At 47.9% G+C, this 142,814-nt stretch overlaps 3 protein-coding genes across 4 annotated transcripts; 2 read left to right on the plus strand and 1 right to left on the minus strand.

Moving 5' to 3' along the window:
- Nucleotides 1-565: 565 nt before the first annotated feature.
- KIAA1614 (KIAA1614 ortholog) lies at nt 566-42,496 on the plus strand. The gene is made up of 10 exons (XM_052653993.1): nt 566-989; nt 2,670-3,614; nt 4,466-4,529; nt 15,502-15,645; nt 25,048-26,534; nt 29,180-29,306; nt 31,159-31,417; nt 34,836-34,963; nt 35,636-35,820; nt 41,483-42,496. Exons 1-10 carry the CDS (start codon nt 668-670, stop codon nt 41,674-41,676), a joined length of 3,855 nt encoding a protein of 1,284 aa, XP_052509953.1. The 5' UTR covers nt 566-667; the 3' UTR covers nt 41,677-42,496.
- A 15,469-nt stretch (nt 42,497-57,965) lies between these two features.
- On the minus strand, nt 57,966-101,102 carry STX6 (syntaxin 6). The gene is made up of 8 exons (XM_052653978.1): nt 100,858-101,102; nt 83,482-83,651; nt 81,587-81,681; nt 70,936-70,998; nt 67,943-68,068; nt 66,615-66,721; nt 62,348-62,442; nt 57,966-58,338 (listed from the first exon to the last, which is right to left on the minus strand). The coding sequence occupies exons 1-8, from the start codon at nt 100,890-100,892 to the stop codon at nt 58,262-58,264; spliced, it is 768 nt and encodes a 255-aa protein (XP_052509938.1). The 5' UTR covers nt 100,893-101,102; the 3' UTR covers nt 57,966-58,261.
- A 12,856-nt stretch (nt 101,103-113,958) lies between these two features.
- LOC128061470 (major histocompatibility complex class I-related gene protein) lies at nt 113,959-134,272 on the plus strand. Of its 2 annotated transcripts, XM_052653804.1 has the most exons (6): nt 113,959-114,094; nt 124,929-125,189; nt 125,856-126,131; nt 127,159-127,434; nt 128,031-128,132; nt 132,086-134,272. In XM_052653804.1, exons 1-6 carry the CDS (start codon nt 114,043-114,045, stop codon nt 132,124-132,126), a joined length of 1,008 nt encoding a protein of 335 aa, XP_052509764.1. In that variant the 5' UTR covers nt 113,959-114,042; the 3' UTR covers nt 132,127-134,272. The 2 variants fall into 2 exon arrangements, with proteins under 2 accessions (XP_052509764.1, XP_052509763.1); XM_052653803.1 differs by lacking the exons at nt 128,031-128,132; nt 132,086-134,272 and having other exon boundaries at nt 127,159-127,589.
- The last annotated feature ends 8,542 nt before the right edge of the window (nt 134,273-142,814 follow it).

Here is a 142,814-nt window from a genome sequence, read left to right on the forward strand (position 1 = left end):
AGCTGGACAAGGAGACTCGCGTCCACCACGTGCGCCCCCTCGCGCTGCTAGAAAGCGGAAACAAATGACCTTGACCTCCAAGGAGACAGCCCCTCGGAAAGGGCGCCTCCTCCGGAAAAGCTGTCCAGACAAAGGGCATTCCTCGGCTTCCACCCCGACAGCCGCCAGCCGGCGGCCGGGCCTCCCCCCCCCCCCCCCCGCGCCCCGGGTGTAGGGTTACACGCCTCGCCGCGAAGCTCGGGGGAGAGCGCGGTGTTTCCGCAGCTTCGGCTCACGTGGAGCCGCGTCTCACCGCCGCGCTCTCCCCGAAGCCTGTGCCGCGAGCGCCCTCCCAGCGGACGGGGCGACCCGGGCCGGGAGGGGTGAGGTCCGCAGGCCCGCAAGGCCGCCCCCGCCCCGTCCGAAGCCCCGAGCTCGCGGTCGGGCCGGCGGCTTAGACGTCTGGACGGCCCCCGGGCGGGGCGGCCCTGCGGGGCGCTGGGGGCCGGGCCCCGGGCCCCGAGGAGCGCGCGGGGCGGCGGGGCGGGGTGGGAGCGAGGGCTGCTCCTCCAGCCCCTTCCGCCGCGCCGCCTTTCTGCTCTCCCGCTCCCTCTTCCCGTCCCGGCCGGGGGAGGCGCCGGGCTTGGCCTCTCACCCCCTCCGTGGCCGAGCCCTGAGCTAGCCGCCCATGCCGCTTCCTGCCCTCCCGCGCCCTCGCCGTCCGACCCCGCGTCCCCTCCCCGGACCTGGAGGGAGGCCGCGGCCCGCGGGGCGGCTGCCCGGTTCCGACCCCACCCGGGCCCCGGGGCGGCCCGCAGAGCCCGGAGCCGAGCCGGGCGCGCCCCGAGAGCCGAGGCCTGCGGGCCGCACTCCCCGAGCCCCGGGCCGGAGCCCGCGCGCCCGGCTCCCCGCCGCGGGCCCGGGAGGGAGAGGGGGCGAGAGGAGGGCCTGGCCTCCCCGGGGATGGAGGGGATGGAGGCGGCGGCCAGACCTGCCGGCGGCAGCCTTCAGTGAGTACGGAGGAGGCGAGGCCCCGGGCGGGCCGGGGATGGCGGGACCGGGGGAGCGAGAAGGAAGGGTCGCGGGGGGAGCCCTGCCCGTCACGACCGTCTTCATTTCAGCGTCTCGGGGTTGGGGTTAGACGAGCACAGCGCTCGGCCCTAGACTTCAGCGGCCCCGAGGCGCACTAGTCGGCACCCACTGCTCCCCCGAGGAAAGTCTCACCCATCCTAACAGGTCTCTAGAGAGGGGTGATCTCCGGAATGCTGTTCCAGACTTTACCTGAAAGCTCTTGTAATGTGACGGAAATTGCACCCATACCCTTCAAATCCCCTGCTTCCTGGATCGAACCTCAGAAGAGAGGACTCGGTGGCTGGGCTGTGACGACAAAGTTGGCCAATTCTAGATGAACTGGTAGAGAGACTGACCTCGTCCTCCCGGAGACTGGCATTAAACGCCACAGGCTTAAAACTGACGTAACATACAGACCGTGTGTGTGTATTTTGCTTTATGGAATATGTGTATTCATGAAATGTATTAAAAACTGAGTTGTAAGAAATGACTATAGAGGGGCTTGGCATTTAAGAGAATTTTGTAGTGAATCTTTAGTCAGTATTAGGTGAATAATTAACCCGTAGTTTGTAATTTATGTAAATGTGGATTTTTATGCATGCACTGGGACATTCCTAGATGTATGGTGTAGAAGGGGCATTCTCAGAGAACAGGATAAATATTAAGACATTGTGGCTTGTATGTGTGCACAGAACTGCTTGGCGAGTAAAATCTCGAGCTCACTTTTATTCCCTGTGAAGACATTGGCATCAAGCAAGCTACCAAGGAGCGGGTTGTCTGGGCAGGTCACCTGTCTAGACCAGTATTTGTGTAGGACTAAGAGGAGTTGGGTTCTGGTCACTGGGTGCTTTGGAAGAGCCCTGACCTTGGGAGGAGAAGCTTTGCGTTCCTAGCCAGGCCTCCCTCAGCTTTGGTGTCTCCTAATGGGTCTGGGCCTCCATCTCTCTCTCTGTAAAAAGGAGGGTCATAACCCTATTCCGGAAGAATGGCATAAGAATTTAAGAGAGAGCGTTTGAAAGTACCTTCAGGCTGGCCCTGCACCGAGCAGACGCTGAAAGGCCTTGGTGCCTGATCCTGGCCGCCCTGTGGGCACAGCTCTGCTCACGCTTGTAGTTTGAGCACAGGGAGGGGGCACCTCCCAGCAGCGGGTCTGATCCTGGGTGGTATCTTCCTGAAGCCCATCCTCTGCATTGGTTCCCTTTGGAAAGGGAAGAGCTTGTGGGCATGAGCAGAAATTGCCATCCTCCCCTGAGGCCTGACACCTGTCAGCAAAACACAAAGCCAGGGACTGGGAATCCAGCCCCCATTTTCCCTCTGGTCTACACTAGGCAGAAGATTAGCTGTTACTTGATGCTTCACTGTCCCCACCTGTAAAATGGGGATAGAAAAATAAGAATACTACTCCGACTTGGAAGAAAAAACTCAGTCATGACTTCTTTGCACCATCCAAAGACTTGTGCTCCCCAAGGTGCTTTCACATTGTCTAGGGGTACCCCCTGATCTGACCCCCCAGTTGTCTTCCTCCAGACAGGGCTCTATACCAACTATGGAGACCCAGGAGGTCGTGGGAGCTGGCCAGGCAGTGGGTCTAAGGGCTCTGTCTGTTTTCTCCTCCAGAGAACCCCGAATAGGGAGCAGAATGGCCAGCTCCGTGGAGGCGACCTCAGCTGTGGAGAGAAGTGGGCCTGAGCCACAGCCGGAGAACGGACACCTCCTGAGACCCTGGCCCTGCCCTCGAGAAGACGGAACACCCAGCCCGAAGGCCGCCCAGCCTCCCGGGGCACAGGGGATACAGCTCCAGGGCCCCTCCGTGCTGGAGTCCAAGGTGAGGGCCTTGAAGGAGAGGATGACAGCGGGCAGACAGGGGGCAGGCCCCGGCCTCACTTCCCACCAGCAGCCGGCCCTCAAGAAACCCAAGGCCAGACGAGTCAAGGTGGGTGGGACCAAGCCTCCGTCAGAGGGGCCTTCCCCACCCGAGGCTGTGGTGGTCCATCACACGCAGAACTTGAATGACAGGCGGCTGGACTGCAGCGTCACCGAGGAGGAGCCTGCCAGGAACGGGGACCCCAGGCCGCCCAGGTCGCCTGCCCCCAGACTCAAGTGCAGGAACAGAAGGAGCCCGTGGCCTCCAGAGGCTGTTTGGACATGGTCTGAGTACGACAGAGCCCTGCCACCTGGGCCCAGCTCTCTGCAAGAGGTCCCCATCCACAAGGTCACTCCCCGCCAGCCAGGGGGCTCTCATCCTTGTAACAAAACCACCCACGTGCTCACCCTGCGGAAAGGAAGGTCACACCCCCGGCAGGATGGTCTCGGCACCCAGGGAGACCTGGACAGCTTGTCTCCGACCTCCGAGGAAAACTTCGTCCCCAGGCCAGCCCTCTTGGGGGAGCTCTGGAAAACCAGGGACCTCCGGGCCCTGGGCACTGGGGGCAGCACCTTGTCCCTGTCTGACCGTGTGGAGAGGAACCGCCTTCTGCTGCAGGAGATGCTAAGTGTTGGGGGGCAGGGCCCCTCCAAGGTGGGAATCCCAGGCTGGACTTCATGCTGGGATAGAGCTGTGCCAGGTAAGGCCCACTCTCTGGGTCTGGGAGCTGGGGCCAGTGGGGGGAGTCTAGGAGAAGGGAAGGGAGATGAAGGTTACCTCGGAGGGGAGGGGTGGGAAGGTGGGAAAGCGCAGCTGTTTATCACCAGATTCCTAGGTTGTCCTCTTGGTCTGGGCTTTGACACAGATTCTACATCACCTCACAGCCAGCCCCATCTGCTAAAGGCTCCCCCAACTCCCCAGAACAGCAGTCCCCGACTTTTGGCACCAGGGGCTGGTTGCATGGAAGACCATTTTTCCACAGACTGGTGGGATGGTTTCAGGATGATTCAAGGATGACGTTTATTGAGCACTTTATTTCTATTATTACCATATCAGCTCCACCTCTGATCATCAGGCATTAGATCCCAGAGCTTGGAGACCCCTGTCCCAGACCACAGGGAAGCTCCCACAGTTTGTTCCCTGTGGTTCTTTCAACAGTAGCTTTTTGATGATGACACGTCCTCAGCCTGCGGTGGACTTCATTGTCCTCGGGTAGGAGCCCCTCCCCACAGAGAGACCCAGCCTCCAGGCCAGCGGGCTGAGCTCAGGTGGTCGCAGAGCTGCAAGTGTTCAGGCCTTAGCCACAGCTCTTTCCCTTCCTTCCTTCCACACCCAACACTTGAGAAGACCCCTGTGAGCCCTCAGCTCACGACAGTGCCCACCAGCAGTCACTGTGACAGGCTGAGCCTCCACCTGGGGGAGTCGGAATTATCTGGGGGAGTAAATGGCTGCTGGAGAAAACTTTCTCCTCCAAGCTTGTGCTCATTAAGTGGCAGCTGAGAGCCCAGTTCCTGGCTCTGCCCTAATCTCTGCTTCTGCCCTGGGTCCTAGAGCGGCTAGCCGGGGACGTGGACTGGGACTCCGGCATCTCCCTTCAGGACTCGGACCAGAGCAGGTAAGCGCGCTCAGGGCACACTTCTCTGCGTCTCTCCTGGCAGTTGTCCCTGTCCCTTCGTTTCCTCCGTGGCAGGAGAGTAGGAGACGCAGAGAGGGGAGGGGACAAGCAGCTGCAGCCCCAGGCAGGTCTCCTCCCGGAGGCCGCCTAGGAGGCACCCCTCACCCCTGATGCCCAGGTGGGGCGTCTGCTCCCTGTGCAAAACTGCGGGGTACAGAGCCCAGTGCGGGGAGCGCTGCCAACCACTTGCTCCGTGATGTGGGGCTCATTTCTCTGCCCCGGCCTCTGTCGCTTTATCCTTCAAGCGGGCCAAGTAATCACTTGTGTCATGTCCTTTTTGGACTGTTGTGGGACTGAACACAAGATCAGTTCAGTTCAGCCGCTCATCGTGTCCAGCTCTTTGGGACCCCGTGGACTGCAGCACGCTAGGCCTCCCTGTCCATCACCAACTCCCAGAGTTTACTCAATGGATGGGAAAATCCTCGGGGAGAGCATGCAAAAGCAGGGCTTTTATTCCAGCAGTTTCTTTCCCAGTCAAGGGGTGTGCCGGCTGGTGTAAAGGTCTTCATCTCCCCCAACCTCCCGGACTTTGCTCCAGCCCCTCCATCGATGTCTGAGGAAAGCTGGGCACCTGGGGTGGGGGTGGGTGGCCGTGGGGCTGTGTCATGACCAGGTTGGCGAGAGGAGTATCTTCCGGGAGGGCAGGGGGGCCGTCTGTGGATCCATCAGTGGCTGCCCAGGGCTTGGCCTCATCCTCTGTCTTCACTGCACACCTGGCCCGTGAAGCTGAGCGAGGTCGCAGGACTCGGGAGCAGCCGCATTTCCCCTTTCTGTGCAGTGACGTTACCCTCCTGAGGGTCTCGTGGTTTCTGCTGAGGGCAGAGGGCAGCAATGTTACTTCTGCAGATTCCCTGCCTGCTAAATTCCACTTGGCCTGACCTCCCCTCCAGAATATGTGGACCCCCAGTTCTGTTTTCACACAGTGAGGGCTGCCCAGGTTCAGGAGATTCAATCTCTGCTTGGCCACTGGCCTTCTTGCTGACTTGGGCTGAGAGCCTGGTGGAGAGGGGGCTGCCTGGCTCTTTCATCTCTCATTATTTATGATTTGGAATAGTAGCTGCCCCCCCTTCTTACAGGGGTCTCTTCCTGCCTCCCTGGCCACCATGTTCAGCCTCCCCTCACATCCATACCTAGCCCAGCCACAGTGTGGAGGCATGTGGCTGTGGTCCTCAGTGACGCCCTGTCCCCTGCCCTGTCCCTTTGTCCTTCCTGGGGAGCCGTAAAGGAGACAACCTGCCTGGGCAGACACAGCTTGTGCCTAGAGGAGCTGGGTCCTCCTCTTCTGCAGCTACACGTCTCCCGGCTCCCCCCTGCTCCTGCTCTGTCTTCCCTGGGTGGGAGGAAAGTTCAACTGCAAGATGTCCACGGGGGGTTGTCCAGAGGTCACTACCGAAAGAAGCCAAAGCTCCTGACTTGCATGTTGGATACTAGGTAATTAAAATACCATCTTAAAGGACAAGAACCTCAACCATGAGGGGTCGGGAGGGGCTTTCCCCCAGTCCTGCAAGGAGATGGCGTTTGTGTAGAATGCTCAGGGTAGGAATTTCTGAACTATTGTTTCACCTACCAGACTGTTTGCAGTGGGTTAGGGTCTGCAGTTTAGAGTGGCTCAGTGGTAGAGAATCCACCTGCAATGCAGGAGATGTGGGTTTGATCCCTGGGTCGGGAAGATCCCCTGGAGAAGGAGATGGCAACCCATTCCTGTATTCTTGCCTGGAGAATCCCATGGACAGAGGAGCCTGGTGAGCTACAGTCCAGGGGGGTCACAAAGTGTCAGACACAGCTTAGCGACGAAGCACACACACAAGGTGTGTCTAGGTGTAGGCTGTGTAAGTGTGTGCCTATATATATTGTAGGATGATCTCTTATGTGTATATGTGTGGAATGATGTGGGTGCCCAGCATATATCCAGGCACAGAGTTGGCCTGGGGAAAACTGTCCCCTGGCTTGTTTAGAAGGTCATTCACAGTGCCCCATGGACCTTTACTGGTGATCTACACCCTGCTGAGTAGACACCCAGGCTGAAGGGCCAGAAAGGACACCTACTTCATGGAGAAAGTTTCTCCATGTCCAGAGGCCCCTTGGGACAGGGTTCCTCATTTGGCTCTATTCCTGAGTCTTCTGGGCAGATACTAAAATAGTCCCTGAGACCCTGCAGGTTCCATCTCTCCCCTAAGCAGGATGGTTTTGTTGCTGCTGCTTCTCTATATCTGAGCTTCCTGAGAGACTTTTGAAATAAGGCACACTTCCCTCAGCCCTGTACCCCTGGCCACACGGCCTGCATGGAGGGGCTGAGGACCCTGGACAGCGTAGACTCTGAGACCATGGCGGCTGTCATGATGGTCATCCTGAAAGGGCCGGGACATCACTCAGGACGTGTTCTGGCAGTGAGCCCCTTAAACCTTCTCAGCGTTTGAGGCATGAAAGGTCTGGTTTCACACTCAGTCAGGTTTAGCATCAGTGCAGTTCAGTGTTACAACCAAATAATCACCAGGTTGATGATTGATCATTAATCTGGTCAGTAATGACCAGGTCAACCCACCATGTATTTATGTCCTCAGTTGTTACTGTTCTGCATGGTGGTAAGACAGGAAGCCCCCAAATGATGGTGAAACAGCAGAGCCCAGGACAGCAGACCCTGTCTGACTGGCAGGGTTGGACCAGCTCATTGCAGGTGGTCACAAGGAGAGTCAGCTGTGGAGGCGAGACCCCCAAGATGCCGAGGGAACACCAGAAATGTCCCAGGGCCAAATGGTTGTCCCTTCTACTGAGGGACAAAAGGAGACTCCACCCCAGAGGATAGGAACCACCTGGAGGTCCTTCCTTCCAGAAGACCATGCTGACACTCAGCTCCAGCCCTTGCGCTGTACTACATCCTGACAGTGTCCTAACAACAACGGATTGACTGTTCCCATTTCACTGACAGAGACCCTCTGGGCAGAAGCTAAGCGACTTGCCTGGTGATAAAGCTATTAAGTGTTAGAGTCAGGGTTCACAGTCAAAACTGCTTGGCACCAAGGACCATTCTCTAACCATTATGCTGTACTGCTACAAGCTGCCCCACAGGTCACACCTTGGGTTAGGGATCTGGGGGCCCTTGGCCCCCTCCCCCAGCCTGGTATTCTCAAGTATAGACCAAGGAAGGTAGGTGGCAGGCTCCACGGGCTAAGCTTGTTTCTCTCCTAAGTCGCCGTTGACATGATTTGGGAAATGGGGTTTTGATTTGTGGAGAGAAGACAAGGGGAGGGGTAAACACTTCAGGACGACAGAGGGCGAGATGGTTGGATGGCATCACTGACTCAGTGGACATGAATTTGACCTAATTCTGGGAGTTGATGCAGGACAGAGAAGTCTGGCATGCTTCAGCCCATGGGGTCACACACAATTGGACACGACTGAGTGACTGAAAACACAACAAAAGCACTTCAGGGAAGCCCAGTGGGGGTCAGTACTGTCAGCCGTGACCTCGCTCACAGCCACGTGTGAGCACTGGACTCCTCGGAGATGGGAGCAGGAGGGAATCAAAGGGCGCTCTGCACGGGGGCTCCGCCCTCATCCATTCTTAGAAGCCTGTGGTGTCCCGTCCCAGCTGTCTGTAAAACCTCTGGGAGGGCACAGCAGGATTATATGTTGCCTTAGGGCCCCAGATGAACCCTGCTTGTGCAAAAAGTATGTAAAACCAGAGGAGCAGCTGCAGTCAGTGCGATCCTCACCCCAGGCCCTGCACCGGAAGGGAGTCGACTCTTTACAGAAAAGCACTCAGCCTTGGGCTGCTGCAGGCACCAGGGAGGCCCCCTGAGGCCCGAGGCCTGCCTTGGCAAGCTTGTTGGGAAGGCAGTGCTGTGGGACCCAGGCTTGCTTTGCTTCAAATCAGGGCCTTCTGTGTGTGTCATCTTTGGGGGGCAGAGGGGCAGACCCTGAAGTGTGTCTGCAGGGGCTTTAACCCCTGCTCCGCTGTGGGGTCAGTGGAGGGGAGAGGGTCTCTGGGGTTGTTTCATTTGTGCTGTGATGATGATGGAAGCACAGAGGACTTCCTGGGTTGTTGATTTCCCTCATCCCTGTGGCGGAGTTGTGCCCATTTCTAGATACAGAAATGGAGGCTCAGAGGAGGGAGCCCAGTCTCAGTGTGTATACCTCATCACGAGAAAAGATGGGACAGACGTTGTTGGGTTCCGATTTTCGGGCCTCCATGGAGACGGCTAACAGCCAAAACTCCCTGCCCCGAAGCTGTCTGCAGGCTCCAGTTTACAGGAGGGGCAGACAGGGAACCCTCAAGAATTTCAGAGGCCTGGGCTGTGGCTCAAGTGGTCAGACCCACAACTGTGAGAAAACCTTGGGCTTTTAAAACTTAATTTATTACCTAGCATTACACCGTGTGTAATTTCAGAAGGAATTCCCACTTTGCCCTCACTGCCCACTCTGCCTACACCAACTTTGGCTGTTGCTGGTGGATCTTCCCTCTGGAGCTCCTTGAGGGGCAAGGACCATGCTGTTCTCTCTGGGACCCGGGACCTGCCAAGTGTCAGCACGGTACAGGCACTCAGAATATGTTTTCCAGAAGCACGCGTGTATGAGTGTAACTGAGGGCTTACCCGGGGGTGGACACCCCTGTGGGCTTGATCGGATCTGGTTGGAGCCAGTAGAGGACATTCCAGATGGGTAAGACCTGCAGACACGCATGCGAGAGGTATGCAGTGGATCACATGGAAGATACTATCAGGACACAGGGTGGGAGTGTGGGCTGAGGCCCTTTGGGAGAGCCTGGGAATTTAGATTTTAGGTAAGGTAGGAGGAACTGGAGAGACATTTTCTGTCTCTCTCCTCTTGACAAGATTGGGAATGGCAAAGGGTTTCCTCTAGTTTTTCTTTGTGTCTGTGTATCAGAGCCAGTGGGCCTCCCTGGTGGCTCAGATGGTAAAGAACCTGCCTGCAATGTGGGAGACCCGGGCTTAATTCCTGGAGCAGAAGTTTGCCTGGAGAAGGGAATGGCTACCCACTCCAGCATTCTTGCCTGGAGAATCCCATGGACAGAGGAGTCCATGGAGGTCACAAAAAGTCAGACACGACTGAGCGACACACACACACACACACACACACACACACACACACACACACACACCTACCTGAGTCAGTGGGCAGGATAGGGAACGGCTGGGTGTACACAGGATGAGCAGGGGCTCAGCTAGTCTTTGTTACACCCTTTCCTAGGTGTGTTCTCAGGTATACCTGCAGCCCTGTGACTCCTGGGGGGTCTCACACTCACCTCCAGGATTCCCCATGACCCCCTGAGTCTAGGGAACCAGAAAGTCCAGAATCTGGCTGGTGAGCCGGAATGACCTGCAGACCTCCTACCAGGGAGGGTGTGGGATGGCAGGAGGGAGTCCTGGGCGTGAGCGTGAGAGAAGCAGCTCCTGCTCCTCCCAGGAGTCACAGGGCTGCAGGCGTACCTGAGGGCACCCCCAGGTTCAAGGTGTAATGAAGACTGTCCTGCGTACTGCCCCCCGTCATTCCCTATCCTTCCCCCTGACTCAGATATACAGACACGAAGGAGAACTCGAGGAAACCCCTTGCCACTCTCAAACCTGGAAAGACTAAAACTAAAAAGAAGAAAATTACATTTAGCCACTCACCAGTGTTCCAACTACAAACACTCCTGAAGCATCTAGGTTCTGAGTCCCCGTGGAGAAGGAAGGATGTTATCCCTTCAAGTCCTCCCTCATAGCGAGTGTCACCTGCAACTTTCCTCCATGTCATCGTCACACTCATACACCCCACACGTGAAAATCTCACTGTGGTCCCAATCTTTATGAATAGAGGGGCTCAGGAAAGTTAATTTGCTCAAGATCATTCATCAGTGAGGAGCAGGGCTAAAATTCAAGAGGAAGCCTTCCTCCATGGCCTTCAGAGTGGAATAGGCCACTGTCCCCCTACCCGGGGGTGTCTTGGTCACCTGCCTCCATGCATGCAGTGCTGACCAAGGGGACAGCCCACAGGAGTTTGTTCTCCTTTTCCTTCTTCAAGAAGGCAAGGGCAGAACCACTTTGCTCTCCCAGTAAGGAGTCGACAACCTAGGGAAGCTCTGCACGCCCCCACACAATGTCTTTTCAAAGGTGTTCAATGAGGTGTATCCCACAGCAGCCATCCATTTTTATTTATTTGTTTTATTTTATTGCAGTATAGTTGATTTACGGTGTTGTGATGCTTTCTTGTGTACAGCAGAGTGATTGCTATACATATACGTATATTCTTTTTCATTTTCTCTTTCATTATAGTTTATCATAGGATACTGAACGCAGTTCCCTTTGCTCTGCAGTAGGACCTTGTTGTTGATCCTTTGTATATACAATTGTTTGCATCTGCTAATCCCAGACTCCCAATCCCTCCCTCCCTCACCCCACCTCCTCTTTCACAACCACATGTCTTTCTGTGCGTCTGTAACTGTTTCTGTTTTGTAGATAGGCTCATTTGTATCATATGTTAGACTTCACATGTAAGTTATGTCGTAAGGTATTTGTTTTCTTCTTTCTGACTTACCTCAGTGTGATAATCTCTGGGTCCATCCATGTCCATCCATGTTGCTGCAAATGGCATGATTTCACTCTTTTCATGGCCGAGTAGTATTCCACTGGATATATGTACTCCATCTTCTCTTTCTATTCCTCTGTCAATGGACGTTTAGTTTGCTTCCGTGTCTTGGCTATTGTAAATAGTGTTGCAGTGAACATAGGGGTACACGTTATCTTTTCAAATTATAGTTTTCTCTGGATATGTGCCATTCTTAAGGATGCCGCTCCTCCTTCTATTTTGAGAGAAGTGCCCATTTATTTTCCGGGTAGCAGCTTCCCTCTGCTACCAAGTAGCCTCCTCCAGCTCCCTGTTCGATGGAAATTGCCTTTTCTGTTGAGCCCTGTGCAGGGCTCCAAAGGTCTAGAACAAAACCCACCAAGCCCTCTCTAGCTTCAGAATAGTTTCTTACTTCTGAACATGCCTTTGTGTGACATCCCCAAGATGACAGGGCCTCTCTTTGGCAGGTGATTTTAGTTCACGTTCAGGGATTCCATCTTAAGCTCAGCAAGGGGGTGAGAGGAACTTCACAAAATAATGGTGCAAATAAGAAAAGCAGTGATGATAATAAATGCTGATATTGATTGAATCTCATCAAGTGCCTCGCTCTGTGCTCAGCTCTTCTGAGGGGATCGGTCTCACTTAACAACTGAGCCCTTTTTTAGGAGAAGAGGAAGCCGAACCTTAACCCCTAAGTAACCTACCAGGGTGACTCAGCTAGTAAGTGGCAGCCCAGGATGGGGAAGCCGGGCAGCCTGTCCCAGTGGACATGAATTTGGGCAGACTCTGGGAGATAGTCCGGGACAGGGAAGCCTGTTGTGCTGCGGTCCATGGGGTTTCAAAGAGTTAGACAGAACTTGGTGATCGACCACCAAGGAACGCACTGTCCCGGAAACACACTTCTAACCTTCACTCTAGGGTTTGTTCTGTCCATGTCCTGCAGCCCTGGGAAGAAGGCGCCTATAACAGTGAGCCCAGAGGCCCCTGCCCACGTGGAACACGTGGTCCAGAATAGGTTCCGAGCCCACTGCTGCCCTCACGCAGGGCGCTGTGCACAGTGTGACAGTAGGGGCGCTCTTTTCGTGGCCGTCTGAAAGCTCTCTAATGTGCAAAAATGGCACAGTTGCTGGGCAGAAAGGTGAATATGTGTTCTGGTCACAATAGATGTTCCTTCTCCTTGCTGCATCCTGGACTCTGGGAAACGTCAGATCCCTTTCCATCCCAAATTGTTTCCCTAATTCGTGTTCTTGGGATGAAAGGGTTAAAGCCAGACTGGCTGGAGCTTATTATTTTAATCCAGGATTATGATGGCTGCAGAAGGAGGCTGCTCTGTCTCCCTGACCTCCCTGACTGGGAGGAAATGGTGGTTGTCCTGACTGGAGATCTTGAGCTGGCTATGCCTGGCTGGGAGGGAAGCTGCAGGCAGGGCTCAGCTGGTCTCTCTACCAGGAAGCAGGGCTTAGAGTGGGAGGGGCTTTCCCACTGCTCTTTGTCCTGGGGGGCAGCTTAGGACACTGTGGCTGGAAGGAGCAAGATACTCACGTGGATCTCCCGTTGTCCCCCACAATTAGCTCTTTTAGGTGTTGCTGCTTCTTGAGGGCCAAGCGTCTGTGGGGTGAGCCCCCTAGGAGAGGACCTCAAGGTTCCCCACCTGGCTTTGTGGTACTGCAGAATTCCTGGCCAAAGACGTAGGTTCATGGGGTAGCAACGTGGATTCTCTCTCGGTACAACTCCAACTGTTTACAGACGGGGAAACTGAGGCCCAGGGGAAACACTCAGCCTCTTTAACTCTGTGCCCCACCCGCTGAGCTCACGAGCCCTGGATGTGTGAGCTCTCACAGCAATGACAGCAGCTCTCTGTGCTCAGGTGGAAAGTCTTTGCCGAGCCACACAGGGACCGCCCCAGCCCTGCCAGGCAATCTGCAGAGGGACCGTGGGAGCGGGGACCTTGGGCTGTAGTCATGATGGGAAGGAGTTGGCTCCAGGGCTGTGGTCACGTGAGAGTGGAGGGTCTCCCTCAGATAGCAGAGTCTGAACCTGTCTGCCTGGCGGGGTCGGTGGCCTCGGGTGGACCAGGACAGTGCAGCAAAGCTGGGGAGGGGGGGTATGGGTGTGAGAATAGGACAGGTCCATGGGGCTGCACCTGCTTGCCCCCTGCCACTGGGGAGAAAGACCCCTTTCCAGCCACAGGGCTGTAAGGGCCTGCCCACCCCAGAGCGCACCGTGACCAAGAGCCGGCTGCCCTCCTGACTTTGGCCATGGTCTGTGAAGGTGGCTGCCTCTCTCCTCCCTGCTCAGTTGGTTCCTGCATGGATGCCTCCAGGCGCCTCCAAAAAACCCTGCTTTTCTAATCAGTGAAGAAACCAGCTTTGTCTGCCAGAAACCAAAGCAGGGCAGCTGATGAAAAGGAAAGAAAAAACAAAAATAACAGCTCCAAGTAGAGGGAGCAGAAAGAAAAAACAACAAAGCTGGAAAATGGCTTCGAAACCTGGGGCGAGGCTGTTCCTGACAGCATCTGGCCAGCTGCCTGGAGCCCTCCTGCCTGCCCACCAGGTCTTTTGACAAATGCCCTCCGACAGCCGGGCAGCCACAGCTGTCACCGGAAGGCTCTGAGTGCGCGGGCTGGCAGCCAGAGGCCCGTGGCTGCAGAGGCGTCTCTCCGGGCTGGTAACCTCATTATCTCTGCTGGCGGAGCCGGAGCCCCAGGGAGCACAGCTGCTCTCAGCGGTGCGTTGGAGGCCCTGCCTGCTCGGGAAGCTGTGCAGAGGGCCGCCTCGCCTCACAGGGCAGCGGGCCTTGAGAGCTTACTCTTCATTCTCTCCTGGAAGCCTTCCTGGTTCCAGAACTGTGCCTGGGCCCTGCCAGGGTCTCTAGGCACAGATGGTGCCTTTATTCTGGCAGTTCTTAGTTTTTATCTTGGCCCCAAAGCAGGATTAGGTGCAAATAATGGGAAAATAAAAAGAAAGAAAGAAACAAAAATCATAGACTGCCCAGCGCTCGTCCAAGGTTGTCCCAAGGAGGCCTCAGGGTTGGGCCATTTTCCACTCACATCTCTATCATCCGTCACCTAGGAAACGACTTGGTACCGTCCCCCCTGTCAAGACGAGGCCTCTTTCTCCAGGTGACATATGGGCTGGGGAAAGCCCGGGATTTGGCGGGCTGCAGACTGAGATGCAGGCCGGCCTGAGCCTCTAGCCACCCAAGTCCTCCTTCTGCGGACCCTCCCTGGTGGGGACAGCCCAGCGTATGTGACAGTGAGGAAGGACAAGGGCAGCTGCAGGGGGTGCAGACATCACATCAGAGAGTGAGTCTGGCTTCAGCCACACGCCGGCTCAGCCGGCTCTGGGACCCGGGGCTGGGAGGAGCCGGAGGATGTGGCAAGGATGCTGGAGGCAGTGGAGCTGGCTGTGGTCTGCTCCGCTTCACTTGATGTTCGACCTTGAGTGACACGCCACATATTCCTCTCTGCTCAGGAACACCCTCATCTGTCAGGCAGAGAGCGCACGTGCCCCCGGGCCCGCCTGTCTGCAGAGAGGGCCCTCTGGTCAGCGGGAGGCTCGGGGGCGGCTGTTATCCCTGCGACCTGCCGCTGTGTCGCTGGGAGATGGCTTTGCAGAAAGGAGGCTGTCATTTTCGGCAGCTCTGGGCTGGCCGGGGAGGCAGTACACTGGCAGGTGGTGAGGGCTGCTGGGAGAAGACCCTCGTTATGAGGAGGAGTGAGCCGTTTGCTGCCTTGGTGTGGGTCCAGCTTCGTTCCTCTCGGCCCTGACCTGATGTCTGTCGGGTTAGGATTGGAACTGAGGCCAGAAATCACCGGGACTTATGAAAGTGTCATTCTCTCAGAGGAGCAGAGCGGTGATGGGCAGGGCCCCGATGCCTTGTGTCTGCAGTGAGAGCTCAGGACGATGTGCTGTGAGCTTGAGTGGGTGTGTGTGGGTGCCGAGAGATGGAGGAGAGAAGGAGGTGATGCGTATAGAGACCATCTGGCTGGGCACAGGCCCAGCCCAGCAGCCCAGGGCCCTTTCCTTCCCCTCCTCCCAGATAACTCCTGCTGTCTGAACAATGGAGTAATCTGGAGACTCCCCTACCCTTTCCTAGATCCTCCTGGTGTCTCTGCCTCCAGTCTCTGAGCAGCTGTCCAGGGTGGGCCAGTCCCTTCCAGAGTCGCCAGGCCCCCAGCCCCAGGCCCCAGGCTGGTGCCCTTCCGTGTGGGAGCTGGCCAAGGAAGGCTTCCATGCAGGGCTGTTTCTGGCACAGCCACGCTCGACACTGTTAAAGCCCTCCTAATCCATGTTATTTTCTCCTAATCCCTCCCCTCACCCGCTCTGGCCCGCGTGCCCCCCTGCAGGACCTTCGGTCCCAAGCCGGAGCCCGTGCTGAGCCCCAGGCATGAAGAAACCAAGCATCTGCTGCAGAGAGCCCGCATGAAGGCCAGGACCCGGCCTGTCCGTGCCAGCCACGACATCGTGCCCACCCTTGCCCTGTGCAGCCGGTGAGTGGGGCCCGGGCCAGGCTGGCCGGTATGGGCTACGGCAGGAGAAGAGATGGGATCCAGCCAAATGCCGCCGCTCACTCCTCCCCCCTGGTCCGTGTGGGAGCTTTTCCCGTGTCAGGCATCGCTTTCATTCTTTTAGTCAGTTAGCACATCTTCGCTGAGAGCCTACTGATGGCATATTAGGGAACATAACCCAAGTCTCCTTGGGGGAACGGAGGTGTCACAGTCTCCAGGGAGAAAGACCAGAGGAAAGGGAGGCTTGGAAGGAGGTGGCTTCTAAGTTGGAGCTTGAAGGAGACATAGATATTTATTGGGCAGCTGAGGGAGGAAGGGGTGAGCATCCCCGGGCAGAAACTGAGCAGAAGCAGTATTCTCAGGAGTTGGGCCAGAAGGCCCAGTGGAGGCCAGTCATGGAGGCCTCCAGGACTGATGGACAATTTGGAAGCCTCCTGTAATAGCTAGGAGCCACCAAAGGATTTCAAGCAGCTGGGTAGCACCATCACCTTTGCATTCCAGTAAAGCTGCTCTGGCTGCAGAGACGGTTGGATCTGGGGGACTAGGGGGACAGTGTGCAGTGATGGGAGGAGAGGGTGGAGATGCAAGGTTGCCCAGAGCCAGAGCAACAGGCTTAATGAGGCAGCAGAGAAGTGGTTAAGACTGGAAGCAGACCGCTGAGTTCTGGCTCTGCCACTTCCTAGCTGTGTGCTCTTGGGGAAGCCCCTGTGCCTTGGTTTGCTCCTCGGCACAATGGGAATTATACCACAGCCTGTCTTTCAGGGTTATTGTGAGGGTTCTGTGAGTTCAAAGAAAGTGTTTAGAACAGCTCCTGGCATGAAGTGAGTACCCTACAACTGTTACCTCTGACTGAGTCATGGAATCAACTGGATGAGGGGAGCCTGAGAAGGGGGGCATCCAGGATGGAGCCCAGGGTTCTGACTTGGTGTCTGGAGGCTCAGTGAACCCTCGGTGCAGGATTAAGCTTGGGAGGGACTGTCCACGGAACACTCACTGGAGATGCTTATCAGGCAATTGGATACAGGAACTGAGGAGGAAGACAGAGGTCAGACTGCAGATGTAGGCGTCATTCTGATCTCACAGTGCTGGGGCCATGAGGGAGGGTGAGCTCGTCAGGGATGGAGAGATGAGGAAAGAACAAGTTCAAGGACATTCAGCACTCCACATAGGTAGCCGCCCCTTGCGTGACATCCCATCGCCATCTCTGCGCCTGTTCCGTGTACAGTGCACCCCAAGGAATCACTTACATGTGGAGCTGGCGGGTGTACCTGACCTGCAGCGAGGCTGCCAGCTCAGGTCCAAATGCCCCAGGCCCCAGCAGGACCATCTGCGGCTGACCAGGCCTGTGGCTTCTTTGGCTCAGTGGATACTAGAGGGAGCGAGGATTCTCAGTGAAACTGGACTCCATGCTCTTTGACGGGGATGCTGAGCCGGCTTATTAAAGGCTGAGGCCCTTCTGGACACCTTTGAGACTGACTTCAGCAAGATCAGAGGGCTGCGGCTCACCTCTGGGTCAGTGTCACGGTGACCTCTAGGAGAGGGGCTCAGGAGACCCTAAATCCTGGCAAGAGGCTCGCAGCCGGCTCCCCTTTTATCTCTGCATTTTGTGCCTTGTTTCTTCTGGCTGGAGGACACTAATCAGGAATGGTAGTGCCTCCTTTGAAGCATCCTGACTGTTCTTCTCTGCATGTTTATGCAGCCCAGAGCCTTAGACTTCCATGGAGCCCTCCTGTTCCACTTTCTTTAGGTACTGAGGTTGAGTTGGGTAGCTGCAAAACAGGCAAGATTCTTGAGAGTCCCTTGGACTGCAAGGAGATCTAACCAGTCAATCCTAAAGGAAATCAACCCTGAATATTCATTGGAAGGACTGATGCTGAAGCTAAAGCTCCAATAATTTGGCCGCCTGATGCGAAGAGCAGATTCATTAGAAAAGACCCTGATGCTGGGAAAGATTGAAGGCACGAGGAAAAGGGGGCAACAGAGGATGAGATGGTTGGATGGCATCACTGACTCAATGAACATAAGTTTGAGCAAACTCTGGGAGATGGTGAAGGACAGGGAGGCCTGGAGTGCTGCATTCCCTGGGGTCACAAAGAATCAGACATGACTAAGCGAGTGAACGATAACAACAAAAATCTGCAAAGCAGACCAGATGATGTAAATGTACCTTGGGACACTTCCTCTTCCCCAAATCTCATCAACAGCTCACGACAACCCCAGCCACTAACCTTAAAGTAGGTTCCCTCTCACCATGCTGTTCTCCGGCAGTAGAAATGCAATTGAAATGCAAGGTGACCCACTTTAGCAGCTGCTGTGTCCAGAAAAGAATTACTTTGACTTGGCAGCACTGGTGAATCCTCAGAGGGTATAGCTGAAAAATCAACGCCAGATGGCTTGCTGCAGATGCTTCTAAAGGTTACGCTTGTCAGATCACCCTGGAGAGCCATGCTGAGCTAACGTGGCGATGCCACACAGGCCCGGGGCCTCATTAGATGCAGGAGCCCCTCCTCCACCCCCCCCCCCTACCCCCGAGCCCAGAGACATCACTCGTTCCAAAGAGCAGCCTGATGAAAGCTGACGGGAGAGTGGGACAGACAGGCCCAGCAGCCCCCAGAAGGTCTTCTTTATCTCAGGTCTAGCTGGAGGTGGCTGGGGCCATCCTGAACAGACAGGCTTTTTGCAGGAGGTGAAGAGGGGGCCAGCCGCAGCCGCATTTTCTGGAAGCAAATCAGTGTAGAAATGGAGAGCTCTTGGAAGTGCAAGCTCTTGCTACTGGGGAGACAGGTGCACCTGAGTTGGTGTTCCTGATCCCAGGAGGGCAGAACACGCCCATCAGAGGCAGGGCCTGGGAGGGGACACGTAAGTGCTGGCGTCCTGTGTCAGGGGCCAGGTAGGGCTGCCTGGAGCTTGTGTGCTAGGACAGCACTGTGGTAGGAAGGGGCCTCCCACAGAGGCTGTTTAGCACCTGTGTCTGAGCAGACAGCATCCTCTCGGACAGGGACGTTTGTGGAGGCGTCAGCAGTGCCTGATGTTGACAAGGTTGCTGTTTGCTTGCTGCTGGAGTGCCTTATTCGCTCTGCGCTTGTCTCCAAGATCTTTGCCATACCTTTATGCCCTGGTCCCAGCACTGCTGGTGGGGACCTCGGGGATGCAGTAACTGAGTTGAAGGTATGTGATTGGGGTTTTCCAGGTGGTGCTAGTGGTAAAGGATCTGCCTGCCAATGCAGGAGACACAAGAGACGTGAGTTTGCTCCTTGGGTCGGGAAGATTCCCTGGTGAAGGAAACGGCATCCCACTCCAGTATTCTGGCCTGGAAAATTCCGCTGTAGCTGATGGGCTACAGTCCTTGGGGTCACAAAGAGTCGGGCATGACTGAGCAGTCGTGCGGCAGCGTACCTCATGGGATTAAGCTGTCCTGCGTCTCTCCATTTCTTCTTAATGAAGGCAGTATTTGAGAATTTTATCTTATTTGTTTTGGGCATGCTGCTATATAGCATGTGGGATTTTAGTTCCCTGATCAGAATCGGAACATACGCCCCCACCCCTGAATTGGAAGCACCATCTTCCTCACTGGACCACCAGGGAAGCCCCTCCATTTCTTCTTTTAGAACAAAAATATTATTTCTACCTTTGGCATGAATTCCAGGATGACTGAGTTCACCAGCTTGACTGTAAAGTTTAAGGTCATTGCTGTGGCTGAGAGGACCTGGAGTTCCTTATTAGATTAGGAATATACCACCTCTAAAACTGTGTTTTTCCTCTTAGAAAGTATAGCCCATATGCTGTTAGCAGAGCAGGGCCTTGCCCCCGGGGCCCGGTGTGGGGTGTTGTGTCTAAGCTGGCGTACTGAGTGTCCAGCGGGCCTCTCCTGCACTGGGCGGGCCGGGCAAACCAGGGCACCCTGCCTGTGCAGCAGGGGCAGAGCTTCTGCTCAGCGGGGCTGCTCTTGTTTCTAGAGGGTGAGATGGTGCTGTTTCTCTGGCTAGAGCCTTCCTTTCTGGGGAGGAATGCTCTGGACACCTGACCCAGGACCCCCACACTGTCAGTGAGCCCACCAGAGGGATTGTCTCACCACCCCTTCTCAGGTCCTGACAGGCTCAAGAGATGCAGTTGCAGATGGGGTCTTGGGCGCCAAGGGCTGCAGCGCCTCACAGTCACTTGAAGAGAACGGTCACCAGGAGGGGGGTCAGAGGGACTTTCCGGCCATGCTGAGATGAGCAAAGAGAGATGCTGCACCTCCTCACCAGGGGTGATTCTACCCAGGAGCTTTACATCTCAGCCACACAGCCCTCTCCAAAGGCAGGCCCACAGTGTGACTTTGGGGGGCCCTAGGCACTCTGGCCTTCGTGACTCCTTCCTCCATACCACGTGTGTGCGTGTCCAGTCGTGTCTGGTGCTTTGCAACCCCGTGGACTGCAGCCCGCCAGGCTCCTCTGTCCATGGGATTTCCCAGGCAAGAGTACTGGAGTGTATTGCCATTTCTTTTTTGAGTGGATCTTCCCGACCCAGGGATCAAACCCATGTCTCTTGGATCTCCTGCACTGGCAGGCAGATTCTTTACCACTCAGCCACCTGGGAAGCCCTTTCCCCGTAAACAAAGTTAAAATTTAAATTTTATGACCATGCTGGCTAAAAGGTAAATGTATTAATATTATATCTGAGAATGTTTTCTTTGACTTAAAAGTGTATTTATGTATTCTCTTTTGACTTGAAAAGAAACTAAAACATTTTCATGGGCCCCAGGAGAATTGTGGCTCCCAGGTACCGTGGCTATTGTGCCTGATGGATAAGATAGCCCTTTCTGCATATGGGTTCCAGGAAACAGGATGACTGACTGCATCAGGATCTGCTCAGATCTCAAAGCAGGCAGATCCACTTGCTTAGCAGTAGTTCTTTTTTTTTTTTAATCCTCCTGGAGCAGTGCCAATTGGGGAAAATCCTGGAGTCGGGGTTGGTGGCAGGTGGGCAGGCTGCCCCTGCCCACTGCATCCAGGACAGTGTAAACACCCAGGGAACATCTAGCGTCAGGCTTCAGGGAGGCCCCCAGAACTCGCACCGTGGCACTCTGCAGCTTCCTTGGTTTAAGAAGTACTCACCCACTCCTTGGAGAAGGAAATGGCAACCCACTCCCATGTTCTTGCCTGGAGAATTCCAGGGACGGGGGAGCCTGGTGGGCTGCCGTCTGTGGGGTTGCACAGAGTCGGACACAACTGAAGCGACTTAGCAGCAGCAGCAGCAGCACCCACTCCTTGGTGTGAATCGGGGGCTAAGGTACAGTGCGGTATGACACAGCAGCACCTCAGCTGTAGCTTTATTGTGCCAGCTCAGCATTCATGGCTGGGTGAGCACCAGCCCCTCTGTTGGTGTGACCAGAGGCCCCAGGTCCAAGATTTGAGGTTGTAGTGAGCTAACATGGCACAAGTGAAGGAATAAGCTCTCAGCTGTAGCTGTTTCCCATGGAGCTTTGCAGGGAATCAGTCTTGGACGATTTAACTTTGACATCTCAGGCAGCCCCAGGACCCCCAGTGGTAGCATCTATGTGTCATACGCCACGCCATCTGTGATCCAGACCATTCTGACCCATCAGGGTCTTGAGATTAGTCAGCGGCCTGGCTGTCGAGGCACCCAGGAAGGGGATGAATTGGAATGGTCAGGGATACCCTCGGGACCCAGGTGAGCACATGTTCACCGAGTCAGGCAGGCAAGACCATTTATGCGTACAGAAAGCACAGCCTGGAAGGATGCACTGTCCAGTCCAGTCAATGCCATGTATAGTTAAGGAAGTCAACCAGTTCAGTGGCCACTCTCCCCACTGGTTGGCATGTTTTAACAGTAATTGTTAAACATGGATGGTTTCTTCCTGCCATTGTCTGACTTCCTTTTAAAAAAATTTTTATTGGAGTATAATTGCTTTATAGTGTTGTGTTAACAAAGTGGATCAGCTATAGGTATACTATATCTCCTCCCACCATGCCCCCATCCCACCCTTCTAGGTCATCACAGAGCATCAGGTTGAACCCCCTATACAGCAGCTTCCCACTAGGTACTTGTGCTATGTCCACAATGAACTCCTTTCCTTTTAACTGCATACCCTACCTGTCTTTCTGTTGGGTAGCTGTAAATTTGGTGAAGAAGGAACTCACGTGAAGGCAGCCTTTTTGAGAGCACTGACGTCAAAAAGCATCAAAGCATCCAATTAGAGGAAGGATAAGTAAATCAGCCAATCACTCACATACATTTCATTTATAATAAGTTGTTGGAGTATCAAGACAAGCTTGAATGAGTTGTGCTAGGAGGAGGGTATAGTTAGGGAAGCCTTTGTAAGTGCCTTTGAGGACTAAAAGCAGTAACAACACATCAAGTATGCCAGCATAGATAACTGCATGGGTACTGTTCTCGGTGATTCAAAAGTAGTTCATTTCAGTTCAGTCACTCAGTCGTGTCCGACTCTTTACGACCCCATGGACTACACCTCACCAGGCTTCTCTGTCCATCACCAACTCCCGGAGCTTGCTCAAACTCATGTCCATCAAGTCAGTGATGCCATCCAACCATCTCATCCTTCGTCAACCCCTTCTCCTCCTGCCTTCAATCTTTCCCAGCAACAGGGTCTTTTCCACTGAGTCAGTTCTTCACATCAGGTGGCCAGAGTATTGGAGTTTCAGCATCAGTTCTTCCAGTGAATATTCAGGACTGATTTCCTTTAGGATTGATTGGTTTGATCTCCTTGCAGTCCAAGGGACTCTCAAGAGTCTTCTCCAATACCATAGGTCAAAAGCTTCAGTTCTTTGGCGCTCAGCTTTCTTTATGGTCCAACTCTCACATCCATACATGACTGCTGGAAAAGCCGTAGCTTTTTTCCCATCTCTTTAAGAACTTTCCAGTTTGTTGTGATCCACACAGTCAAAGGCTTTAGCGTAGTCAGTGAAACAGAAGTTAGATGTTTTTCTGGAGTTCTTTTGCTTTTTTCGGTGATCCAACAGATGTTGACAATTTGATCTTTGGTTCCTCTGCCTTTTCTAAATCCACCTTGAACATCTGGAATTTCTCGGTTCACATACTGTTGAAGCCTAGCTTGGAGAATTTTGAGCATTACTTTGCCGGCATATGAGATGACATAGCAGGAAAGAAGTAACAGGTCTCTAAAATCCAAGCCCCTGTCTCCAGTCAGAACCTGACCGTGAGCATGGTCAAAGACTAGTTCTGTATTCGTGGCTCCTTCTGAGAGAGAAAAACTCCCTGCAGCATGCCTTTCCCAGCTGGTCAGGTGCCGGTCAGTCCAGAAGCTGGTCTTGTGTGCCCTCTCCTTTGTGGAAACAAGTAGGGGTCACTTGGTCGTGCTAATCCCTCTGAACCCTGACATCTCCTGAGTCTTTGATGACAAATGGGTGGGATGGGTAGCCAGAGGAGGAGACAGCATCGAGCTATATCAGTCAGGGTTCTCCAGAGAATGAACCAACATAATGTGTGCTTATAGAGAGAGAAAATTTTATTCTAAAAAATTGGCTCATGGTACCTTGGAAACTTGGTAAGTCCAAAGTCTGCAGAGTAGGTTGGCTGGCTTGAGACCCAGGCAAGAGTTGCTACTCAAATCCAAAGGCAGTCAGCTGGCAGAAGTCCTTCTTGTTCTATTCAGAACTTCAACTGATTGGATGAGGTCCACCATACCATGATCAACTTTATTTGAAGTCCACCAGTTTAAATCGGCTTTCCTGGTAGCTCAGCTGGTAAAGAATCTGCCTATAATGCAGGAGACTTCGGTTCGATTCCTGGGTCAGGAAGATCCCTGCGTGAAGGGATAGGCTGCCCACTCCAGTATTCTTGGGCTTCCCTTGTGGTTCAGATGGTAAGGAATCCACCTGCAATGCAGGAGACCTGGGTTTGATCCCTAGGTTGGGAAGATCCCCTGGAGAAGGAAATGCTGAACCACTCCAGTATTCATGCCTGGAGAATTCCATGGACAGAGGAGCCTGGCGGTTGCAGTCCATGGGGTCACAAAGAGTTGGACACAGCTGATGACTAAGCACAGCACAGTTTAAATGTTAATCTTGTCCAAAAAACCTTCACAAAAACATCAAGAGCCTGGGCACCATGGCCCAGCCAAGCTGACACACAAAATTAAACATTGCACATGGCATCTATACACAGGTATGACTTAATGACTGGTAATCAAAGGCAGACAGGTTAAGAAGAAAGATTCTAGGAAACAGTGGCAGGAGGGTTGCATGAGATAAATGGAGTGGGAAGCCTGGAGGCCTCGCAAGTGGGCCATAGCTGGAAAGGGAGGCAGAGAGGAATGTGGAGGCCTGTATCTTTACCCCAAAGACTGTGAACTTGATCCTGTGCCCCCTTGAGAGATGATGCGATGAAGCTGAGATCCAGGAGGACCAATGAGTAGGAGGCCACTGCAGGGGTCCAGGGTGAGTGATAAAGGCAGGAAAGGATGTGAGTCCCAGGTGCTCATCAGTAGACTGGTGGCGAGGTGCTGCTGGGAAAGGCAGGAAGAAGTATGGTCCTTACTTAGGTGGCCTCTGATAGACAAGGGCCTGTAGGGTCTATTTACACAGGGATCTGAAACTCGGGTCACCTGGCTCCAGGGGGCCTGGTGTGAGATTTGTGCAGGTGTTTTCTTGAGCTGAGCAGGACTTGACCACCAGCCACAGTGTATCTCAGAGCAAAGGCTGACAACAGAATATGAGGACTCTTCCTAGCATAGTAATTGTTGTCACAGTGTTTGGGGACTGAGTGTGTGAGAGGGGCTGGGGAGGGGCAGATACAGGAGACAGCATTGGAACAGACTAGATGGCGAGACCAAGGAGAAACACTAGTGTTACTCTCTAAATTTTGTCCCAGCAAGATGCTTAGGAACCCTGAGTGAACACTTCTGAGAGGAGGAATGCTTAGAAACTTTGACTGCAGGTCCCACACGGTCTCCATGGAAACTGATGCTCTTCCCATTAAACCTTTATAACAAATGCAGTACTGCCACAGTTCATCACAGTTCACCAGATGCCCGTGATGGCCAGACTCACTTCTAAACACACACCAGGACTTTGGTACTATCCTTTCCTACAGTCCTGCGTTTAACAGCGTTTCATCAGAACTCAGACGGAGACAGGCAACAGAGGCAATGCCAAAAGTAGAGAAGGCCGTATTCATTTTGTTCAGCACTGTGTTCAGGATGGGGATGGGCCTGTAAGCTTCTCTGCTTTGCTGCTGGACTCCTGAGGAACCTGATTTGGGCAACTTTGGGTTGTAGTTTTCCCTGAGCGCTGTGCAGGACCGTGCCCCAGGGTGGACGGGTAGGGCTGGCGGGCCCAGGGAGGAGGCTTGTACCTTCCCCTCCTCCTGCTCATGACCTCTCTCCTCCTGCCTGCCCATCAGAGATGGGCGGAAAAGCCCAACCCTGGACCCGAGGATGACCATCGCCTGCCGAGACAACCTCCAGAATGGGAACACGAGCGACTCCTCCAGCGGGGAGTCCAGCAGCGGGCAGTGGCCGAAGCGGGGCGCCTCCCCTTCCCACGTCCGCTTTGAGGATGAGTCCGCCCGGGACGCTGAGTCCCGCTACCTGGAGCGGCTGCAGCAACGTCAGCTGCAGGTGCTCAGCACGGCGGACCAGGGTCCCCTGCGCTCCAAGCCCGACCTCGCCGACTACATCCAGGGGGGCTGCCGGCGCCGGGACGCGGGCGCGGGCGCTCTGCACCCGTTGCTGGGTGGGCTGCAGCCCGGGGGCCTCTCAGCGCCGCCGCCCGCTCGGGGCAGCGGGAGGAGGTGCCGAGCCTGCGGCCACTGCATCGCCTCCGACCCGAGGGTCCTCCGGGAGCGCGAACCCGCCTGCGGGAGGGAGGGGGCGGCGGCGCAGCCCCTCAGCTCTCGGGGTCTGAGCGCCCAGCTCCGGCTCCTCTCCGCAGCTGAGCCCCGGCTCCACACCGAGTGGATCCGGGAGACGCACATCGGGGACCAGGCGGTTCCCGAGGAGGCGGACTCGGCCCTGGACAGCACCGACACCTCCGACAGCTGCCGGACCGACAGTGAGGAGGCCGGGACCTCTCAGCCGAGCAGGGCCCGCCTGCGGGCCTGCAGGCCTCGGGGAGGCCACAGGTGGTTGCGCAAGGCTGAGATGGAGCCGCCCCGGAGCCCTCAGGCCTCGCACGACCTGCCTGGGCTGGAGCTCCTGGAGGTGTCAGATGAGGTGACAGAAGGCGCGGGCCAGACGATGGCAGGGGCTCTGCTCCCCAGAGAAGATGCTTTCTCTAAGCCTCCTGTCCAGGACTTGAAGAGGGCTTTCCCCGGGTCCCCGTGGCAGCCTGCACCAGGGCTGGAAAATAACTGGGCTCACCCCGGGGATTTTCGGACAGCCTACTCCATCGCCTCTCCCATGAAGCTGGGGTCCTCGGGGCCAGGCAGACAAGGCCCGGTTATAGAAAGCCAGGAGTCTCTGGGAACTGACTGCCCACAACAGAGCGGCGCAGAGCCCTCTGCCCACCACCAGGCCCCACAGCTGTCTGCTTCCCTCTGCCCTGACGGCTGGGTGCCGACCCCTCCCTCTTCAAAGAAAACCGCCTCGCCCGTGTCTCACAGGAAGGCAGCCCTGGCTGGGCTTCGCAGGCTGGGCAACCAGGGAGAGCCCATGGACAGCCCCTTGCCTGCTTCCAGAAGCGCAGTTCCCAGGACCCGTGAGCTCACCCCGCCACAGCCCCAGCCCCACAGCCCCCACAGCAGGCACCCCCTGCGGGCCCTGTCCACCAACAACTGCAACAGCAGCGCGCCTCAGGGGCTGCAGGAGCCCTGGGGAGGAGCCATCCTCGTGGGGGAGACAGGTGCCCGAAGCCAGGAGCCCGCAGCACCACTGGAGGACCGCAGAGATGGTAAGGGATGGCCCGGGGGCTAGGGTGGTGCTAGACCAGAGATCATGGGCTGGGTGTGTGGCCCACCAGGCACTTAACTGTTTCGTCTTAATAGATGACAGAGCTGTGCATTGCTCCTAGCAGCTCCCAGAGCCCGGCAGATGTTGAGGAAGTTGGCAGAGTCTGTGAGCGGGTGCAGGATTCGACATCAGCCTGGAGGCAGATTAGCCAACTCCCCCTGAGGAGGCGGTGGTAGGGGTGCTGAAGGAGCTCCAAGCTCTGTGGCTGTGGGAGGCCTGGGCTTTGAGGGAATTTTACTACCAACAGAGCAGAAAGAGGCAGCAGCTCCAGGATTTACTACTTGCTTAGAGCAGCAAATGCCAGATAATCCCATGGCTAAGGTCCCTCCCCTTCAACATTGTCACTTCATACATTCATTCAATACAGTCTGAGCATCCGTTACAGGCCAGGCACCATCCTAGGCCCTGCAGGGGATGCATAAGTGAATTAATTCAGCAGGAGTCTACCCCCTGAGACCCTCGGCGGCCAAGCAGGTGTGCTGTCTGGATGACACAGTGACCAGTAAGCAGAGCTCCTACAAGGAGTGCTGGGGTTGTTCTCTGGTGCCCTCCTAGAGCCCCAAGCCTACTGGGCACACTGGTAGGTTTCTGCAGGCAAGGCTGCTAAAGGCCGGAGGGTATCCCCTCTGCCCTTGGAAGGCGTCCTCATGTCATGGGCAAATCAAATCGTGAGCTTCCCCGATGCTATGATCTGACTTGAGCAGCTCGGCCACTCACTCTTAGGCAGAGGTAGCAGCCTTGCCTTCACGTGCCCACGGCTCTGGCAGCCCTGGTGCTGTGATGGCTTGGGAGGAATCCAGGGCTTGGGAACAGTGAGGTGGGAGAGGCCAGAGAGGTGACGGGCCATGCTGACCTTACTGAGGGTGCAGGTGCCCTGCACCCGCCCCACCTCGGGGGTGCTGCCACCCCTCTACTGCACATGGGGAGCCAACGCCACCCTATCCCTCTTGTACTCACAGGAACCTTGAGGAAGCAGGCCCCACCCCGAGTTCACGTCTGCCCTGTGGTTTTCCTCCCTTGGGTGGGCTCTAGGCTGGCTGCCCCTACCCACTTCCTGTGGGGCTCCGATTTTGAGAGTTGCTGACCTTTCTGGCCAACCCAGCCTTACCCTGCTGGAGCAGAGGGCCACGTGAGGCTCCTCCTCTCATTCACCACGAGGTCCTGGGCTCTTCACATCACCCCTCTGTCTCCAGTTCTCCTCTCTAACCTGAGGATATCATTAGAACGCATCTCCTAGGAGCTCAGGCAATAATCTCCGTAGAGGGTTTAACTCTTGCCTAGCATATGACAGATGCTCTAGAAAGGGTGGCTATCGTTTAGCTGTTAGACACAGCCAACCAGATTGTGGGTCTTGTCCCAGGAACACAAATCCCCCCCTGCCCCCCCCCACTGCCATATATGTCTCTCTCTTTTCTTTCATTGGAGGAAAATCGATTTACAGTGTTGTGTTGGAGTCTTCCATTGTTGTTGTTGTTGGTTTAGTTGCTAAGTTGTGTCCGATTCTTTTGCGACCCCATGGACTGTAACCCACCAGGCTCCTCTGTCCATGGGATTCTCCAGGCAAGAATGCTAGAGTCGGTTGCCCTGCCCTCCTCCAGGGCATCTTCCTGTCCCGAGGATGGAACCTGTGTCTCCTGCATTGCCAGTGGATTCTTTATCGCTGAGTTACCAGGGAAGCCCTTGGTTTCTGCCATACAGCAGTGCAAGTCAGCCATAATTATACATATATCCCCTCCCTCTTGAGCCTCCTCCAAGACCCTGATCCCACCCCTCCAGGTCATCACAGAGTGCCAGGCTGAGCTCCCTGTGTAATATAGCAATTTCTCATCAGCTCTCTGTTTTACACATAAAACAGGAAGTGTATATATGTTGATGCTACTTTGTCCATTTGTCCCACTCTTTGCTTCCCCCACTGTGTCCACAAGTCCTTTCATATACCTCTTGATACAGGAGGGACATAACTTATCATAAGCAGCCTTTTACTTTTAAAAAATTATTTATTTTTATTTTTGGTTGTGTTGGGTCTTCACTGCTGCATGTGGGCTTTCTCCAGCTGCAGCAAGTGGGGGCTACTCTTGGTTGCTATGCATGGGCTTCTCACGGTGGTGGCTTTTCTTGTCGCCAAGCACTGGCTCTGGCACGTGGGTTTCAGAAGCTGCAGCATGCGTGCTTGGTAGTTCTGGCACATGAGCTTTAACTGCTCTGTGGCTTGTGGAATCTTCCCAGACCCGGGATTGAACCTGTGTCCCCTGCTTTGGCAGGCAGACTCCTATCCACTGTACCACCAGGGAAGGCCAGCCCCTCATTTCACAGGTGTTTATTCCTCATCTGCTGCGTACCAGGTGCTATGCTGGGGGTGATGGGCTTCAGCCCAGGAAACAGGACCCCTCCCTGCCGCGTGTGGGTCTCACCACCGCCTCCGTGGCTCTCACGGGGCTCCTGCTTCCCTGCATCTTCCTCTGGCTCTCCTGCCATTGTCGCTAGGACTGCCCCCCTCGCCCCCATGACCTGTGGGGGTGGATCAGTGGCACGGGAGGAATGCTGTGGTTGTTGTAAGAGGACTCCAGGGCTGTCTTGCCTCAGCAGCTGTTGGCACCATCAGCTCCGTGGGCATCTCCTTCTCCCCGGCCTCAGAGGAGCCCAAGTCCAGCCAGGAAGCAGAGAGAGGGCTGCGAAGGACAGAGCCGAGTTCTGTAGGGCGCGTGTCATCCCGGTGAGTGACCCGAGCGACAGTCTTGACTTGGGAGGTTGGGGGTTGGGGTGCTGGGTGGGGAAGGAGCCCCCTGGACAGGCAGCAGGATAAGTTAACTACTCCCAGATCCTCGGAGGGCTTCTAGATTAGGTGCAAGCGTGGCACCCCAGCACTCCGTTCCCTGCCCTGTCCAGTCTAGTGTGCGTGCTTATTCATTCCCCAAGCTTTCCCTGAATGGCCTCAAGCTGCAGGTGCTGTGCTGGGCACAGCTGTGCATCCAGCCCCAGCCCTCCAGGTGCTCCCAGGATGGGCTCTCTGTCAGAGGACTTGCTCCTGACCCTGGGGTGGGAAGCATCCTTTCTCCACTACACATCATCCCTGGTGACATGTGGCCCAGGGCTTCACATGCTACTGCAGCCAGATCGCCACCTCCTGCCCCGTGTGTGCCCCAGAACTCCGGATTTGTGCACCCAGTTCCCCCAACATCCCCACTAGGGTGGCTGAAAGGCCTAGTGGAACTCTTGATCACTCCTCTGATGAAAGCTGCTTCCTGGGGCCCTCCCCCCAGCAAACACACAGCACACCGCCATCCCCACGGTGCTCGCACTCCGCCGTCTTGTCTGCCTCCTCCCCGTTCCCTCCCACCCTCATCCACTGGCACATCCTCTTTGGCCCCTGCAGCCACCTGCATGGCGTTCTCCTGGTCTCAGCGTGTTCCTTCTTGGTCTCAGCATGTTCCTTCTTTCTGTGCAAACCTAACATTCCCTCTCTGCTCTCTGCCTTCCTCTTGCCCCTTCAGTTCCTTCTCCATGCAATGGTCTGAAGTGTCCTTTGAAAACCTTAACAAAGTGATGCCATTTCTCTGACTGAAACCCCAGTAGTTTATCCTTTCACTTACCTTGCTGCTACTGCTGCAAAGTCACTTCAGTCGTGTCCAACTCTGTGTGACCCCATAGATGGCAGCCCACCAGGCTCCCCCGTCCCTGGGATTCTCCAGGCAAGAACACTGGAGTGGGTTGTCATTTCCTTCTCCAATGCATGAAAGTGAAAAGTGAAAGGGAAGTCGCTCAGTCATGTCTGACTCCACGACCCCATGGACTGCAGCCTACCAGGCTCCTCCGTCCATGGGATTTTCCAGGCAAGAGTACTGGAGTGGGGTGCCATCACCTTCACTTACCTTACCCTGATGCAAACCCCTTACCCTGACATAGCACTCAACGTAATTCAGCTTCGCTCGCCTGTCAGATCCCTGCTGATTCCTTTCCTCATTCCGTCAAAGTCCTACAGGCCTGGCCCCATTATGTTCTCGAACCCACCACACAGCGAGCCTCTTTCTGCCTAGGCCTGTGGTTTCAGCTGCTCCCTCACCCTAGAAGTCTCACCTCCAGGCTGGGCAAGATTGACTCCTTCCTGCCATTCAGCCCTCTGTTTAAATGTCGTCTTGTGAGAGAGGCCTTCCCCAGCCACCCTGTCACTCTCTGCTTCACCCTGCTCACCGGTCACTCAGAGGGCTTCTCCCTTTTTTACCAGCCTGTTGTTCATAAGCTCCCAAGTGGAAGGGTCGGTCCATCTGGTTTATCCCATACCCTCATTATTTGCCACATGCCAGTGCTGGCAGGAAGCCTCACAGAGGTTCTGAGCAATCCCTGGGTGAACGGATGACTGGTGAACCCATAGTTGGCTGTGACCCTGAGGGTCTTTGCTGCCCAAGCTGAGGCTCCTGCAGAAGTCCACTTGGCCTTTCTGTCTGCAGCCTGGCTATCACCTCCTCCTCGAGGCTGGGGTGCTGGCCCACCTGGGCCCCACAGGACCCTAAGGTTCTTGCCTCCCCCAGCCCTCTCCCACCCACCTCACATCCACCTTTGCATTTCAGTGCCTCGTCTGGGGTCAATGAGGGCCCCAGCCCACCCTCTGCCGCCACTTCTGACAAAAACAAGAAAAGCAGCGGAGGCATCGCCTCTGCCCTGGGGCTGAAGAAGTTCTTCTCGGCGCTGAGTCAGGGCACGCGGCCCAAGATGGGCAAGTCCCGCAGCTACAGCGTGGAGCAGCTGCAGCCCCCGGCGCCCAGCCCGGCTTCACACACCGGCACCCCCAAAGTGAAGAGAGCCCCGTCCTTACAATCCCTGCATCTGGTGAGAGTCCCAAGGGCCCAGCTGAGGGGTGTGTGAAGGCAGTGGGGTGGTAGCCACCACTGAGATGAAAGGTAAAGGAGGAGAGAAGTGCCAGGGGTGCTCCTGAGGAGCCCAGGGTGGGGAAAGGGACACTCCTGGCATCCCCACAGTCCATCCGCAAGATGTGGACTCCCTGGACACGGTGCAATGAGAGAGTTCTGTCCTTCCACCCTACTGCCCCAGCCTGGGCTCAGCCTAGACCCCTCCCCCTCCCTCACTCCGCCACCTCTGCCAAGGCCTGGCATCGGCTGCTTGATTATTCTGGAAGCTTCCCCGTGGCCACAGCCACTCTGTTAGTCTAGCACAGATTACTGCACACCTGGGCTGCCTCCTCACTGGCATCCCTGCGCTGCCTTTCCCCATGTGGCTTCCAGGAAGTTCCTTCCTACATACAAATCTGGTCTTGCCGCCCACGCCCCACCCCCACCCCCGCCCCCGCCTTGTGGAACATCCACCATTGGTCCCTTATCATCCCCAGGGAAACACTTTGAGGCCACTCAGCATTGCCAAAGGATTTCTATAATCTGACCGCTTCTGTAATCTGACTGATCATTCCCCTAATACTCAACCCCAGTTATCCTTGACCTTGCAGTTCTGAAATCAGGCCACACAGTTTGAACCTTCACCTGAAATATTCTTCCCCTCTTCTCCACCTGCTAATGCTGTTCATCCATCAATACTTAAGGCACGGCTTCCTTCAGGAAACCGTTTCTAATTCTTCCTTGGGCTGAGCTGGGCACCTCTGCTCCGGCTTCCGTTCTCATCCTGCGCTTTCCTCCTTCATGGAACTTGTCATGTAGTATTTTGGTTTTTGTCTGTCTCCCCTCAGTGGAATGTGATTCGCTGAGGGAATACTACTTGATCTTTAGATTGCAAATATTTAGTATGATAATTAGCATAGTAGACATACGCAGTACACAGCGAATGAATGAGTGAATGAACACAGGGCAGCCTGCTAAAGTTCCCTTCTCATGTGCTAGAGGATACCAACAGCAAACCAGTAGCAGCACCTAACTCTCAGCTAGGTCTCTGAAAGTGCTATTCTAGTCCAGGTTTTCCAGGTATCAAGTCTGTTCTCTTCCCTGCCCTTTCCCCTGGGCAGAACAAAGCAGGTAATTGCGGTTTAGGGCATTGGAGCCTTTCATTTTTCAGTCTGAAGTAGGGAAGAGAATGCAGGCTGAATGAACATTCCGTTGGTCGTCTTGCATCACGTATAGTATAAATATTTGCTGACTGGATGAAGTTGGAAGGCAAAGAAACAAAAGCAAAATGATCTCAAGCTGGGGACAAAAGCCTCGCGTGACATGGAGCTCCAGGAATTCTCTGCTTTTCTCCTGAAGTTAGATTTGTCCCTGGTGTGTCTGAGCCATGGTGCTCAGATGTATGGCCATCAGAGGTTCAGTCTGTGTACCCAAGGGAGATGACAGCCGATTATCTGCCATGTAATCTGAGTGGGCCGAGTTAGGAAGTAAGCTGGCCGAGAAAGGGTGGGAGCAAGTGCCGGGAGGACTGAGCAGCAGAAAGAATTGTTCAAGAACTAAAAAAAGAACATACAATAGGGCTCCACCTCACCGCGGTATATTCATGACCTATCTCAGGGCACACCCCTTCCTGTTGCACTGCTAAGTGTGCGTGGTGAGAGTGCAGACGGGCTTGGTTTCCACTCTGCCCTTCTAAGTAGGCAGTGAGCACCCTCACCACATGGGCAGCTCCCACGTCCTCTAGTGTCTGTGGCTCATTCGTTCCTCCCTTTTCCCCTCCTCCCTGCCTTTCCACTCTTGAGTTGAACATGACTTCTTCCAGGAAGCCCTCCAGAACTTCAAGGCAAGCTCAGGGCCCCATCTTGAGCTTCTAGATGATACAACTTCCTGAGAGCACGGATTCCCAATGTGATAAATAATGTGTGCAGTATTTGTTTAGAAGTCTGCCTCTGCCTGCCTCCCACCCGCTCCCTCGGAATAGCCTCCTCACTGGGTCAGTTTCTAGAACACAGATCGGACCTTGTAATTATTCTGATTACTATCACTCAGTGGCTCCTCTGCAGATGAGGTCTCTCTGGGTCTGGCCCTTGGCTCCAGCCCACTGCCCATCACCTCTGCAGCCCAGTCCCCCAGACCACAAGTATGTTCCAGAACATTCATGCCTTCTCCCATCTCTGTCTGTCTGCCTCTACTGTTTCTTATGCCTGGAACTGCCCCCTGCTGTCTTCATCTGGAGAGCTCTTGCTTCAGGTGCTGCGCAGGCAGCGGCTCCTCCAGGGCCCTGAGGCTTCCCTGCACAGCGTCATCCATGCTTCTAGCCTCACACTTACAATATACACTTAGGGCTTCTGACCTGTCCATGCTCACCCCACCCCCACCGTGGTGTGAACTCCTTGAGGGATGTCAGTCTTATCCATCATGCAGTGTTTTTAGGTGCATACTTGATAAAATTTTTAATGTCAGTGATCATAATAGGGATACGAAAGAATCACAAACTAAGATTTCAACTCTAAAATTGTGTTCCTTATTCTGTAATTATTTGATTTTACCTTTTTTAAAAAATGTATTTATTTATGACTGTGCCAGATCCTCACTGCCTCACGTGGGCTTTCTCTGGTTGTGGTGAGTGGCGTTACTCTCTAGGTGTACCACGCAGGCCTCTCACCACAGGGGCTTCAGTGTTTGAGTGCAGGCTGTAGGTATGCAGGCTTCAGTAGCTTGGTGCACAGGTTTATTTGTCCTATGATGTGTGGAATCATCCCGGACCAGATATCGAACCCGTCTCCTGCGTTGGCAAGTGGATTCTTAACCACTGGACCACCAAGGAAGTCCTACCTTTTTTTCTAGATCAAGGAGAAAGTTAGATTTTCTTAATCAGTGAGATAATTAGCACTATCATATTCAGTTGTTATTTCAGCCAACACATTTTTTTCATTATCTGAAGCTTCAGAGTGCCTGCATAGGCCCATCTCTTGAAGTAAGTTATGGTTATTTTGTTAAGCACTTTCTTAGCAGGCCCTCAGGTTCATGGTTGGAGTTCCCTCTCTGTCAACCCCTTGGTGGTGGTTTAGTCACTAAGTTGTGTCCGATTCTTACAACCGCATGGACTGTGGCCTGCATGGTCCTCTGTCCATGGGGTTCTCCAGGAAAGAATACTGGAGTAGGTTGCCATTTCCTTCTCCAGGGGATCTTCCCGACACCAGGAATCAAACCCAGTCTCCTGTACTGCAGGCAGATTCTTAATGAGGGAATCCCTGTCAACTCCTTGCTGCTGCTACTGCTGCTAAGTCGCTTCAGTCGTGTCTGACTCTGTGCGACCCCATAGATGGCAGCCCACCAGGCTCCCCCATCCCATCAGATGGCTTTTCTTACCTGCAATATTGAGTCTTGCCCACCAGGTGTCACCCTCTCGCCAACATCGGAAAGCCACCTCCTTTCAGAGCCTCCATTCTCTGCTGAGTGGCAAGGCGGACCGGTCCAACCTCTACCTGGTAGGGGAGCCAGAAGATCACAGTGCAGCTGACAGGTGAGAGTGGGCGAGTGTTTTGGAGGGGAGACCCAGAGCATGGACGGTGGAGCTATACACCTAACTCCTTCCTGCCTTAGCAGCATGGCCCGGGGGAGGGTCCCTTTAAAAGAGAAACCGAGGCCAGCTACCTGTGCCTCAGGTACCTCAGGGGTCTTAGAGCCCACACCTCAGTGCCCTTGCCCTGAGCAACTGGACAGGGGTTGGGGCTTCTGTAGAGCTGGAAGGTTTGATTCCTCCATCCCTTTACTATCTAATGACATCCTGAAATCTGCATGTTCAGAGAGCTTCCTTGGTCCAGCTGAAGATTTGATTAAAGACCCAGAGACAGGGTCCCCAAAGAGGTCCTTGCCCCTTGACCAGGCCTGCCTAGAGAAACCGCCCTCTCTGATGAGACCCGCTAGGCTAGCTGCTCTTACCAGGGTCTCCACGGAGGGACTTCAGGGGGTCCATTAATTCCTGCAATTTTTTGTGTAAAATTAAAAACTTCATCACATTCTCAGAGAGATCTCTCCAATTAAAATGATTAAAAACCACTGAGGGAGGGGGCTCTGTGGAACCTCACACAGCTGTGGGCACCCCCGAGGCCCGGCCCTGGCTGGAGGCCTCCTCTAGGCCTGGAGGGCCCAGTGCCCGCCCCCTTCGCCCTCCCTCGCCTCTCGCCCCTTACAGGCCGGGCAAGGCGCCAGCCCGGCGCGCCCTCAGCGTGGAGGACGTGAGTGCCCCCGGCCCGGCGCGCGCCGTGGGCCGCCTGGTGGAGGTGTTCCCCGACGGCACGAGCCAGCTGCAGCTACAGCGCCCCCCGGAGGGCACTTTCGGCTTCAAAGTGGCCTCCGGGAATGGACGCCGGGACTCAGGTAGGCCCCCACCGCCCTGTTCTGGCTCCACGGCCCCGGGGCATCAGCAGGCCGCAGCAGTGCCTTCTGGCCGTGGCCGTATCTGTTTTCGGGTTTTCACCGAGCAAGAGCTCCGGACTCAGCCTCTCAGTGAAGAGACTGGAATTCTCCCCTCCAGGCGGTGGAGATGGCAGGCTTGCTCCACTGTCCCTCCGTCCATCTTGAAATCAGAATCCCGACTCCCATCTTTTCACGGGAGAGTCAGAGGGAGGTTGTTTGTGTTGGCTGGCTCTCCGGATCTCTTTGATGTGGTTGGTGTGGTTCCCTTCCTCTAGCTGCGGAGTGTGTCCGCGCACGTGGACCGTGCCTGCCTGTCTGTGCACCCAGTCCCCTCCCTCAGGGCAGGCTCCTGCTGGGGATGTTCACATGGATCCTGGCTCCAGGCCCCTGGCCGGGCGGCCTGCTAGGTCCCGATTCAGCAGTGGCAGGATCAGGGAGGGTCTCTGGACGTCCTTCTGCATCCTGGCTAGTTCTCAGCACTGCCGCATGAATGTTTCAGGGAAAAAATGACTTGCCTTTACCCAAGGTCTGTCGGCTAGGATCCACCACAAGGCAAAACTGAAGATCGTTCAGTTGTGTCTGACTCTTTGCAACCTCATGGACTATACAGTCCATGGAATTCTCTGGGCCAGAATACTGGAGTGGGAGGCCATTTCCTTCTCCAGGGGATCTTCCCAACCCAGGGACGGAACCCAGGTCTCCCGCATTGCAGGAGGATTCTTGACCAGCTGAGCCACTAGGGATCCATCACAGGGCAAGGGACCTTGAGAGGTATTTCTCAGCTGAGATGAGTAGGGAAGGAAGACAGACATGCAGGAGTGGGAAGGAGAGGGGAGAGAGGAGGAAAAACAGAAAGGCAGACACAGACACACTCAAAGCTGCCCTGGATGGATTGTGCCGTGGTGGGTTTAGCCCTTCTGTGCTTTGATCTCCTGAGTCAAAGCCACTTAGGTGGCAGAACACTACTGCTGCTGGGGTTGCAGACTGAAGTGAGTTCTTGCATATGTTCCATCATTCATCTTTCAACAATATACGCTGAGCATCTCCTAGGTGTTGTAGATACTGGGGACAGAGCAGTAAATGGAGCAGGTGAAATCCTTGTCCTCAGGAGTATACACTCTCATGAGGGAGTTAGGCTATCTGCATATATGTGTATATAGCAGGGTAAGGCCCAAGGACAGTGAGTTGGGAGTCCCGATGGGGCAGCTTTTCTGAGAAGAGACCCCTGAGCAGACAGACACTGGCATGAAGTGAGGGTGGCCCCATGTGATGTCTGGGGCAGTGAGTTCCAAGCAGAGGGAACAGTCCATGCAGGGCCCTCAGGGCTGGAAATGAGCTTGGCCAGTGGGAGGAACGACAAGGAGGTCAAGCTGGACAGAAGAGGGTGAGGGGGAGAGACTAAGCTGAGGGTAGGAAGGTTGGGGGACAGCTGAGCCTCGAAATGTGGGAGAGAGACCGAGCTGAGCTCAGAAGGGGACGTCTTCATTGAAATGAGACAGGAGTTACCAGGGGCTTGGAGCCGGGACCGGCATGCTCTGATTTAATGCTTTTACCAGGGTCCCTGGCTGCTGTGTTGAGAATAGACCCTAGTGAGATGCAAGGAGAGCCAAGGAGCCCAGTTTTAAGGTTATTTCAATAGTCTGGGATAGACATAGTGGCAGCGGCTTAGACTGGCACGGCCGTTGAGGTGGTAAGAAGTGGCCAGGTTCTGGCTGACTTGAAGGTAGTTTTGACTATTTGCTGGTAGGTTTTACTTGAGTGTGAGAGGAAGAGAGGACAAGAGTCTCCCGACTCCGGCCCTCAGGAGGGTACCCATCTGTCCTCGCAGGGAGATGGTGAATGTGAGCATGTGTTGACCATTGTAAAGCATTCCACAGGCTGTTAGCCACTCTGCCCTTTCCTCCAGCTTCCTCTACCCTTCAGTCAGGCCCTGCCAGAGGGGCAGCATGCAGGCATAGTTAGACGACAGAGCATGGTTTGTACTCCAGTGCCTTTGCTGTCTGTGTGACCTTGAGCAGGTTACTTACCCTCCCTGAGCCTCTAGTCTCTAATTTGTAAAATGAGGGACTTCCCTGGTGGTCCAACTGTTAAGACTCTGTGCTTCCCCTATAGGGGTTATAGGTTCAATCCCTGGTTGGGGAACTAAGATCCCACATGTCAGGCAATGAGATCCAATAAAAAAGTAAATGCTGCTGCTAAGTCGCTCTAGTCTTGTCTGACTCTTTGCGACCCCATGGACTATAGCCCACAGGGCTTCTCTGTCCCTGGGATTCTCCAGGCAAGAATACTGGAGTGAGTTGCTGTTTCCTCCTCAGTGGCTGTTTCCCGACCCAGGGATCGAACCCCCATCTCTTATGTCTCCTGCGTTGGCAAGCAGGTTCTTTACCACTAGTGCCACCTGGGAAGCCCATATGTAAATAAAGAACACCTAACTTGTAACCTGGGTCGGGAAGATCCCCTGGAGAAGGAAATGGCAACCCACTCCAGTACTGTTGCCTGGAGAATCCCACGGACGGAGGAGCCTGGTGGGCTACAGTCCACGGGGTCGCAAAGAGTTGGACACGACTGAGCGACTTCACTCACTCACTCACTCATTCAACCTGTAACATCAAACTAACGAAACCCTGCCTGGAAAAGTCATTTCAGTGGGGTATATAGGAAAGTACCTGGCACTTGTATTCCTTCCCTCTTCAGAAAAAGAATGTGTATTTGGGGAGTAGAACTCCAGACAGAGGGCGGGTGGAGGGGGGAGGGGGCCCAGACACGATCTCTGCCAGCAGGCAGTGTGAGCTCACGCCCAACCAGGCATTCTCCTGTGCCCCCCATCCTTCCCACAAGCCCCTTTAGGCCTCTTTGCTGGCAGTGGGACTCCCTCCCCGATCACCCATCACGGACTGCTGATGGGCAGGGGTCTCCAGTGACCAGGAGCTTCTTGGGCTCTGCCTTGGCCTACTCTGCGGGCACCCCTTGCCTGGGTGGGTGCCAGCTCTTCCCTGTCCTGCTCAGGTGGCACCCTCCTCTGGCCACTGCTGTTGGCTGTCGGCTGTCCTGCAGAGATGCCCTCACCCTTGGAATGTGGCTGGTACTGGTGCGTCCTTGCCTTAGGCCATGGTCCAGCCCCCCAGGGTCACTTCTCCTGGGCCTCAGAGGGGCTGTGAGTTGGGGCTGGTTTGCATTCCTCACTGAAACATCATGATGTGGGTGTTCCTTGCTGACTGTCACATCTAAGCCTGTACAAACACATGAGAACGGCAGGCTTCGCCTCCTGCTTCTCATTGGAAACAACACAGAGATCATACCTGAACACAGGCCATTGCCAGCAGACAATGAATGTCTACAACAGCCTCTCTGTTATATTTGTGTCATGACTTCCAACTGTGAAACGTACCCTGGAGTCCCCCCTACATGGCAGGCGTGACAGCAGTGTCTGGTCCTCCCACTCCATTCTTTCGGGTTTCCTCATCCCTCCCCACTGGCATGCTCTGGTGGACAGCAGCCATTTCTGCAGGTTCCTCCCCTGCCTCCTTACCTGCCTTTCCCCCCGCCCTACTGCCGGCACGCAGACAAGGCAGGCAAGCAGTTAAAGAACCCAGAAAGAAGAGGGGAAGGCTAGGGCAAGGGCTGCGAGAAAAGCCTTGTGCAGCCAAGATGACAGACAGGCCTTGCCAGGAGGGAGCCGGCCTTGCGGGAAAGGATCAGTTAAGCCAAGAAGCACTGAGAGCGAGTTCCACAGCTCAGACCGGGAAGCAGGAACATGTCAACAGATTGGCTTTGCTAAACCCAAGAGCTGCAAAGCTTCGGGTGCCTTAGAGATTTCAGTGCACATTCAAACCCCAGTTTTCGAGGGTGGGCTTTGAAAAGCTTGACTTCTCTTGGGACCAGAAGCTCTTACGAGGCTGGGTGGACTGGAGAGATGACTTCCCACGCGTCCAAGATGTCTGAAAAGGCTTCCAGCTAGAGAGGAGATGCTCTTTCGGGTCCCTTCTAAGAACATTGATTTTAAGAAGAGGAAGTAGAGAGCCGGGCGTGGACTGGATAGCTGCTAAGAGTTTCTAATCAGCCAGCTGAGCTCAGGCTGGGGATCAGCGAGGATGCTTAAAGCCGCGCCAGCGTGTCCCAGGGCGCCCTGCAGGGGCCGTCACCGCACAGGCTCCCCAGCCTGCAGGCTTCCTGCTCTGCACACCTGTGCTCACTTAGGGTGATTTGGTGGGTGGGGGGCACCCATGGATGAGGGACACCCAGTCCTCCCTGGAAGAGCCTGTGCTCCCTTGCTCCCTCAGGCAGAGACAGCTGAAGGGGAGGGTTTGAAAGGTTTTCCGCAGAAGTTGAGGCAAGAGGGGCTTGGTCAGCTGGACTGTCCTACACTGTGTGGCCAGGGAGCCCAGCCTAGCCGACCCGAGGCCCCCAGAGCCTGCTCCGCTGACATGAGTTCCTCAAATTGAACTGTGGAAAGAAGGAGAAGCAGCTCCTTCCGAGGTTCACCCTACCTCAGACACCCAGGAAATGGTCCCAGCCAGCTGGGGCCCCTCGGGGGCACTGGAGGGGAGAGTGTAAGCAGAAAGGAAAAGCGAGCCACTATGACTGTAAATAGGGGGTAGAATTTCTACGGGGTCTTCCCTCGTAGCTCAGTTGGTAAAGAATCTGCCTGCAATACAGGAGACCTGGGTTCGATCCCTGGGTCTGGAAGATCCCCTGGAGAAGGGAATGGCAACCCACTCCAGTATTCTTGCCTGGAGAATCCCATGGACAGAGGAGCTTGGCAGGCTACAGCCCATGGGGTCACAAGAGTCGGACAACTTAGCAACTAAACCAACCAACCCAACCAACCAGAATTTGTTTCCTGGGCTTTTGCCCAGATGCCTCTGAATTCTAAGGATCCATATCCAAGGAAGACTGAAGCCAGGGCTGGTCCTAGACAATCCGGTGAGGCAAATCAGGTTTGGATTTGACTTCAGCCTGTTTGCTACTCCCTGGGCTTCCCAGGTGGCGCTAGTGGTTAAGAACCTGCTTGCCAAGGCAGGAGACATGGGTTCGATCCCTGGGTCAGGGAGATCCCCTGGAGAAGGGAATGGCAGCCCTGGATAGAGGAGCCTGGCGGGCCACAGTTCCTGGGGTTGAAAGAACTGGGCATGGCTGAATGACTACCACTTTCTCTTGTTTGTTGCTCCAATGATACCATCCACCCCCAGCTACTTGAGGGCAGCAGCTGGGTCTTATTTGTGAATCCCCACCTAGAGCAGTGCCGGGCATGTCATAGGTCTCAACATTTTCCTTGTTTTATAATCAAGACTTCTCCCAGAAAAAGATAAGATTAGCTCATTCACACTGAGGTATACATGAATAATGACAGCCTAAGGCATTATTTGTATTAGGGGCATTTTAAAAGAGAAAAAAGGAAAAATGAAGTGGAGGCGGGCCTGCTGTATCTATTATAAAGCGAGTTGTGGTTGTGAAGTGGAATAATGAGGGAGTGTGCGTGCATGCATGTGTGAAGCACCTTGTATAAGCACTTGCCTCCCCTCCACGCACCTCCCCGCCACGCCACCCACCTGGTCAGCATTCCACAGAGCTGCGTGTCTTTGATTTGGATTTCCTGCGTTAACTCTCCTGTTTTCCTTTGCAGGGTTCTACGTGCAGGAGATGGCTGATGAGAGCACAGCCAAGCTCTACTCGGGGCTGCTGGGGGTGGGGGATGAGATCTTGGAGGTGAACGGGGCCAAGGTTGCAGGGCTGGGCTTGGCTCACGTGAGGGAGCTCCTGGCCCACGCGGAGAGCTTGTCGATCCGGGTGCTGAGGCAGAGGCCTATCCCACGGTGACGCAGAGGTGCCTTGGCCCTCACTGTTAGCACCACCCCCTGCCCAGTGGAAACCCCGAACCGCCGCCAGGGGTGGCTGGGAATGTGCTACACAAAGCTGCTTTGTCTACTGAAAATGAACAGAGTGGCGTGCAACCCCTCAGGCCTCGGTCGGGCTTCTGTGCCTGACCATCCTTGCAGAGAGAAGGAGCCTATTTGTGTGTTTTGTTTAAGGAAGTTAATTTCTGCAGAAGCAGGGAAGGGAATGGGTCTCCCGCCCTGACCAGGCCTGAGGTGGGGTCACGGTCTTCTGGCACCTTTGTTGGCAGCAGGAGGAGAGAGATTCAGTGGGTCCTTCGGTTGGTCCCTAAGCAGCATCGCCTTACCCCCAGGCCCCACACTGTCAGGGGCTCCCCCAGCTCCTCTCACTCCAGAGCCAAAGAAAGTACCTGGCCATATTGGCCTTGAGCCTGCCTTTTTCAGTCTCCCAGCTCCCATCTAACGCCTTTGCTCTTTTTCCAAAAATGGACCAAGTGTCCAGGAGTCACAGCCTTACCATATATCCCAAACCAAAAGTCGGCAACATGCGTCTGGTGTGAGAACAGCTGAGAGATGTTATCTGGTAGTCAGAATATTAAGGATTTCTGGGAAATCTTTATGATATATGAGGTTGAAGGAACAAAATGAAACCGAGACCAACTTTAGGGAAGTGCAGCTGTGGCCAGTGGGACTGGCCAGAGCAGCCCTGCCCCACCCCGCCCTGACCTCTGCTCCCACCCAGAGTGAGACTGGAGCCGCTACAGCCTGGCTGTGAGGGGCTCTGTCTTCCTTCTCCTGGGGCCTCGGACAAGGCTGCAGCTGGTGCCAGGCTGTCCCCAGCCACAAGCTCTCAGCCCAGACTCCCTGAGAGCAGCTGTGGATGGGTCACTGGCAGGGAGATGGCAGGGCATGTGAGCAGAGGGAGGGGCCATCCCGCCTGGCGCTTCCAGGGTCCAAAGTGTTGGGACTTTCTGGAAGTAGTCTTAAATTATTAAAAAGCAAAGCCGAAACGTCTCCCACTCTTGAGTCGCTAAATTTTGGGCTGAATGTTCACTTGACCTTCACTAGCCTGGCAGGGGCCTTGGGGGGAAGGGATAGAAGGACACAGGCATGGCAGTGGGCTGTGTTGGCATGCTAGAGGCAGGGGGTGGGGAGGGCTCTCGGGTTGGGGTGATGCCGGGGTTGAGGCAGAAGCCTCCAGAGGTTGATCTTTGGCTGCAAGAGGAGTCCTGGGCAAGGTGCATTTAGGAGCAGGAGACAGATGGGAGCTAAGGGTCCTCAGATGGGATCAGCAGGGGTGGGCAGCCCTGGGCTGCTGGGGGCAGACTGTGGTGAAACATTGCAGAATCAGGTTACCGTGTGTGTGGCTGCCGCTCTTAGCAGGCGTGTTGCTGAAGGAGACTTGTGGCCTGAGAGAAAGATGACGGGCAGTGGAGAGGGGAGGTCAGGTAGTCGTGTGTGTGTGGGCGGGGGGGCGGTGAGTGTGTGTGTGGTGAGTGTTCTTTCCCAGGAGACATGTGGTCTGAGAGAAAGATGACGGGCAGTGGAAGGGAGACGTCAGGCAGTCGTGTGTGTGTGTGTGTGTGTGTGTGTGGTGAGTGTGTGTGGTGAGTGTTCTTTCCCAGGAGACATGTGGTCTGAGAGAAAGATGGGCAGTGGAGGGGGGAGGTCAGGCAGTCGTGTGTGTGTGTGTGTGTGTGTGTGTGTGTGTGGTGAGTGAGTGTGTGGTGAGTGTTCTTTCCCAGGAGACATGTGGCCTGAGAGAAAGATGACGGGCAGTGGAAGGGAGACGTCAGGCAGTCGTGTGTGTGTGTGTGTGTGTGTGTGTGTGTGTGTGTGGTGAGTGTGTGTGGTGAGTGTTCTTTCCCAGGAGACATGTGGTCTGAGAGAAAGATGGGCAGTGGAGGGGGGAGGTCAGGCAGTCGTGTGTGTGTGTGTGTGTGTGTGTGTGTGTGTGTGTGTGTGTGGTGAGTATTCTCTCCCAGGAGACATGTGGCCTGAGAGAAAGGTGACAGGCAGTTGTGGGGGAGGTCAGGCCGTCGTGTGTGTGTGGGGGGTGAGTGTCCTCCTCTCCTGGGGCCTTAGCAGCAGCAGCCAGTTAAAACCCCTCTTTACTTCCCTGGAGGCTAGAGGAGAAGGACAGCTCCCAGAGCCCCCAGCACTGCAGGCTGGGGAGGCTGTGCCGGCCTGGGGTCAGGGTGATGGGGTTGAGCAGCGGGATCAGTGGAACAACTACTTGGGTCTTCCAGGTGTGAAGAGGGTGCAGGGGTAACTCAGACACCAGCCCAGGGCCCCCTACAGCATAGAAATGGCCCCCAGCAGGAACTGCAGGGGTGGGGAAACCCTGGTATCTCTGGCACCCCAACTCGTGGCCTTGTGTTCATAAGACTTAGGAAATTTCATGTTGAAAGGTGCTTCTAGAGGCGAAAAGGCCCTCTGTTTTCTCTGTCTGGTGAGGATAACCAGGATAACATGCCTCTTCAGCCCCAGCTGGGAAGTGGGGTGCTTGGGCTGGGACTGAGTAGGGGAAGGTTTCTAAGGAGCCCTGAGCAGCAGCATCTGTTAGATCCCAGGTGCGGGGTCAGGCTTCTAACACATCTTATTTCATCCTTAAACGAGTCCTGCCAGGGATGTCCCATCTATTGTCTTCCTTCACACAGATGGAGAGCCAAGTTCAGCAGTGATGACAGGCCGTTCAGACCTAGTACTCTGACTGGGGGCCCACTCTTCCTACTGCAGCCCCCTCCCCCTGTCCCCCATGCCAAAAAAAGGCTGGATGGAAGGAGGAGGGAGGGAGGTGCTGTGGGCTGTGTGTAACGTAGACCTGCTTTACTGTAATTCCACGGAGGCCGAGGGTACTCCCTCCTGGAGTAAAGTGATGCTGGGCCCCGACTTGTGTGGTTAGGAGGGGGCTTTGGATTCTCCAGCCTCCTGTCTGACCTTCCCCATCTGCTCTGCCTGGGGAACTGCTGACCTGGAAAGCTAGGTCCAGCCCTATGGCATCCACCCCTCCCACAGGGCCATCAGAACCTTCTTACTTAGAAAGTGTTAGTCACTCAGACATGTCTGACTCATTGCGACCCTATGGACTGTAGCTTGCCAGGCTCCTCTGTGCGTGGAATTCTCCAGGCAAGAATACTGGAGTGGGTTGCCATTCCCTTCTCCAGGGGATCTTCCCAACCCAGGGATTGAACTCAGGTCTCCTAAACTGCAGGCAGATTCTTAACCAGCTGAACCACCAGGGAAGCCCTCATGTTAACTAGGAGCCAGGCCATGGGCCATGCAGGAGCTCAGATGAGAAAGATGGGCTCCACCTTACCTGGCCAGAGGCTAGGGGAAGACTCAAGGCATCACCACCTGGCCTGATGGTGCAGAGAGGAGGCACCTGGTTCGCCCTGGGGTAGAGAGGCTGACAATGATCTGAGATTAGCTGGGGGAGGCCTGCTTAAGAAGGGGAGGAAAGGCTGTCTTCAGTAGGGTTTTGTGATAAGAGGAGGAACTCCCAGGAAGGTAAGGGAAAGGATGTTCAGGCACAGAAAATAAGCAGCATGTTCAAAAGTATGGATTTCTCCTGAGTCTGCCCTCTGTCCCTCCGGTGGCTGTGTAAGCTGTGTGTCCAGACGTCTCTCCGTACAGGTAGGCACCTGACACTGCGACCACACAGAACAGAAAATGGCCCCGACTTTGGCTTCAGGTGTGTCAATATCCTTAGGACAGCCAGGAGCTGTCCTAAGCTGGCCAATGGCAATCTCGGAGCCCCCAGCCAGAGCTGCAGGTGTTGAGCTGGTCTGGCAGGTCTGTAGAGGAAGGATGCCGATTTGGACTTTTTTTTTCAGTTCAGTTCAGTCACTCAGTCGTGTTCGACTCTTTGCGACCCCATGAATCACAGCACGCCAGGCCTCCCTGTCCATCACCATCTCCCAGAATTCACTCAGACTCACGTCCATCGAGTCCATGATGCCATCCAGCCATTTCATCCTCAGTCGTCCCCTTCTCCTCCTGCCCCCAATCTCTCCCAGCATCAGAGTCTTTTCCAATGAGTCAACTCTTTGCATGAGGTGGCCAAAGTACTGGAGCTTAAGCTTTAGCATCATTCCTTCCAAAGAAATCCCAGGGTTGATCTCCTTCAGAATGGACTGGTTGGATCTCCTTGCAGTCCAAGGGACTCTCAAGAGTCTTCTCCAACACCACAGTTCAAATGCATCAATTCTTCGGCGCTCAGCCTTCTTCACAGTCCAACTCTCATATCCATACATGACCACAGGAAAAACCATAGCCTTGACTAGACGGACCTTAGTCAGCAAAGTAATGTCTCTGCTTTTGAATATACTATCTAGGTTGGTCATAACTTTTCTTCCAAGGAGTAAGCGTCTTTTAATTTCATGGCTGCAGTCACCATCTGCAGTGATTTTGGAGCTCCCAAAAATAAAAGTCTGACACTGTTTCTACTGTTTCCCCATCTATTTCCCATGAAGTGATGGGACCAGATGCCATGATCTTCGTTTTCTGAATGTTGAGCTTTAAGCCAACTTTTTCACTCTCCTCTTTCACTTTCATCAAGAGGCTTTTTAGCTCCTCTTCACTTTCTGCCATAAGGGTGGTGTCATCTGCATATCTGAGGTTATTGATATTTTTCTGGGCAATCTTGATTCCAGCTTGTGTTTCTTCCAGCCCAGCGTTTCTCATGATGTACTCTGCATATAAGTTAAATAAGCAGGGTGACAATACACAGCCTTGACATACTCCTTTTCCTATTTGGAACCAGTCTGTTGTTCCATGTCCAGTTCTAACTGACCTGCATACAGATTTCTCAAGAGGCAGGTTAGGTGGTCTGGTATTCCCATCTCTTTCAGAATTTTCCACAGTTTATTGTGATCCACGCAGTCAAAGGCTTTGGCATAGTCAATAAAGCAGAAATAGATGTTTTTCTGGAACCCTCTCGCTTTTCTGATGATCCATCAGACGTTGGCAATTTGATATCTGGTTCCTCTGCCTTTTCTAAAACCAGCTTGAACATCAGGGAGTTCACGGTTCACGTATTGCTGAAGTCTGGCTTGGAGAATTTTGGACTTTTTTTTTTAGGGTCGCCTTTTCTCGATACTGGAGGGGCGAGGGCGTGTCTGCTCGGCAGAGCGCCGCTGGGTGTCTCCGGCTTAAGGTCCGAGGTCTGTGGAGGGCGCCCACCAAGCCTTCCCCTCCAGGCTACGTTGTTCCAGGTGGTGGTGGTGGTTTAGTCGCTCAGTCGTGTCCGACTCTTGCGTCCCCATGGACTGTAGCCCGCCAGGCTCCTCTGTCCATGGGATTCTCCAGGCAAGAATACTGGAGTGGGTTGCCATTTCCTCCTCCAGGGGATCTTCCCGACACAGGAATCAAACCTGGGTCTCCTGCATTGCAGGCAGATTTTTTACCGCCTGAGCCCTGAGGGAAGCCTCCAGCGCTGCCTGCAAGTCCGGTCTGCCCTCCCCGTCCCTCGGCGGCCCCGGTCGCGCCGGCAGGAGGATGAGGCCGGCTGCTCTCCCGGCCGCCTGCCTGGGTCAGCGTCCCCGCCTCTCGCGTCTCGGCGCCGCCCGGTCCTCGCCTCCGTGGGGCCGGGGAAGGGCCCGGGCGCTGTCCCCTCGGGGAGGTCCAGCAGGTCGGGGCGCGCTTAGACCGCGGGAGGGCTGGAGTCTGACGGGACTGGGGTCTTGGGGGTTTTACACGCCCGCAGCCCGCACAGCCGGGACGCTCGGCTTGGCGCCGGCTTTATCCTCCAGGAGCGCACCTTTGGGGACGGGAGAAGGGGAGGAGGGCAGCCTGGGGAGCTGCCCGGAAGACCGCACCCGGCGTTGGCGGCGCGGCAGGGGGACGAGCTGGAGCCGATGGCGGGAGGAGCGAGGTGAGGCCGGGCGGCAGGCGTGTCGGGGCGCGGGCGTGGGGACCCGGTGCGCGCAGTGCCCCGAGAGCTCTCACGTGGAGAAACCGCAGGCCCCAGTCGAATTTTGGAAACCAAGGTGGACCTGGGAATCCAGGGACGTGCAGTCACTGTGCCGCCCCCACCCTTTTCAGCCTGCTCCTCAAATACCCCAGAGCTCTGCTGGGGACAGGAAGGTCACAATCCTGAATCCTTACAGTGACTCAGCGAGGGAGGGACTACTCATTTCCGAGTTGCAAATTAGGAGTCTCAGACTCAGAGGTTAAATTACTTATTCAAGGTCACACAGCATAACAGAGGCAGGATTTGAACCCGGCCCTCTTCAACTCCCAGCCTGCGTCTGCCCTTCCAGCAATCCTTTGGGGCTCATCTCTGGAGGCCCCCGAACCACCCTCCCACCCCACCAGCCCCCCACCCCCAACCCCTGAAGCCTGTGATCAGCTCCTCAGGCCCAGCGCTGCAATGACCTTCACTATGGCAGGCCTGGGGGCTTGGCTTCGGTTTTCCTTCAGGGAAGTGGAGCTGGTGCTCCCACCTCCTGGTGGGGGGAAGGGAGTAGGGCGGGCAAATCATTTTACAGAACAGTGTTTGTGAACTGCAGGCACGACTACTAGTGGGTCACAAGATACTTTAAAGAAAGACCAGCATTAAAAAATAATTAACAGTGCTTCACACAAGGCAAGGTTAGGTTTTGTATGGAAAATGCTCCTTTAAGATGTGTGTATCCAAGAGTTGTAATCTGAAGCGTGTTCTGCCCTGAGGGTGGCATAGAACCATCTTTGGGGCCAAGGCTGGGAGGCTGGCCCCTCCATTCTGCCCTCAGGGCCCAGCGCTGCCCAACTTAGGAGCTGCTGAAACCTGGCCTGAGGGCTCACGTGAACGCGCAGAGCCCCTGGGAGCAAGAGGCATCCTTGCTCCTACAGCCCTGTCACCTTGAGGAGGCCTGCACCCGGGGCGGGGCACTGTGATGGGACAGGGCTTCCTGGTCCTCCAAGCTGGCCACCGGCAGCAGGATTCCGACAAGGGCAGTTTTTGGCTTGAGCTTCAAACTTCAGTTGCTGGTTTCTTGGTTCCACTGCATCCCAACTCCACACACTCACTCATCCACCCATTTATCTTATTTATGTGTCTTTGTTGGGGCAGTCTCCCTGCTGTCCACCCGTGGACCCCAGACAGCTTTCAGATATGTTAGATGTGTCCACCCGCAGAAGCATTCCGTGACACTGATGCCGAAAACTTGTGCACCAGTGTCGAATCTGGAGACAGAATTTTGGGTGACGTAGAAAAGAATGCTGCAGTCCAGGGGGTCACAAAGAGTCAGACACAACTGAGCGACCGAACTGAACTGAGAAAAGAATAGCTTTATTGCTTTGCCAAGCAATGGGAGACGCAGCAGACTTCTTTCTTTGAAAACTGTGTGTGCCAACCTGGAAGGATCTGGTGCTGAGTTTTATAGTAATGGTTCAAGGGTGGGGTTGCTGATAAGACTAGGGTGTGTCCAGGGCCTGAACTCTTTTAATCTGGTCCCAGGTAATCTCAGGATGAGCTTCTCTGGTTCCTTCAATCCGGCCTCAGGTGGCCTTCTCTGGAATGAAGAATGCTAACATCTTTCATTTGTTGGGAGTTTTAGTCAAAGTGGGCTTCCCTGGTCACCCAGTCAGTAAAGGATCCACCTGCAGTGCAGGAGACCCAGGTTCGATCCCTGGGTCAAAAAGATCCTCCAGAGAAGGGAATGGCTACCCATTCCAGTATTCTTGCCTGGAGAATTGCAAGGACAAAGGAGCATGGCAAGCAACAGTCCATGGGATCACAGAGTCAGACATGACTGAGCGACTAACACACTTAGCCAAAGATACTGTTATGTGTATCCCTTCCTTGAGAAGGAACCAGGACCCTGCTGCAAGGCTGCACAACTGTTTCTTGACTGTTTCTCCTTGTGTCTCTCTCCCATTTCTTCCCTGATTAGCAGCTATTCGAATCTGCCCTTTGGAATTCAGGGAAGGGCATGGAGGCTGGAGTCTGTTCCCTACAAACAAGAGAAGTGGGACAGAAAGGCTTCCATGTCCAGGAGCCCCACTGGGTCCTGCTCAGTTTCAACCCCTGCATGCTGACTATGGCCCCCTCTGCTTAACTCCTGTAGAATCTCATCTCAAGGGCTCTTCCTTGCTTTTCTTTCCCCCGTGGAACTGCTTGTTTATCCTCCACCAAACTTACCTGGCAACAACTGGACTTCCCTGATTCATCTGCCCATTTCCCACCCCAGGCTGTCACCTGATCCTCTTCCTTCCCTCCCTCTCCATCATGCTATCTGAAGTTTCCCTTTCTCCTAGACAGCCAGAGCACCTGCTTGAAAATGGCAACAGCCTGCCTTGGCAGGCAGCTCTGCCCAGCTCTCTTAGGCTGGGGTTTGGCCAGGTCGCAGTGCTGGGCACCGAGGAAGGGGCTGCTGCAATTGGCTCTGACACTCTGCCCACAGAGCCAGGCCTTAACAGCTGTCCTGCCAGGCCTGGAGGGTATCCGGGCTCTCCAGTGGATGCCCAGCTGCCTGCTGGGCCTGCCTTTGTCTTGCCCTTCTGCAATCTGGACTCAGGCCCCGACTCACAGTGTGAAGCTGCCCTTAGGGGTCTGGCCCGATGCCGGGCACCGGGGAGAGGCCTTCCCTGTCCTTGGGATGCCCAGGGTGGAAGCAGCTACAGCTGTGCTTAGAGACAAACCAGTGTGCCAAGGGCTACGGTGGTAGCCCCAGGCAGGTGGCCCCATTGCACCTGGTGAGCAGAAAGGCTTCCCAGGAGAGGCAGCTTCCCTCCCAGCTCAGTGTTGTCTCAGGAACAAGGAGCGCTGGCAGCCATGGGGCTCACGGTGACCTTTGGATGCCACAGCTTTCTCATCCTGTGCTCCTCAGCCTGTCTCCAGGCTTTTCTGAGTTTATATAATGAGCTTGGCTCACCTATTTTTTTTTACACATTTCCAGCCAACGGAACAAAAGCTCCAGAACATTTTATCAGCAAGGCTGACCTGCCTGAGGTCCTTGACCAGATTTCTTGAACTCTACAGTAGGCTTATAGGGTTTGAGTTATGGTCAAGTTCAAGGTGGCTGGTGTCCATCATTACCATCTTCGGCACTTCCAGTCCAGTGCTTTCACCTGCTGCTTACTTGTGCTGCAAGTTATTTGAGCCTTCTTCCTGTCCTCAGCTTTACCTGTTTCTCCCATTAGAATAATGGCTTGGGGAGAGAAACAGCTGCTTGCCACCCCTGAAACCTAGATAGTGACTCTTCAGAAGGGCTGCATCATCCGTCAGAACTTGGTTCCCATTCTATCATACACTGGTTGTAATCTTGGGGAAGATTTGTAATTGCTCCATGCCACAGTTCAGACATTATAATGGGCTTCAACAGTATTTCCCTCATAGGGTTGTGAGAATAAACAGAAACAGTCCCTCAGGCCTTGGTCAAAGATCTGCTGGCGTACCAGATTATCATCAAATATTGGCCAAAAGTATTAGCTTGATTAGCTACTAATGAGATAAAAAAAATTTGGCAATTTGCTTTCCTGGAAGAGTTGATGATCCTTCCCGAAGGCTGCCCAATCTGGTGAGCTTTTGTGAATGGAGACAGAGCCATTTAATGGTGCTCATCCGGGTGGACAGAGACTGGGAGGAAGCAGCCCTGCAGAGGTCAGAGAGGCTGGCTTTGGGAGCCCACGTCCCAGAGCAGGGCAACTTCTGGAGCCCATCACTCCCTCCCTGAGAGGCGCTGGTGGGGATGTTTGTGCTTGGGCTCTGCCGGTACCAAATGGGCCACTGCTGAGTTCTGACTGCCAGCACCCTGTTCCCAGACAACGGGCACCCTGGACATTCCGAGGATGGGGCACACATTCGAAATGTGTCCTCGACAGTGAAGACATAGTGGTGGCACAGATGGGTCTGCCCTTCCTGGGGGTTCCGTTTGTGCCTCTAGCATTGCCTTTTAACATTCCCAGTGTGAGCTTTGTGTAAGACTTGCAGCCAGTGGGACCTCTGGAACAACAGCAGAGCTGGGAGTAGGGTCAAGGTGCTGGGGGAAGAGGACCTCTCAGCCGTGGGGATGTGCGTCTCCCCTTGGTCCACGCCATGGGGTCCATGTTGTCCCCTGAGGTGTGGCGAGGTGATCGGCTTTTATCAGGAGATACGAAGAACCATTTCCTCCCCCTGAAATAGTTACTGTAATTCTCAATAAGCATGCACTCCTCTAGTGAGACTGAATGTTGACTCGCCTCTGCCCCTTCTAGCTATCAGGTCAGGGGGTCATGAGGCTGAGGACTCGGGAAGCACTGCTGGGCCGATTTCCAAGCGAGGTGCAGGGGACACGGTTCACGGCTCTGCCCCTCGCCAGCTGTGGATGGACCTTGAGAGACTCCTCGTGTCTCAGTTTCCTTATGTGTGGATTTGAGGTAAGGCTAAATGAGGAAATTTCTCCAGTTCACATAGGCATTTCCAGTACTAGATGCGTTAACAGAACGTACTAGAACAGTGCCTGGCACATACACAGAACGTGCTCAATCTGAGGACGATGATGGCAAAAGAAGTGAAGACCCCGTCCTTAATGAGCTCACAGAGCCCGACCTTGTCCCACAGAGCTCAAGGCAAGCTCTTCTGACTACCAACTGGCATGGGCAATATTTTTGTATGCCAACACTTCAGTGAAGGGCAAGCCGGGGACTCAATTCCTTTGTGTTCTAGTCTCTCTGACCCCCAGGTGCCTCATCCCAACTGAAACTGTGCTGTATACTGTGAATGCACAGTATGGCCGGCTGGGGGTTTAAAAATTCATATATAACTTACTCAGCCAGAGAAAACAATTTAGAACTCACATCTCACACCAGCCACAAACTTTCCCACCCCAGACATATGCGCATGCCCATGTTTATTAGTGCGAGCAGGAGGAGCAGAGGCAGCTGTTTCGGGTCTGAAAAGAACTAAAAATAAAAACCAACCAAATGAAAAACCAGGACAAAGTTCATGGTCTCTCCATTTCTCTTTAATACTGAACAGTATTCTTTGTACAGTTGTAACGTGATTTCAAGAGTAGAAGTAAGAAACATTATTTACTGATAAACTTCTGGGTGTAAAAATATCACTTTTAAGGATGGCTAGTGGAGGCTTTTTTAAACACAAGTATTTTTCAAAAGTTTTCAAGTTTATTTTGTCAACAAATTTTAATGTCAGGATTACAATCAAGGCCATGAAGCTGTTTATTTTACAACAGGGGTGGTTTACTGTAGCCTAAATTCCACAATGCAGGGAGCAGTGGTTCTCAAACTTGGGCGGGCATCAGAATCCCCTGGAGGGCTTGATAAACAGCCTACGGGCCCCATCCAACTCTGTAGGTCTGGGGTGGGGCCCAAGAACCTGCATTTCGAGCAAGTCCCCAGAGGATGCAACCGTCGCTGGTCCCACTCCACACTTTGCTGAGCTACTGTGTAGAGGAAGCGAGACCTACCTACAGCGAGGCTGGAACTGCTGGCCTAAGGGCTCTGACACTGTTCTCCTGGGGTGACAGAGCTGGGGCAGAGGCACCATCTGGAAATCACCACGGCTTTTGCATTTCTAATCACTGATTTCACTTCTTTCATTTGTACCTTCTAATTAAAAATAAAATGCTCTAAGGTTATTTATCCTTGAAAGAAAAAAACAATGGTTTAGTCCTGCTGAGCATTGCCACGAATTACACAACTTTTAATTACACTAATTTCTGATTACAAGTGAGCCAGTGGAAGCATATTTCCACTTATGAAACCCGAATCCATCATCATTTACAGCTTGCTTGCTTCAGCCCTCTCCTGGTTTCCAGGTGGGCCCCACCCTGGGCGTTCTCCCAGCCCGGGTCAGTCAGGACATCATTGCGTGATGCTCACAAGCAGTTCCAGTGCCTTATTAGTGGGACACCTGCCTGGCCTCCCCTCGCCCCGCACAGACAACAGGGTGCACTCACACTGTTTTCCTGAGAATTAGGACGGCTGCTTGTCCCGGAACCGACTAACCGTGGGGTCACAATTCCCATTCAGTAGCCCAGTCTCAGCCAAAACCTACTTTCTGCAGAGCAGGAAAACAACCTCCCTGACTTGGTCCCAACCCCGGGGCTGCCAGAAAGCTGGGCTAGAGCAGGGCGCTGGGCTGCCGCCGGAGAACAAGCCTGCGAGCTCCGGTCTGCGGACAACGAAGCTGGGTGGTCTTGTTTCTAATACCCTCCTGGATAATCAAGTGGCTTCGTGTTGGATAAGTTGTAACTTTTAAGAAAAAAAGAAAAAAGGCAAAATACACTTTCTCACAAAGGGTCAGGACCATGAAATGTTCATGTGAAGCCCAAGCAGCAGGGCAGGTGCCTGGATGCTGTCTAAGCACAGTTCCCCTTTGCACGGCCTCGGGGAAGGGCATTTCTGGACACAGGGCACGTGTGAAGGAAAAAGCACCAACACATTAACTTGGATCAGAGGGAAGCCAAGTTCTGGTCCTTTCTTTCTCACCTCCCCAAGTGTCTGCCCTAATAAAGAGACGGTAATATTACCTAACAAAGAACTTCCAACCCACGGACATTGCAGCAACACGGCCAGAGCGCCACTGTAACATTCAGAGCCTCGTGTCCATCCAAAAGCAAGTGGCTGGGCTCAGCGGGGAGCACAGGTCGCTACGAGCCTACGTCCTGTCACTGAGGTCAGCCTGTCCCAGAGAGTGGGTGGGCTCCCTGGTGCCAGGTCTGGAGTGCAACCCACCCAGTGACCCCCATGTCTGCTGAGGGAGCTGAAAGTGTGTCACCTCTGAAAACAAGAGGACTGAGCTAAGTGACAAAGTCCTGAGTCTACTGTTAAGGATGCTAACACCCCAGAAGTCGGCTAGTTTGGAGCTTTGGCCTTCAGGTTCACAGCAGGGCTATTCTGGTCTCTGAGGGTTGTTCTCTCGACTCAGAACTTTCCTGGGTTTCTGGACTTGACAGCTGATAGCAGTCGGCAGTGTCCCTGTGAGTGTTACCAGGCAGACCAAAGCAGCTCCTTGGTTTCAGCACAGGCTGGGAGCTGGGTACAGGTAACCAGATGGGGCAGAAAGGCTACCTCCTCCTGCCAGGGAGTGCCCCCTGCTCGCCCAACAGACGTAAAGGCTGGGAGAGGGAGGCTGCAGGGTCCTACCCTGGGCCCCATACTCACGCCCTGTGCTTGGGCATGGGGCTGCCTGACTGAGGGCCCTGTGGCTTCACCTGCTCTCTGCACTTGATAGACAAACAACAGTCTTTAAAAAAATTTTTTTTTTCTTAAAAAACCTGGAAGGCGGGGAAATGCCAGTGAGAGGACGACAAAGAGGGAGCCCTGGCAGTACTGTGTTCCATATTTTAGAACTTTAGCTTTCTAGACAGTCCGAATTTTGTTTACAAATTTGTCCTGTGTACAAGGTAACACCAAATGGTCCAAAATTCCAGCGTGGAAAAGCAACTCGTATTTATCAGTTGGTTTTAGATCTTCGGATGCTATGAATTCTCGAGAAAGGTGGTAATGGTCTCACTTGACAGCCAGGGAAATAACCAAAAGAAAAATCTTGGCTCCACCACGTTCACTTACAGAAGGTAAAACCCTTCACAGAGACAGATTTCTGCTGGAGTTAAGGCTGCATTTCTCTTCGCAGCCCTTAATCTCACGAGGTGAGGAGTGGAAGCTGCCAAGTTGTTGGCTACCAGACCCATCAGTCTGTCTAACTCTGGCTAAAAGCAGAGAATAATGGGCAAGTTACCAAGCTTTTCCCCCAGCTCTGGCGTCAAGAGCCTCATGTAACACACATGCTGTGACATCCAATTGCCACGCGGTAGCAGCATACAGAGCGCGTTTGTGATTTTTCACAGTTCACACAAAGACAAGATAAAAAACCAGGACTAAACACTGAAGGTGTTTGGTTTCCCAGCTGGATTCCTGCTCTGGCGAGTTCTCTCAGTGGTTCATTCCCCCATTCCACCCACCCTGCCCAACCAACTGATCAGTAAAATGTTCTCCCAATAAACAGAAATTGAGCTCTTTCTGTTATCCATCATATCCTGCCAGCTTTCTTAGCAATGACGAGTATGGATGAAGTACATGCTGAGGAGGGGAAAGGCCCCATGGCTACAGGAAGTGCCTTTAAGCCTCACGGAGGTATCGTGGGCATCTGCTCCACCCCCCATTCCGCCACTCAGGGTCAGCAGACCACTGCAAGGAACTCACAGCATTAGGTCACTGATGAGGAAACATTTATCCTTAGAGATGAATCTAAGCCCCTGGCATGCTCTGTCTGCCACAGTCTGGAATTTCACTGGGGAGCCTTCAAATGAACATTGGTCTGCAGTGACTGCCCAGTCCTGATATACAACAGCCAGGGTCAGACCCAGGACCAGGTCACCTGGGGCTGTGTGGCTCCGATAAACACATTAAGAGGTGGCCTATCAGAGAACAGCTCCTCCAACGTCAGAAAGGGAGAATGCTGCATTGCCTGGATTTTAAGTAAATTTTCTAAATAGTTTCCTCTTCAGTCTGGCCTGCAACAGCCACAGTTTAGCAAACACCTCAAATGAGCAAGTTCGCCAACTCTCAATATCCCCAAACAGTTAGTAGTTAAGCCTCAGCATCACAAAACTTGGTCCCTGAAGCCTGGGGAGAACCTTACTAATGACTAGCGTGTTCCCAACAGGCCCTGCAGACATGATGTCAGTTTCGAAGGACATCGTCAATCTGATAACACCCAGAGAACAGCGTGGTGTTTAAACAGGGGAATCATGTAATTCATCAAGAAGCTGGCTGCTTTGTGTAACATGGAAGGTGGGGATCACAGTACTGAGACAAGGTCCACATGGATGTTTAACAAAGACATTTTAAGGACCAGCTGTGTCTTTGGCTTGTAGGACACTATTTTAACAAGCTCAAAACTTGGAGAAGTAATCTAGTACCCTACATCTGAAGCCATTTGTAAAAAATTACTTTTTCCCCTAATTTGAAAAGAAATAACTTACATTATCAAGTAGAGTGGAGTGTAAACGTGGATGTCAACCACCCTTTTAATTTTATAAACCTGCTTTCAGCTTCTCATCCACAGGCAGATTTCCTGACCTACCATGATCCTAAACATGAGAAAATACCCTTCTTTAAAAAAACCTGTTAGGAGAATTTATTCCAAAGTGCAATTCAAGAGTTAGCTGGGCAAGCACATCATTGCAAATCACACAAACACAAAAGGGAAAACAGAAGCTCAACACAAACAAAAAAACAAGATACAAACAAAACAAGGGGAAAAAAAAGTTAGTGTGCTGAGGAATGGACCCCGAAAGATGAGGAGACGGGAGTCGAAGCCAGAATTCTGCCCAGATGTTGCTTCACAAGTGCAGAGGGAGATGGTGGGGAGGGATCGGCAGCCGCCACCGCCACACGCTGGCTCTGGGCTCAGCTGCTACTTCAATCCTAGGTTTTCATCAGGGAAGTTATAAAAATATATACACATGTACACTGGAGGCATTTTAAAAGTCACCAGAAGCTTGGAGTGTATAGTGTCTCAGCAGAGTCAGCAACTAAAACCCAATGAAAGCATCTGTCATTTAAATCCAGAAGGGCTCAGTTATTTGAATGGATGATAAACCACATCGTCTTAGGGAAAAAGGAACCGTGTTCACCTACCCATCCTTGCAATTACAGGGTAAGAAAAATCTGGTCCAGAACTAACCTTTTTTGACATTATGGTTTTTGATAAATGTCATTAACGTACTGACCACTCCCAGCCCTCAAGGCAGAGTGCTGCTGGAATAAAAGAATCGCCGTGGACGCCACCCTGGGACCTCAGGCCACTCACATGAGCCGCTGAGCTGCTCATTTCAGGGTCCTCCTAGGAATGCAAGTTGCCCCTCTGGGATGGTGGCTGTAGGAAAGTGGCACGAATCCAGCAAGGGCCTGACCCCGGCGACCTCACCCACCCTCCGCAGCTGTGCCCTGCTGCTCCATCCTCCCTTTAATTCAAGCCACAAGCTGCCAGCAGCCCCAAAGCCCAGTGCTTTTCATTCTTTTCCACTGGTTATTCCTACCACAAAAAACAGCGCCTAGAGAAGCACTTTCACCCTAGCACTTACCCCTGCAAAACCAATCACTGCATCTTCCGTCACAAAGTACTTCTGAGCTCTCTGTCCCCACTAACCACCAGCTCTCAGGGGTGAGACAGCACTGCCTCGACAGGATGCGAGACCTATCCAGGCACCCACACCCCGCATGGGTGTTTCTGCAGTGGCCAGCGCCAGCCGTCTGAGAGGCGAAGGGTCTGAACGGGAGAAAAGAGCTGCCAAAGACGGATGGAATGAGCGTCAGCCAACATGAGCCGAGTCCGCGAAGTTTTCTGGATTCCTCCAAGGCCCTCCAGGGGGAGCGAGTTCCGGGGGGGCAAAGCAAGGCCAGCTGTCCTCAGAATGGGAGCCAGGGAGCCGGGAGAGTGTAGTTGTCAACTTCCTCTGCCCACCGGCCCTCCCCACACTGGGCTGGAGGCGCTGTCTCCACGGTGGGGTCATGGAGAGAAAAGTCAGCTCAGGCTGTGCTTCCAGGAGAGGGTCGCGAGGAGCGGGCCGCTGCGCACTGCTTCTCCCTGTCCCCCGGGGTGTGTGTGCAGCAGGAAGCGAGCCGGGGCCCCGCCGTCACAGCGCTAAGAAGAGGATCAGCACGATGAGCAGGACCACGAAGAGGACCACAATGGCACACCACTGGCGCCGATCTGGAAGGCAGGACACGAGAGTCAGCTCTCCCACGACCCGACATTCCCCAGGACACGGTTACAGGACAGTTAAGGCAACACCTGGGCACAGAATGGGCAAATGATGGCAAAGAGAGGCCCGAATCTGCCTGGGCACCTGGCACTCGACTGCTGCTATTCCTGGCCTGCCCATACCCCAGAAGTCAGCCTCGTAAGAAGTACTGGCTTTGTGTCCCGGGTCTCTTGAGACCTACTGGCTGCAGCTTTCTGCTGGCAGTTATCACATCCCTGGAAAAGGTGTTGGCATTGGTGTTACAGGTCAAAGCTCATCCGCTTTAATCTCCCACCAAAGTCACATCATTTAACTAAACAATAATCATGGTCTTTTCTCAAGGAGCACGATGGGAGGACAGAAAGGAGATGAAAGCTGCTGGTGGTCACTTCAGGAAACAAAAGGCTGAAAAAGCAAGCTGTAGTATCATGGGTGTGTGATGGGCTTCGCACCATCCTGGGCAAGAAAGATCGCTTTAACCAGTATTAAAGCAACTGACATGAACATCTCTAAGTCAAAGTGTCTTTTCTGAAGCTTTCTGCCCTACTCACAGTTTAGAACAGGCACAGCAAACAAAGTGGCCAGAGCCCATCTAAGTGACCCCAGAGCACGGTGGGCCCGAGGGACGGATGAGAGCAGGGCCCCCACAGTCCTTGCTGAGCGCCCCTAACTCATAGGGCTGCCGGAGGACCACACAACACGAGTGTTCGCACACTCTGTGGGCCCACACTTGGCACAGGATGCTGTCCTCAGGATGCGCCCTTTGCTTGGGCAGATGTAGGAAGAGCAAGCCAGCTCCCCGCAGAGGACCCCTGCCATTCTGCGCAAAAGGTCAAGCTGAGATATAGCCTGTGACACTGGAGATCAGCTGCTAGAAGGAAGAGTTCTGTTTAAGTAGAAGTAAAAAGGTATGTCTACCAATTCATCAAAAGTTTATTTGAAAAATTTTAGCACAACACTACTATTGAGAATTACATTGTAAAAAGGTCTGAATCTAGGGAAACAGACCACGAAACTTTACACAAAGCAATGCTAGGTCCATAAAAGAAAGAAAGTCATATAACTAAAGGAAATGTCGCAGACAGCAAAGTCTTAGAACCGGTCAACAGAACCGCTACCAACCAACAGTAAGTAAAGCAAGTACCTTTCCAGTGGCTCACTGTGCTCTCCGTCACACACGCTAGAAACTCACTTAAGCAAGTGGGATTAAGATCAAGACCTCAAGTCCACCTATTCCTTTCTGAGACAGGACTAGTCCAAAGGGCGGGGGGAGGGTGAGTCTGCCTACTCCAGATAACAGTATTCACCTGTTTAACTATCCTTTCAATGGTCCAGAAAACTCAAGTATCTAGCCTTCTTTCATCTACTTAAAAATGTTTACAATAGTTTAAAAATCCTCTCATTAAAGTGATTAATCTATATTCTTCTAGGATGATACAGTCAAGGTAAATACCTCCTAGCTGCCTTGGCCAAGGCATCCTGCCATTTTAGACCTGAACTTCCAACAGTGAACCAGCTTCCCATCAGCCTCTACCCAGCCCTCCTCCCACCTCCAACCGCTTTCTCTTCTGCAACTGCACTGAACAGGGGTTTCATCAAAGAGCACACAAGCCAGCACAACCCAGGAACATGCTTTTAAATCCACTCTCCTTTGAGGTGGAAAGTTGCTTCTGTGAAGTGTGAACTGGGTGACCCCAGGGAGCTGTGTTACCCTGGCAGACTTCTCCCCAGAAGGGGTGGGTACTAACCACAAGGGTTTTTGTGACCCCAAGTGAACGGTCCTAACCAGCCTTTTTGCAAGCTTGGACCTGTCTCAGAAAGTCAGGTGGCGGGGAGGTGCGGGGCGTGGAACCCCAGAGGGGACTCTACAGGATTTTCCAGCTCTCAACAGTCTCCTCCCCTACAGAGAAAACACCAACAACAGAATTTTGGAAAGTGAGGGGAAGAAAATCTGGGTATCCACTCAAAACAACATACTTCTTTGGGGTAGGAGAATGACCAGTGTCTCTCTTGGGTCATTCAAAAAAGTAAGTATGGCACCCTGGCAGATTTCTGCCAGGAAAGCAGCCAGCCTCGGGGAGGGCAGGGGTCTCGCCTCTGCAGGCCTGTGAAACGCGGGCGTTCACTAACTGCCTAATCACACGCCAGTGTGTCCTGATACTCTTTCTTTATATGGAGGCTTGATCAAAAAGCAGTGAACTTTCCCAAAAGTTACGAAGAACAGAGACAAACACCAAACGGCCCCGTCATCAAATCAAAGCCAGCACAGCCAAGGGGAGGCCCCGTGCTCGCTCTCTTTGGGGAGCAGATATTACAGTGAACGCCACAGGCAAGCTGTCCAAACCCAGGGGCCTTTCAGCGTAAACGCTCTGTTCCCTGACTCTCCTTGAGGTATGGCAGGACATAACTCAAGTTCTTACTTGCTCCCCAAACTTTTTGGGGGGGAGAAAAAGTAGAAGACAGCGTGAGCAGACTTCAGTGCTGTTTATACACACAGAGCGGCTGATCACAATTCAAGTTCTTTTCTAAACTACTCCCAGAATGCTGGAGACAAGGACGCAGTGCGTCTTCGTGACACTGTCTTCTCCACCAAACCGGTGCTGAAGCAGCCACTTGACTTTGCCACTAATACAGACACTAGTGAAAGACCTGGTTGAAACTGGTTATATAATACTGCAGTAAAAAGCTTTTTTTTTTTTTTTCTTTAAAGGAGAAAAAAAGAGGGAAGGGGTGGAAGAAGAGAGAACAGAGGTAAGCGGGGAGAGGACTTCACAAAACTCCCTCTAGATGTGTGGAAGATGAAGTGAGCTGGGGCCTGCCGCAGGCAATGAAGAGCCTACTAGAAGCATGAAGCATATCTGCCCCTAGAGAGAAGGAAGGAAACCAGTCTAGGAGCTTCCCTTTGTCGTAAGTGTAACAGGTCCTTGGCCCCCCAGGGCCATCTTCTGCCTGTCTTACCCCCCCCCCCTTTTTTTTTTAAACAAACACTTACTATGTACTAATACATGAGAGACACTATTAAACATCTGTACACTAATTATTATTGATGACCTTGAGAGGTAGGCATCATCCTATTCTTTTATATATAAAAGAAACAGAGCCCAAGAGAAGTCTTATGTAACTTGACTATGAGTTAAACAGCTGAAAAGCAAATATACACTTGTATTTAAATTTTGCCTCAAAAGGCAAGAGTGGACTGTTAGATTCTGTCATACAGATGTAACAAGAGGAAATCAACTGAAGAAAGGTGTCAAGACACAGGGGATGTTCTGATGGGGGAGGGGGTGCTCTGGTTCAAGAGCACTTAGGTGACCTTGAAGGATGCCTCAGTCCCTTCCTTCACCCAGAGTCTCCCACCAAATAGAGGAAAAAAAGATACTCTATTTTCTCTGATTTAAAAAGATGTCATTTCTCTTAGAGAAGATAGGTTGTAGTAACAAAAAATAGTCACTGGTACACATCTTCCTACACAGTAATTTGAAAAAAGTTACTTCTTCATCCCCTGCCTGGTACAAATTTGCTGGAATAGTTCACTACGGATTCAAATAAAAACAGTTTAAATGAGATCTGCAAGGCCATCTTCTTCTGAAATGTAGAGGTTTTTCTTTCAGTGAAAAGTCAGTGCAGGAGAAACAGTAACTAGCTCTTACTAGTTGGGAATTGGGAAACCAATTCCCTCTTTTGGCAAGGAAATAGGAAAAAAGGAAAATGAACGATTTTGTAAGTGCAAAGAAAGTTACTCCACCAGAAGAAACGTCAGCACCAGCCTCGCATGGTGGGGACCACGAGGCTCTTCCCAGGTGAAGGCCACAAGCTGAAGACCAGGCCTGTGTGTGCCAGTCTTCCATCTCCTGAGCCCAAAGTCTAGCAAAAATGTGCCACAGGAAAGGGATCTGAACAAGCGCACCCATGAGACACCTCCTAGACTGTGTCTCTAGAATTAAATAAGAATTCTGGAGCTTCAAAGCACATACATACCGCTGGTCATGTGCGATACTTTTGCAAGCTTCTTCATCACATTGTCCAGTCGAGACTGAGTGCTCTCCAACTCGTGAGAGAAATCATCCAGCATACTAGAAGGACAAGCAGACACAGGAGGAGGCTGCTCAGCACCGCTCCAGACACAGTGCCCATGGAGCTAAATTCCTGGGATCTGCGCCTCAGTCTTCACAATCACCAAACAGACAACATTGGGATTCAGAGCCCCCAATCTTTTTATCCTTGGGACATATCTGTTTTTGATTTCGGAATTTTGGAAATCTGAAAAAGTAGTCAGTTACATACACTGTGTATTAGCCAACACCCCCAGCAGAGTCTGGGGCTGTCTTCAAACACCCGAGTTAATATTTCTGCAAAGAAAACTATGAGGATTCATGGCTGCAGTCAGTTCAAGTCAGGTTCCTCTGTAACAAGAGCTTGCTGTAAATTTTTTTAGAGCTTTCTAGATTGCAGAACTGCAGCCAAGGCCAACAGGGACCTGAACATACAATAATACAAACTCAGCTGCAGTGCAGTGTAGCAGAAAGAAGGCTGTGTGAATCAGACAACCAGGCTTTGCCACTTGGTACTTTGGACAAGGGACCCTTATCTGTAAAAGCAGGCGATCCTATCAACAGGGTTCCCATAAAAGTGAAAGTGTTTGTTGCTCAGTCATGTCTGACTCTCTGGGACCCCATGGACTGTAGCCCCCCAGGCTCCTCTGTCCATGGAATTCTCCAGGCAAGAATACTGGAGTGGGTTGCCACTCCCTTCTCCAGGGGATCTTCCCAACTCAGGGATCAAACGCTGGTCTCCTGCACTGCAGGCAGATTCTGTACTGTCTGAGCCACCAGGGAAGCCCCACACAAAGCACTTCACAGTAGCGTGAGTTAAGAAATGTACTTTGATCAAATCATCATCTGCTTTAAGCCACCCCGTGCTTTACCATAAAGCCAGGCAGCCTCAGGACTGAGCTCCGTGCGCCTCATCTACACGCACAGACTATCAGCTCCCTGAGGCTCACACTGCTTGTTGCCCAAGGTGTGGCTAGGAAAGAAAACACCACAATACTCATACCACCAGTGTTTATTTCATAAATTACGAAGCATTCCAGACTATTCAACTTTGGATTAATATATGACTATGCTGAGGCTAGAATATGACATACTAATTAGTAACCAGAGGGCTTAGTGACAAGGCTTTATTCGCTCCTCTGGCAGCACCAAGGGCAGCGAGCACTCCCGGTTTGGGTCTGGGCCCACAGGAGGCACCTGAGAGCCCTGCAGGGTTCAGGCAGCCAACTCCTCATTAAGTCATTAAATGACCCCCATGTTGGCAACTACACCAACAAGCCTTTGTCCCTTACCTGAATTTTCAAATTAAAACATTTTTTAGCTCATTGTAGATTCTGGTAGCATCTTGGCCCTGCAGCTGGCAGACCTATCCACACAGGGCAAATGCTGATAAACACGAGCTACCTCTGTGTCCTGTGTAAGACCTTTCTTACTCAAGACAAAAACGGGTAAGTCATCCAACCTCCAGGCCAAGGACACTCATTAACCACGCACTAACCAAGTTTCTTAGGTGGCTCAGTGGTAAAGAACCTGTCTACCAACGTAGGAGATGCAGGTTCGATCCCTGATCCAGGAACATCCCCCTGGAGAAGGAATGGCAACCCACTCCAGGATTCTTGCCTGGGAAATGCCATGGACAGAGGAGCCTGGAGGGCTACAGCTCTTGGGGTCAAAAGAGAGTTAGATACGACTTAGTGACTAAAGGACAACAAAATGAAAAGAACCAGGTTTCTAGCCTAGCTCTGTGCGGTCCAAAAGAAATACAATGTGAGTCTCACATGCCACTTAATATTTTTCAGTGGCCACATTTTCAAAAAGGGAGCTGAAGTTAATTTTAATAACCTGTTTTATTTAGCCCAATATACCTAAAAAAAACCTATCATTTCAATATGCAATTTTATATTTTTTCACACTAAGGCCTTCAGAACTTGGTGGGCATTTATACCCAGGGCCCTTCTTAGTTTAGACTGGCCACATTTCATGTACTCAATGGCCATGTGGGGGCTGGGGGCTACTGTACTGGACAGCACAGGTCTAACTGCAAGACCCACTTTTTCCTTTTAATTTACCTATTTTTATTAGAGTTACATACATACATAGTTTGTAGAGCCAATCAGTCTTTTTGTAAAAAAACCACAGTTGTCCGCCATCCCCGAGGGCCACCATTTTCAGCCCCTCCACTATTCTCTGGGTGTATTTTCCAGTTTTTGAAGCTACATGCTGGCAGCTCAGTGTCCGGATCCTGCTGACTCTGCACAGTGAAAGCCTAGGGCTTAGCCCCCTCCCATTCCATTCCCCACCTCTGCATCCTTCCCGTTTCTTTTCCTCCTTCCCTCCTTCCAACAGAACTGTGTCCTGGTTGGATAAGGTCGACATCCAGGATTCCCACTGTCACCAGTGAGTACACGCTCTTCCCAGCTGGGGGTCCGGGGCCTGAATCACACTGCTCTGGGCTCTCCCCTCTGCTCACCGAGGACCCCGTTTTCTCAGGTCTGTTGAGTTGGGCACCATTCATCTTTCTGCTTTCCAGGAGCTAAAATGTTAAGGTCACTGTTTCTTATTCCAAGCTCTATATCCCCATAGATTTTATGCCATTAAATACAAATTAAAACCTCTGTTACTGTTCTAGTGGACTTCAGAGTAGGAACGGAGATAAAGAGGTTGTGTTCAGTTCACCATCTTTATCTGGAAGTCTGCCAGGCTCTATCATCTACCCAGCCAATGTAACTGCTCAAATAATTAGTTCTTTCCCATCCGCATAGTGAATTTTAGGGTAAGAATGCATTTCAGACAAATTAAGCTGCATGCCTAAGCTCCTGTTCTGACACCTTCCTACGTGGCCTCCCTGCTTCCAGTCTTTTCCACTGTGGTTCACCATCAAAACCACAGATGGACAGATCTCCCCCAAACATAAACCTGATCATGGCATTACTAACACAACCTTCCCTGGAGTCGTGTCTCCCACTGCCCTTTGAATGACAAGTCCTAACTCCTTACCGTAGCTTCTGGGGCCTTCCCTGATCTGTTCTCTGCCTCCCTGACTTGACTCCTGTAACCTCCCTCTCAACTCCCGTGCTCTAGACACACTAAACCTCTCTGCTGAGTGCACATATCACCTCTAAATCATTACAAGGACTCTTCCTTCCAGGAGATTCTCCCCTCACCCTTTCCTCCCACCCCACCTAGTACCTTCTACTTATTCTTCAGTCCCAGTTAAACCTCTCTTCTCTTCTCAGGGAGTTTAGACTGAGTCAGGTCTCCAGTTCAGGCTGTTAGGGCCCTCAAGGCACTACGCACTCCCCCCACTGGCAGCCCTCCACTTCTGTTACCCTTCATGACTTGCACCATTTCTGTAATATCCGTTCCATCCAGTGAGCAGTGAACCCTTGATGGCAGAAACCCTGTCTATGTCTCTTGGCTGCTTTGTGGACTACCCTGAGGCCTCCCAGGAGAACAAGATGTCCAGTTTGAATTTGTAAGAAATGAATCCATACGGTTAAACACAAAATCAAGGTAGGAGAGTTTCTGAAATATCCTACTAGATTTTTTTTTCCCCCAGAAAAAATATTTTGTGAAATGGTAAAGGTAGCATATTTTAAGAATTCTGGTTTTAGTGTCATACTTTAGGAGTGCAAACAGAGATTGTTCTTAAGGAAAAACGAATCCAGATGTTTTTCTTGCGCTTTTTTCTAGAAGACTTTTTCATTGTAGGAGAAGATTTTTTTATTAGTTGGAATTAAACTTGTACTCCCCCCCCCCCCCAATAAAATCAAAATTTAAGATACAGAGCAAAAAGTTCCATTTAATACAGCAGGAAGGGCATGCAATGATGAAGTTAAGTTAGCCCATGTCCTATCCTCTTTGGGACAAAAAACCTCCATGGAGCTTACACAGCCCTAACAGTTTCACATTCCTATTCACAGCAACACTTGAAGTCAGCTGTTCAGAGGAATTGGTACCTCTTTTGCAGATGTTTAAAAATACTAATAACTTTGCCTAAACCTTCTTGAAAATTGTATCTGACGGATTTGCCTTTTGTGGTGAGGCTAATCTGTAAAACAGAGTGAAGATGCAGCTAGAAACAAAACAGCTTTCGGCTTTACTAGCCATGTAATCGGCAGGCTCTTCAGGGGTCTCCTAAGATGGCTCTTTCCTTCACCTCTCTGTGGCGAGAGGGGCATCCCAGTACTCACACGGCCTGCTCCTCCAGCTCCCCTCCAATGCGCTGGGACATGTTCTTCAGCACTCCGATGCTGCCAGAGACCAGCTCCAACTGCTCATCCTGCTGTTCCACGATCAGCTGGTGCCAGAGAAATGGGAAATAAGCAATTAAAATCCATCTTACCTGGTTCCAAGCCCAGCACTCGAGCAGCTGCTAGCTTCTTTGCCAACTCAGGACAATTCACATTCAGAAGCAAAGCCCAGAAATCAAAGGACCAGACCGTCCGCCTCAGAGAACACGCTGCTCAAAAGGCTGGGCTGTCAAGCTACTGATATCCCCTGCTGATCCAACTTGTGAAACAGTCAGCGGGGCTTGAAACCACCCAGAGAGATTTACCCTGGTTGGCTGAAGTCCAGCAAGGGACAGACAATGGCCAAAAGCACCTGTGCAGTGACCACGGACACGTGGGGATGCTTGGGAAGAGGAAGCCCGCTGCCAGGGTCAGGGTCTCAATTGGCAACAGCTGGCCACAACTTAACTGTAAGAGAAAGTCTGACAGGTCTCTGGACATGGGAAAACTACACACACAGAGTCCTTTGCTCCCTCCTCAAGGACACGTGAGAGGAGGCTCTGCGGCAGTAAGCTACCTTGCAGGCAACTTCTGAGCACAAGTTACTTTTAATTGCGCTGCAGTAGCCTCACTTTTCATTGAAAAAAAAAAAGTTCGCTTGGTTAATGGCAATTTCAGTAGACAAATGGTTAAGCTGATGTGCTAATGGAAAAAGATCAACACGTATATATAAGACACAGTATTTAAGAACTAATAGTTTTGATGGGGTGGTAATGCTCAAATCCCCAGACACTTTACTATTAGCTTCCTTTAATTAATACAAATCAAAAGCAACCACACAAATGCAATCAACCTTTCCTTCTACCCCTTAACCTCCACCAAGCAATGATTTTTACGTCTAATGGAACCAACAACCATTTTCAATGAAAAAACAAGGACTCAATTTTTCTCAAAGTGCCTTTGTTGAAATGAACAAAAAGCTGAGTACAGAAGTGGAGGCTGGGGAAGAAGCTGCTGTGCTTTTAAATCAATGGCCTTCTCTGTCAGTTGCGGGTGTCTGGTCTGCTTGTCCTAAGAGGTCTAACCAAGCTTGGTTCTCTTGAAACTGTCATGCTCTGAAGGGTGTCTTAAACACCCTTTATGTAAGCAACCTTCACACAGGTAGACTCCGGCAGCTGTGGGGCTAGCTCTGGCCCCTCCTGCCTGTCGTTAGCAACAGGGCCCTGGCTGGCAGAGCAGTGGGGAGGGTGGTGCTTGGCCTCCCACCTCCCCATCCTCCACTCAGGTACCTGCTGCTGTGCCTGCTGCTCCTCGATGAAATGGGAGTTGGCCAACTGAAGCTCCCGGTCGAGGCGCCCGTATTTATCCGACGTTCCAGCGCTCCAGTTCTGTCCGCCACTGTCTCCTAGCAGGGCCTGTGAAAGCGGGGCCAGGGGCAGCAGGGCAGGAGGGACAAACCATTACTCTCACTAAACAAGGGCCCCATCACCATGATATGAAGAGTCCTCCCACTGCTCATGAGCTGTCTTTCCAGGGATCAGCTTTTTATGGATTGGTGCAGGTTGGTGCCTGCGGAGTACAAATCAGAGAATGCCATGAAGGGCACTTTCTATGGACTCACAAAAGAGCTCTGTCCCATTAAAAATGCAAGTGAGAGTCAACTTTAAAGCAATCTTAAAGCCCCTCTGTCCACTGCTTTGTGGATCGTAAAGCACTTGTTCTCATAGGACCAGCTCTTCCTAGCACCCTTGGAATTTCACTAGAGACCTGTTGAAGGTCCTAGTCTAACTGATTCCAGACATCTAGAGTCCTTTCTATATAAGTATGAGCAAGGAAATTTTTCGTGTTCAGAGGAGGGAGTAGAGAGTTCCCTAAAGTGACAAGAAACTAAGTCACAGTCCCTCATACAGTGAAGGCACAAGAACCACCAGTGTCTGCTCAGTGTGACCCACAGATGAATCCCAATGCCCTTCAGCTGAACTAAAAGGCTAGAGGTTTCCCAGATGGATTAGGGGTTGCTTCAGCAGAGAGCACGGCCACAGTGGGGGCCTGACCCTGATAACCCAAGCAAGGTTTGGCCCTGATGTCAGGGTTGGCTCCACCCGGGCCCCCAGACGCCAGGGCTGGGTTTCCTAGTATGAATTTGAGAAATTCTGTAGTCAGAAAAGGTTAAGTTTGGGAATGTTTTCCTTCATTGAAGAGGCCAGCCAGGAATGTAAGCTGACCCTGCCTGGGATCCCCACAAGCCTTTTTAACCAAAGAACTGGACCAAGCTAGTGACGAGGATTCTTCTATCTTGTAGAGCTGCCAAAACTTCTTACCAGGTACCCTTTAGCTCTGGAACTGTTAAAAGTCTAACTGATTCCTTGGTTCTCTGTCTGCAAAGCCCCTCAATAGCCACACTAGCCTTGCCTGACTTTCAGACATGAATTTGGCCAAATGGCCACATTTCAGAGGCTACATTCAGGGAAGTTCAGGATGTTATGTTGAGTTCTGAGGCAGATATGAGAAGAGGACCAGGATGCCTGAGAACTTCCACAGCCCAGAGCCTTAGTCAAGAGTCTGGATGGTGACTGTCTCTGGTGTAGAGCAGACATAAGGTTCTGGGGGGATGCTTCTGCTCCATCTGGTCATGGAGCTGTTAAGATTGAAAGGATCCTGCTCGTTTTGATGCAAAGACTCTAATGAGTCTATGGTGGATACTGGGGCCTAGTAACAATTTTTTCAAGGTCAGAAAAAGTCTACAGTGCATCATTAGGCTATGGATAGAGAACCAGAGCTCCTGGGGCCACAGTCATGGCTATTTTTTCCTAGCTTATCCATGGTCTACACTTGGGTAGGCATATGGCATGCTATTAAGAGTCACCCGTGAAGCTGTCGAGATCCCCTTGGTCTGACCTCCAGGAGTTGGTTAGTGAGAAAGAAGATGGAGAGAGGGCCCAGAGCACTGGGGACCAGCCCAAGTATAGCTGCCAAAGCAGGAGGCCTTGGCTTTGTGAGGATCAGCCCAGCACCCGGTGCTGGAAGCAGCCGTGAGGTGGACTCTGTCCACCTTCCATTCCTTGAATGCCTGTGACTCGAAGACATTTTGTTGCAGTGTAGTTGCTAAGTTGTGTCTGACTCTTGCGACCCCATGGACTAGCCCACCAGGCTCCTCTGTCCATGGGATTTCCCAGGCAAGAATACTGGAGTGGGTTACCATTTCCTATTCCAGGGGATCTTCCCGTCCCAGGGATCAAACCCAAGTCTCCTACATTGGCAGGTGAATTCTTTACCACTAAGCCACCTGGGAAGCCCGAAGATATTTCACTCATCGCCTGAAACAAAATTCCCAGCCACAGTCAGGAAGCCTCTGCATAAATGTCCGTTTTATTTATGTTAGTTCACTGGCTTTTCCAAGAGTCTGCGCCAGATGGGATGGCTAGCTAACATCTTTTCCTGTCTGCACTGTTGGGTGGATGGGGAAAAAAAACAACAGTGACTTGGAAAGCGGCACGTGGGGAAAGAAAACAGGAAAATTAAGCTAGAAGATATTTAGAGAGTCCTCTTCCCTTTAAGTGGGTCAAGAAATACCTACAGGTATAAAGTGAAGAGTGTATCATAAACTACTGATTCCTAGTTAATTAAAAATGGTGAGCTGTTCTTCAATTATCAGCCGACTAAATTCAAGGACTGAGTCTCTTGTAGCTTTTATTTTTGATGTGTCAGTATCTGGGCTTTGGTTTCAGAAATTTATTAGGTTTCATAATTTGTAATAACTTATAAAAACTGGACCTCACATCAAAAAAGAAATAAAAAGATACATGAAACAGTGAAAGATTCAACACATATTTAAGTTTCTTCAACTACTTTATGTACAGTTTCAGTCATTAAATGTCTAGAGCATCCTACACATGGGCAGCTAGAAATCTAAAAAAAACAGAAGAGAAAAACACCATGACACAATCCCTCGCTACTCACAAAGAAGCTTGAGGTCCAGCAGAGAAAATGACAAGCAAGCAAGCAATTACAGCTCTTAACAAAGCGCCTGGCACACAGAACGTGCTCCACAGGTGCAGAATAAATGGCTTGTGGCAAGGGCTATGAGGTACACAGAGCGTGCAACGGGAGCCCAGGGGCGGGAACCAGAGGGTGTGGCAGGGGAGGGGGGAGGCTGCTGCCCTCACTACAGGCTCAGCACCAAGGTCTTCTGCTTGAAGACATGATACACGGATGTCAGAATTTGTCAAGTCCACGTATCTGTGTATTTTCTGTGATACTGTATATTCCAACGTTTACTCACCTGTCTATTTTTCCTCTCAGCTAACGCCTGCACAGATGAAGCTGACATCTGATCCTTCATGTCCTAACAAGATAAGCAGAAGACCAGAAAACAAATGAACATCCTTAAACAAAATTGTGGTTAACATTCTGCACACTAGCAAAATATACATAATTCATTATTAACTTTTTAAACAAAAACAGTATTTTTTGCCTTCTATTTTCAGTCTCAAAAATAAAGGAAATAAAGAGAAGGACATCCCCTTAAAAAGAGGTAACCTGGATACTAAATTTAAATATGAGGAAAGAGAAAGTATTTCCTGGGTACCTACCACAGCCAAAACCCTGTTAAACACGTACACATAAGATCACTATGTGATCCATCCACAATGACCCTATGAAGCTGGTATTACCTTCATTTTACAGTTGACAAGACTAAGATCTAAGAAGATTAAGATGCTTTCTCAAGGTCACACAGCCAGTAAATGGCAATCCTGGGTATACACACAAAAGCCTGTGTTCAGCGCTCGTATCTTCAAGCATATGCTGTGCTTAGTCTCTCCGTCGTGTCTGACTCTCTGCGACCCCACGCACTGTAGCCCGCCAGGCTCCTCTGCCCATGGGTTGCCATACCCTCCACCAGGGGATCTTCCCAACCCAGGGATCGAACCCAGCCTTCCCACATTGCAGGGGGATTCTTTACCATTGGAGCCACTAGGGAAGCCCAAGAATGCTGGAGTGGATAGCCTATCCCCTCACCAGGGGAACTTCCTGACCCAGAATCAAACTGGGGTCTCCTGCAGAGCAGGTGGATTCTTCACCAGCTGAGCTACACGGGAAGCCCATCTTCAAGTATAATACATGTTAAAAAAAATACATACTTTAAAGTATACTTACCATTAAACACCAGAGAATACTTTCAAATAGTGATGAACAGGTCACTTTATTTCTGAGTTGGATTCATGGGACATATGGACTATTTCTAACACGAGTATTTGCTTGGGTGGTATAAAAAAATTTTTGTATGGAAAGAAAAAGGAATGTACCCATTACTTAATCTATTGCAAAACATTTTATTAAACATCAGCTGCATATTTAACTACAACCCAATACACCTTAAAATATTCCAGCTAAGTACACGATTACTGTAAGTTTTCTTTAAAAAAAAAAAAAAAGGATGCCAAAATATTCTTTTCTGTTGGCTCATAGGCTACTTTAGAGGTGCAAACGTTGATGTATTAGGCTTTTACAAACTTCTTGCAGGACGCGTGACAAGGTAAAGGTAGATGAGGGTGCCACAGCTTTCCTAATTCCTCCTATGGGAAGTTTGATAACCACCTTGCTGCAACCTTCAGTGTGCCCAGTCCCTCCTTCAGCAGAATACGGACAGGGCCCCTGCCTGACAGAGCTCACATCACGGTAGACAAGCAGCAGCAAATGGCAATCACACACACACACTTCAACAAGGTGACGACCATTCTGGAAAGAAGGGAGTCAATGGGGCTGCAATCCAGTGGGTGAGCACTACTCTAGAAAGACAGGGATGATACCTGATCGAGACCTGAGGGCCTAGAACAAGCCCAAAGCCAGAGAATTCCAGGCAAAGGAAACAGCAAGCTCAAAAGCCTGCAGGCAAAATGGCTCAATCAATGGTTTAGCTTTTGAGGAGGCTCGTTGCTGCAGGAGCCACTGTGTGCTGGGAGCTGGACACGGCCGACCAAAACAGGCAAGGGCCATCAAGGTGCTTGGAGTTTCTACAGAGGCAGCGATTGGCACACTAGTCCTGTAAAGAAGTAGATGTTAAGTGTTCAGCCTCTGTCATGTTTTGTTTTTCTTAAACCACCCTTTAAAAATAAATGTAAAACCATTCTTAGATCTCATGGGCCACAGAGTGCAGGCCCCTGTTCTAAGGCAATGGGAAGCCTTAAAGTATTTTGAGAAGGGCTGTGGTGTATTCTGGGTCATGTTGTAAAAGATCACTCTGGTTATTCATTGGGAAAAATGCTGGCAATTGAGCAGAGCAGAAGTGAAGAGATCATCTTACTGTCACACATTCAAGGGCTGTCCAGGATGGGAAAGAAGTGCCCTGACGGTGGGAGCCTTCAGCAAGAGGGCACGGGAGCCCTTGGACGTGATATTGGGCAAGTAAGTAGGGCATCTGAGGGTGCTCAGTTAACCCATAAATTCTAGGAATCTTTACCTAAGTTAATCTGTTCACAAACCTCAAAAGAAAAAAAAAAAAAAAGAATGCCACCCATAGAAACAGAGAAAAAATTTACTTAGTAAAAAAAAGTATTCACCATAAAGATCCAGATACTAGCATACTTAAAATAAGAGAAATGGTGATATAAGCCAAATTTCTTGAATGTTTGAGATTTACCTGAGTCAGTCACCTGAGGTATTATTAAAAATGCAGGTCCCTAGCCCCCACTCAGAACTACTTCCTAAATGAGACTTTAAGGAACAGGTCTCCCAGATGAGAAGCTGTTTGAGAGGCTCTGATCCACACAAATTCTAGAAGCCTTCAAAGGAGACCATTATGCTATTACCTCCTGGACTGCAGGATTCCTTTTCTAATTATCAATTAGAGTTTAAGATGACATTCTGATTTTCAATCAAACTATGAATAGTATAATCTCACTTATTTAGTGTATGTCAATAATGACACAAAGCAAATATCAGAATTGCTCACTGGCTAGGGTGATATACGCTTTTGAAAAATGCATTTAGGGGGACTTCCATGGTGGTCCAGCAATGCAGGGGGTGGGAGTTCAATCTCTGGTCCGGGAACTGGGATCCCATATACCCTGGAGCTACTGAGCCTGTGCACTCCAACTACTGAGCCTGCACAGCGCGACTAGTGTCCATGTGCCCCAGCGAAAGATCCTGCATGGTGGAACTAAAACCCAACACAATAAATAAGTAAAAACATATTTTAAAAACCACATTCAATACACTTTATAATAACCTTTTAAAAGTACTGAACACTGTGTGTGTTAGTCACTCAGTCATGTCCGAGTCTTTGTGACCCCATAGATAGCAGCCCACCAGGCTCCTCTGGCCATGGGATCCTCCAGGCAAGAATACTGGAGTGGGTTGCCATGCCCTCCTCTGGGGGATCTGCCTAAACCATGGGAGGAACCCAGGTCTCCTGCATTGCAGGCAGATTCTTTACCATCTGAGCCACCAAGGAAGCGCCCTATTGAATATTACTCGCATAATAAAAATAGCAGCACACCTGTATGGGAAAAGTAACTTTGAAGTTCTAGTTGAACTCTGAACATTATCTGTAGAATGCATTTTTGCTCTTAGAAGGTAAGACAGTAAGGGGGAAGTAATGGTATAAACGAGGATTTCTGGGGGTTGCCGGGAATGTTCTGGAATGCTTCCAGGTGTTGCTTCCATGGTTGTGATCAGTTTATAAATTCTTCAAGCTGTATACTTGGGGTGTATATACTTTTCTATACAGATGTATATGCTTTTCTATACTGTTATATAATTAAAACGTTAAAAAAGAAAAGAATTATTGCTCCTGAACAATGGCTAGAAGACAAACCAACCCTCTAAAAATAAATTTGGCATTTTGTATTAGCAGTTTTGATATTTGTAACAAATATCCACTGCCTTGACTTAGTAATTCTAATAGGATTTACTTTAAGGAAATAATATAAAATATATACCAAAACAGATATACAAAGATGTATACTGCAGTTTTATTTATAATGTGAAAGAATAAATAAGCATCATATCCAAGCAAGAGAATAGTAACTGATAGTAAACCCATACAATGTAATATCATGTATCAGATATTACACTTAGGAAGAGAGTTCAGTGAACAATTCATAGAAAAATACAAACGCTCAAACATGAAAAGATGCACTAATGCATTAATAATCAAAGAAGTACAAGCTAAGAAATATTTTTCCTGGTTAGAGTGGGAGAGATGAAAAAGATGAACACTACTTAGTGTTGCCTAAGGAATTAGGAAATATAGAATATGCACTCTGCTATTAAGAAATATCATTGATAAGGTCTCGATACTTTGAAAATATTTATCTGTGTTTAAAATGGGCATTTTCATTGAACTTTTTAGTACTTAAATATCCAGGATACGCTCACAGAGATAGTTCCTGAAGTATGGTTTGTAATTGCCAAAAATTAACCACATAAATATGTACCAACAGGGTCAATGATCAAACAAATCGTAATAGAAGCAGGTTAGAGAAGAGAGCATAGCCTCTCATGTCAAAGACCTGGGTTCAAGCTTAGTTATGCTTTTTAATAATTATGCAAGGTTGGACAAATTACTCAATTTTTCAAAGTGTTTATTTCTTCTATATAAGATAGTATTTTATAGGGTCATTGTGGGGGATTATAAAGTATGCAACTATGAAAAAGAATACTCTAAATCTACTCTGTCCAATAGCTGTCAGCCAACTACGGTTATGCACTGAGCATGTCAAATGGAGTTGGTACAATGGACAAATTAAACTTTTGACTTAATTTTAATTAATTTAGATTTAAATTTAGTTACTGGAAAACTTTCACATATGTCTGGAAAATCTGGGTATTTTCCAGTAAATCAACCTTTTCAACTGTAAGTTTTATAAACTCTAAATACAGATGAAGTATCTCCAATGAAAAGTTCACTTCTGAATTGAGATATGCTTAAATATACACTATATGCCAAATTTGTAAGTTTTAGTAAAAAAATTTTTTAAACTTTATAGAAATAATTTTTATATTGATTACATGTTTAAATAACAGTCTTCTGGGTATACTAATTTAAATAAAACATATTAAGTTTGTTGTTGTTCATTCGGTAAGTTGTGTCTGATTCTTTGTGATCTCATACACTGCGGCACACTAGGCTTCCCTGTCCTTCACTGTCTCCTGGAGTTTTGCTCAAACTTATATCCATTGACAGAGAAGGCAATGGCACCCCACTCCAGTACTCTTGCCTGGAAAATCCCATGGACGGAGGAGCCTGGTAGGCTGCAGTCCATAGGGTTGCTAAGAGTTGGACACAACTGAGCGACTTCACTTTCACACACCGGAGACGGAAATGGCAACCCACTCCAGTGTTCTTGCCTGGAGAGTCCCAGGGACGGCGGAGCCTGATGGGCTGCTGTCTATGGGGTCGCACAGAGTCGGACACGACTGAAGTGACTTAGCAGCAGCAGCATATCCACTGAGCTGGTGATGCCATCCAACCATCTCATCCTCTGTCGCCCCCTTCTCCTTACTGGTTTCTTTTTATTTTTTAAATATGACCATTAGAAAATTAAAGACAGCTTGTACTTTAGTGTTTCTATTAGACAGCATGTATCTGTATTGATATAAAACTATGTCCACAGTATTTTTTCATATAAAAAAATTACAGACTAATGTCATTTCTTCAAAAAATATTTTCAATTTCATTTTATAGAAATGGCTAGAAAAAATATATAAAACTGATTATTTTTATACAGTGGAATTACAGAATGGAGGCGAGACACATTTTCACCTTTCTTATTCACCAACATTATTTGCATTTTTTAAAAAGTACAGATTTTTAATTTTAAAACTTAAAAACACTTATGATTACATAACAGTATAATCACAACTATGTACAAATAAAACAAAGTTCTGGTTTTGCATTGTATTTTGAGTTTAGGTTTCTTTTTCTATTTTTTTCTTTTTGTAAAATTCTTCTAATTCTCTTTAAAAGCATATAAGTGCGTGTGCTCAGTCGCTTCAGTTGGGTCTGGCCCTTGGTGACCCCATGGACTGTAGCCTGCCAGGCTTCTCTGTTCATGGGATTTTCCAGGCAGGAATACTGGAGTGGGTTGCCATGCCCTCCTCCAGGGGCTGTTCCCAATGCATGGATCAAACCCATGTCTCCTGCAATAGCAGGCAGGTTCTTTACCACTAGCAACACCTGGGAAGCCCTTAAAATGGGCATGCATTATTTTAATGAAATACACATTTAAAAGTTCCCATTTTAAAGTTTTCCGTTTAATAAAATATGTGTGTATGTGTGGGTGTTTGTTAGCTCCGATAGTCAGTGACCTCAATAGCTGTGTGGTGCACTTCCTGAGTTTGGCATCACAGAAGGCAAAGAGCTGTGGCTTTCACTTTCAGGATGGTCCTTTCTTTATGCAGGGTAAAAACTGCCAGATACCATGCCACAGATCACCTTCTTATTAGGATTTGGGATTTTAAGTTACATTACTAAACAGTTTTGAGTATTTTGTAACACCTGTCATGCCAAAAACATAATTAAAACTCATCTTCTTTCTAATATAATAAGTTTAGAATAAGCAGTCAAGCAGCAGTTAATACTTATAAAATATGGGTCACTTGTCAAAAAAAACAACAAATAAATGAAACAACTTCCTGTGTATGCTGTTCCCATTTTGCGCCATCTTCCAAGCTGAGTGAATAACATACTGTAAATCCCAGTGCTTCCCGCTCAGAAGACTCACATCCCAGCGTCATTTGTAGTGACACAGTATGCCTCACTCTTTTTGATTAACCAAAGCCATTTCTATCATGACTTATAACTGACTATAAACAATTCTTAGATTTGAAGACACTGGATTTTGGGGAGAGGGTGCTATAGTTCTGAATGCCTTTGAAACTTCAAAAAGTTGCAGACTGTTAGTGAGGATCATTCACTTGTTACAGAAAACCAAGATCCAGAGAGGCTAAATGACTTGCCATGCTGAAAATTTACTGAGGTCTCAGGAGAGCCTAGAACTCATGTCTTCTCACTTCTTAGTCACTATTTTGCCATTGACTGCAAAAACCTTTCACTATTAAATTAACCCAACGTCACTTCTGCAATAGATCTCTGTAACACAAATATATCACATGTGAAATCTCTGATATATAGGCAACTCTACAAATGTAAAAATGATTACCTCAAAAATACCAAGGCTATATACACAAAAACATGAATATTTGCTTTCTCTGGGCTTCCCTGGTGGCTCAGAGGGTAAAGAGTCTGCCTGCAATGTGGGAGACCTGGGTTCGATCCCTGGGTCGGGAAGATCCCCTGGAGAAGGAAATGGCAACCCACTCCTGTACTCTTGCCTGGAGAATCCCCAAGGACGGAGGAGCATGAGGGGCAACAGTACATAGAGTCGCAAAGAGTTGGACACGACTGAGCGAATTCACTTTACTTTGCTTTCTTTAGGAAAAAAACTGCTGATAAGACTTAATAAAAACTGCACAAACTAAAGAGACACTTGAAAAACATACACAAGACTTTTTATATAAAAATGACTTATTAAAAAGCAAAAACAGTGGACATTAATTGAGAAGAAACCCAGAGAAAGGTTTAGTTCTTCAGACAGAATAGCTACAAAAAATGTGTAACGTATCACTGCCTGCCCAAAGGAGAAAGCACAATTGGCACAAACGCATCAAAATGCATTCCGTGAAGCAACTGAATGAAAGCTAACTGATACTGGTAACAAAGGAGTTTGCATAAACTTGTGGTGTACAAAGTCCTAATCTGATCTTGTGTTTCATTTCCCCAAAATGCTAACTCTCTGAACCCAGGCTATCAGTGTCCTTGAAGTGGAACTCAGAGAGCTCTGGATACAAATATTGTCTAGCTGAATGTAACAATACTGAATCAATACAACACTTAAAAAAAAAAATCAAGTGTCAATTACCACTTCCTTTTCTTCCACAAAACCTCAACTAGAATTTATTAAAACCAGAGAAGCAAAAAATCAGTTCAGTTCAGTTCAGTCGCTCAGTCGTGTCCGACTCTTTGCAAGTCCATGAATTGCAGCACACCAGGCCTCCCTATCCATCACCAACTCCCGGAGTTCACTCAGACTCACGTCCATCAAGTCCGTGATGCCATCCCAGCCATCTCATCCTGTCGTCCCCTTCTCCTCTTGCCCCCAATCCCTCCCAGCATCAGAGTCTTTTCCAATGAGTCAACTCTTCGCATGAGGTGGCCAAAGTACTGGAGTTTCAGCTTTAGCATCATTCCTTCCAAAGAAATCCCAGGGTTGATCTCCTTCAGAATGGACTGGTTGGATCTCCTTGCAGTCCAAGGGACTCTCAAGAGTCTTCTCCAACACCACAGTTCAAAAGCATCAATTCTTCGGCGCTTAGCCTTCTTCACAGTCCAACTCTCACATCCATACATGACCACAGGAAAAACCATAGCCTTGACTAGACGGACCTTAGTCAGCAAAGTAATGTCTCTGCTTTTGAATATACTATCTATGCTGGTCATAACTTTTCTTCCAAGGAGTAAGCATCTTTTCATTTCATGGCTGCAATCACCATCTGCAGTGATTTTGGAGCCCCCCAAAATAAAGTCTGACACTGTTTCCACTGTTTCCCCATCTATTTCCCATGAAGTGATGGGACCAGATGCCATGATCTTCGTTTTCTGAATGTTGAGCTTTAAGCCAACTTTTTCGCTCTCCTCTTTCACTTTCATCAAGAGGCTTTTTAGTTCCTCTTCACCTTCTGCCATAAGGGTGGTGTCATCTGCATATCTGAGGTTATTGATATTTCTCCCGGCAATCTTGATTCCAGCTTATGTTTCTTCCAGTCCACCATTTCTCATGATGTACTCTGCATAGAAGTTAAATAAGCAGGGTGACAATATACAGCCTTGACATACTCCTTTTCCTATTTGGAACCAGTCTGTTGTTCCATGTCCAGTTCTAACTGTTGTTTCCTGACCTGCATACAGATTTCTCAAGAGGCAGGTTAGGTGGTCTGGTATTCCCATCTCTTCCAGAATTTTCCAGTTTATTGTGATCCACACAGTCAAAGGCTTTGGCATAGTCAATAAAGCAGAAATAGATGTTTTTCTGGAACTCTCTTGCTTTTTCTGAATCAGTTAGGTACTATTAACCCACCACTGGCAAATAGTAACAGATTTCAAATTAGAAGGACAAAAAACTCTAAAACATTCAGTTGGATCACACTGTTGAGTCTAGTTTAGCTCTCAACTCTAAAAGACTCTGCAATATTGTGAAGTATAGATGATTTAGAATACTTATTTCAAAGAATGTACTTTAAAAAGCTTTTCAAATACTAGAAAATAAACCTTGGATTACACTTTCAATTATACCAACTCACTTAACTTTTACTGTATTGACCTCTGAATTTCAATGTGCAGAACTTATAAGTACTACCTTGCAGAAAGAATATATATAATGATTAAAGTCAAGAATATATGCATCACTGCAAGGCATCATTTAAATATCAACATCTACAGAAGTCATCTTCAGAAAAACCTATCACAAAAAATTTAAAAAGCACATGCTATATTTATAAACTAAGTAACTGGGAAATTGTTTACCTTACCAAACAATATACCACCTAAAAACCGGGCTTCCTTATCTGAATATCCTCTGACCTGGCTCCGGACTAGGAATGTCTAACCCAAACGTTCACTGTGTAGATGGGGTGTACATGCGTGCTCAGTAACTCAGTAGTGTCTCTGCCACCCCACACAGACTGTAGCCCCCAGGCTGCTCTGTCCATGGGATTTTCCAGGCAAGAATACATGAGTGGGTCGTCATTTCCTCCTCCAGAGGATCTTCCCAACCCAGGGATCTAACCCACATTTCCTGAGTCTCTTGCATTGGTTGGCAGATTGTTTACAACTGAGCCACCAGAGAAACCCAAAGATGAGGCTCCTAGATCCAAAAAGGTTACCGCCCCATTAAAACATGGGTTTATTTCTAAACAATTTTTAGGTATATGGATACAGAAAGACAACTAATGAGTAAAGCAAGGAACAAGAATCTTTTAAAGCTCAGTGATAACCTACCATTTGAAATAATTTCAAAAGGAAATCACATGACATGGAGTCTTTGGCAAACACATAGCAAGGTTCCTGCCTAAGATGACTCTTAAAAAGCCATATGTTAGCACTGGTATGATCCCAAGTATTTTTATTCAAGGAAGCTGCTTTCTAGTACATATGTTAAAGACAGCTGGTTCTCTTACATCTAGTTATGCTAATCAACTGGCTTAGCCATATAGTTTCAAAATACTAACATATCTTAATGATATTTCACGTACATGCTATTTTCTCTTAGGTCTTTTTAACAATAGGTTAATATCTAAATAATCTGAGACTAAAGATTTTTTCCCCTTGGATTGATTTCTTATGGGCTGATGATTGCTTGCTTGCTCTGGATAACTCCCGAAAGGCTGTCAAGCAGTTGTATATGGAAATGTCAGTAACTGGGTTGCAAGAGTTCCAGAAGCAATTCAGATGGTAGAAGAGGCCGCCATCCAAACCCAGTAAGAGCACTCTTCACAACGCAAAGTGATTACCAATCAATCAGGAAACCAAATGGTTTCTACCATAGCAGTTCTTTTTGTCTAGGAACACAGCATACTAAGAAATGAAGAGGAAAAAAGACACCTGGTCTGGAAGAGTGAGACGGATGGACAGGAGGGACACAATAACCTTCCCAAAGCCAGCAGTCTACTCCCTCACTTTTGCTCTGAGAAATAAGCCTGATGATACTAACATCAGATTTCTTTTCTATCTGAGAAATTATATGTGGAAACTGTCATTTAACTCATTTAAGAAGGAGTTTCAGAGCTGACCTGGTAGTTCACATTAAGGGAGAGAGTTTGGAGCAGTCCGACTTTTTCTTGTACAAGTAACACAATAAGATTTCATTCCTTACCCGGACAACCTGCCGAGTACTTGTGATGAAGGCTTTTCTTATACTCAATTCAGTTGCATCAAGGTTGAATTTCCTAGGATTTGCTTCAACTATGCGTGGGTCAAAAAGTCAAGGTAAAGCAATTTCATCAGCCAAAACCTAACAACCAACATCAGTGTTAAACCACAGATCTCTCACAAGCAAGCAATAAAATCTGGCCCAATTTCTGAACACACAGTCAACTTACACTGATCATCCTCAAACTTTCTCTGCCCACAGCTATACAAGGGTCCTTGTGCCCCAAGGCAGAGGTGACCTGCCTGGGTTCACTACAAACCCATGGGTGTCTGGCCACAGCTGAGCTAGGCTCTTCCACATGCCTGCCACTGTTTTGACTCCAGATCATCTTTGCAAGCTGTTTTCATTTGCCATCCCGCTTCTGTCAAGATGCTAACTCTGCTTTTTAATCTAGAAATCGAGGCTTCCCTGCCCTTCTCACCCCGACCCTGGGTCACTCCATGGCTCTCTGCACTCATCTCTTATCATCTGCAAGGATGCACTTGTGATGTTATGTGACTAATGTCTGTTCTCTCTCCTCCAAGCCCCCTTCCATCCCCACCATAAGTTCTACAAGGGTTGGTACACTTTTGCTTATCAATCCAATATCAGTAACTAGCAAGATGTCCAGCACATAGCACACTCAATGACTATTTGCTGAATGACGAATATCTATTAAAACTTTTGTTCTCCTTATCTCACAATTTCTCTATCTCCCCCAATCTTTTTCTCTTCCCTCCTATCACGAGGTAGGACATATCTCCCTGTAAGGGTGCTTTTGCTCCCACCCCTTCACATACTTCTCTTCTACTAGTTTTAGAGAACACATCTGTCTTTTAATAATTTAAAAGGTGCCCCAGGGTCATTTTGATGAAAAGAAATTATCCACTCCACAAGTCAACTCTATATGAACTTGTGTGCTGACTACAGACTGATCCTGACAAAATCTGGTTTCCTTTATGTTTTGTTACACTCAAAAAACAAAACAGGCCTCAGAACAGCAAATGGCATATCTTCAATCTAAAGTTATGACTGAATATTTCCAGTTGAAGAAACGGCCATGTAATCCAACTTTTACAGTTCCCTGGTTCATCCATCATATCAGCGAACTTACTTAACATCAATAGCATGACTTGGCATAACAGATCTGCTTTAGTTAGTGCAGTTTCATGGGACAAGATGCCTCTCTAATGCTCACTAGCACTGAACAGGAAAGTCTGGGGTAGGATTTTCTTTTGATCTCTAATTACCAATGTATGACATTGGTCTGTATACACCTCCTCAAAATAATGACAGCTAACACTCACAGAAGCTCTCTGTGGGGACTTCATGCAAGTCCAGTGGTTAGGACTTTGAGCTTCCAATGCAGGCATGCAGGGGGCACAGTCTGATCCCTAGTTGGAGAACTATGATCCCACAGGCTGCATGACTCAACAACAACAAAAAAGAAAGTTCACTGGGTCCGGCACCATCCTAAGCTCTTTACCTGATAAACGTTCAACAATCGTATGAGCTAGGTACAACTGTTACCTAACGTTCTACTGAAAAGCAAAGTGCCCAGAGTCACAGTCAGCAACTGGCAGAGGCAGGACTTGAACACCCAGTCTGACTACAGGGTCCAAGCTCAAAGCCACTGCACTACGCGGCCTCTATGTTATAGAATCTGTCATGCACTGAAGCAGAATTTGATGACTCTACCTTAGCCTCCTGGGCAATGATTTTCAGTGTGCCATGGTACAAATAAGAGCAACATCAATGATAAAAGGAAACATCTAATCTATGTATTTGAGACATCTGAAGGAAAACCTGTCCATTTGTCTGTCTGCCTCACATGGCACAGATGCCTCAGAAAAGGATATTGATGGTTTCGTCGAGGTCCTCTAGGTCCCACTCTATGCTCCGGAGGTTGTTCCTCAGCTCGTTGGTGGTCCAGTCGATTTCTTCCCTTGTGGCTGTGGATGGGTCCTGGAGGAGTTCTGTCCATCTCTGAAACAATCCCTGTGCAGTGTTGACTGCTTTCTGAACCTCTCTGTAACCAGGTGAAGGGAAAGGAGAGAAATGAGACAACACTTACTATGAACAAGTTAACACAAGACTTATGTTAACCGTTACAATCAGACCCCACCCTCAGCAATGAACCACCATTCCCCAAAGTGTTTCTACGTTGTTACAGAAGGCTCTTCATGGACAAATATCAAAATTCAAAATTTTAAAATAACAGTCTGAGTATTATGTTTTCAGTTGATTTCAAAATAAAACAGCCACCACTTAAGCATAACATCAAGTTTGTTCGTTAAGTGAAACTGCTAGCTGCTCAGCTGTTTCATTCTTTGCGACCTCTGGCTGCTCTGTCGGTGGGATTTTCCAGGCAAAAATACTGTAGTGGGTTGCCATTTTTTTCTCCAGGGGATCTTCCCAACTCAGGGATCAAACTCGCATCTCCTGCATTGGCAGGTGGATTCCTTACTGTCTGAGCCACCAGGGTGTCCTTTAAATTTTGTAAAGAACAAAATTTAATTTTTCTAACAGACCATACTTAAATGTAATCTAAGAAGCTATAATACAAATTAACTAAAGGACCATTAACATTCACACATGCTGCTAGTTGGTGCAAAGTAATTTGTATTCAGATGAAGATTCTAAAACAACTATCTTTTCCTTAGGAAGACTGCTGTGAAAGGGGGGTAAAAAAGGGTAGATAGAAGAGTTACTGTTACACAGCTTGGCTTTTAGAAGGTAAGTATTTTAACCTGAGACATTTTAAAATTCAAAATCTCTTTAGAAGATTCCCCAACAGTATTACCTTTAAATATCTCTATTGTACTTTCTACTCTGCACAGAAGATTAGTGTGCTTCAAGTACAGGGGGTGAGACTAGGCCATTAAGTACTATGGTCTATTTTCTCTTAGATTACAGATACAGCCGCAAGGTCTTAAAAACCTTTCTCCCCACCACTGGGCCAATATCTACCATTACATGTTATAATCTAACACTACCATGTACAAGAGCCAAAAAGGAGTCATTTTATAATCATGGTCTCTTGTGTACAAAGATTATAAGCTTCATGCTCCTAAACGAAGATATCTGTTATGATCCTTCCATGATTTCTTAATCAACTCTTCTGAGTGTTCAATCAGTGTGCTTGTTGCCTATGGCTTTAAAAAAGGGAACTGCACGCATCCTGTTCCCTCTGACATTTCAAGTGTCAGAGGAGAAGGCACTAACAAAATGAAGAAAGGTACCTTATAATATCTTGGACTGTGAATACTGATGAGAACTAAAAAGCTGAATGTTAAATACAGAATTACAGACACTGGATCCCGCTGAATAACTCACTGAGCTATGTGGCCCACAATCAATCTACCACGAACAGCCTACTAAGTTCACAACCAGTTCGTGGGTTAAGCAAGTCCCCTCAGTGTTCCTCTCACATCAGCCCTAGGCTTTCAGTGCTAAAGAGAAACTCTACCTGAGACAAAAAGAGGAAGGACTGAGTAACTGAGATGCAAATCTACTATTTTTACTCTTTATTGAGGTTTCTGGCTGATCTGGTAAAGAAAAGGGCATACATTTTCCCATAATATGAAGTACTTGGTGAAGGGAAGTTTGTGTTGAATTGTGTTGAATATCTTCTCTGATAATAGAAGGCAGAGTTAAAAAGTTATCTAAGATGATACATCTCATTCTAAAGGACATAAAAATCACCAGTTCTATAAAGGAAATCTGAATTCTGAATTGCTTTTTGAAAACTAGAAGTCTCAGGCTGCAGCATACCACATTCTCCACCACCAATAGACTATAGGATGCTGGAATTAAACTCTTAAGCAGTGATCCATAAACTTTCAGTCTCAGGGCTCTTCTGCACTTTTCAAAATTACTGAAGACCCCCAAAGAACATATTTTGATGTGGGCTCTTTATCTGTTGTCACTTACCATATTAGAAATTCAAACAGATATTTTAAAATATTTACCAATTAATAAAACATTACAATGAAATTACTGTATGTTAATGTTATGCAAAAAATTTCTAAAACAAAAATATGTAGTGAGAAGACTGGCACTGATTCACATTTTTGCAAATCTCTTCAATATCTGGTTTAACAGTAGGACAGGTATATTCTTACAACTGCTTTTACACTGACTGTTTACATACGTTTTGGTTGAAGCGTATGACAGAAATCCAGGCTCATACAGATATATAGTTGGAAAAGCGAGGAGTACTTTAACAGTCTTTTCAGATAACTGTGGATATTCTTTTTTGTCGCTCTAAGAAAACTCGACAAGTGGCAGTTTCTTAAAGCTTAGCGGCAATATGGAAGCTGAAACTGCACCAAAGACCTCGTGAACCCTCATACATTACAACTCACTGCTCCATCTTCTATAGTGAATGAATCTTTTACCCACATGTACTGGTCATTTGCAAAGTATTATTTTACTGAGCATCAAAGATCTTCCAAATGTTGACTCATTTCATTACACAACATCCAAAATCATACAATAATATCACCACCAATCCCACCACAAAAACTTTAACTATTTGGAATCCGTAACATGATACAAGTTGAATCAAGCTTCCCAAAATTCTTTTCTTAAAAAAGGCTCTAATTTCATCATCCGTAAAAATATTGTCAGTTGTTTTCCAAGAAGTGACAGGATCACCTCATTCATTTTTGAGAAAATCTCAAGGTTTTTAATGGATAATTTTGATCCTTATGAGCATATGCAAGTCTCAATAACCAGTCTGCAAGTCATCCTTTAAAGAAAAAATGAGAGTCCGTGGAGGAAAAGTGAGCTATTTCAGCTTGCAACTGCATCACAGAAGTGCCTTCCCTGGAGTCAGTCATCTTACAACACAGCAAAAGTGTCCCGTACACTCTCTCATGTTGTCACAAAGAATATTAAAATGTGTACTGAGGTTGGGAGAAAACAACTGTGAAAACAACTTCTGATTAAATAACTTCTGATTAAATATATTATATATATATACATATATATATTAAACTCTCAAAACTTAAACCCAATTTAAAAAATGGGCACAATGAAGACCCAGCACATTCCAAAATAAACAAATAAATTTTTAAAAAAGAAAACTGATTTCTTAAAAAAAGGGGGAGGGCAAAAGATCTACCCAGTCACTTCACTAGAGATTACATACAAGTGACAAGCAAGCACATGAATGATGCCCAATACCATTAGTCATTAGAAAAATGCAAAGTAAATCCATAATGAGATACCACTCCAAACTTGGAATGGCCTCACACAACCAACCGACAATGCCAAGTGCTGACCAGGTAGTGGAGTAACTGGAACTCTCATGGATTGCTGGTGGGAACACAAAATTGTACAGCCATTTTGGAAAACAGTATAGTTGTTTCTTAAAATTAAACACACAAAACATACATTTACCATATGACTCAACACCACCACTTCAAGATGACACAAAAACACACACTCACACAACAACCTGCAAATTCTTCCAGTGGTTTTAGTCATAATAGCCAAAAACTGGAAAAAAGCCAAATGTCCTTCAACCAAGGAATGGACAACTCTGGTACACCTTCACAATGGAATACTACTCAGCAATAAAAAGGAGCAAACCATGCCTACATGCAACAATAAGGACAAATCCCAAACATATCATGCAAAGTGTGAGAAGTTAGATGGCCACACAATGTATGCTTCCATTTCTGTAACATTATGGAGGAGGCAGAACTATAGGGAGAGAAAACAGATCAGCAGTTGCCAGGTGCTAGACATGGGGGGAGGGGCACAGAGAGAAACTTCTAGGAGTGATGGAGCTGTCCTACAGCTTATTTGTGGAGGTGGTGGTTACTGACTACATGCATTTGTCAAATTTCACAGTAAGTATACACTAAAAAGGGTCCGTTTTATTGTTGGCTAATCATAACTTTTAAAAAGTGAGGAAAAGTGGGGACTTCCTAGGCAGTCCAGTGGTTAGGGCTCTGACTTCCACCAGGGGCCCAGGTTCGATTCCTGGTTAGGGAACTAAGATCCCACGGGGTGCACACTGTAGCCAAAAAAAAGAAAGAGAGACAGAGACCAAGTATTTTTTTTTTTTTAGAAAAGGAAAAGTGTTATTGGGAATCGATGAGGTAAAATTAATATTTCTTTTACTGTTTCATGAAGAACAATCTGAAGGAAACGTGATTCTCTCATTTCTTTTTCACCATGAGGGAGGAATAGTTTTGGAGCCATTGCATTGATTTAGGAAAAGGCACAAGCAGTTTTACCTGCCACTGCTTTTGCACCATCAGTTTACGTGTTAACATGATGAAAAAAAGTAAATAACATCTGAGTAGCATCATGAAAAGCATTTGAAGCTAAGGGGCTCTGCTATGAAAGGATCTTGAGGTGGCCCCCACACTGGGAGCCAAGGGCCATACTTTCATCACCACAAAGACGCTGACGACTCAGACTTGAGGGGAAGGAGGAGCAGGTGGGTGGATTCAATTCTAGCAACAGAGAGTGAAATCAAAGAGTCCTAAAGCATGCAAGAACTTGAGCATGTCCTAAAAAAGAAATGAAAGAAATGGCAGGAATTAGAAAAATGCTACTAAGCAATCCCAGGATAACATTCAAAACCCCACAGGCCCGGCCAGTGACCTGGCTCCTATCACTCTCAATCTCTTATTTTTAAAAGAGGTTTCACTTTTAGTTTTCAAGTAGTAGCACAGACATAAGAAAGTCAAAGTAGTCTTATTTTACTTTTCTAAGATGTGTTTTAAGGGACCAGAAAGGTGGGAATGGTCAGCAGTGGTTCTGATCTGAAAAGCCAGAGAACCTGCAGTATGTCAAGGAATCCCATCTTAATAGCATCTATAACAGGGTCCCTCAAAGTTTATAACACCTCCCAATTTTTCTTCTTTTAATATCACTTCAGCTTAGTATTAGCCTGAAAAAGCAAGCATGGAGAGAAAATGTGTGTCACAAACAAAACCTGTTTTTAAGCCAAATATTAATGGTACCCAGAATATCCAAAAGAACTTGGGATTCCTGAACAGTTTCAAGACACATGTAAGAAGTACAAGACGCTAACTAGTGATACAACCCACTCAACTCAGAACTATTTGTAAATACCCGGGACTAAATATTTAGAATCACCTGTCATTCCAAGTAAACCGATGAACAGGACACAGGAGTACACAACCAGGCCAGCTATTTGGTATTTGGGAGGATCTCAATAGAGAAGAGCTGGTGGAGCTTTCTTCACCTGCTTTTTCAGGAAAGGTACAGGGGTTGTTTCTGCATAAACTGGTGTGCATTCCCACACATGTATCTGCACCATCCTCTGCTCATGGTTAGCGCCCACCACACACTGCGCCCCTGTGAGCATGCTGCACCCTGTGAGGAGCTCTGCAGCTGCCGACTCCTTAGTCAACAGTGACCCACTTTCATCCGCGGTCTCTGCAAAGGTCGAAATCACAAGATACTGCCTCTTTCTCCTGTAGAGTCTGTTTTAGCTATTTTCAGGTTTTTCTTTCAAGTGCATAATGGGAATGATTAAAGTCTGGTGCTCAGAACTTTCTACAAGGGGCCATGTACACTTTGAATTTCTGGAGTTCTTTGGCTTAGCTTCTTGGTACAGAGGTTTCCCTGGTGGCTCAGACTGTAAAGTGTCTGCCCACAATGCGGGAGACCCGGGTTCGATCCCCGGGTCAGGAAGATTCCCTGGAGAAGGAAAGGGCAACCCACTCCAGTATTCTTGCCTGGAGAATTTCATGGACAGAGGAGCCTGGCGGGCTACAGTCCATGGAGTTGCACACGACTGAGTGACTTCACTCACTTCACTTCAGCTTAGCTGTCTTCTTGGTAAGTAACAATCTGCTCACGGACAGCTTTGGGTATCATGTCTGACACCATTTCAACAAAAATCTTGCTAATTGCTTCCCTAGACATTACAGGGTTAGCTCCTGACCAGGAGATATCTTTCAGCCCCTTGCAGGAGAGAGATGGCTAACTCCCGCATCTGCTGCAGATGCTTCGAAGTCAGTCTCGACTCACATATTTCATGGGTAACAAGAGTCGCAGCGTGGAAATACCAGGGAAGAGGCTTTTCCCCTTGCTGTCCACCAAACGGCCCATCAAAATGATGAGCCCCATCACATCCTCACGGATAACAACGTCTATCACCAAGAGAATGAAGGCTCTTCACTGTGAGTCATACCAGGGCCCATGGGACCACTTGTAACACAGAGCTTCTTTCCAGTAAGCAATGTCAAAAATTAAAACACAGCCCACGTCTTTGAAGAATGTATCTTTCAAGCAAAAATAAAAGTAATCCAAGCTTTCAAAACTGGATTCTTCCATTCCTTAAAAAGAGTTCAGATTGGCAGGATGAAACCAACCCAGTTCTCCTGTGGGGTTTGTTTTTTTTTTCTTTTTGGCCACACCATGAGGCATGTGGTTATCTGAGTTCCCTGACCAGGGATTGAACCCTTGTCCCCTGTATTGGAAGTCTTAACCACTGGACCACCAGGGAAGTCCCCCTGTTTGTTTGAAGCTAGCCCAACACTAACTGGTTAAGCCCCTACCACACAACATTCTGCCAAAGAATTGATGCTTTTGAACTGTGATGTTGGAGAAAACTCTTTGAGTCCCTTGAACTGCAAGGAGATCAAACCAGTCAATCCTATAGGAAACCAATCCTGAATATTCATTGGAAGGACTGATGATGAAGCTGAAGCTCCAATACTTAGGCCACCTGATGCAAAAAACTGATTCATTAAAGACCCTGATGCTGGAAAAGACTGAAGGCAGGAGAAAGGGACAACAAAGGATGAGATGGTTGGATGACATCACCGACTCAATGGACATGAGTTTGAGCAAGGTCCAGGAGATGGTGAAAGACAAGGAAGCCTGGTGTGCTGCAATCCATGGGGTCACAAAGAGTCAGACATAACTGAGCGATTGAATGACAATACAACATCCCAGTCTGTGCCACCATGGAGAAAAGTTCACCATCCCAGCCAACCCTTTGTCTGGGTTTCAGGCAAAACATCCAGATGTCCATAAAATCATTTCTTAGTTGGATCTCACCAAATTTGTTGGTAAGATGGGAGGAAGAAGTGTTTCAACCATTAGGGAGCTTCAGTTTCCCTGAACCTGTCATTCAGTTGGGCCAACCAACTGCAGGATAATCATAGGTGCAGCCTCTACCAGCCTTTTGATTTCTCCTTTCTTCTTTGACCATGCTGATAGGCTATGAACTGGCATCTGTTCCAGTCACTCTGGTTGTATAACAATGACCCCCAAAATCAGTGACAACAAATGACCATTTCTTCAGTTCAGTCGCTCAGTTATGTCCGACTCTTTGCAACCCCATGAATCGCAGCACGCCAGGCCTCCCTGTCCATCACCAACTCCCAGAGTTCACTCAGATTCATGTCCATCGAGTCAGTGATGCCATCCAGCCATCTCATCCTCTGTCATCCCCTTCTCCTCCTGCCCCCAATCCCTCCCCACATCAAAGTCTTTTCCAATGAGTCAACTTCGCACGAGGTGGCCAAAGTACTAGAGTTTCAGCTTTAGCATCATTTCTTCCAAAGAAATCCCAGGGCTGATCTCCTTCAGAATGGACTGGTTGGATCTCCTTGCAGTCTAAGGGACTCTCAAGAGTCTTCTCCAACACCACAGTTCCAAAGCATCAATTCTTCGGTGCTCAGCCTTCCGTGCATGGATTCTCTGGGTCAGGAACTTGTGCCAAACCCAGAAGGGATGGCTTGTTCCTGCTCCACACTGTCTGGGGCCTCAGCTGAAAGTCCCTGGGAGGGGGGCCGCAGCAGGAGGCACTCCTCAGTAGCATCTCTGTGCCTGCGTTGTCTCACCGCATGAGCGCTCAAGCAGAGGGGCTGCAGTAGAGCTGGACTTGTGTCCCAAGTCACAAAGATGTGACTGGAAGCTAAACTGGGTGTCTTTTGTGACTTAATCCTCAGGAGTCAAGCAGTGTCATTTCTGCCTCATTCTGTCAGTCAAGGCAGTTACAAAGGTCTGCCTGGGTTCAAAGAAAAGCAACGAAGATTCCAGCTTGATAGAAGAAAGCCAGCTTCACAATTTAAGAAAAGCAAATGGGACAGGACAGATATTGGACGGCCACCTTTGGAAAAACACCACGGGCTGCAACACCTATGTCTGGAGCAGCACCCATCATGTATGTCATCCTGTATGTACGAAACAGGAGTCCCTGTTTCACCAACGCACTGAGAGGCTACTGAAGGCAGATGGTTTCCACTCTACTGATGAAACTGAAAAACCTAGGCTGTGCGAGCCTCTGCAGCCCTATCATTCTCCTACCCTGTACCCCATCGGCCTGTCCCACCAACAACCCCTCAAAGGAGCTCTTTTTACTGCCTGACTTTCACACTCAAGCCATTTGTAAGGGGAAACACACACAGCTGTGACCCTTGACCTTCCTGCCATTTCCAAATTCAACTTCACTGTCATAATATCTTTTGCAATAATTCTCCTAGAGGCAAAAAAATAAATAAATAAAAGCCTTTAGTCACCTACAGTTCTAGACAATTTTGACCTTAACCTGCCGCTGCTTCCACAACTCCCCTGGGACAGTACTACTGCCCCAGTGACACTGCAGGTCCCAGTCACGGTGACTTGAACTCGTCCTCGTTTTCAGTGTACTTGACACCACAGCCTTTCTACTTTCTTGAAACTCTCACTTCCTTGTTTTTGTGATATTGTGCTATTTTAGTTTCTACTAATTGTCTCTTTCCTCTGCTTCCACCTGGTCCCAGTATTTCTCAGCAGTACTTTTACAGCTTCTAGGTGCTCATCAACACTAGTAGGTTCAAAGGAACCCTTGAAGCTGATGACTCCCCAACTGCCATTCCAACCCTAACCAGTCACCCAGGACTAATTCCTATATTTCAGCTGTCTCCAGGATCATTCCATTTGCCCAGAACCAAACTAATCATAATCTCCCTACAAAAAAGCAAGTATTCAAACAACAAAGTAAAAGAGAGAAAAAAAAACAACTGTTCCTTCTCTAACTTCCTCATTCTAGTTATTAGTGACACTGTTTTCCAAGATTTGAAACTTGTCTAGACAAGCATCATCTTTGATTCTTCCTCTTACTTCTCACCTTGCACAACCTCTACTTAAGCTGCGTCACTGGATTTTAGATCTAGAAGGAACTTTCACAATAACCAGTCTGCATTCATTAAGCAAATAAGAGAACAGGGGCTCAGACTTCTTGGCTTCTGATCTCAAGTTCTTCTGACCCAGAGCACAAGGTGCCTTCCAGTAACAAGACTTTTCAACCCCATCTTTGCAAAGCCTCCTGACAAATCTATTTTCTTAGTGAATCAGAAGACCTGGGTTTGAGCCCTCAGAAGTTGTCTGAACACAGGCAAGTGGCATGGTTTTAACAACTGTTAAAACCGCCTCCTCATTAAGAATTTACAAAAGCAAACAGATTAAATTTAAACTCCTCAACTGGGTATTCCATGCCTCCTCCTCCCCACAAAGGGGCCAACTTTAATTTCCAACCTGATTTCTCACTGAAACAAAATCTGTTTCAGTTGGCAGCTCTTCTTCTCATCCTCCCTTTCCTCATTTCTGGATCTGGACTTTCACTCACCGCTTCCCCATCTGGAAGAGTCCTTACACCTCTGCAAATGAAAAGCAGACACTTCCTCCATGGCTCAGATTAAGGCCCCTACTTGCTTCATGAAAGTGTCCCTGACCAACATTCCCCAGGGAGTCTTTTCCGTCTCCACAGCATCTCAGCTCTGTTCCAAAATCTTACATGCAATCCCTATCGTCTATCACCTAAACTGCTTCACATAGCTGCACAGTGCTCTTCAAACCAGGAGCCAAACAGAGTATCAGGAATTCAATAAATGTGTAACAAATGTCTGCAAAGTGATTTTTGCAATGAAACATCTGATTGGGGAGTTGCCTAGGACTCCACACTTTCACTGCCAAGGGTGTGGGTTCCAGTCCTGGTTGGGGAACTAAAATCCCACAAACTATGCAGCAAGGCACAAAAAAAAAAAAAAAAAAAAGAAAGAAAGAAAGAAACATCTGAAACATCTGATGGATTTTCAAAAAGGAGAAAATGAGACTTGACTTATATTCAATCTTATTGGATAATAGTACTCTGTAAATAAGGATAACTTTTCTCAACACTGTGAATAAAGTGCACAATGCTTGCCTTCAAGGAGCTCATAAAAGGTTCTACACAGAGACAAGAGATAGGGAATAAGACAATGTAACACAGATTGTTTTGCTCATCTGCTTACTTACACCATTATTTCAACAGGATCCATAGCCAAGAACACAGAAAGAAAAACTATCCTCCTTTAGGCACACAAAGCCTCCAAACCAGCAAAATATTAAAGGAACACAATATTTATGCCTTTTCCCTACAGGAGAGGCTCACTTGGTACAAAATATTCTCATATTCCACCACTCAATTTCTTAATGGCTTATTTTGATTACAAGCTGCAAACAAAAGAGAGGTAAAAACTACAGATCCCCAAACTCAAAACGGGATCATTCATTCAACAAACACTATGTAGGACTTTACTGAACACAACGATGAAAAAAACATGATTCAAATATGGTGTGTTTCACCTAGCAAATTAGTCAAGGTCTCTTCAAATGAGCATCTCAGTACTGGCAAGGGATAAAGGGAAATGGGTCCGTCAAACTTTGGGGGGTGGAGTGGGGTGTAGAGTGGAGAGGAGTGTATCCTGGAAGGCAATTTGGTAACATGTATCAGAAACTTTGAAAATGTGCTCGCCCACTGAATTAGCAATTCTGCTAGAGGAATAAAGGCCATGGAAATAATCAGGAACAGCAATGAAGACCTGTGACAAGCAGGGCTTATGATTACAATAATTGTAATAATGAGAAATTTAGAAACATCATAAATGTCATCCCAGGTGATAAATTCTATTACATTTATATGACAAAATACAAAGGCAGTCATTAAAAAGCCTCCCCACCAAAGGCATGCTAAGGATATACAGATATACAGATGAAAAGTTTGTAAGACAGTTATGATCCCAATTTCTTCATGATTAATAGTAACAACAATACCAATTTATATAAATCCTGGCCTTTCCAATTACAAGCTTATGAACTTGGAAGTTTGTTTTTTTTTAAACTAATTTTGTTCATGTGTAAAATGGTAATAATAACAGTCACTAGTGAAGTCGCTCAGTCGTGTCTGACTCTTTGTGACCCCATGGACTGTAGCCTACCAAGCTCCTCTGTCCATGGGATTTTCCAGGCAATAGTACTGGAGTGGATTGCCATTTCCTTCTCCAGGGGATCTTCCCGACCCAGGGATCGAACCCGGGTCTCCTGCATTGTAGACAGACACTTTACCGTCTGAGCCACCAGGGAAGTCCAATAATAATAGTACTAGTACCTAGTTCATAAGGATTAAAACGACAACACCTGGCAGGTTCTCAGCACAATGACGGATATATGATAAGAGATCAAAAACTGATGGGTACTATTACATAAAACTATTAACAGAAACAGATAAGAAAGACACCAAAATTTTAACTATTTCTGGATGATGGCATTTCAATGAATTTTTTTTTTTTTAATATTTATGCACGTGGCTGCACTGGGTCTTAGTTGTGGCACGCGGGATCTTTAGTTTCAGCATTCAAACTCTGAGTTGCAGCATGTGGGATCTAGTTCCCTGACCAAGGATTGATCCCAGGCCCCCTGTATTGGGAGCTTCAGAGTCTTAGCCACTGGACCACCAGGGAAGTCCCTTCAAGGAATTTTTAATCCTTTTAAAAATAGTTTTATTTCCTACGTTTTCTAAAATGAGCATATGTTACTTTAAATGTTACTCCAAAATAAAAACAAAACAAAAAACCAGTAAGACATGGTCTTTCCTCTTAGAAAGGGCAAACTGTTTGGAAGGAGACACATAAACAGACATTTAAAAGAGAATGTTTACTGAGCACTTGATGGATGTCCCAAACTGTGCCAAGACAACATACATGCCTTAACTCATTTAATCCTCATAACCGATAAAGCAGGCATTGTTAAGCCAATTTTGTACCTAAAGAAACAAGTTCAGAGAGGATAATGAACATGTTACATCAAATAATGGATAGAGGTGAGATTCCCACCTTAGATCAGCCTGATTTACACAGTTCAGTTCCTTCACCAAATCTCACTGCCTCTGGAAGTCACATAAAAAGAAAAATAACATCCAGAGCACACATTTCCTTTCCCTTTGCACCTAGCTTTGTTTTTCTTACAGAATCTACCACCACCTGATATACTGTATATTTGTCCACTTGTTTACCAACTGTCCCTAGAATATAAGCTTTATAAGGACAGGAAAGTCGTTTGCTCACTGCTGGAGCTTTCGCCCCTGGTAAACAAACAGAGAACAGACCCTCCGTAAGTGTTTTAGAATGAAGGATTCTGGACAGAGCTGTGACCTGATCGCGTCTCCAAGGTCACATCCAGCAGCAGTGCAAATGAAGTTGCTGAAGAGGCCACTTATAAGAGTCCAGGTGGGAGAGGACAAGGACATGAATGAGGGCGGAGGATCCAAAACCAGAGAGGAAGAGAATTCCAGAGATATCCCGGGGATGCACTAAGAGGACCTGGTGACCAAGTGGACACAGGACTGATACAGAGTATGGAGTCAGGAGTGAACAGGGCGAACAGGAGGAAGACATTTTTAGGTAGCGGGAAGGAACTGACAAAGAATTGGGGGTAAGATACCCACCCCATAGCATGGGAGACGTCAAACAATTAGTAAAATACACAGAAGAACACTTGAGAGAGAGTTGGGTCAGAGTGACTAGAGTGCGGGATGTAACACAGAACCACCTGATGCAATGGGAATGATCAAGCTCACCCAGTGAGAACACACATGAAGAGGGTCAACTGGGCAAACTACAAGTGAAGGGCCGGTCTCAGTTCATTCAGCAGGGCTAGGAGTTCTGGGAGCAAACATACCACTGAGAATATTTGGGCCAAAGAGCCCAGCTGCCCGACGGTGGTGGTTCTCTCCCATGTTCTGCTGTTCTGCTCTGAACAAGACGTCGACAGTATCAAAATCTCACAAAGCACTCAGACACCGATCACTGAATATTTAAATTAAAATAGCTTTCTAACTGGTCTCCTTTTTAATCTTTCTTCACACAGATGCACCCAACACTACTACCAAATCAATATTCTCAGGACCCTAATTTCATGTCATTTCCCTGCTTTTCATAACTATTCATGGGGTTCTCAAGACAAGAATACTGTAGTAGGCTGCCACTCCCTTCTCCAGTGGACCACATTTTGTCAGAACTCTCCACCATGACCTGTCTGTCTTGGGTGGCCCTATGCGGCATGGCTCATAGTTTCACTGAGTTTCAAAAACGCTGAGTGCCAAAAAAATTGATGCTTTTGAAACTGTGGTGTTGGAGAAGACTCTTGAGAGTCCCTTAGACAGCAAGATCAAATCAGTCCACCCTAAAGGATATCAGTCCTGAATATTCATTCATTGGAAGGACTGATGCTGAAGCTGAACTCCAATACTTGGGCCACCTCATCTGAAGAGTTGACTCATTGGAAAAGACCCTGATGCTGGGAAAGATTGAGGGCAGGAGAAGGGACGACAGAGGATAAGATGGTTGGATGGCATCACAGACTTGATGGACATGAGTTTGAGCAAGCTCTGGGAGTTGATGATGGACAGGGAGGCCTGGCGTGCTGCAGTCCATGGGGTCCCAAAGGGTCAGACACAAATGAGCAACTGAACTGAACTCCCTGCTTTGAAAACTTCCAGTGGCCTCAAGATGAGCTCTTCTTGATTTTATTCTACCTGTTCTGTGAAGTGTTAACAGTATGAGGAGAACTAGACAGCTGAATGTTGAATCCTGGGTCTACCACCTATTAGCTTTGTGACCCTGGGGAAGTAACTCAACCCCTCTGTGGTAGCTCAGTTTCTCATCTGTTAAATGGGGCTAATACCCACACCATAGAACTCTTCTTACAAAGCGGTAATTCTTATAAAGTGCTTACTGAGCTTGCAACACCTGGCATTGATGTGGCATCCTTTAAATGTCAGCTATTATTATTATTACTTCTCCAAATAAACTTCCTACTCCACCTGGGATGCCCTCCTTGATTTCTAAACACACCATGCCCATCTGAGGGCCTTTGCTGGTCGTGTTCTCATCTACGAACCACCATTCCTTACCAACCACAACCACCAAAGAGAACTTATTCAACATTTATGCTATATTCAAGGTGGCAGGCTGGACATGCAGGAAAAACAAACAGTTCCCACCCTCAGAGCTCACAGTAATAATGACAGAGAGCCAGAGGAAGAGGTGCAATAATGTGTTACAGGTGTCAAGGAAGCCCTGTCTGGAGGCAGTGGAGATGCTGACTTTGAATCCTGAAAGCTGAGTGAGTGCATCCGGCAGAGTGGATACATATGGGGTCAGAGCACCCAGTCCCATAGTCACAGTCACTGTACTGAGTCTGGAGATCCTGGAGCTCTGGGCAGGTACAGTAGGCAAACGGTAGAGGAAGGCTGCATCACAAGGCCAGGAAATCTTGAGACTTTCCTCCAGACAACAGGCAGCCACTAGATGATGTTAAGTAGGGAACTCCTGCTTGGGTTCTAGAAGAGCTACACCTGTCCTGCCCAATATGGACGCCACATGTGACTGCCGAACTATGCCAGCCTGACTGTGGCACTAAGTTTTAAATTTTAATTAATTTAAAATTTAAAACTGATACTCAATTCACTTACCAAAAAATTTAAAAATATACTTGGAACAATTTGGGTATGTGAATCTACTTTTTCAACTGTAAGTTTAATGAATTCTAAAAACAGATCAAGTGTCTCTGATGAAAATTCAGCATCCAAATTGAGATGTGCTGTAAGTGTAAAACACACACCAGATTTGAAGACAGCACAAAAAGGGTGAGAGTCTTCGTTAATAATCTTTATAATTATCACATGTTGAAATATTTTGACTATATCAGGTTATTGATGACATTAAAATTAACTTTACATGTTTTTCACTTTCCCTGTGTCTACTAGGAAATGTAAAATGGCATGTGTGGCTCACACTGCATTCTGGAGAACACTCGGCCAACAAAACCAAGGCAGACGCAAGAGGAAAGAGACTGGAAGCAGGAAGACCAATTAGAGACTCTTCTTGATGAGTTCAGGAAAGACACCCAGGACTGAATCATCTAAGTGATACCTACCCATCTTCAAAACCCAATTCAAGACCTGCTACTATGTCCAAAGCTTTTCCAATTGTAACCTTTCCTAATGGGATGCCTTTCTCCAAACTACTAGGGGACTTAATCATCTGTAGGATTCACTTCAGCACTTAATTATTTCCACCAGTCATTTCTACTTAATTATTGGGTGACTTGTTTCTCAGATTAGACTATCAGCTCCTAGGCTAAAGGTCACAATTTAGGCTTCTTTCATTTTTCCACATCATGCAGTGAGTGTATTTTCAAAACTTTTAATAAACAGAGGTACATGGCTCCCCATATATTTCACCACATTATCTGGAGACACTCATGTAGTTAATTTTACTTCTCCATAGCAAAAGGTTTTGATATCTTAAAGATATGAGCTAAAACAATGTACAAGTCAAACAAGACTCCTGGCCAATGTTCCAATAAAGCAGTGATATCTAATCAGTGAGCAAGCCCTGGCAAACTGTACTATCAGGAAAAAAAGTCAAGATGGCAGAGCAATTTAGCATTTTCACAAATTCCATTTTAAAATGAAACAAAAAATTTTGATTATCTACAGCCTCCACTGCCAGACATAACCTTTGAAACCTAAGAATTAAGAACGTTTAAAGGAAAAACACACAGCTTTCACATTTAAAAATTAACCCCTAAAAAAAATCAATTCTTCTAATAACATTTTCCAGGTAGAGATCTATGTATTATTAATCATCTAAACTCAGATTTTCCCACCTAAAGTCAGGTAAAGGCAAAAATTTTTAGGGAAATGTTAAAATATATATAAATGTATCTTACTGTATCATGGATAATAAAGTATTTCACCTAGAGTATCACTTAAATTTTCTTAGAAGAACCCTTAAAAAAAAAAAATCACATACACCCTCAAGCAACTGGTCAGATTTTACCCTTACAGAAATAGAAATAGGGAGCTAGGAACTAGTTGAAAGCAAAGCAGTACTTTAGGGTGATTAGCACTGATCTCTCAGGAAGTTTGCAGTTCTCAAATTTTTAACGTGTTTGACATTTAAAACAAAAGTTGTAACAACAGGATCCATCTTCCCTGAATTTGTTTAATGGCTACAAAGCCTATGTAACAGAGTGCCATTAAAGTTTCTGGGTATCTGCAAACAACTGAGCAATCAAAGATGGAGTCACGACAGCTCACAGAGAAAAATAAGTTTAAGGCTATTCGAGTCTGAAAGGCAAAGGAAGAAATGGGGGAAACCTGTCAAACAGCCTGGATGAAATCAGGGAGTTAAAAAGCAAGCGCTCATTTCCTTTAGCACTGTGGGAAAAACCCAGTGCTAACAGAAAACTAAGGAAAGTTTAGTTTGGCTGATTTCATTTTGCTTTCCTTCCAACATCATCACTGAGTTTGAACGGCTGCTTTCCTCCCCTCCCATTACTCAGTAAAAACTCCCCCACTGAATTGAGTCGTCTTCCGGAGCCAGGCGCCCCCGCCTCCAAGCCTGCTAACGTGCTCAGACGCCTCTGGGCATGTTGTGGTCTCACCAGTCTGCGGGGCCAGCGCTCCGAACTCAATGGACAATAGGAGCTCACCCCTGTCTACGCCAACTACAAAGCTCAGGAGGGCCATTTCCCTTTTCCTGCCCAGATGCTGTTTTTCCCCCTTCGAAGCAGGGCCCCGTGCTCCACTAAAGCCCCAGTTTACTCTGGGACGCCTAAGCTCCCTTCCCACCTGCAGAAATGCTGAACCCCTCCTCCCGTTCAAACAAGTTGTAGGGCAGCGCACAGGCCAAAGGGGACCCCCCTCCCCAGGGGCTTGACTGGGGGCGTGGGTTTCAAAGTTCAGGTAGGACGGGAAAGGGATGTCTCTGGACACTTGATCATGGCCCTCCAGGCTAAGCCATCCCTACTGTCCCCACGCCAGCCTCTACTTGCCTCCCATCCCCCCTAAAACGAGGAGAGGCGGGGAGGTGCGGGCAGGCAGCACGGCCACCGCCTCTTCCAGTGGAGCCCTCGGCAACACTCACCCTTTCACCACAAAGAAGGGGTCCTCCATGGACATGGCGTCCCGGCCCCCGGCCGCCTCACGTTTGCTCCGTGCACAGGGCGCCCGCGCCCTCCAAATTTCCCTCTGCCCACCCTATCCGCCTTGCGTAGCGGCCCGCGCCTCGGCCTGAGGGTCCCGAAGCCTCTGCGCGCGCAGGGCGGGGTGCACCGGCCAGCCGCTGGTCCAGCACTCGATGGGCACTCCAGACCAAATCCAGACTCTGGAGCCGGCCCCGCGGCTGTACCCTCCCCCGACTCCTCCCGGAGCGTCCGGCCGCCTGGCTCCGCCCCCAGGTTCCTCAGCCTCGGCCAATCACGAACGCCATCCGCCGCACCACTTCCGCACCCGTGCACACGTGATCACAGCCGACCCCGCCCCTCGTTGCCGGGTCCTAGGCACCTTGTCACACGACCCTGGAGGCGGGGTTCTGGCGGCGGTGGAAGAGGGCGGGTATTCTCTCCACTCGCCCCTCAGGATTCAGGGGCCGGAGCTGCTTGTCCCTACGCGGGAAAGGCATTCAGGTGTCCTAGGTATGCATTAGTATCTCTTTTGCATAATTCTTTCACCTTTCCTCTACTTTTGATACTTGATTTTGAAAACATTGATTTAGAAATCCATCTCGTCCTCCACTTACAATAAAGCCTGCTCGTATACATTATCTGACTATGTTGCACAACTTTATGTAGGTCTTACTATATCCAACAATGCGCTGAAGGCTGTATGTACATCATCTCAATATTCTTGGGGGGAAGGTATTATTACCATTTAGTAGATGAGAAAAGTTCAAAGAGGCTTCGAGATACAACCTGGACAGGGCAATCAGAGAATCTGTGCACTTTCCACCAGACGGCTGTGTTTTCTATTGCTGTGTACCTTTCTCGAAGTGACCAGTAAGATAATTTTTTCATACAGCATGTGATGCTTCCCAGGAGAAAGAACTTTTGAGGGACAAAGGAGGGGCCAGATATGGCAACTTCTTCTGAGCTAAATGGTTCAAAAGCACTTCCAAAAAGTATTTTGGTCAGAACAGTTATCAAATTCATATGCTAGATATGCTATGGGGTTTGTGAACATTAATTGCTGATTATCTTTGAGCACTTCCTGTATGTCAGGCACTGTGCTAGTGTTATCTCAGTTGCTCTCAGGAGGTAATTACTGTTGTTATCCCCATTTTACAAATGAGAAATCCGAGACTCTTGCAGGTTAAGTGACTTGCTTAAAGTACCAGTCTTTTTGGAGATGGAAGAGTCCTTTGAACCAGACAAATCCTGTTTGAACCTGAGTTCTGTTATTCAGTCCCTCATCTATAAAGCGTGCATAATAATATTTAGCTTGTGGATTGTTGTGAGGGTTAAATAAAAATGCACGGAGACCCCAAAGCCCCAAGGAAGTAAGGCAGTGAAGTCAGGGAAACTAGTCTGGAAGCTGCTGTGGTCATCCAGCCTGACGGGCTGAGGACCAGAACAGGACAGCAGAGTAATTGTAAATGGAGAGGAAGCAGACAATCTGGTAGATATTTCCAAGGAAAAACAAAACACCTAGACGTGATGAAAGGCTGAATGGGGTTAAGGGGGAGAGAGGTGAAACTCAGACTTCAGGCTTCTCTGAGACCCTGGAGGAGCAGCTGAAGGAGGTCAGATGTAGGGAAAAAGAAGCTGTTGGAAGAGAACTGTTTTGCTTCTGAACATATTGAGATGGGGAACTCAAAAGGGATTAATCATTTTTCATTCATTCAACAAACACATGGAAATTGAAGAGAAGATGAGAATAAAGTTCTCATAGTTGCAGCCAGACTGTGCTCAGTCACTCATTTGTGTCTGACTCTTTGCAGCCCCATGGACTGTCGCCCACCAGGCTTCTCTGCCCGTGGAATTTTCCAGGTAAAAATACTGGAGTGGGATGCCATTTCCTACTCCAGGGGATCTGCCTGACCTAGGGATTGAACCCATGTTTCCTGTGTCTCTGGCACTGACAGGCAGACTCTCTAGCCCTGTTGCCACCTGGGCAGCTGGATTACCTGAGTTCAAATCCTAATTCTGCTATTTCCTGAGTATTGTGTCTTGGGCAAGCTGCTTAGTCTCTCACTGTCCTCAACTAAGAAATGAATACCATAATAGCACCTTGCTCATAGAGTGTCCGGAGAAGGCAATGGCACCCCACTCCAGTACTCTTGCCTGGGAAATCCCATGGACAGAGGAGCCTGCTAGGCTACAGTCCATGGGGTCGCCAAGAGTCAGACACGACTGAGCGACTTCCCTTTCACTTTTCACTTTCATGCACTGGAGAAGGAAATGTCAACCCACTCCAGTATTCTTGCCTGGAGAATCCCAGGAACGGGAGCCTGGTGGGCTGCCGTCTATGGGGTCACACAGAGTCGGACACGACTGACGTGACTTAGCAGTAGCAGCAGCATAGAGTGTCATCAGGATTAAATGAATCAGTGTCTGAGAAGTGCTTAGAATAGTACTAGCATGTGTTGTAGTCTTACTAAGTGCTAGGCACTGAGGATACAGAAATGAACAGGCTTGGTCCTTGACTTCAAGGAATTCTCAGACGAGCAGGAGAGCAAGGCCAGTTACATAATGAAAGAAAGGCATATGTTGCCAGAGAAACACGGAGACAAGCCACCAGTCTATTTGTGTGTGGGGGAGGGTGGGGAGGACTTCTGAACAATGGCTAGAGGCAGCCAGGAGACAGCAGGGCAGCCTTTAGAGGAGCCATGGCAGGGGGCATTGCTGGAACGGAAAGAATAGGATTGTGGCAGCAGGAGCTAAGGCTGGAAATGGGCAGGCCCTTGATTGTGATGTTAAGAACTGTGAATACTCAGCTGAGGGAACTGACAGGATAATTCTGGCATTTGACATAGGTGCAGCAGTGGCTGAAAGGTCAGCTGGCAAGTCATGGCCCAGAGAAGGGGTGAGGGTGTCCTGAGATAGGCTCACTGCAACTAGGATGGAGAGAGGGGATATTTTTGAGAAATACTTTAGAGGCAACATGCAGGGATTTGGTGAGTGAATGGTTCAGCGTTCAGCGTTTTCAGAGTAGATGAAAGAAGTAATGTTTTGGAGTCGGAAGTGGGTTGTTGTTAGTTCGAATCACTGAGAAAAAGAACATAGGAGGAATAGATTTAGGGTGGACATAAATTAACTGCTAGCTGGTTGATTTTCCGGGGTTTCCTGGGTGGTACACTGGTAAGGAATCCACCTGCCAATGCAGGAGACACAAGACACATGGGTTTGATCCCTGGGTCGGGAAGACCCCCTGGAGTAGGAAATGGCAACCCACTCCAGTATTCTTGCCTGAAAAATTCCATGGACAGAGGAAACTGATGGGCTACAGTCCATGGGGCAGCGAAGACTCGGACACAACTGAGGGTTAGAGCATGTATGTTGGTTCTCCCCACTAAACTGTAAACTCGCAGAGGGAGGGAGACTTCCAATGTTACTACCACCTCAATGCCTGGCAGAGCCTCTTATTATCTGTTCCATGAAAGGGGTGTCTCTTTCTTTAATATGTCATTGTTTCTCAAACCAACCCAGACCTTGGCCTCTGCTGCCCCAGGGAAAGGGAAGTATAGCTAAAATGGAAGGAAAAATAAAGGAAGCTCTTTCTTTTCCCTCTTCTATTCTTTTTTTTCTTCTTTTCTTTTTCTCTTCTATTCTTTCAAATTTAACAGGCCTCAGATCCTGGCAGAAACAGAAACATAATAACTCAGGAAGAATACTCAGCAAAAAGTCATCTCCTTTACCCACTCCCCACCCTCCACTACCTTTCGAAAAAGAAGAGTTAAAAATTCTCATGGAGCGAAAAAATCAAAACAGTAGTTGCCTCTGGGTGGGGAGTATGATTAGGAAAGGAAACTTTCTGGGGGCTAGCGATTTTCTGTATTTTGACAGGACTGTAGGTTACACGGGTATGTGAATTTGTCAGGACTTGTCAAGCTATAGTACTTAGACTCTGTCCATTTTGTTGGAAAAGGCTAACATTCCAACTCTGAGATTTTGAGTGGTCAGCCGTGAAAACCCTAGGTCTCTGAGCAAGTCTCCAAAGTTAGGAGAGTGTGTGGTGGAAGATACTACTGGGATCCTGCAACGCATCTTGTGCTGAAATAGGAAATGCCAATGCAGAAAGAGGGCACAGGCCGCCAGGTCACGAGCTCATGAGGATGAGCATCAGAAAGGATCAAATCACACCCTGTTGCTAGGAATGCCTGAATAAACCCGGGCCACTTCCAACCCCTTAAAAGCTGTGAGAGTCCCATATCACTCCTACAAGCGGGTCTCTTCCATTCTCAGATGGGAATGGTATCTAAACTACTCCCTCACTAGGTCATTTTAAGGATCAATTGGAATGTTAAATGTGACTACATTTTGCAAAGTGTTTGAAATACTCTGTGTCCCCCTAGGTCCTTTTAAAAAATAGTTTTGAAATTTTTAATTGTGGTAAAATACACATAACATAAAATTTTCCATCTTAACCATTTTAAAATACACTGTTCAGCAGCGTTTACAGTCACATTTTCAACCAACCTCCAGAACGTTTATTTGCAAAACTGAAACTCTGTGCCCGTTAAACATGTCCTTAGTCTCTCCTCCCCCATGCCTGACAACCACCATTCTACTTCCTACCTCTATGAATTTAACTTCTCTAGATACCTCATGTAAGCGTTTGTCATACTCTCCTACAGTATTTGTAACACATATATCTCATACAGTATTTGTCTCTTCGTGATTGACTCTTTTCCCTCAGCAGAAGGTATTCGAGGTTCAATCATGTTGCAGCATGTGTCAGAATTTCCTTCCTTTTTGAGGCAGACATTCTATTGTATGTATCCATCACCTTTTGTTTGTTCATTCTTGTATTGATGGACACTTGGGTTGCTTCCACCTTTTGACGATTGTGAATAATGCTGCTATGAACATGGATGGACCAGTATGAAGTTGAGATACTGTTTTAAATTGCTTTGGGTGTATACCCACAATTGGAATTGCTGGATCAAAATCTTCTGAAGAACTTCCAGACTGTTATAGTGGCTGCACCATTTTACATTCCCACTATAAGTGCACAAGAGTTTCAATTTATTCACATCTTTGCCAACACTTGTTATTTTTTTTATGTGTGATTTTGTTTCTATAGTAGCCATCTTAATGGATTTGAAGTATGTCTCATTGTGATTTTGATTTGCATTTCCCTAATAATTAGTGCTGTTGAACATTGTTTCATGTAAACATTTCATTGTATAAAATTCCCAAACTTAATTTTTATTTTTTTAAAATTTTCTAAATTTTTATTATATATTGGAATATAGTTGATTTACAATGCTGTGTTAGTTTCAAGTGTACAGCCAAGTGAATCAGTTTTGCATATATCTATTCTTTTCCACATTGCTTTCCCATTTAGGTTATTACAGAATATTGAGCAGCATTCCTTTGCCAAACTTTAAATACATGTTTTTCTATATAAATAAACAAATGGCTTATTGGCCATTTGTATATCTTCGTTTGGAGAAGGGAATGGCAACCCACTCCAGTATTCTTTCCTGGGGAATCCCATGGACAGAGGAGCCTGGGAGGCTACAGTCTGTGGAGTCGCAAGAGTTGGACACACCTGAGCGACTAAGCACAGCACATACCTTCTTTAGAGACATGTCTATTCAAGTCCTTTGCTCATTTAAAAATTGTGCTTGTCTTTTGGTTGTTGCATTCAACTTTTTGAAACAAGATGGAGTAAGGGAGAAAAGTGCTATGTAGACGTTAGGTATTATACTCTTCATCTTTATCCCGATCTTTTAAACGCCCTGAGATGCATGTGCTTGTTCTGGAGCACTCGAGAAGACACTGCTCTTGTTGGCATCCAATGACCTGGCCATGCCTGCATTTCCCAGCACCAACCATAGGGAATATCCACATGCAAGTTGTGTTTCCTTTCCTTATATATCTAACACAAGAAAGTGATTAACAATTTCTGAAACATCCATTTGATGGTCACCAAAAATGTTGTTTAAAATTATGTATGACATATATTGAAAATAGTGAGACAATATTATATTTATAATATGATTTCAATTCTGCTCATTTTTATACAAAGAAACACTTTTACACATAGAAAAAAGAAAATTTACTTACAGTTTGACCATTTTCTACAATGGAGTATATACTTGGATAATCAGAAATATAAAAAGTAAAAAAATAAAGAAAAATTGAAGAAAGATAAGTGAGAAAGCCAAGTGACCACATATGCAAAAGTATAACAAAGGTTCAGTTCATTTCAGTTCAGTCGCTTAGTCAAGTCCAACTGTTTGCGGCCCCATGAATCCTAGTACGCCAGGCCTCCCTGTCCATCACCATCTGCCGGAGTTCACTCAAACTCACATCCATTGAGTCAGTGATGCCATCCAGCCATCTCATCCTTTGTCATCCCCTTCTCCTCCTGCCCTCAATCCCTCCCAGCATCAGAGTCTTTTCCAATAAGTCAACTGTTTGCATGAGGTGGCCAAAGTACTGGAGTTTCAGCTTTAACATCATTCCTTCCAAAGAACACCAGGGCTGATCTCCTTTAAATGGACTGATTGGATCTTCCTGCAGTCCAAGGGACTCTCAAGAGTCTTCTCCAACACCACAGTTCAAAAGCATCAATTCTTTGGCACTCAGCTTTCTTTATAGTCCAACAACATCCATACAGGACTACTGGAAAAACCATAGCTTTGACTAAATGGACCTTTGTTGGCAAAGTAATGTCTCTGCTTCTTTGCTGTCTAGCTTGATTATAGCTTTTCTTCCAGGGAACAAGTGTCTTTTAATTTCATGGCTGCAATCACCATCTGCAGTGATTTTGGAACCCCCCAACCCCCGCCAAATAAAATCTCTCACTGTTTCCACTGTTTCCCCATCTATTTCTCATGAAGTGATGGGACCAGATGCCATGATCTTCGTTTTCTGAATGTTGAGCTTTAAGCCAGCTTTTTCACTCTCCTCTTTCACTTTCATCAAGAGGCTTTTTAGTTCCTCTTCACATTCTGCCATAAGGGTGGAGTCATCTGCATATCTGAGGTTATTGATATTTCTCCCGGAAATCTTGATTCCAGCTTGTTCTTCTTCCAGCCCAGCGTTTCTCATGATGTGCTCTGCATATAAGTTAAATAAACAGGGTGACAATATACAGCCTCGACGTACTCCTTTTCCTATTTGGAACCAGCTTCTTCTTCTTCCAGCCCAGCGTTTCTCATGATGTGCTCTGCATAAAAGTTAAATAAGCAGGGTGACAATATACAGCCTTAATGTACTCCTTTTCCTATTTGGAACCAGCAGAAGATATTAAGAAGAGGTGGCAAGAATACACAGAAGAACTGTACAAAAAAGATCTTCGTGACCCAGATAATCATGATGATGTGATCATTAATCTAGAGCCAGACATCTTGGTATGTGAAGTCAAGTGGGCCTTAGAAAGCATCGCTATGAACAAAGCTAGTGGAGGTGATGGAATTCCAGTTGAGCTGTTTCAAATCCTAAAAGATGATGCTGTGAAAGTGCTGCACTCAGTATGCCAGCAAATTTGGAAAACTCAGCAGTGGTCACAGGACTGGAAAAGGTCAGTTTTCATTCCAATTCCAAAGAAAGGCAATGCCAAAGAATGCTCAAACTACCACACAATTGCACTCATCTCACATGCTAGTAAAGTAATGCTCAAAATTCTCCAAATCAGGCTTCAGCAATACGTGAACCGTGAACTCCCTGATGTTCAAGCTGGTTGTAGAAAAGGCAGAGGAACCAGAGATCAAATTGCCAACATCCGCTGGATCATGGAAAAAGCAAGAGAGTTCCAGAAAAACATCTATTTCTGCTTTATTGACTATGCCAAAGCCTTTGACTGTGTGGATCACAATGAACTGTAGAAAATTCTGAAAGAGATGGGAATACCAGACCACCTGACCTGCCTCTTGAGAAATCTGTATGCAGGTCAGGAAGCAACAGTTAGAAGTGGACATGGAACAACAGACTGGTTCCAAATAGGAAAAGGAGTATGTCAAGGCTGTATATTGTCACCCTGCTTATTTAACTTCTATGCAGAGTACATCATAGATATGGGACCAGATGCCACCTCAGATATGCAGATGCCACCACCCTTATGGCAGAAAGTGAAGAGGAGCTAAAAAGCCTCTTGATGAAAGTAAAAGAGGAGAGTGAAAAAGTTGGCTTAAAGCTCAACATTCAGAAAACAAAGATCATGGCATCTGGTCCCATCACTTCATGGGAAATAGAGGGGGAAACAGTAGAAACAGTGTCAGACTTTATTTTGGGGGGCTCCAAAATCACTGCAGATGGTGACTGCAGCCATGAAATTAAAAGACGCTTACTCCTTGGAAGAAAAGTGATGACCAACCTAGATAGTATATTCAAAAGCAGAGACATTACTTTGCCGACTAAGGTCCATCTAGTCAAGGTTATGGTTTTTCCTGTGGTCATGTATGGATGTGAGATTTGGACTGTGAAGAAGGCTGAGCGCCAAAGAATTGATGCATTTGAACTGTGGTGTTGGAGAAGACTCTTGAGAGTCCCTTGGACTGCAGGGTGATCCAACCAGTCCATTCTGAAGGAGATCAACCCTGGGATTTCTTTGGAAGGAATGATGCTAAAGCTGAAACTCCAGTACTTTGGCCACCTCATGCGAAGAGTTGACTCATTGGAAAAGACTCTGATGCTGGGAGGGATTGGGGGCAAGAGGAGAAGGGGACGACCCAGGATGAGATGGCTGGATGGCATCACAGACTCAATGGATGAGTCTGAGTGAACTCCGGGTGTTGGTGATGGACAGGGAGGCCTGGCGTGCTGCGATTCATGGGGTCGCAGAGAGTCGGACACAACTGAGCAACTGAACTGAACTGAACTGAACTGAACTGTTGTTCCATTGTTGAAAGGCAGATATGACATTTACCCTCTTCTGTGAATTTATTAGTGCACAGGGAAGGAAAAACCACAATCTCGCTTGGTAAACTAGTGAGTAACAACAATAGTTATAATGATTGCTAACATTTACTTACTATGGACCAGACATTGTCTAAGTAATAGACAGGCATACTCTTCAGAAGTGGCTCCAAAATTTCTACATGGGGCAGGTTTAGAATGTAACTTCTTTGGACAACAGGGCTAGGAGACTTGAACTGACTTTAGATGGCAGACCCAGTGTATGTTTTGAAATTATGGGTTATTTGAGGTGGTAATTATGTGTATGTGGTAATGATGCTCTAAAGTCCCAAGAGGGGCTTGCCAGGTGGCGCTAGTGGTGAAGAACCTGTCTGCCAATGCAGGAGATGCAAGAGATGTGTGTTCCATCCCTGGGTCAGGAAGATTCCCTGGAGGAGGAAATGGCACCCCACTGCAGTATTCTTGCCTGGAGAATCCCATGGACAGAGCAGCCTGGTGGGCTACAGTTCACGGGGTCGCAAAGAATTAGACACAACTGAAGTGACTTAGCACGCATGCACACGTGCACCAAGCAGGAGACACAGGTTCAATCCCTGGGTCAGGAAGATCCCTGGAAGAAGGAAATAGCAACCACTCCAGTATTCTTGCCTGGAAAATTCCATGGGCAGAGAAGCCTTCCAGGCTACAGTCCATGGGGTCACAAAAGAGTTGGACACAACTTACCAACTAAACAACAATAACAGAAGTCCCAAGAAGTGACAGATCACCTCTTAGTTCCATCACTGCTGATTTCATTGAATCCACACAACTCTATAAGGCAGATATTGTTATGACCCCCATATTCCACAAGAGAAACCCGAGGCTTGGAGAGGTTGATAATTTGTCTAAGTCTCGTAGGTATGAAGTGGCAGAGCCCCATTTGAAGACAAGTTTGACTCCTAAACCCATGTTCTTTGCTATAGTACTTTACTGATCATTTGTACAAGGGCTAGCCTTGTCCCAAAATTGGTGAATGGATTTTACCTAACCACTGAAAATGGCTCAAATCAGATTTCACAGACATAATGCAGGCACATGCAGACACACACACACAGCCCTGTTGAACTTCTTAAAACACCCCAGAGGAAACTACTTATTGAACGGGATAAAATACACTACAGTGTATTGAAAACAGTCAGTTCAGTTCAGTTCAGTAGCTCAGTTGTGTCTTATTCTTTGCAACCCCATGGACTGCAGCATGTCAGGCCTCCCTGTCACAATATATTTAATGAATCAGACTTTTTGCTAATTTAATAATTTGTCTTTTGGTCTTTGAGGATGACTTGTCCCATTGCAAATGGGTCAGATTCTTCAGAAGGACCTCAAGATATATATAATAAAACAGTGTTTAAAAACCAAAGACATAGATCCATAGTAAACAAGATAAACACAAACTACTCTGACAAATACAGCTTGGGGTTCAAGGATTAGACAATTGCTCAGAGGTAGAGCTAGTTCCCAAGGAGAATGAATAGGACACTTCTCACTCCAATGCTTTCCAGCGTAGTCGCGCAGTCTTCACTTGTCCTTTAAGATACTGACACTTATTAAATCCATTTACCTAAAAATTTTAAGACTATTAAGGCTATGCCATAAAAATGCATGTTGGTACTGGGAAATTGTTAAGTGAAAAATAAATTACAAAATAATATTAGGAATGTAAAACTCTGTTTTAGTAAAATGAATCCCCCTAAGTGTGTTTGTATACATACATATATAGTCACCGGAGAAGGCAGTGGCACCCCACTCCAGTACTCTTGCCTGGAAAATCCCATCGATGGAGGAGCCTGGTAGGCTGCAGTCCATGGGGTCGCTAAGAGTCGGACACAACTGAGCGACTTCACTTTCACTTTTCACTTTGATGAATTGGAGAAGGAAATGGCAACCCACTCTAGTGTTCTTGCCTGGAGAATCCCAGGGACGGGGGAGCCTGGTGGGCTGCCGTCTATGGGGTCGCACAGAGTCGGACACGACTGAAGCGACTTAGCATAGCATATATAGTCACAGCAAAGTACTGAAAAGAAATATACTAAAATGTTAACATTGGCTTTCTCTGAAGAGTGATTTTTATCTTATTACTCTGATTTTTTAATGTGCTTTCAAGTTTTCTGGGTTGTATTTGTTAATTTGCATTTAGGATAAAATGACTTAAAAATGAAAAGCACAGTCACCATACCTGCTTTCTAATGTAGATGCGGCAGACTGCAGTACAGTATGCAGTTTTGTAACAAGATAGGAACAGAAATTCAAAGGAAGACATGCACCCCCTGCTGTGGGACATCAGTGCTAGTGAGAGATCCCAGGGACTGTTGGGGGCTCTGAGAGTGAGAGGCACAGGGGTGCATTTGTTAAGTGAAGAATTAAGGGAAAGAAAGAGAAGGGAAGGAGGAAGGAGAGGAAGAAATACAAAGGTCTGAGAAGACAAGGTGCTAGGAGATGCTGAGAGTTGTTAAATATCATTATTATTTCATTATTTGGCTTCTTTTTTTTCTTTTGGGATAGGGAGGACATGTAGTTTTCTGTTGCTCCTAGAACAAATTACTACAAAACTAAGTGCCCTAAAACAACACAGATTTATTCTCTTACAGTTCTGGAGGTCAGGTATCCAAAAGTGGGTCTCAGGGGCTAAAATGAAACTGATGGCAGGGCTGTGTTCCTTTTGTAGGCTCTAGGAGAGACTCTCTTCTTTTTCTTTCCAGTTCTAGAGACTGTCTCAATTTTATAAAAACCCTTGAGATTGGACCCACCAGATAATCCTGGATAATCTCCCCATCTCAAGATTTTAAAGTTAATTTTATCTGCTAAGTCCCTTTTGCCACGCTAGGTAATATATTCACAGGTTCTAGAAATTAGAATATGGGTATCTTTGGGGTGAGAAAGGGGGTGTTATTCCACCTAGCGCAGAAGGAAACTGGTATGTTCTGCTATCTACCTTGTACGCTGTAAACATAACCTCATCTAAATCTTCAACAAGCCTTGTGAAATATATGTCAGAATTTGCTTTTAAAGCTGAGGAGACTGATGTCGGTAGGGAAGGATGGGGGGAAGGGATAGTTAGGGAGCTTGCGATGGACATGTATACACTGCTGTATTTAAAATGGATGACCAACAAGGGTGTTCCAGATAGCACAGGGCACTCTGCTAAATGTTATGTGGCAGTCTGTGGTAGGAGGGGAGTTTGGGGGAGAACGGATACATGAATACGTATGGCTGAGTCCCTTCACTGTTTACCTGAAACTATCACAACATAGCTTCTTAATCAGCTATACCCCAATACAAAAGAAAAAGTTTTCAAAGCAAAATAGATAAATTGAGGAAACTGAGCCTCAACACAATTTGGGATTCTGTACAAAGTCAAGTAGCTAGGATGCAAACATCCCAGGTCCCTGAGCAGGAGCTCAAGCCAGCCTGCCTGGTGGCCTTGCCTCCACTCATCTCTCCCACTCACCTCTACATCCTCTCTCCTGTCTGGGCTTGTTCTCCAACTCCCTGAACAAGCTTATGCTTCTGTTTCCCAGGTCATTGTGCTCTCCTGATGACCATGTAGCTGTGGCTTTGTGCTGAGGTTTGCTAATCGAGGAAGCCAAGCCAGCTGCCCCTCAGAATCTTCTTTAAGGCCCAGGTCTCCTTGATTCAACAAGCATTTTTGAGCTATTGGGCTGGGGCTGCTTCAACAGCATGGAAGATAGATGTAAGCTAAAAATGACAGGATAGTCTAGGGGATACATATTATATCAGACATGTGGACTACAGCATTATAGGAAGCCAGAGCAAGTCCTGGGAACTTTGTGTGAATCTTTCTCATGGACCTTGGGTGAAATCTAAGCTCCAGGGGGACCAGAATTGATTTATCTTTGTGTTCCCTGTGTCTTTCTTATAGCTGTGCTCCATAAATATTTAGAAGTTGGTAATAGGACCAAGATAGGAACAGCAAAAGGAGCAATCAGTGTCTCAGACCAACAAAGGGTTAAAGGTCACTGGGGAAGGCAGTGCTTTAGTTTTCTGTTGCTCTCTATGCTACCTAGCAACTGATGACACCAACATTTCCACTGTTTTGACTGGGAGAGAGACCTTGAATGTCACAGTTGCTGAATCACCAAAAAACGGAGAGAGCTGATACAGTACAGGTTCTTGAAAGATCAACAGGGACCTATGAGTGTTTTTGTTAAAAGAATCAGAAGAGAAGGATTCTAGAGGGGCTGATAATGCTCCTATTGCCTCTCATCATTGTATTAATGATCAAGCTCAGCGATGCTCGTGAGTACCCCAAGTTCTCTTTACTCTAAACTCCCCAGCTGAGGGAGCTTCTGGGAAACAGTTTGTTTTCCTAAAACTCATGGTGAAATGAAGAAGCCAGGGGCAGAAAAGTGTGTTTATTTAACCCAGGACTTGGAGTGATGAACTTCATGTGTGTAGGATCTTGATGTTACCCACCTTTTCTGAGGGGTTGGAAGCCATTCTGGAAAGACGCTCTGGGTAACTTCCTCACTTCCTACTTCCTTTCTGAACGTTGCTCCCTTTCTTTTCTGCTCATGCCTTTTCTTTTACTTTTGTTTTTCCTCCCTGCTAGCTTGGTGAGTCTCATGAGGATGTGGTCAGGATTTCAGGGGCACTGAAGAGTAGAGCAGATCCTTCGTTCACATTTATTTGTTTATCCGCCTCACCACAAGCCCTACCTGTAACACAAGATCCCGGAAAGATAAAACCATGGTTCTGAACTTGTGTACTGAGTGTAAGAGTTATCCACTGAGTAGAAAAACATTTTCATTGTATGGGGAACCTGTGTTACGAGGGAAGCAGTTGCTTTCTGTTTCCCCCAATACACAAGCATACTGGTGGGCTGGAAGCAACAGGCTTCTCTGCTCTAAGCAACTGCTTTCTCAGCTAGAGTTCAGCACCCCCAGGGGGTTGCTGGACAACATCTAGGCTACCATCATAGGCAATGATGCATGAGCATGATGGGAAGGACCTCTTTCAAAACATCTGTGTGTTTTTTGATGACCTACTATGTGATGGCACTTTTGGGGACATGACCATGGACAAGATAGACATAGATCCTAATTCTATAGAACTTAATCCAGAAAAGTCCTACCATTCAAGTCAGAAATGGGAAAGATTGAGGGTGAAGGTAAGAGACAGAGGATAAAAAGAAGGCAGGAGTGATATTTCTAGAAGGTAAAAGCCTATATATTACCTGTATTTGATTCTCAAAGAACTCTCCAATAATGAACAGAGTCTGAAGTACACGCAGGTCTTCCACCCACAGTCCCGGGCTTTCCCACAAAGTCATAGCGTCTCTGGATGTGGATGCTTGGCACTTTGATAACTGGCGGGATGAGAAATAGAACCAGTCACCTCTGAAGGGCAGGGAAGGTCACCTTGCACTGGCCCTCCTCTCGGCTCCTTCCGCTGCATCCTTCTCTGCCCTGTGTTGTGTCCTGGGGGGTTGACTGCTACAGACGACATCACCCGGTCTCTCTCACAGTCTGATTTCTGTTTGGGTTCACCCAATAGAAGACACCGAGGGAAAGCAATCAGAGAGCGAAGCGAGGTTGAGGTATAACCTTCTTCTTTTCCCTCTCTCTCTAGTCCCTCTATAATAGCTGTGTCCCTCCGCAATATAGTTTTCCGTGAATGGCCCTTTCTTCATGGTTCTAGCTACCATTGGGCTTCAGGAACACTATTTGTTCGTCTAATCGCTACAACCCTAGGGCTGGTAACGGCTTCCTATAACTGCTAGCTTCTGGGTTCCCTAACATCCCTCATTTATTCCTGTAATCTTGCTCACAGCTCTGTGAAGAGTCCCTCCACTGAAGTTTCTTCATGTGACTCATCTAGAGGGAAGGCTATTACCCGCCAGGACCCTGACTGAGCATGCTGAGCATTGAGGAGTGCTAACAGGGAAGGGAGATGGGGCTATGAAAAAGGACCTGGTCTTCTTGATATTTGGACCTAATGCTGGCCCTAAGTGGGAGCTTCTAGAGGTGGAAATGCAGGGAGGAGATACCAGAGATCACAGAGCAATAAGATCACTCCAGTATCACTTCCAGTGTGTTGTTCTCATTGACTCCATAGCCTTCAGTAACCTGCTCTTGCCTTTGTACTCCCATAGGTCCTGCTCCCAGTTTTATAATTTTCTATCTACCAAAATCTTTCAGTCACGGCTCTCCTTAAAGCGGGGGAGGGAGAGCTCATTTTTCTCGTTTTCCTTGTATGTTCTAGTGACCAATAGGCACTTAATAAATACCTCCTGGGATTTATGTTCCAAGGTGATGTTTCCAAGAAATTGAAGTGTTCTGACTGTATGTCATAGAGCAGGGGTCCCCAACTCCCGGGGCCAAGGTAAGTGGCAGGCAGGTGAGCAAACAAGCAAAGCTTCATCCATATTTATAGCTGCTCCCCATAGCTCGAATTACCACCTGAGCTCACCTCCTGTCAGATCAGCCACAGCATTAGATTCTCATAGGAACGCTCAAGAACCTGCCGCGAACTATGCATGGGAGGGATCTAGGTTGCATGCTTTTTTATGAGAATCATCCTGAAACCGTCCCCCACCCCTCGGTCATTACCGAGTCTGTGGAAAAGTTGTCTTCCAGGAAACCAATCTGTGGTGCTAAAAAGGTTGGGGACTGCTGCCATAGAGAACTGGGGCAGCAATAATGACTAAATTCATGACTGTGGTTTATTCTGGTTGCAGAATTTGTATGAAAAAGAAAGAGGTTTCCACCTGTGGGAAACTGGGAGCTGGGCGTGGTGGGTATAATCAGGCGGGGCAGGCATGGGATCTTGCTTGCAGAGCCATATGTGGTTTGTATGGCTGATCCTGAAAAACACCAAGGTCAGTCTCTTGATGTTATTCATAACTCTATGGATATTGCAATATGGATGCTATATCAATCTGGTTCATGAAGTCCTCCACAGACAAGGACTGATGATAGACAAGTCCCCAGAATTGTCAACTGGGCTAGTGTTAGGAGACAGGCTTGCAAATTATCTGCTAAGAAATGACCTTGAGTTCCAAGAGTTAACAGGAGAAAATATGGGCACTTGCTATAGACCTTATTAGACTTCAGTCTGTTTCCATGGAGCTGTTGCCAAGGTACATGCAGTAGAAATTTCTCCAAGATACTGTTTTACTCCCCTAAGGCCCTCTTCTTAGTTGACATTGAATCTATCTAAATCTGAGAAATTCAACTAATTTGTAGATTTTCTTCTGACTAGTGGGAATATTTGTCTATTCTTACTAAAACCCATTGACCCCGGTCATCCTCTCACCCTAGAGGATTGCCAAGGTCTCAAAGGAAGGGGCCTAGTTTAAAGATAAAACACATGACTTTTTAAATATTTGCTTTATGAAACCCAAATTGAGACAGATGATATAGGACATTCTTTCTGATGGCCAAGTTTATATTTATTATGGAAAACCTTTCAAGAGTATGAGTACCAAATCACATTTTGTTACAACTTCAGTTAATCATTTTATAAGAATAGAATTCATAAAATTGTAATTCTTCTGGGAAATAGAAGACCTGTGGTCATCATCATATACAGAGAGTACTGGGGGAAAAACCATCAGGGGTCATTCATTCACTCTCTGAAGGTCTACATGGCCCACAGTAGTCTCCTTGCTGTTCCTCAAACACATGGAATGGGCAACTTTCTGGAGCACTTGGGCTTGTTGTTCTGTCTGGAAGGTTCTCCTATGGCTGACTTCCTTTCTCCATTCACATCTCTGCTCAAGTGCCACCTGCTGAGATGGCCTTTCCTGGTCCCTCTACCTGTAAGATCATCCCTCTTCACATTCTATTTTCCTTGTTTTTGTCTTTTTTAAAATTAGTTTTTCTCTTTTTAAAATTTTCTCTTTTTTTTCATTATTTTTTTCTCCATTAAAAAAAATTTGTTTATTTTTGTGTATATTTCCTTTCCCTGCTTTATTTCTCTTCAAAACCCTTATCAGCAGCTGATCTTGTGTTATGTACTTACCTGCTGCCAGTCTTCCTTCTAGAAAGGAGTTCAGATAGCTGGGACATTGATGTGTTCATTGCCGTATTCCTAGCAGTTAGGACTGTGCCTACTGGAAGTTCAGAAAAGAATAAAATTTAAAAGGGACACTGGTAACCTCCAAAGGGTAGCCTTAAAAGAGTAACTAAAAAGTCAAACTGCCACATTCAGCACTTCCTGGCCCTCAACAAGTTTCTGTAGTGAGAGGAGTTGTTAGGAGAGACTGGCAGTTCTTGAAGTGTATAGAGCCACCCACATCACTGCATAGTTGGACAAGTGTCCAAAGGCCCTCTTAACTAAAAATATCACCCTCCACTTCTCCCTCTCATTCCCACGATGCCTGAAATTCCAGACAGTAGTTCCCAGGAATCATAATAATTTTGACTGTGTTAAGGCATAGGGCCACTTGGGAGGGCCAACAAATAATTGGGGCTTTGTTGAACTGGTCATCCAATCAGGACCCACAGCCAGTTGTAGGAAGGTCTGGAGTCGGGTTCCCCTGGGACAGGAAAATCTGGGATTAGTGAATCATCCTTGACACAAGGGGGCGGGAGAGAGCAATGATGAGCCTGGTGAGGAGCCTGAAACAGAGCCTGGGATGGGGAAGGGCCTCTGCTTCTGAAGAGCTGGGCAGTCTAAGGCAGAGAGGCTTCCTGCTTGAGAGGTCAGAGGGAAATTCTTGGGCCCTCTACTTATGGATTCTAAGGATGATCTTGGACAATTTCCTTTGTCTCTCTGAACCCATTTCCTATCTGTGAAATGGGAATTTTCAGAAAGTGAAAAGTGTTAGTCAGTCAGTCATGTCCAACTCTTTGCAACCCCATGGACTGTAGCCCACCAGGCTCCTCTGTCCATGGGATTCTCCAGGCAAGAATACTGGAATGGGTAGCCATTCCCTTTTCCAGGGGATCTTCCAACCCAGGAATCAAATCCAGGTTCCCATGTTGCACACGGATTCTTCACTGTCTGAGCCACCAGGGAAGCCCTGGGAATTTTAAGATCTACCTCAAAAGGTTGCAGGGCTTCTCAGGTGGCTCAGATGGTAAAGAGTCCTCCTGCAATGCAGGAGGCCCTGTTTCGATCCCTGGGTTGAGAAGATCCCCTGGAGAATGGACAGGCTACCCACTCCAGTATTCTTGCCTGGAGAATTCCATGGACACTGGAGCCTGGTGCCTACAGTCCATGGGGTCACGAAGAGTCGGCCACGACTGAGTGGCTGAGCACACACACACACAAAAGGTTGCAATGATAAGTAAATATAATTCATGTTTATCAAAGACAGCATGGTAGCTATCACATGGTTTGCACTCAAGAAATAAGTGTTGTTCTGAGGGTTATGATTCAGATTTTGCTGCGCTCCACGGTGCATGGAAGGCCTAACTTCCTAGCAGGTTTTCCACCTCCTCCTTGTGGCATTTCTGGATCCCTTCATGGGAGAGCAGGATGTCTCTCCTAGTTGCTGAAACATTCCATTGGTGCCTCTTTTGTGGCGCTTAGTGCTTGCTGCCATATATTCCTGTGTTGTATTTATTTTTGTCCTGTTCTTTGGCTCTCCGATGGGCTTCCCTGATGGTTCAGCTGGTAAAGAATCCGCCTGCAATGTGGGAGACCTGGGTTCAATCCCTGGGTTGGGAAGATCCCTTGGAGAAGGGAAGGGCTACCCACTCCAGTATTCTGGCTTGGAGAATTCCATGGACTGTATAGTCTGTGGGGTTGCAAAGAGTTGGACACAAATGAGCGCCTTTCACTTTCGTTTTCACTTTGGCTCTGCAATAATACTGTAAATTCCTGGAGGAAAAGAACTGGTGTCTAATCTGTCTTTCCCTTCCTGACATTGCCTCACAATTCCTCTTACATGTAGAAACTCAAATATCAATTGCCCTCATGGATGACTATCTGAAAATACGTTAGCAGTTATTGTCATTTCCACAGCCTTTTGTCAAAATGGTCCAGCTAGTTCATCTACAGGCTAAAGGGAACATAATTTCGGATGTAAAGTCACCACTATATTTGATCTGATTGCTGTTCAGTTGTGTTGTTTAGGCTTTTAAGCAACGTCTATCAGAGCCTGTTGGGACAGAGCAGCCTCTTTGAGAAGCAGCTTGACTGGCCTAGACAGAAGATCAAATTCAAAATTGTAGATTTCAGTCCACTAAGTGGATTGATGTCGATAATCTGTTCATGGAAAGGGAGAGAAAACCCCAATTTTGTAATTATTGGAACAAGAAAAAAGAATCAGAAGGTCAGAATGAATCATATGAAATTGCCATTTTGGTAGATCAAAACTAGTCCAATAGAGGTCTTTTCAAATGATTCAACCTTCATAGTTACATGGAAATCTAATCATCTGGGCAGCATATCCATAGGAATATAACTTATCACAAGGTCTAATGTATCATGAGAGAAAGGATGCCATGAATTTTCTCCTGTTTTTTTTGTTCTGAGTTACTGACTTAACATCTGTCAACCAACTTCCCATCACAGCTGAGGTAACATTTTAGAAGCCCAAGTAAGGAGCAAGCGTGGCTCATACCTATGGATACACCAGATGGGTAATTGGGTGCATGGCAGAGGAAGGGGACAAGGCTGTGATGTCTTGGAGCAGAGTCACACCTTGACTGCACGAGGCTGGATGGGCACGCAACTGGCAGATGGAGGCCAGCCTTTAGGGGCAGAGAACCCTTTGAAGTCAGGGCTGGCTAGTGGAGAAAATCTGCTCCGAAACCAGGAACAAGACTTGGAGGTTGGAGAAAAGGGCATTCCACTGTCCTTGGACAGCTGACAACAGACCATGTGTCTCTCTATTGGCCTCTAAACTCTGGATTATGCAAATCTTTATGAAGTTACATTTTTGTAAGAAAGTAAAATTACATGGATTGTAGATATTATGTATAGAGATGTCAGTGATACTCATTTAGAATAAATAACCCCATTGAGCAGTAATACCCCCAAGTTGGTAATACTATTTTTTGTTTGTTTGTTTGTTGACATCTGCTAGGCATGCAGACCCCAGATGTCATAGAAGGAAACCCAGTTTCCGAGGGAAGTTCTATGTGTCAATGACTCTTTTTGTCTATATGTCATAGAACTCTTTTAAAAATCCTTCTTCCTCCCTCTCTCTCATTCTTTGTCTGGGATTTGATTTCTGTGAGGCTTTTTGCTATCAGAAGCATGGAAGCAATTCCGACCTATTTCTTTTCCCTTCACCCCCTCAGCTCCAGCCCCAGGCCTCACTGCTTTTCCCGGAATGTGCCAGGTTGACCTTTCCTTGGGGCCTTTGTACAAAATCCCTCTTCCTGGACCACAGTCCCCAGACATCTGCCTGGCTTTCTTGTTCCCTGCAGGCACTTGTTCAAAGTCTTCTCAGAGCAGCTTTCCCTAACTTACACTGTTTAGAATTACATTGCTTAGTCCTCTTTGCACCTTTATTTTTATCCACTGCACTTTTTAAATGACGGGTTATATGTATTTATTTTATATTGTCTGCCTTCCTTGTGTCCTCCCATTGGGATGTAGGCTCCAGGAGGGCAGACATTTTCACCTGTTCTGTCTGTGATGTGTTCAGAGTCCAGAACAGCGCCTAGCACAGAGAAGGTACTCACATGTTTGTTGAGTACTCAGATGGAGACTAAGAAAGTGTGAGAAAATGTTCATGACTTGCTCTTCCTTTTGCCTCCATCTTTGAGCATTTGCATAATCTGTGGAGGAACCACAAAACCTTTCCAGATGTGGAGAAATAGAACCGTTTGCAAAATCGGTTGCAGATTCCACCATATTACACCTTTTGTAGACTCTAGGCTGCATGTAAATTAGATTTCAGCTCTGCTTCCCATTCACCAGCTTGCCCCTTATGAAAAGTATTTTTTAAAGTATAAGTTCCTGGGAATTCCCTGGGAATTATAATTTAATTTTATAAAACTTAAATTTTATTTTATTTTATTAAAACTTCTATTTTAAAGTTTAAGTCCAGTGGTTAGGACTTGGAGCTCTCACTGCTGGGGTCCTGGGTTGGATCCCTGGTCAGGGAACTAAGATACCCATGTGGTGAGGCCAAAAATGTTTTTTAAATAAAGCATAAGTTTGAAGTTAAACTGATTCACATTCACTCCAGCATAATTAATTATTTTGAAGCAGAAAAATAGAGTTTTGCACACAGTTTATAAATACCTACAAATATTTAAGTTCCAACCATGGGCTAGGCTCCCTGTGGCTAGGATTTGTAGGAAATACAGAAGGAAGAAGCTAAATCCCAGTTCTTAAGTATCTTAGGACTGAGAAGTGGGTAGAAGGTGAACAAAGATAAGAAATAGAAGGCAGAATACAGAACTATTGTTTTGGGGATAGAGTTTATGCCTCTTCTTTACCCTAACTCTTGTTTTCATAAGAACCAGCACTTCTTTGATGGTCTTATATCCAGTCTCAGAGGTTTTCACTAGGTTGCCTCCCCATTCCAGCCCCCACCGCCACAGGAAGGGAGAGGGGTGGGGAATAAAAGGTCAAAGCAGTACAGAGGGACCGTGGGGCCTTTATGCTCTGCCCAGGCCTGGGAGAGACCAGCCTCCATCTTGCTCAGCACCACAGCTGACATGCAGGATACTACCTCCAGGGAGGGGGCCCATGGGACATGGGTGCTGCCAAAAACTGCTCCCACCCCAGCTGGAGGAGCAGAGAGAAAGAAAACTAGAAAGAAAGAAAGAAAACTGGAGGAGCCTGCAGGTTACAGAACTAGTGCAATTGGTCGGAAGGGGCCGAGGCTGAGTAGGCCTGGTTCGGCCTCAGGGAATCCTACTTCCCAGCATTATTGAGGTGAGGGTTCCCTGGCCTTGGGGAGGCCTATTCTAAAAGACAGTCTGCAGAGTATGGATTCTTTCATAAACAGCTTTAGAAAAAGTTATAGCCAGACGTGCATGCACAAAAATGAACCCAACCATTTTGTGAATTGTTTTTTTTTTCTAATTTGACTTTTTTCTTAAACACATATTTAAAATGAAGAGGAAAGAGTAAACTTCATTAAGTGGCATTCAACCTGGGGGGTCATCCTGACCCTCATCTGAGGTTCTCCACTGTGACCAAGGCCGTGCCTGAAGATCTGAGCATTCACAAAAGGGACAACAGTGGAATGAGCTACCTGGAAAAAACTGGGGGAAATGGTGTCTAGGGCAGTGGTTAGACACATACAAGAGAAGCCGCAGATGTGGCTCCACCTTTTAGAGGGCCCTGCTCCAACAACTCCCTTATCCACATCCTTCCCCACAGAGCAAGGCGTCCAGGAGGCAAAGCGGAGGTGCTTGCCCTGGGTCTGCACCTCGCCGCAGGTATCTGGAACCTGCTTCTCTCTGCCCAGATGACTCAGGGCTGCTTGAATTTACATGGGCCTCTTCCTTTGGTCCATCCGCCTAAGGATGGACTATGCTGCTGGTAAGGCCTCTGCTAAGTCCAGGAGGTGGCAAAGAGGCAGTGTTTATAGATGGAGCCTGAAAGAGAGAGCAGGGTGTCTACATGTGGGCACCAGGCCCTTAGCAGAGCTGGGGGGAGTTGGGGTAGGTAGAGAAGAAGGTGGGTCTCAGGCTAAGGCCCAGGGGCTGGAGGACGGAGGCTAGCTTTCTTTGTGCCACCACCAAGTCAGATTTTTGAATTTGAACTTGGGCTTTGAGGTCATACAAAGGGATATTTGTCAAGGTAGGGAGGGTAGAACATACTAAACAGTTCGTTAGTTTGATTTATCCCTGTAAGATATTTGGGCCTCTGGCATGTGGGCCTCCTCTGATCTCTTGACACAGCCTTGCAAATGTCAGGGCTGGTCTCGGCGGCTGTCTTTAGAGATGCATTTTGCTGATTGGGGAGGATGTTGATGGGTCAGGGGGCAGGAGGTAACAAGATAAAAGGCCTAGAGATGGGCATTTCCAGACAACAGTGAGCAGAGCAGGGAAAGAAAGCCACCGTGCTGCATGTCTCCTCCCCACCAGCTCTTTGGCAGGACATGGAGGCCCTTGGTTTCCTCGGCCTCGGCTCTGCTTACCTCTTAGGTGTCATTTCTCCTCTCCTCTGTGATGCTTGCTGAGCTCCAGCATCCTAGGCCTCTGGTTCCCGCAGTGAGCCCCGCTCTCCTAGCCTCTGTATGTACAAATTGTTTTCTGTTCTGTTCCTACTGTCTGTCCTTTCTCCTGTGTCCCTGCTCAGCCTCATTGCCTGCTCACCTCCTCCCCATCCCAGCATCTCCCCTAAGATGTATCTTCTCTAGAAAGTCTTCCCTGAGGGCCCACACCTTGCACTGACCCCATTATGACACCATCCCATTCCTTCTAGACTGTTCTGTCTGTCTCCACCAGGTGCGGAGCTTCCTGGTTGACACGAGAGAAGTTCAGTGCCAAAGCAGCAGAGAAAGTCATGCAGTTTTGTTTCCTCTTAGCTGGCTTTTGACCATCAGGGACTATGACAATTCTTACAGTGAGGTTTGGCTAGAAGAAAAAAGTAGAGAAAGAATAGGAAACTGGTTTTCAGAGTTGGTTTGATATAATAGACAAAGCATTCTGCTTGAGGCCTGAGTCTTTATGTGGGTTCTCACTGTGGGCCTGTCGAGCAGACTAACCAACCTGGGGTGTGTGTGTGTGTGTGTGTGTGTGTGTGTACACGTGTATGTGCATGCACAGCAGTAAGATAGGGGCCCTCATTTATCACCCTAGAGCCTCTGCTGGTGAAACCTGGGGGTTGGTTATCAGGGTTTTCAAACCCTCAGAATCCCTCAGGGATAGATCTCCCTGGAGGGGCCAGTGAGTGGTCCTGGGCCCCTCCCCAAAAGACCAGAGCACTTTACTTCACCTACAAGTTGAGTTACGTGTGAAAATGTTCAATCTGAGGTTTCCAACCTGAACAAAACAGGCTCCAAGTCTTGGCTAAAGCTCTGAAGTCCTTTCCAGGTTGAAGTTCCTGGGGTTCTGTGATTCCATAAGAGGAAGTAGCAGCCGGGTCCCTGAAAGAATGGGTGCAAATGAACACGGAGGACTATCATGAGGTTTAGATGGAATCTAGCAGCTTATGGATCTGGATCAGCCATGACCCTAAATATCTGCCTTCTCTGCCTCTCTCGCAGGGACTCACTCTCTGAGATATTTTCGCCTGGGCGTCTCAGAGCCTGGCTATGGGATCCCTGAATTTATTTCAGCTGGGTATGTGGATTCTCATCCCATCACCATGTACAACAGTGTCTCCCAGGTGAAGGAGCCACGTGCCCCGTGGATGGCGGAGAACCTGGAACCTGATCACTGGGAGAGGTACACACAGCTGCTGCGGGGCTGGCAGCAGGCGTTCAAGGTGGAACTGAAGCAGCTGCAGCATCACTACAATCACTCAGGTGGTGAAGGCTGCAGGGATGAGCACGTTCCATCTCTAGCCCCCAACCCGGTAGAGGCCCCTGGGCTGACAGTGACTGTGAGCTGAGCTGCATTCTTTTGGCAAAGCTCGGCAGTCTTGTTGATGGGGTTCAGTGCCTGCCATCTGTCCTGTGCCTTTTCCACATTGTCTGTTTCTTCCCCAGGACCCCATGTGCCCCCATGTCCCTGTCCCATCCCCATTCAGGCTGCTGACCTGCAGCTTCTCCTTTCTCCTCCTGAATCTAGCTGTTGCATGTCTTATTTCCAGGCTTAATGAGGTGCTTGCTTATGGGCAATGACTTACTGCATTAACTTTCCCCGGGGATATTTCTGGCTCCTGGATATCTCTCACTCTTCCACTGCAGTAAAAATTTATCAGTTAGTTGTTCCCAATATAGGATAACTCCACAAAGCAGGAATTATCATACTCCTTTGACATGCAATAGGTACTCTGTAGATACCTATGTATAGGTGGGCTTATATCACAGGAACTTTCTGGAGACTCAGTTATGCCATGCCAGGCCTGTGCAGTGATGTATTCTGGGGTAGAAGATGCTTCCAGCCATGCCCCCAGTCAGATCATCCAGGTACCCACCTTTACATCCCCATGTCAACCCCTCCTTTCCTGCCATTCATGTGTCTTCCAGGGTTTAACACTTACCAGAGAATGATTGGCTGTGAGTTACTGGATGATGGAAGCACCACGGGATTTCTCCAATATGCATATGATGGACAGGATTTCATTATCTTCAATAAAGATACCCTCTCCTGGATAGCCATGGATAATGTGGCTAACATCATCAGGCGGGCATGGGAGGCCAATCGGCATGAGTTACAATATCAGAAGAATTGGCTGGAAGAAGAATGTATTGCTTGGTTAAAGAGATTCCTGGAGTATGGGAAAGATACCTTACAAAGGACAGGTAAAGAGGAGGGGGACTCCTTGTCCCCACATCCTCAGAACTAGTGGTTTCATATGTAACAGTCCTCTAATTTAGCTTTTAACCATCCTTTTCTGAAATCTGTTTTGTTAGTTGGGCTACAGTGACCTGTAACTCCCCCATGAAAACTTTCCCTAGGTACCTTTCTATCAGCATTTTAACAACATTCAGCAATTCTACTTGTTTTGAGTGCAGTATGTCCAGGGACACTTCCTTTTGGGGGATTCAGTGAGATGAATCCTCCCATCTCCTGTTAATGATAAGTTGGGTAATACTGGGTTGGCCAAAAAGTTCATCTGGGTTTTCCTGAATGAACTTTTTGGCCTCCCCCACCCCCCCAATACTTTGGGAGGTAATGCAATTCTTCAAGCTTTGTAGTAACCAAGAGATCATACAACACCCGGATGAGTAAAAATCTGAAATTAGAAAAAAAGACAAACAGAGGGTCTTTGCTTTCCTTAAGAGGTTAGGATAAGATTCCTTTCAGTAAAAAACTCCTCTTATACATCAAAGATGTGATTCAATTTGTCAACTTTTAGTTAACACAGAACTTTTCATGTATGATCTCATTATTCAAAATGAATTATGTCTGTATCCTGCTGTGGGAAACTCCCAGACACAATGTGCCTTTTCCCACAGGAGTGATGTTTAATGGGGGTGCTTTCCAGAGCTATGGCAGCCCCTTGGGGAGGCACCTGCACTACAGGTATGAATATGAACTCTCTGTTCAAGCACATCGGTTTTGGAGGCAGATGACTGGAGTTTGTTTCAATTCTCCCACTCACTAGCTGAATACTCATTTTCATTTTAATGGTTTCAGGTAACAGAAATCTGCTCAAACTGGCTTGAGATCAAAGAATTTGTTATTGGTGAACCTGGGTTCTGGGTCATTCTTATTTTTAGATGTTTCCTGCAATGAAGAAAATTGGGAAATGCAGTTGCTCTTTTCTAATATTGTGCACTCAGTACATAAGATACTTTAATTATAACTTGAACTTCTTTTTTCTAGAGCCCCCCAAAGTCCGAGTCAATTACAAAGAAACTTTCCCAGGGATTACAACTCTTTACTGCAGAGCTCATGGCTTTTACCCCCCAGAAATTTCCATGAACTGGATGAAAAACGGGGAAGAAATTGTCCAAGACACCAGTTATGGAGGCATTCTTCCCAGTGGGGATGGGACCTATCAGACTTGGGTGTCTATTGAGCTGGATTCTCAGAACGGTGACATTTACTCCTGTCACGTGGAGCATGGCGGCGTCCACATGGTTCTTCAGGGTTTCCAGGGTAAGGCTGGGGTTGTGGCTGCCTGGGTAGTAAGACTGAGGAAAGGTGGTGAGCAGGAACCGTGGATCACTGCGTGCTTTGGAATAGGTCTGTTAAATCAGAGGTTCTCTCAACTTTTTGGTCCCAGGGCTCCTTTATACTCAAAAAATTATTGAGAACCCCAAAGAGCTTTTGTTTATGTAAGTTGTATCTATTTCTATTTACTCTATTGCAAATTAAACATTTTTTAAAAAAAGTAAACACTGAAAACATAGCATTCTATTTGCTGTCAGAGTGATGATGTCTCATATTGTGTGGCCTCTAGAATATTACACTGTGCCCATGTGAGAGATGGAGATTAAAAAAAGGGGGAGGTGGGGAATCATGACTTAGATCTCATTGACTCTCTGATTGGGTCCTGAGGACACCTCGGGCATTCAGACCATACTGTGGGAACAGCTGTTCCTGTTTCAGATTATTCTCCACACAGCTGTGAAGAAGTCATAGTAAGAAAAGTAGTATTGGGCTTCTTGATCACAGGAAAAAGTCCCCAAAAGATAACAGAGAAGAGCAGGAAGACACGTGGAGTTTTTCCTCCCTTATTTGTTTACTTTCAGATTCGGAAACTATGCTTCTGGTGATGAAAGCTGTTGGGTTCATTGTCCTCGCCATTGCCCTGGCTGGAGTTGGCATCTTAGCCTGGCGAAGGAGGCCCCGAGGTAAGAGGCACGTGGAAGGATCCTGGGGATGACAGACTGTCTCCCCACAGCTCCAGAGTTTTATTTTCTTCACCTGCCACTCCAAGCCCCATTTAGAACTGGGTTTGGCCTCATTTTGTACCATAGGACCCAAAACACCTCTCTCAGCATATAGGGAACACACCCCATGGATGATGCTTGCAAGGAGAGTGGTCTGTTTCCTAAGTGGTGCCTGATGTCAACAAAGTGGTACAGTTCCTGTCCAGATGGACTGTCCTTCGTGCAGTTAGTTCAGAGACGATATGGTGACATTGATTTGTCTTTTTCCAAATGATCTCATTATTATTAATTACTACTCACCTTTTAAAAATAATTTATTTGAACTGGAGGCTAATTACTTCACAATATTGTGGTGATTTTGCCATACATCGACATGAATCAGCCATGGGTGCACATATGTCCCCCCCAATCCTGAACCCCCCTCCCGCCTCCCTCCCCACCCCATCCCTCTGAGTTGTCCCAGAGCACCGACTTTGAGTGCCCTGCTTCATGCATCTAACTTACACTAGTCATCTATTTTGCATATGATAATATACATGTTTCAATGCTAATCTCTCAAATCATCCCACACTACTGACTTGAGAGGATTTTGTCCTTTGTTTCAAGACTTCAGTAGCTTTTCCCATTTTGACAAACATTCTGTCACAATCATGTGGAAGTCCTTTTTCTTCTCCTTTTTTTTCTTTTTTTGGTCTGCACTGGGGCTTTGCTGCAGCACCCAGACTTTCTCTGGTTGTAGCATTGGGCTTAGTTGCCCCGTAGCATATGGGATCTTGTTTCCCGACCGGGGATTGAATCTGCATTCCCTGCATTGAGAGGTGGATTCTAAATCACTGGACAATGAAGGAAATCCCTGCTTTTTCTTCTAAATTCATCTTTCAACCCATGAAATGTGGAAGAGTAGATCCCTTTGGAAAATGGAACTCAGGGTAAGAAAAAGGAAAGGAGAAATGAGACATATGGGTTCTTGGTACCTGGGGAAAAACTTCATCCATTCCATAAACATGTATTAAATGCCCGCTGTGTTCTAGGGATTGTATTAAATGCAGGGCTATCACAATTCAAAACACAGACGCAATCCCTGTTAGAAAGCTTACAGTCTAGTCTTGCAAATGTCATTTCCCACCTCTGGCTTCACTAGGTGCTCAAGTTGATAACAGCATAATATTGATGAGACCTGAATTATGGGTTTGAACCTAGTTGTGGGCCAGGAATTTGGCTCTACTTCACAGCCATAGTATCACCCAATTCAGGTGATACTGTTCAAAGTGTGCTATTAGTTAAAAGAAACACCAACCCTGTACAAGAAAATTAACTCAGAGTTAATGGATCATTGTTTTCTTTATAAAAAGTATAGTTCTAACCCGAATCTAATAAGTGATAACTGCTGAAGCAAAAAGAAACTTTTTCTTCTTTTCTTATAATGATAAACCTCTCTCAAGGATGATATGCACTGTGAACTCCTGCTTTTTTATCTTGTGAAGTTTGTGAATTTGAGTTGAAGTTTCTCAAGCAGTAAGAGAATCTTGACCAAGTGAGCTAAAAATGTTTCTCAGAGTTTCAGTTCAGTTCAGTTCAGTTCAGCTGCTCAGTCGTGCCTGACTCGTTGCGACCCCATGGACTGAAGCACGCCAAGCCGCCCCATCCGTCACCAACTCGCAGAGCTTACTCAATCTCATGTCCATTAAGTCTGTGATGCCATCCAGCCATCTCATCCTCTGTTGTCCCCTTCTCCTCCTGCCTTCAATCTTTCCAGCATCAGGTCTTTTCCAACAAGCCAGTTCTTTCCATCAGGTGGCCAAAGTACTGGAGATTCAGCTTCAGCATCAGTCCTTCCAATGAATATTCAGGACTGATTTTTTTTAGGATGGACTGGTTGGATGTCCTTGCAGTCCAAGGGACTCTCAAGAGTCTTCTCGAACACCACAGTTCAAAAGCATCAATTCTTCGGCGCTCAGCTTTCTTTATAGTCCAACAACATCCATACATGACTACTGGAAAAACCATAGCTTTGACTAAATGGACCTTTGTTGGCAAAATAATGTCTCTGCTTCTTAATATGCTGTCTAGGTTGATCATAGCTTTTCTTCCAAGGAGTAAGCGTTGTTTAATTTCATGGCTGCAATCACCATCTGCAGTGATTTTGGAGCCCCCCTTCAAATAAAGTCTTTCACTGTTTCCACTGTTTCCCCATCTATTTGCCATGAAGTGATAGGACCAGATGCCATGATCTTAGTTTTCTGAATGCTGAGTTTTAAGCCAACTTTTCACTCTCCTCTTTCACTTTCATCAAGTGGCTCTTTAGTTCCTCTTCACTTTCTGCCATAAGGGTGGTGTCATCTGCATATCTGAGGTTATTGATATTTCTCCCAGCAATCTTGATTCCAACTTGTGCTTCATCCATTTCTCATGATGTACTCTGCATATAAGTTAAATAAGCAGGGTGACAATATACAGCCTTGATGAACTCCTTTCCCAATTTGGAACCAGTGTTGTTCCATGTCCAGTTCTAACTGTTGCTTCTTGACCTGCATACAGATTTCTCAGGAGGCAAGTCAGGTGGTCTGGTATTCCCATCTCTTTAAGAATTTTCTACAGTTTGTTGTGATCCACACAGTCAAAGCCATTGGCGTAGTCAATAAAGCAGAAGTAAATGTTTTTTCGAGTTGACTCATTGGAAAAGACTCTGATGCTGGGAGGGATTGGGGGCAGGAGGAGAAAGGGATGACAGAGGATGAGATGGCTGGATGGCATCACTGACTCAATGGACGTGAGTCTGAGTGAACTCCGGGAGTTAGTGATGGACAGGGAGGCCTGGCGTGCTGCGATTCATGGGGTCGCAAAGAGTTGGACTCGACTGAGCGACTGAACTGAACTGGACTGAAATGTTTTTTCTGGAACTCTCTTGCTTTTTCTGTGATCCAACTGATGTTGGCAATTTGATCTCTGCCTTTTCTAAATCTTTTCTAAATCCTGCCTTTTCTAAATCCAGCTTGAACATCTGGAAGTTTACAGTTCACGTAAAGCCACGTATTGAAGCCTGGCTTGGAGAATTTTGAGCATCACTTTGCTAGCATGTGAAATGAGTGTAATTGTGTGGTAGTTTGAGCATTCTTTGGCATTGCCTTTCTTTGGGACTGGAATGAAAACTGACCTTTTCCAGTCCTGTGGCCACTGCTGAGTTTTCCAAACTTGCTGGCATATTGAGTGCAGCACTTTCACAGCATCATCTTTTAGGATTTGAAATAACTCAACTGGAACTCCATCACCTCCACTAGCTTTGTTCGTAGTGATGCTTCCTAAGGCCCACTTGACTTCACATTCCAGGATGTCTGGCTCTATGTGAGTGATCACACCATCATGATTATCTGGGTCGTGAAGATCTTTTTTGTATAGTTCTTCTGTGTATTCCTGCCACGTCTTCTTAATATCTTTTGCTTCTGTTAGTTCCGTACCATTTCTGTCCTTTATTGTGCCCACCTTTGCATGAAATGTTCCCTTGGTATCTCTGATTTTCTTAAAGAAATCTCTAGTCTTTCCCATTCTATTGTGTTCCTCTATTTGCATTGATCACTGAGGAAGGCTTTCTTATCTTTGCTTGTTATTCTTTGAAAGTCTGCATTCCAATGGGAATATCTTTCCTTTTCTCCTTTGCCTTTTGCTTCTCTTCTTTTCACAGCTATTTGTAAGGCCTCCTCAGACAACCATTTTGCCTTTTTGCATTTCTTTTTCTTGGGGATGGTCTTGATCCCTGTCTCCTGTACAATGTCACGAACCTCCGTCCATAGTTCTTCAGGTGCTCTGTCTATCAGATCTAATCCCTTGAATCTCAGAGTTTACTGAGCACTGTATAATTTATTTTTGAGCTATAAGAAAAACACACATATCTGACTACAAACTCTTTTTTCTTTCAGGGAAAAACAAAGTCATCTACCTTTCTACACCAGATCACTGATGGGAGATGGCTGTTTTCCAACTGTCTCTTCTCTAGGAACCATGGCCTCCTCTTTCCCATATGGACTCAAGTCTAGCACTCAAAGCTCTTGATCACAGCCGCAAGAGACACAGATGTTGCAGGACTATGCATTTGTAATCTATGTACATTTGTACATATGGCAGAAAAATAGGAGCTACAAAATGTTATTTGTCCTTTGGCTCTAAAAAGACTGTCAGGTATCAGGCTCTTTCGATGGAATCTTTTAGAATGTGCATACTAAGTTGCTTCAGTCGTGTCTGACTCTTTGCCATCCTATGGACTATAGCCTGCCAGGCTCCACTGTGCATGGGATTCTCCAGGCAAGAACACTGGAGTGGGTTGCCCTGCCCTCCTCCAGGGGATTTTCCCCACCCAGGGATTGAACCCACCTCTCTTACATCTCCTGCATTGGCAGGCGGGTTCTTTACCACTAGTGTCCTTTATCACATTTCCTCTGAATATGGCTGCTCCTCTGACACAACGTTTCCTTACATCCCATTTGTCAACAGTGGTTTACAGGTAGATTAGAGAACCTCAAGGCTGGGAGAAAGCTTTAATCCAAGGCCAGAAATGTTTTCTCCAGTGCCTTTGCCTTGAGCATCTAGCCTCCACTTGAATTCCGCCAATGATGGGCACCTCGCTATATCATAAAAGGCTTTTCTCTTCTTTCAGGAAAGTGTTTACTATTCAAAAGCTGTGGGTGCCATGACTGTGACCCTACAGACAGGTGGGCCCATTCCATGAGAACAGTCAGCAAGTTTCTACAACAGCCTGTGAATGGCAGGATCATTTTATGCCTTTCCTGGCCTAAGAGGAAGCAGAAGTGCCCTGTTCTTATGGCAGCTCTGCCTGGCAGCTGGGCATCTTGGAAATATACCTTGTCAGATCTGTCCTTCTGTCTTATATGGGAAAGTGAGAAAAATAATAATCAGACATTATCACCATCAGTGGAAATACAGAAACATGAACCCAACTGCCATCTTTTAATGTAAAAATGATAGTATGTCTCAGAAGAGGGTTCAGTTCTAATTTCTACCCTTCCTCTACAGGTTTATTGTAGATGGGCTCAACTCACCTTTATATATGTGCTTTTTCTCTATACATCTACACTGGGAATAAACAGAAGTCCCACTGTGAGAATTAAGATTCCCTTGATCCTCCTTACTCTTTCCAGCCTCTTAAAATCCTCACCATCACTTACCCCTCATCCTGCCCCTGTGTAACCACTGGTCCTCTGGTTGACCACCAATTCTATATTATCTGTCCCACTTCACCATCCCTGTCTGACCGCACACCTCAGCTCTGATACTTCAACAGAGCCAGCTTTGACAGCTGACTTTAAATGTGTACATCAGACTTGACCTTTGCTCTTTCTTGACTGTGACATTTACCCTCCAGCTTTAATCATCACAGTCGCAGGTACAGATATTCTCAGCGTGCCAGGGCTATTCCTTGCCCCACCTCCATCCATGGATGAAGCTCCCACCCTGCGTCTCTTTCCTGGAGCCAGCTGAGTTGCATAAGAGCACATTTGTGTGTGTTTATTTTGCTTTTAGGGTTGCCATGGGCGATTTCCATACCATCTTTTAAGCAGTGTTGCACTGTGAAGAGAGCAGCTTTATTTCTGGAATGGTTTCTTCTTACAATTAGAATAGTTAGGGACTTAATATATTTTTGAATGGACACTTACAGTGATTCAGGTGCTATATCTATGTAAATGTCTTGTCTCTCCAACTGCACAGTACTCTCATCAAAGATGTTAATAGTCAAAGCCTTTTTGTGTTGCCAGAGCCTTGCCCTACACTTAACTTGTAATAAAAATGTCTGTATGGATGAAGAGGAGAAGGCAGAGGCAAGAGCAAGGATGTAGTGAGGAGACATCCAGTAACGCACTAGCAGCATCTCTGTTTCTCCCTTGGGGATTTTATAACATAAAGAGAGTTATATAAATGTAATATAAAGGGATGATTTTGTACCTTTGTTTTACAAGTGGCTCAAGATTACATTATTTTTTGATAATGTTGGACTTCTTGCTTCATTAGCTCATGTTTATTGATTACAGATACTCAGCTATTGGAATCTATGAAATATTTGATAATCCAATTAAACATTAAAAACAACTGTGCTATCACCACAATCATCTTTTGACTTTGGATTGTCTTTACTTGGGTGTCCTTTGTAACTCAGCTGGTAAAGAATCCACCTGCAATGCAGGAGACCCCAGTTCAATTCCTGGGTCAGGAAATTCCCCTGGAAAAGGAATAGACGATCTACTCCAGTATTCTTGGGCTTCCCTGGGAGCATAGACAGTAAAGAATCTGCCTGCAATGTGGGAGACCTGGGTTTGAACCCTGGGTTGAGAAGATCCCCTGGAGGAGGGCATGGCAACCCACTTCAGTATTCTTGCCTGCAGAATCCCCATGGACAGAGGAGCCTGGCAGGCTACTATTTGGGTTGAGAATACTGGATGAGAAATATGTTCAGCTCTCTTCTTATTCATCTTGTTTTTTAGATTCTATTTATTATATATTTTCTTGTTAAGCACATACAGACCAAGATGTAGCATACTTAAATGACAGTGTATGAGGGAAGGGAGGAAAGCGGTTTGAAGAGCAGAGTGAAAGTCAGGCAAGGCTGTTCTGGCCCAGGCTCCTCTGTCATACGCAGGAGCTGGCCCATCAGAGAGCTGGCCTCCTCTGCCTCTCCCACTATTTCAAGTTCTTCTGGCTCATTCCTTATTTCCAAGGAACTACATACTTGGTTTTTCCCCTTCTCTCTGTTTTTAACCTAAGGAGAGATTGGTTTCGCAGTTGTGGCCCTGAGGAATAGTCATCCTCTAGGGAGGCCAGTTGATCATTTTCGGGCAGGGTCCCTCCGAGTGGTCCCACCTTGTTTTCATCACCTGTGTCTGAGGTCCTCGTCCTAACGTGTAGGTCAAGCATCCCTGTAGGTGCATAAACTGGAGTGTCATTGGGTTCATTTACTGTGATTGCCAAGTGGTCAGATACTTGTCTCAGCTGGTCGGTGCATCTTCCAGCAGCAGAGTCTACATGAGAACAACCCCTCACAGTCAGACAGTGCCTGGAGGCCCCAGAATTGATGCATGGGTATGTGTGTGTTGGGGGGCAATTCTTGCTCTTTAGCTCCGCATTTCCAGGGTGAGCTGTTCTTCCATGCACCATGAGTTCACAAAACGTTCTCCAGGGAGAGAAAGGCATTTGCTCAAAGTGCCAGTGGGCAGCAGCACTGGAGGAGTGTGGGGTCATTTGTCTTCCAGCCCAGATGTTTTCCACTTGACTGCACTGCCCTTGTTGGAGGAAAAGCTGCCACTGTCCTTCCTGAAATGCCTTCACCACCTCTCTTTTTTTGGACTTTTGCCATCTTTTAGCCTTTGATCTCACTGTAACATCTCTGCATCTCTCTTTCCCTTTGGGCTCCCTTTCTCCAAAGTCCTTTCATCTTCCAGTTACCCCTGCAGGCTGTGTAACAAATCCCAAACCCTAGTGGCTTAAAACAACAGCAATTGTTTTCATCATTAATATCTTTCAGAGTTTCTGTGGGTTGGGGATTTGGGTAGGCAGTTTTGGCTTGGGGTTGCAGTCAAATAGTGACTGGAACTAAAACGGTGCAGGACTGGAGCAACTCAGGGTGGAGGGTCAGGCATCTTTTTCTCTGTGTAGACTCCGGGGCTCTCCATGTGGTCTCTCTGTGTGGGTTAGATTGGGCTTCCTCACAGCATGGTGGCCTCAGGGCAGCAAGACCACTAACACGGCAGCTAGCTTCCCTCAGAGGAAGTGTCCAAAGAGATGAGGGCAGAAGTGGCCTAGCCTTGGAAGCCATACCATGTCACCTTCGCCATACTCTAGTTAGTCAAAGAAGTCACAAAATCCTGTTCAGGTTCAAGGAGAGGGTATAGAGACCTCAGCACTCAATGGGAAAATTGGCAAAGTCACGTTGTGGGAAGAACATGTGGGTGGGAGGTATGGTTGTGGTCGTGTTTGGAAAGCCAGAGCCCGTCACGCACTGTCTCACCACTCTCTCCCCATTCCACAGTGCATTAGTGTCTTATGACTGCCACAGCAACCCACTGCAGACTGGGCGGCTCTGGAGCAACAGATTTCCCATCTCACTGTTCTGGAGACCAGAAGTCCAAAATTAAGGTGCTGGCAGAGCTGTGCTCCCTCTGAAGCCACCAGGGAAAAGTCTGTGCCAGGCCTCTCTCCCAGCTGCTGGTAGTGCCTTGGCTTGTGGCTGTGTGACTCCAGTCCTCACTGGTGTTCTCCCTGTGTGTGGGTCTCTGCGTCTAACATTCCCTTTTTATGAGGACAGCAGTCATGCTGGATTAGGGGTCCATGCTACTCCGATAGGACCTCATCTTAACTAACGACATTAGCAACTACTCCATTTCCAAATAAGGTCACATTCTCAGGTACTGGGCATAGGACTTGAACGGGGGGTATACACAGTTTAACCCATAGCACACTTCTGCCAAACCTCTGCAGGCTCCTCTCAATCCAGCAAAAGTTCATTTTGCTCCAGTGAATCAGCTGGCACTTAGGAAATCAAAATAATTAAACAAAATCTCCCCAGAGTGAGACTGACTCGTAAGCAGTCCACCTGACCTTAACTCTCCACGAGAGGAGTTTAGTCAAATGAATCTGGCAGAATTTTGCATATGGTTTTGGGGGAGTTTGGGGGACCGCAATCCTTTCTTTAAATCATACCACTTGGTTTTCTTTCATTTATAAGGCTCATCCCGCCAACCTTTGCCTGACAAGGAAAGGTGTTTTTGGCCTCCAGCTTTCATCCCTGATGGTGAAAGCAGCTGCTCATTGATCTACTTGCCCAACAGCTTCTCCTTTAGAGACTGAGACTTCTGATGCCTGCTCTCTTTGGTTCAGAGGGAAGATGCTGGTGTTTTTCAGTAGGTTAAATAGGCCTTCAGTCCCCTGGACACAAGATCTCTGGAAACATTTAGCTGATGGGGACCCTCTGCTGAGGAAGAAGCCCAAACTGGGGCTCCAGAGGAACTCACCAAGCTTTCACTGTGGCCTCCTTCTCCTTCTCTCTTGCTTCCCCATAGTTGGCTTGGCTGAGTAAAAAGAACACCAATTACAGCCACCTACATGAATGATTTACCACGTGGCTAGATAGACACCATCTATGCCATTATATGTATCTTTATTGTAAATCTTATTTAATTACAATACTAAACTCTGTCCATTTACTCCATCTCTGGCCCATGAACCAACTGAGGAGGGCCACAATTAAAATACAAGGGACATTCGTGCAAATTAGAAAACTATTTCCTTCCTCTGGGTGAATGCTGACCAAGGCCAGGTCATATGGCTTAGCCAGCAGAACGTAGAGTATTTCTACCCTGTTTGCCCCTTTGGTGAGATGTCCTTGTAGAGGGCACAATCTTACATGACAGCTCTAATCCTACCATTAGAAAATGGATAGAAATTGGCCGCAGACTAAGACGAATGAACTGGTTTGGAAGGGAAGGGTGATGGTGGAAAAATACAAGTTAAGTCATTCAAATGGTAGAATTAGAAGTCCTATTTGTGAATACAAATGGCTAAAATTATCTGAAAGGCTTTACATAACCCTATCATGGAGTTTATTTATGGCGATCTATTTTTAAATTTCTATGTCATATTAGACAGTCCATTTGCACGATGCCTTGTATGTAGTAGGAACTCAGTAAATACTTCTTGAATGAACCAGTACAGTATTTTAATTAGCTGGTCCACATGTACTGGTGCAAAAGAACAGTGTCATCTTACAAATGAAGTCATAGACGGGAAATATCCCACTCAGGATTGCGTGACATTCGAGGGGCCCAGGATGAACACTCCAAGGATTCATCCAAATTCTTCAAAGGTTTCATCAGCATCAACATTCTTTGTTTAATACTTTATCCTGTTATTGCCTTGTCTGTGAGATTAGGTATCCCAAACATTCTAACCACAGTCCCCTTCCCACACACACACATTAGGGATAAAGACAGATTTCAGAGGTTCTTACCTTCAGCCACCTTTCTCTGGAAGGTTCCAAGAAGAGGTGCTGATAAAAGAGTTCTCAGCCATCTCGGGGGCTTCCCTGGTAGCTCAGTGTAAGGAACCTGCCTGCCAGTGCAGGAGCCATGAGTTCTATCCCTGGGTCAGAAAGATCCCCTGAAGAAGGAAATGGCGACCCACTGCAGTAGTTTTGCCTAGGAAATCCCACGGACAGAGGAGACTGGCGGGCTACAGTCCACAGAGTTGCAGAGAGTCAGACACGACTTAGTGACTAAAGAAAAAAATCTATGGCTATCACTCAGCCATCTTGGGGACCCAGATATCTGATACTTAATATGTTTCTTTTTCTTCTTAAGGATTCCGAAATTCCCTTTCTACCATCACTTGGAAGTATTTAGTTAATAATGCAAGTTTACATTTTATTTACTTATTTATCTTATATTCACTTTTGGCTGTGCTGGGTCTTTCTCGCTGTGCGGGCTTTTCTTCAGTTGTGGTGAGCAGGGGCTACTCTTCAGTTGCTATGTGCAGGCTTCTCACTGAGGCGGCTCCTCTCGCTGTGGAGCACAGGCTTTAGGGCACAAGGGCTTCAGTAGCTGTGGACCTCTAGCTCAGTAGCTGTGGCTCCCATGTTCTAGAGCACGAGCCCAGCAGTTGTGGCACGCAGCTTTACACAAGTGGGATCTGTGGCAAGTGGGATCTTCCCAGACCAGGGATTGAACCCGTGTCTCCTGAATTGGCAGGCAGATTCTTTACCACTGAGCCACCAGGGAAACTCAATGAAGATTCTTGAAATACAAATTCCATCAATTCCTACTCATCACCTATGAAGTATAGGAAACAGTGCTAAAGAGAATTGATCATGTGTGTATTTTCCTCTCCTGCTTCCTCCCATTTAGGGTTAGCTGCACTGAGCGACTTCACTTTCAATTTTCATTTTCATGCACTGGAGAGGGAAATGGCAACCCACTCTAGTGTTCTTGCCTGGAGAATCCCAGGGACAGGGGAGCCTGGTGGGCTGCCGTCTATGGGGTCGCCCAGAGTCGGACACGACTGAAGCGACTTAGCAGCAGCAGCAGCAGCAGCAGCAGCAGCAGCAGCACCCGCAGCAGCACCCAGTAGACGCGTCTGCCTTTGTTCCGTGGTGGGGGTTGGGTATGAGAGAATGTTTGGGACCAGAAGGTTCTGAGTCCATTGGAGCTGGACAGTTGCAGTGAGCGGCTGAGTGGCAGCAGTAAAGCTGAGCTGGCCTGGAGCCCTGGCAAGCCAAGGCTGGGGCGAAGGCAAGTGCTGTGGCAGCAGCCAGACCTCTGAAGATGCAAAACCAGGGCCAGAAGGTGGCAACAACTAAGGAGAAAAACGGATTCTGAGAAAATAGCTTCTTAAATGGAAACTAAATTCAGGGAACAGGAGACTCCAGAATGAAATGGGAAGCCACCAGAATGGAAAAGGAAGTGAAACCAAGGGAGAAATGAGACATTCACTCCCAAGCTAAAGCAGTCTGCTTTTCTCCCTGTTTGAAGAATCAGTGTAGATTCTAAGGTGACATTGTTAACTGAACTGAGTAAAAGCTCTCTATTTTTTTTTTAAACAGCAACATGACAGTAGCCTAAATAAAGAATTCTGGGAACACACAGAGACAACACAAACTCAAAAGGTGAGACAATTCCAGGAAAATCTGGAATAATAAAAAATAAAACATTTGGAGTGCATCAGCTGCCGAAGTACAGTCCTTTGACGTACTTGAAAAGATTCCAACGCTTATACTCTGCATATCACTCACATAATGGCTGCAGATATGTGGCTCCTGCATGACGCACCACGGAAGTCACCAAACCAGATGTAACCCCCAGAGGCTGAGAACTTGGGCTGTCTGCCATCTGACTTTTAAAAAACTGAATTAGTCATTGATCCCTGAGGAACAAGGAGGGTTGAGGATGAAAGACAAGCTGCTCTAACCCAATTTAGGTCTTGCAACTGAAATTGAGATCAAATTTCAAAAATCTGTAAACTGGCCCAGCTTCACAGACCTGTGATTTGTCTACAAGATGACATGTTTTTAGGCCCAGTGATGCCATTTTCAAGGACTGGCCTCTGCCACAATGAATTAGTCGTTTCTTTGTGTGGCACTGCATACACCATACCTTCATTAAAGCCATAGAGTTTATTTATTCCAATTTCTCATTAATAATCTGCCACGGATATTGATACTCAAGTTAAATTCATATGTCCTTCATTAGTTAATCAGCCATTCATAGACTGTATGTTCCATGAGGCCCAAGACACCAGTACCTGGCACAGAGTAGACATTCAATAACTGTGTATATTGACTAAGTGACTTTCTGTAATATCTACTATGAGCCAGACTATATAGAAAATGGTACCCAGTGATGTTTTGAAAGTCAAGTGCAGAAATGGCCCAGACATGTGCTTATAAGCAAGTCAAGCTCACGTGATAGAGAATGATTCTAGGGAAGATAATCTGGAATGTATTTCTGTAAAATAGACCCTGGGCTTCATGTTAATAGAAGAAATACAATTCTGACAATGACCTTTGGGGATAATGCCGAAAAACACAGGTTGGATAGAACTCTGGAGCCTAATGGAGACAGGAAGGCTTGTTTATAAGTACTGCTTTAGTGAAGGGGAGGAGAAAGAGAGGGGAGGGCTGGAAGAGCCCAGGGCTGCCCTCCCGCTCTTCAACCCCCCTCCCCCTGCTGCAGCAGCTGTGCTGGGCTTCGAAGGTCAACAGGCAATTGTGGTGGTGACATCAAGGAACTCAGAGATGTCCAGCGAGACAGAGGAAGTCCTAATCCTCTAATTTCCTTCTGCCTTCCCCAGCTGGCCAGTCCTCAGAATCCACTCCCTTTCTCAACCCCTCAGTGCCTTTGGCTCTGGCCCTCAAAGGACACTGGCTACTCTGTGCTGAAATTTATGTTTCTGCACAGCTGATCTCTCTGGCTAGACTGGATGCTGCTTAAGGACACAGTCTGAATTCAACCTCCTTTGCCTCAGTTTTAAAAAAACAGTCAAGCACCTCTTTCCTAGTGTTAGTGTGGGAGTCATAGGAGATGCGTGTGTGTGTGTGTGTGTGTGTGTGTGTGTGTGAAAGCACTTGGCACAGCATGTGTCTCTTCCTCTAGGTTTTCTCCAGGGATGACACCTTGTGCCCCACATAATCATAGCTACCATTCACGGAATACTTACTGTGAACTAGGCACTTTACATGTATGGGTCTCTTTTCGTCATAATTTCAGCAGCAGGTCTTATCTCCATGTCACTGAAATTCAGATGTTACATTTCTTGATGAGGTCAGAGTTCATAAATGACAGACACACGAGTCAGACCCAAGTCCTTCTCCACATAGAGCTGTGCTCTTTTCCAGTACCTCACCCTATCTGCACATAGTAGGCACTCGACTGACGCTTGATGAAAATCACAAGGTATCATTTACTCTAACGGCTCCTCTGGTGGCTCAGACGGTAAAGCGTCTGCCTCCAATGCGGGAGACCTGGGTTCGATCCCTGGGTCGGGAAGATTCCCTGGAGAAGGCAATGGCACCCTACTCCAGCACTCTTGCCTGGAAAATCCCACGGACGGAGGAGCCTGGTGGGCTGCAGTCCGTGGGGTCGCAAAGAATCAGACACGACTGAGAGAGTTCACTTTCACTTTACTCTAAACTATATTCTAGGACTTCCCTGGTGGTCCAGTGGTTAAGGATCTACCTGCCAAAACAAGGGCACATGAAAAGATGCTCAGCATCACTAATTACTAGAGAAATTCAAATCAAAACTACAATGAGGTAACAGCTCATACCAGTCAAAATGGCTATCATTAAAAAATCCACGAACAATAAATGCTGGAGAGGATGTGCTTAGAAGGGAACCCTCCTACAGTGCTGGTGGGAATGTAAGTTAGTACAGCCACTATGGAGAACAGTATGGAGTTTTCTTTAAAAAACTAAAAATATAGCTCCCATATGGCCCTGCAATCCCACTCCTGGGCAGATATCCAGAGAAAAACACAGTCCAAAAAGATAGATGCACACCAATGTTCACTGCAGAACTGTTTACAGTAGCCAAGATATGGAAGCAATCTAGATGTTCATCGACAGAGAAGAAGATGTGGTAAACATATACATAATGGAATATTACTCAGCCATTAAAAAGAATTATATAATGTCACTTGCAGCAACATGGATGGACCTAGAGATTGTCACGCTGAGTGAAGTAAGTCAGACAGAGAAGGACAAATATATGACATCTCTTATATGTGAAATATAAAAAGAAACGATACAAATGAACTTATTTATGAAACAGATTTGCAGCTTTAGAAAACAAACTTAAAGTTGCCGGGGTTAGGGGAAGAATATGAGGAAGAGATAGTTAGGAAGTTTGGGATTGACATGTACACTTTGCTATATTTAAAATGAATAACCAACAGGTCCTATGAAATAGCACAGGGATCTCTGCTCAATGTTGGGTGGCAACCTGGATGGGAGGGGAGTTTGGGGTAGAATGGATACATGTCTGTCTATATGAGAGAATGAATATCTGTGAAAGTAGGTATTCATGTCCGACTCTTTGTGACTCCGTGGACTAATACAGTCCATGGAATTCTCTAGGCCAGAATACAGGAGTGGGC

Source organism: Budorcas taxicolor, chromosome 16 (genome assembly GCF_023091745.1).
Source record: "Budorcas taxicolor isolate Tak-1 chromosome 16, Takin1.1, whole genome shotgun sequence".
Lineage (NCBI taxonomy): Eukaryota > Metazoa > Chordata > Mammalia > Artiodactyla > Bovidae > Budorcas > Budorcas taxicolor.

Coding starts and splice junctions, on each gene's coding strand:
- LOC128061470 (XM_052653803.1), top strand. CDS start 114,043: ATGCTCCTATTGCCTCTCATCATTGTATTAATGATCAAGCTCAGCGAT. Junction 114,095..124,928: donor GATCAAGCTCAGCGATGCTC/GTGAGTACCCCA, acceptor CCTCTCTCGCAG/GGACTCACTCTCTGAGATAT. Junction 125,190..125,855: donor GCATCACTACAATCACTCAG/GTGGTGAAGGCT, acceptor TGTGTCTTCCAG/GGTTTAACACTTACCAGAGA.
- STX6 (XM_052653978.1), bottom strand. CDS start 100,892: ATGTCCATGGAGGACCCCTTCTTTGTGGTGAAAGG. Junction 83,652..100,857: donor CCCTTCTTTGTGGTGAAAGG/GTGAGTGTTGCC, acceptor ACCTGGTTACAG/AGAGGTTCAGAAAGCAGTCA. Junction 68,069..70,935: donor CTGAGAGGAAAAATAGACAG/GTGAGTAAACGT, acceptor CCGCTTTCACAG/GCCCTGCTAGGAGACAGTGG.
- KIAA1614 (XM_052653993.1), top strand. CDS start 668: ATGCCGCTTCCTGCCCTCCCGCGCCCTCGCCGTCCGACCCCGCGTCCC. Junction 4,530..15,501: donor CAGGACTCGGACCAGAGCAG/GTAAGCGCGCTC, acceptor GCCCCCCTGCAG/GACCTTCGGTCCCAAGCCGG. Junction 34,964..35,635: donor GATCACAGTGCAGCTGACAG/GTGAGAGTGGGC, acceptor CGCCCCTTACAG/GCCGGGCAAGGCGCCAGCCC.